The sequence below is a fragment of the Gouania willdenowi genome, chromosome 12 (assembly GCF_900634775.1).
Source record: "Gouania willdenowi chromosome 12, fGouWil2.1, whole genome shotgun sequence".
NCBI lineage: Eukaryota > Metazoa > Chordata > Actinopteri > Blenniiformes > Gobiesocidae > Gouania > Gouania willdenowi.
Window position 1 is genome coordinate 1,905,196 of NC_041055.1, and position 144,179 is coordinate 2,049,374.

Consider the following 144,179-nt stretch of genomic DNA (forward strand, 5'->3'; position numbering starts at 1 on the left):
AAACCAAGACTAAAACGTATACATTTAGTCCAAAAATGTACAAAAGGCCAGAAATAGACACAGGAACAAAAAATATATACAAAATGACTCCAATAACACAGAATATGACAAAAAAACACACATACACACAAAACCAAAGCAAAAACACAGACATTTGCAGCAACAAAACAGAAACGAATACACAAAACAAACACAACAATATAAACAACCACACAAACGTTTTGTTGTTTTCTGTGGGCAACTGGTGGCCCGTGGCCCATAAGTGGCTCTCAGTCTAATTTTGTGTGGCCCCCAAAGTAAAAAAGACACAAAATGACACAGATTAGTGCACACACACACACACACACACACACACCTAATCAGGAGAGTAAACTCTGCTATATTTCAATTTGGGGAGCCACTGTTCCGCTGTGGGGGTCCGTGGCACCGGTGATAAATAAAGGCCGTTTACACACGTTCAAAGTGCAGCTTTAATCACAGCCAACACTCACACCATCACACAATACATCACACAATAAATCACACAATAAATCACACAATAGGAGACGGTGTGATTAGAGACGTTAAAGTCCCAACAAACGCAGCGTGTAACCTTGTCAGGAAATCATCTCCTCTGTGACTGGACGTGAACTCATCACAGATTTCACTGATTTTAACCTTTTCTCAATAAAAATCTACAAAAACTCCAAATTATCTATAAAATGATGGAACATCATCGACACATCAAGACTTAGTTTGACTTTCATTGTTTATAAAAACAAAGTTTCATTCAATTAATGCAGACATGGATGACTTTTATCACAGGGGGCGGAGCCACATGCACAAAATTAGACTGAGGGCCGAATGTGGCCCCATGGCCGTAGATGACACATATCTACAATAGACATTTATTACTAGAAAGTGTTTATTTAGGAACTTTTCCTTTAAAGCCTGAAGTGTTAATATTGGAAAAATGCAAAAAGATCATTTGTTGTGGGGTCTGTAGTTATAACATTATGGGGTCTGTAGTTCTAACATTATGGGGTCTGTAGTTCTAACATTGTGGGGTCTGTAGTTCTAACATTATGGGGTCTGTAGTTCTAACATTATGGGGTCTGTAGTTCTAACATTGTGGGGTCTGTAGTTCTAACATTATGGGGTCTGTAGTTCTAACATTATGGGGTCTGTAGTTCTAACATTGTGGGGTCTGTAGTGTTGTGGGGTCTGTAGTTCTAACATTGTGGGGTCTGTAGTTCTAACATTGTGGGGTCTGTAGTTCTAACATTATGGGGTCTGTAGTTCTAACATTGTGGGGTCTGTAGTTCTAACATTGTGGGGTCTGTAGTTCTAACATTATGGGGTCTGTAGTTCTAACATTGTGGGGTCTGTAGTTCTAACATTGTGGGGTCTGTAGTTCTAACATTATGGGGTCCTGTAGTTCTAACATTATTGGGTCTGTAGTTCTAACATTGTGGGGTCTGTAGTTCTAACATTGTGGGGTCTGTAGTTCTAACATTGTGGGGTCTGTAGTTCTAACATTATGGGGTCTGTAGTTCTAACATTATGGGGTCTGTAGTTCTAACATTGTGGGGTCTGTAGTTCTAACATTATGGGGTCTGTAGTTCTAACATTGTGGGGTCTGTAGTGTTGTGGGGTCTGTAGTTCTAACATTATGGGGTCTGTAGTTCTAACATTATGGGGTCTGTAGTTCTAACATTGTGGGGTCTGTAGTTCTAACATTATGGGGTCTGTAGTTCTAACATTATGGGGTCTGTAGTTCTAACATTGTGGGGTCTGTAGTTCTAACATTATGGGGTCTGTAGTTCTAACATTGTGGGGTCTGTAGTTCTAACATTATGGGGTCTGTAGTTCTAACATTGTGGGGTCTGTAGTTCTAACATTATGGGGTCTGTAGTTCTAACATTGTGGGGTCTGTAGTGTTGTGGGGTCTGTAGTTCTAACATTATGGGGTCTGTAGTTCTAACATTATGGGGTCTGTAGTTCTAACATTATGGGGTCTATAGTGTTGTGGGGTCTGTAGTGTTGTGGGGTCTGTAGTTCTAACATTGTGGGGTCTGTAGTTCTAACATTGTGGGGTCTGTAGTGTTGTGGGGTCTGTAGTGTTGTGGGGTCTGTAGTGTTGTGGGGTCTGTAGTTCTAACGTAATGGGGTCTGTAGTTCTAACATTGTGGGGTCTGTAGTGTTGTGGGGTCTGTAGTGTTGTGGGGTCTGTAGTGTTGTGGGGTCTGTAGTTCTAACATTGTGGGGTCTGTAGTTCTAACATTATGGGGTCTGTAGTGTTGTGGGGTCTGTAGTGTTGTGGGGTCTGTAGTTCTAATCCTAACTGGATTACATCCTCCTCTTTGCTAATCCTCTCAGTATTCGGACACATCTGTTATGGAGCAGAGGACAAAGGTTCCTGGAGGAGTGAAACGGGCCTTTTCAAATGTTAACCAGCATGTAAAAGTGTTAATTGGTCGATTGAGTCCATTTATGTAATCCCCGGGCCCTCAGAGGCCCTCATGTGGTCCTGAAGAGCAGCGCTCCCTCATCTCTATTCAAATATCTCCATATGACAACAGCTCTCCAATTACAGCCCCGTCACTTTCTATTTAGGATCAGCGCCGTGTGCGTGGGACAAACAAAAGGAGCTTTCCAAAAGCATTTAAGTGAGCGCGAGGCCCCCGGGGGCCACGCCCCTCTGAGGGCCCTCTCAGGGGATTAAAGCCATGCTAAACTGCTCCTACCCTCCTGTGTGTGTGCAGCAGCGTGACAATGAGATGCCCGTTTAACTGAGCTCAGAGTCCATCAGACACGCCCGGAACGATGGGTTCATGGGGGCGGGGCCAGGGCTCATGGGGGCGGGGCCTCCAATAGGTCAGGAGCAGCAGTGGCGTTTAATAAAACAGAGCATTAGCATCAGGATGAGACTCGTGTTACAGAAGTTACAGAAACTATTATTCATTCACACCAGTCACTCATAGCGGTGGTGGTAAGCTACAATGAAGCCACAGCTGCCCTGGGACATACTGACAGAGGCGTGGCTGCCTACAGCTCCTCTGACCACCACCAACATTCATACAAGGCAGTGTGGGTAAAGTGCCTTGCCCAAGGGCACAAAAACAATGACTCAGATTCAACCCCCCAACCCTTCCGTTAGTGGACGACCCACTCTACCACTGATCCACGCTCGCCCAACATGTTGTGTTCTTTATCCTCACTTTTTGTAGGATTTTATAAATGATTTCTGACACTAACGCGACGCTAGCATTGTAGTTCTTTAGGACTACAAACGTTAGCACATAGCTAATAAAACATATCGTATGATGGATGTTTACACACACACACACACACACACAAGCCAACGGCAGCAAATTAAGAAGAAAGGTTTCTAATGAACGCTGGAAACAGGCTTTTATCATCATGTGGTGGAGGCGCTACACTAAGTGTTAGCACCGCTACGCTAAGTGTTGGAGGCGCCGCACTTTTATTGTGGCGTGCAGCTCTTCATTAATGACAGGGTGCTTTTATTGTGGCGAGCAGCTCTTCATTAATGACATCCTTTATGGGGATAAATTGGGCGAGCGGAGCACTCTCCTGCACTCTCCCTCCCATCTGCCCTTTTAACTTATTAACTTACATCAACTCATTCTACCCTCTGTGTGTGTGTGTGTGTGTGTGTGTGTGTGTGTGTGTGTGTGTGTGTGTGTGTGTGTGTGTGTCTAATGAAGCCGATCACTTTTTAATGGACTTGAGTGATTTTTAAAGCCCAATCAAAGCTTTTATTTTGAAACCCTGTCTCTTCATTAGCAATGTTTGCTTTAGCTGCTCAGGTAAAGCACAGAGTGCGTGTTTAGTACCTTTTAAAGGCACAAACACACACACGGAGGCCATTTTAAAGTAACGTCTACGAGCCAAAAGAGCAAAAGAATAAAAGCAGATTGAGAAGAATGAGGACAGGGAACATTAGAGTCAGTGAAGTGTCTAAATGTACGGCCACGTGTTCAAATGTGAGGAAACAGACGAAATAAAGCAAAGCTTTGCCTAAAGTCAACGAATAAAAAAGATGTATGTGACCAAATATGTCCAGATTTAGGACAAACAATTCAACAATACAGACGTAATATTATGAATTATCTGCTGGATGAATAAAGTGCAAACTTCTTTGACTTTATAAATATGAAAGAAAAGTTGAAACTAAACACTAAAAAATAAAGCTGGAGATGAAGGACAAAGATATCAAACATGTGCGGCAACATACACACAGAAAATGACTAAAAACACACAATATGACCCAAAAACACACAAAACCAAAGCAAGAACACAAATATTTACACCAAAAACAGAAATAGACACAAGGGGACAATAAAATGTACAAAAAAATACTGAAAAACATACAAAACAACAACAAAAACACAATATAACAAAAATAGACACAAAACCAAAGCAAAAACTAAAAAAAACCACAAAGAAAAAAACCAAAGCACACCTAGAGCACACGCAGCGCGCACGCAGAGCACACGCAGCACGCACGCAGAGCACACGCAGAACGCACGCAGCACGCACGTGTGTTTGTTGCCATTCCATGTGTTATTGGAATATAATTATTTTTTAGTTGTTTGGTGTTTAAAAAAATATATACATTTTGTGCATTTTCTGTGTTTTTATTGCCATTTCTTTTTTTCTTTGGTTTGACATTCGTGATCTAGCATAATTATCAAACTTTCAGCAGTTTTCCAAACTTAAAAATCAGAAGTTAGTTTGAAAGAGTGATAAAGCACATCGTTGTTTATTGTAACACAGGAAATATGAAACATACCAGACGTAAACAGTGTGAGAACAGGAAGTCAAAGTTACAATAAAGCTCTGAATATCAGTGGAAGCTAAAACCTGATCAGTGTGTGTGTGTGTGTGTGTGTGTGTGTGTGAACAGCTGGTTGAGCCAATGAGCTCAGAGGGAGAAGTGATGGATGTGAGAGGAGCTCGTGTGACAGATGAGCTAACAGGTGTTCACTATACGGCCTTCAGAGAGATGAGTTTATGAGGCAGAGAAGACAACACACACACACACACACACACACACACACACACACACACACACACACACACACACACACACACACACACACACACACACACACACACACACACACACACACACACACACACACACACACACACACACACACACACACACACACACACACACACACACACACACACACACACACACACTACTGTACTTTAGTGTTTCAGGTATGTTCTTGTTCTGTCCTTCACCTTCAGGGAAAACAAAGCACACATGAATGGAAATAAAAATAAAAAAACACTGAAAAACACACACAGACACTAACACACACACACAAATGACAAATCACACAATGAAACAAAAATATATTAAAAAAACAAACACAAACTATTTGTTGTTTCCTGTAGAAAACTGGCTCCAAAAACACACAAAACTATTTAGAAAAAAATTGAAATTTAAATGACAGACATAATTTTACAAAAAAACGATAATTTACACAAGTTTCACAATTTTTCAGGCCAAATGAGGTACTTTTAAACAGAGACGAGCAACTAATCACAGCAAACATGATTATATCTGATCTGAGGGTCACATGATCAACATTGATTAGAATAATGACCAATCAGATCATAAACACATAGGAAACAAAGATTTTGTGTTTTTGTTATTTTGTGCAATTCTATTATAGTTTTTTTTGTGTCATAGTATTTTTTGACAATGTGTGTTTTTTTTTGGAAAAATGTTGTGCATTTCTATAGTCGTTTTGGGTATTTTTCTGCTTTTTTTGTACATTTTTGGTAGACATTTTGTGAATTTTTAATTGTCATTTTAGGTATTTCTCTGTCATTTTGTGTTTTTCTGGGAACAAAAAATCTGCATGAATGGAAACGTAACAACTGCGTTGCCAGGTTGGGTTGATCTGATCGTGTCTAAAGGAGGAAGTTCAGGCCACATTTTGGTGAATTTTTGATCATTTTTGTGCATGATCATCGTTCCAAACTGGCAACGCAGCGCAGACAGCATCGCAAGATTTTTGAGATGAAATTACAACACGTTGAATGGAAGAAGTGAAGAATTATGAGTCGACCAATGACTCGTAGACTTTAGAGGTTTGGAGTTTTATTTTGGAAGAAAGGGGCGGAGCCTCCGTTGCATCTCCGAGTGAGGAAATAATCGTTGTGTTTAGTGACGACAACACGCGATGGAGCTTTGTGCGTATACAGCACAAAGACAGGGGAGGGCGGTTTAGGGAGCGCTTCTGATGGATAATTAGTCACAGCTGTAGCAAGGCAGTTAATTACTCTGTTTGTATTTTAGTGAGCGACACTGATCAGCGTGGGTGTCTGAGACTAAAAAAAAAAAACACGCAGTGACAAAAAATATATACAGAAACAGAAAAAGACACATAATGGCTTCAAAAACACACAAAACTGAAGAAAAATTGACAAAATTACTCCCATAACACACAATATAACAAGAAAAACACACAATATAACAAGAAAAACACATGAAACCAAAGCAAAAACACACAAAATAACAGAAATAGACACAATGGGACAAAAATATATATAAAAACATTGAAAAATGTAAAAAAAAAAAAGACTCCAAAAACATCCACACACAAAACAAAGCAAAAACACATACATTTACAGACAAAACATATACAAAACCACATAAAAATATACGAATGACACAAAAAAATGCACAAAATTAAAGTGTACAAAATTACTCCAATAACAAAAAAACAACCAAAAACTAAGGCCAACACATAAATTTACTCCAAAAATGTACAAAAGGACAGAAAAATATTTAAAAAACCACAAGAAAAATATACAAAAATACACAAAATTATAGAAAAGTGTACAAAATGACTCCAATACCACATAATATGAGCAAAAATAAAAATAAAAACCAATGCAAACATACATTTACAGGGAAACAAAAAACATATTTCTTTTAATTCTGACACAGGAAGGAGTAAATAAATAATAGAAACAGTTTGTTTTGGTAAAGTCACATCTTTATTGTTGAGACATGGAGATAAAACATCTGTTTAGACTTTCTAAAGGCACTTAAACACTTGGATGCAGGAATGTAAAAAAGTGAAATGTTGGACTTTAAACTGACAGTGATTCTAGGCGTGTGTGAGGACCTGTTTGAGGTCTCTCAGTAACATGGAGGCCATGACACTCTTCTCTGTGTTGATGGTGAGCAAAGCTGAGCTGGACTCTTTCAGCTCCAGAGAAACCAGGACCAGAGCTCCACTGCTCACGGTACGAGCTGCAAACCTGCAGGACAGGAAACAGCCTCCGTTAGCTCAGTGCTAGATGTAATGTGTGGAAAAAACACACAAAACTATGATAAAATACACAAAACGATTCAAAAAAACACAGAACCGTAAACGTCCTGAGCAGAGAACATGTTGGTCCACAGCAGACCAGGACCAAGAACACCTGGGTTTATTCAAACTTCACAGATAAAACTCACAAAGAAGTGACACACACGATCAAATTTTATGTAGCCCCCAAAATAAAGACACAAAACTATAATAAGAACACACAAAACTACAATAAAAACACATAAAACTATAATAAAGATAAAAAATGACGGCTAAATCACACAAAACTACAATAAAAATGCACAAAATTACACTTAAAACTCTAAAACTATAATAAAAATTAAACAAAATGACTCTAAAAACACAAAACTATAATAAAAATAAAACAAAATGACTAAAAACACAAAACTATAATAAAAATAAAACAAAATGACTAAAAACACAAAACTATAATAAAAAGAAGCAAAGTTACTTCAAAAATGGACATAACTGTGTGCTTACAGATTATTATGAAACATTTTTTATTATATATTATTCCTCACCAGCATAGGTAAAATTCAGAGACACTGTAGTGCTACACTGTATATGACATTACATCATTATGTTATAAGTGTTGAGGAGGAGGGGGTACGTGGGCTCAGGGTAAAGGTATGAAGGGGTACGGGACTGTGGAAATGTTGGGAAACACTGGAATAATATCTGTCACTTATTGATCAGATATGATCAGTATATTATTGATCAGTTTAAACACATTCATGTTTGACCTCAAACTGATCCATTTAGTCTTTAAATACAGTTTATTTATTTAGTTATTGTTCTCAGTGTCAGTCCACACTTGTCCACCATAAATCCTCAGGTTGGGGGTGCGTGTGTGTGTGTGTGTGTGTGTGTGGGGGGGGGGACTAAACAGTCTATTATAGCAGCTCAGATCCATCAGGGCCTTTTTATGGACTCTGGGTGTCTATGATGAGGGGGGGGGGGGTCACTGCTCTGTCCCACCAGCTCTCTCTGGTCCACAGGGAGGAATCCCACTCCCGTTACCGTGGCGACTGCCTCTGCCTCACGGGCACACATGGTTTCCCATTGAGAGCTAACAAGACACAGACAGAGGGTGTGACCCTGCCTGACACCCCCAGCCCCCCACCACCCCACCCAACCCCAGCCACCCGTCCATCTGCCTCCGTTTAGTGCTCCATCAAGGCAACAAAGACCCCCCCACACACACACTACGGCCCCGTGAAGAGAAGGCCTTCACCAATTAGCACACAGGAGTTAAAGACGGGGAGAGGGGCCATCAAAGGGGCGGGGGGCGTCCCCAGGGAGGGGCTAAATTACCATCAACACAAGAGAGGGAGTCAATCAGAGTCTTAATTAAAATATTAGACACTCCAGCAGGAAGCTAACAAGAAGCTAACAGCTAACAGGAAGCTAACAGCTAACAGGAAACTAACCAAAGTAGTGCAAAAGGTACGTGTGTAAACACAACTGTCAAAATAAAGTGAAAGAATAAAATATAATGAATAAAAAATGTCAACCACAATAAAAACTAAATAAATGAAAACAACTGCTTGAAAAATAAAATAAATCTATAAAAATGTAAATAAGAATCAAAGAATGACTGAAATAAAGAAATTAATAAAATACAGAATAAAGTAATAAAAATAACTATTTAAAAATAAACAACAAAAAGAAATAAATGTTAACTCACTTTATAATGATATTTAATTTCACATCCATGAAATGATGGTGAGTTGAGCTGCAGTCACATGAACAAACAAATAAATAAATAAAAATAGGTAAATGTAGCTTTAGCTTTGCTGCACTTTATCGACGAGTGCCAATTTATTTTGAAATTATTACAAACTTTATGTCTAAAGATGATTACAAATTCTTAATGGAAATTGAAGAAGATAAATATAGTAAATAATTGTGTTTTTTTTCAACGCTTCAGAAGTGATTTTAGTTTTGTGCATTATTAAAACTCTTGCTACACATTAAACTATAGGAAAATATGGTGAAAATGTGCAGTAATATAAAACATATACAGTAGCTTTACTTAGAAAACAATTCAAAAACATCTATGGATCATAATAATAAAATAAATGAGTGATAATACACATTTTAAAGAATCTAATTTTGTAAATAAGTGAAATAAACAGTATTTAATACAGTGGTTTCTAACCTTTTTTTTTACCGCATTTTAGTTGAATTAGATTTATATTTCACAAAGTTAAAGTATAGAAATACAGTTGTTTAAGATTATGTTTTGTTTTAATTAAAAAAAAAAAAAGAATAACTACAAAATTTCAAAAAGCTATTTCAATTTGTCAGAAATGTCAGGCAAACCCACATAGTGGTTCATGAATAGATTTATTTTAGTTAGTTTTTATCATTTATGGTCGTATCACGTCTGGGGAGGGACCAACACTCATTTTATTTGTTCATTTCCCCCTGTAGTGCCATCGCAAACCCCTAAGACAGAGGTCGGCAACTATTAACACAGCAGGGCTGAAAAAAAAAGTGTTTGTTTGATCAGAGGGTCACATGATCAACATTCACGTCAGCATTAGAATAATGAGCATTAATACAGGAAAGAACAAAGAGTTTTCATAGTAATTTAGTGTGTTTTTCTCACATTCTGTGTATGTTTGTTGTCTTGCTCAGTGTGAGGCATTTTGTACATTTCTGTCCTTTTGTGTATTTTTCCTGTCAAAAATATGTTTTTTGGAGTCATTGTGTATTTGTGTCATTTAGCATTTTTTGGAGTAATTTTTGTGTAATTATGTTGTCGTTTTAATTTTTGTAGTAGTTTTGTGTGCTTTTAAAGTATTTTGTGTGTTTTTCTCGTCTATTACTATATTTTCCTGCAATGTTGTAATTCTTTGTATTTTTTTTCTGTCACTAACTAATGATAACCCTCCATCACACACGCACGCACATGTTTCTATTACTAACGCTAACCATCCAGGTGTTAGTCAGCTCCCTCTGTCAGCCGCCCTGAGGCGTGGAGCGCCCCCCCCCGTGGCTCTGCTAATGGATTTAGGATATAAATCTATCATTTACTCTCTCAGTTAACACCAGCCCCCAGGCTGCGTTCAGGCGCACTCAGGAGACGCTGCGTTCAGGCGCACCCAGGAGACGCTGCGTTCAGGCGCACCCAGGAGACGCTGCGTTCAGGCGCACCCAGGAGACGCTGCGTTCAGGCGCACCCAGGAGACGCTGCGTTCAGGCGCACCCAGGAGACGCTGCGTTCAGGCGCACCCAGGAGACGATGCGTTCAGGCGCACTCATGAGACGCTGCGTTCAGGCGCACCCAGGAGACGCTGCGTTCAGGCGCACCCAGGAGACGCTGCGTTCAGGCGCACTCAGGAGACGCTGCGTTCAGGCGCACTCAGGAGACGCTGCGTTCAGGCGCACTCAGGAGACGCTGCGTTCAGGCGCACTCAGGAGACGCTGCGTTCAGGCTCACTCAGGAGACGCTGCGTTCAGGCATTCTCGTGGCTTTTTGTTAACTCGTGTCCGTAAACCAAGGCAGCAGAAAAAGGGAATGTGAGTGCGTGTGTGCCTTAAACACCATCAATTTGTTCTTTAAAGGGGAGATAAGGGGAGATAAGGGGAGATAAGGGGAGATTAAGGTCAAGCAGGAGTAAACGGGCGCTTGCTATTCTGGCGCCGTGCCACACGCTGGATTAATTGCAGCGTTATGAGAGAAAAGCAAAGCTAACGCCTGGACTTAGAGACGCTGGATTGACATCGATCTGTAGAAGCTGCGGCAAAGCATCGCTCTGCAATTACCCATAATGCACCTCGGCATGGGAAGCACCACCACCATCACCTTAACATCCAGCCTCACACGGAGGACGGAGCTCAGGACGTCGCCCACACTGAGAAAAGAGTCAGTGGGTTAATCAAAGATCCGGGTTAAAGAGTCGAATCTTTGAACTGAATCACGACTCATTTGAACAAATGTCTCACGCACTACAGTCTCAAAAAATTATGAAAAAATAGAAGACAGGTTTATGGTAAGCGTGTTTATGTTTTAGCTGCTCTGGGTTTGTATTTATTATTATGAGTGCTAAATTCTCCACACATTTAATTTGTTTACATTTACCAAAATAAAAGAAATGGAATTGCTGGTTTACAAACCCTGTTATTATTGAAGGGACATTTGTTTTACTTTAGTCCATTTATTAGCGCATACTTTTTTACTTTTGTTTAAGTAAGGGAGCCATAAAAATTCTATAAAAACGGTCAATTATAATTTAATGCAAAACTGTGGAACCATGTTACAGTTTCAGATGTCCACTCCTAAAATATTAAAACCTATATTTTCATTGATTAGGAAGTGTAACAAGTTCATCAATAGATTGGAAATAAATTAGATGATAGATTATAGTTTTTAGTGTATTTTACAGCTGATTTAGGAGCAGTTAGCATTAGAGATGCTAACAGAAAGCTAACACAAGAGGAAGGTTAACTTTTATTAGGTTATTTAATTAAGGCTCAGTAATTGTGAAATATTATAATTTTACTTTAGCAATTGAGAACATAGTTGTAATAGACTTTCGAAGGATACAAAAAACATTGTAATTAAATTAAAAAATGCTAATCAAATTGTAATTGAACATGGGTAATTGAAAACATAATTGTAACTGAAAAATGGTCTGAAGATAGCATCAGGAAATGCTAATGACGGCGTGCAGCTGAGGCGCAGCGTACGCCGTAATCTAGGCCAGAAAAAAATACTAAAAAATGAGTTACTCAGAAATAACAGTGAATGTGATATGCTTCTATAGAAATAACCTAAATAAAAATAAAGAAGTTGCAGAAAGAAAAATGGTTTTTTTTTTTATCCCAATAAAGAATAACATTTATACTATGAATTAAAACAGATCAATTTTTTTCTCACATTCTCACATGCAGTTATGGACCAATGAAAATAGTAAAAAAAACACAGTATATGTTCATATTTCCAGAGCGTGTGAGTCTAGAACCAGTGCATATCTGTGACTAATCATTAGTGATGTGAACAGTCTATGTTCATAGCTCTAAGCTGATCACGTTACAGGGAGCTGAGACATATGATAAGTAGTTTACTGAACATGTTCCAGACCCAAACACAGACTGACTTTATGACTATTTAGAGGAGCTGACATGTCCACCAGATAGGATGTATAGCAGATCTATTTCTATATTTCTATAGAGTAGGTGGAGCTTATTACTGTATCATATTTACCTTTCTATGTGATGGAGTTCCTGATATATTGGAAGATGAACATGGAAGAATAATAAGGACACACCCCTCACTACATTGTTCAAATCTCAGAAAGTATTCATCAGATCAAACTTAACATTTACAGTGTGACGATTGAATAATTTTGTAACAATTTGTAAAATTATCAGAATTTTTGGAGACCAAAGTGTGAAGAATGACCCTCAAAGGACTCGTTTAGTCGACAACATTTAGAGTCACATTTCAATGTAACAAAGTGTTTCAGACTAGTTTTATTTTTCAAATGATTAAGTGTTAGTTGTTTGAAGACGAAAGCAGAGCAAAGAATCAAGCAGCTCTGTAACTAAGCGGGCTTTTATTTTGAAAAGACCGAGACAAACGCTCTCCTGGCTCATCGCGATCGTGATGAGCCACACACACACACACACACACACACACACACACACACACACACACACACACACACACACACACACACACACACACACACACACACACACACACACACACACACACACACACACACACACACACACACACACACACACACACACACACACACACACACACACACACACACACACACACACACACACACGACATGTAGGATCCTTTGAAGGTTTTCATCCAATCAGGACGTGAATAAAGTATGAATTAATCTATTGGGTTAAATGATGTTAAACAAGTCACTGCAGGACAAAATAAACTGTGATTTATTCAGTGTTTTACATTTATTATAATCATTTTCTTATGTTTTAAATTTTTCATAATTAATTAATTCAAAATTATTTATTGTATGAAAATGTGTTGTACGTTAATTATCTGGTTTTTTAAATTCTATCTATTGGAAATGATGTTTTTAAGCTTTACTGCAGAGGTTCACCCCTATAAGTATAAGATACAGTTGTTTATGATGGTGTGTTGTGTTTTCATTTGAAAAATAACAATAACTAAAATGTTAAAAAATACATCATTTTAATCAGTATTTAAAAAAAATAATAAAATTAATTACTAAACATTTCAGGCCACCACGTTCACATGGGGGTCACGTCTCCAAGGTTGAAAAACACCGTTTGACGGCGTTAATTCCCACGTGCACAGAGCTCAACATGGTGGAAAAGAAAAGAGTCTCTAAAGCAATAATTAATGGCAGTGTGAGGGAAAGAGAAAGCACAGCTGATAAATCAACCGGCGCAGTGGGTTTTTTTTTTTTTTTGCTGTTATTTTGTGGTTGTTGTTGTGAAAATTAGCCTCTAACCAGCCGAATTGGCAATGCATGCACAACTCGATCAAATTTGCTTTCAAACGGACTGAAAAATAGAGCACATTTATTCTATTCCGCCTGTTTAGACATAAACACCAACAGCGCGCTCTACATTTGCTTTCCTGCTTGATTTATTGCCATTCTCCTTTCCAGCAATCAATTTCTGTGTTTCTGTGGCATGCACACCCCCCCCACCACCCCCCCATCACCAGCACCCCCATCAGCAACAGCCTCCTGCTGCAGAAAGAAGCAGTGCTGCCCCCTGCTGGTGGACGGAGGGATGAAGCAGGACGCGACATCACAACAATCACAGTAAAACACACACAAACATGTCTGATACGGAGAATTCTTAGGACTAAAACATCAAAAATATACCAAGTTATCCTAAAAACTGCCTTCTTTAAACACAAAAAACACCCAACCTGGCAACGTAGCTTCTACAGCGCTAGGTGCAAAGATGGAGCCACAGAAATAAGATTATTATGATTATTGGTCATTTAGAATAATCAGCAATCTGAGCATTAACACAGGAAACAAGAAAAGGTTTGTGTGTCTTTAGTTGTTGTTGTCGTTTTGTGTTTCTGAAGAATATTTTTGTTGTTGTTTTGCAGATTTTTCAGTAATTCTGTGTATTTCATTGTTGTTTGGTGGTTTCTAGAGCACATTTTTATCTATTGCGGTTGTTTTTGTATTTCTGTTATCTTCCATTTGTGGTGTTGTCTGTGCTTTTGAAACCAATTTATGACTTTTTGTTGGTTTTAATGGTCAATGTGTGGATATTTACTGTCGTTTCAAATATATTTCTGTTATTTTGTGTGTTTTTGGAGTAATTTTCTGCAGTGAGACGATCCGATCTGATACAAAGAATACTTGGGTATAAAAAACCAAACCTGGCAACGCGGCTCTTTTTTTTTTTTTTTTAATTACAGCAGGTCCACAGAAATAACATTATTATGATCAACATTCATGTCAGAATTTATAATAAATGGCCAATCTGAGCTTTAACCAAGGAAGAAACAAAGGGTTTGTGTGTTTTTTGTGGTCCTGTTTGTATTTTGCTGTCGTTTTGTAATTTTTGGAGCACTTTGTCTATTACTTTCATTTCTCTAAACATTTGTTGTGGTTTTTTGTACATTTGGAGCCATTTTGTATTTTTATTGGTTTAATGGCATTCTTTAGAAATGTTCTATGTTTTCCAGGTCATTTCGTGGATATTTGCCGTCGTTTCAAATATTTTTCTGTTATTTTGCCTATTTTTGTTGTCGTTTTATGTTGGAGCACATTTTTGTCTTTTCCTGTTGTTTTCTATAATTTTCTGTTATTTCTGTGCATATTTGTCATGGTTTTGTGTGCGTTTGGAGCCAATTCTAGTCTTTTTTCTTGGTTTTAATGGCATTTCTCCTAAATTTTTCTGTTGTTTTTTTCAGCTTTCTTCATGTGTATGTCAGCGTGTGTGTATACCAGTGTGTGTGCTTGTGTGTGTATGTGTGTGTGTGGGGGTTAATGGTGAAATCAGGGAGGGATAAAAAGAACGGCGTCCCCAAAGAAGGTCACACATCACACTTAATAAAGAATGACCTCCACAATAAGCTCTCAGTGGGTGTATCCGATCGGATCGATCCTTCTCCCACAGTGCATGTGTGTGTGTGTGCGCATGTATATGTGTGTGTGTGTGTGTGTGTGTGTGTGTGTGCATGTATGTGTGTGTGTGTGCATGTGTGTGTGCCTGAGCCTTTATAAAGTAGCAGATACAGCAGTGTACTACATCTTAGACGTAGGGATCAGTTATCAAACAGAACCGAATGCGGAAGCTAAAGTTAGCATGTTTAGCTTACGATGACAAACGAAGCACTGATTGGAGCTTTTTTTTACGGATATTTACAGGATTTTATTAAACAGATGTTAATAAAACATAAGTGTGTTATCCGTTATAATGCCTTTGATTTTCCAGGAATGTAAAATGGAATTTTCATTCTGAAACAGAAAAAACAATCTGATTCGCTAAAATTGGGCCCAACATGACACAGAAATGCCACACATGCATGTTTTGAGACAATATCACACATTAACATGTCATTTTAACCGGGAAACGGGTTGATTGGTAGTTTTGAAAGTGCATGTAACGGTTCCACTGGTGATCATGTTATCTTGTGACTGAACCTGAATGCAGCGCTTCATCTGAAGTGTGTTTTTAATGTGTTGGTTCACATGATTATGACTGCATTTAAATATGAAACGGCTCTGCTGCAAAGACAGGTTTAGCTGATGGTGTATTAGCTGAACTGGTGATCAGTTTATCTGGTGACACGTCACAGCTCTACAATCACACAGCTATGCCAGATTTCATGCAAAGAATGAGGCTGATTCTCCGCTTGGTGGTAAATAAAGGTTTCATAAATAATGTATTGGGATCATGTCACACATTTCTATGGGACTACTCCTGTTAAACAAGTGGCTAAAGGTTAGCATTGTGGCTAACGTCGCTCTCCTGTTTACGTAATTCATCTGAACCAAATAAAACAGGATTAGTCACAAGTTGCATGTAATAATAATAATAATTATTATTAACTAGATATATATTTAGCAATAGAATACAGGTGTTTAAGATTGTGTTGTAATAATATTTATTTAGTTTTTTTTTTTTTTTTTTTTAATAATTTACTAGACATTTCAGGTGACCCCACACGAGGTCCCGAGCCCAAGGTTGAAAAGCCCTGATTTGACTCTATTAACCCAATTTATCATGTTTGGTACCATTTCAGGGTGTTAAACATCCAGTAAAGCAATGTTTTTTTGGCTCTAGTACCCCCTTTCTCTTATTTCTGAATCCAAGTACCCCCTTTGTCTGACTACAACATTTTACTCAAAATATCAGCAGTAATGCTGATAACATTTTTAATAATATTGTGTAATTAAGTGAAATTAAACCGTATTTAGTGCAGTGGTTCCCAACCTTTTTTGGATCGTGACCCCATTTTGTTATTAAGTATTTTCCAAAGATATTTTTTTCTTCTAGAATTAGTTTTTAATCATGTTTATGTACGACCAGGATTAGTGACAAGCTGTATGTACTTGTAGTGCATTTTATTTTAAATAGATTTGTATTTCTCATCAGTTATTTTGTATACATACATAATACATACTGAAAAACACTGATTTAGTGGCTTGAGAATAAATTTATTTTATAGTTTTTATCATTTCCAGCTATGTCCGTCCTCGTATGGGACCAAGAAAGAGATTTTTTATTTTTTTTGGTAAGTGTGGCAGCGTGTGTTAGAGGCTCTTTGCTCCTCAGTATGGGGGTGTTTTGTGTGTTTCCTTGTTTTTGTGTCTAAGTTCTGTCCAGCAAATTACTGTCGCTTTTTAAATCATTTCTAATACTTTATACCAGACATGGGAAACTGGTGGCCCCAAAAGGAAACATACAAAATGACAGAAAAACACACAAAATAAAAGCAAGAATACATTAAAAAAACACATACAATTACAACATTGCAGGAAAATACAGTAAAAGATAAAAGAAAAACACAGAAAATACTCCAAAAACACACAAAACTACAACAAAAATGAACAAAACAACAATAGTAATGCACAAAATTACTCCGAAAAATATACAAAATTACAAAAAAATGACAACAAAAGTACACTAAAAGACAAGAAAAACATGAAAAATGACTCTGCAAACTTACAGTACAAAGAAGCAAAATGAATATAAAGACAACAGAAATGCATAAAATGCCTCATAATGAGCAAGACAACAACGAACATACACAGAATGACAGAAAAACACACTAAATTACTATAAAAACTCTATTTTATTTCCTGCGTTAACCCTCAGATTGGTCATTATTCTAAATACTGACATAAATGTTGATCATGTGACCCTTTGATCAAACAAACATTTTTGTGGCCACACTGTGACAAAAATGACCTACCTCTGCTTTATACCATGCACTTTTATAATGATGAACTTCTTATTCTGACAGACTTTTATCGTACCTTGTTGTTTTCATGATGATTGTGTCAGTTTGGCTTTGAAGTGTAGATGAAAGTTGTGGGAGGGGCATGTGGAATTTCATTGAGCGTGTGCAATGACAATAAAATGATTCTATTTTATTCTAAGACTGACGGTTACATTTTCATTTCATTCATGTTCTAATCCAGATCTCGGTAGCTATAATCTATGGATGTGTACGCATCAATGCTCGGAGCCCGATTTTTGATTTGGGGCCCGGGGGGGGCCCCGAAAGAAAAAAAAAACAAAAGTCTATTTCTCATTTATTTGCTTGTCAAATATTGCAACAGTTGGTGGTACCAAATAATTGGTCCATACCAATATATAAAAGGGGCCCATTGCCCCGTAAATGTCACGGGGGCGCCAGGGGGCCCCATTTTTCAAATGACAAATCCTCCGTTAGTTCTCGTTAGATCAGAATGCAGTTTGGTATGAATACTCTATGAATGAATATGATGAGACGCTCTGAGCTCTTTTTTTGAAATGGGGCCCCGGGGACCCACCCCCAATTTCTGGTAATTTCCAAATTCATGGGAACATAGTTGTGTGATATATCGTTTCATAGGTAATTCAACGTAGATTATGATTATGCCTCAAACTATTTAATAAGGGGACTCTTTTTTTCGGATATTTTCATTAAAGTCGTTTTCTTATTTGTTTCGGTACCACCAAAACAGTTGGTGGTACCGAATCATTGAGACAAACCAATATATGAATGGGGCCCATTACTCCGTATGTGCCACAGGGGTACCAGGGGGTATTTGATGGAATTATTGGGAACGTGGTGCATAATATTCGGTGCAGAGACGTTCCGCGGGCCCTGCTGTAGTTCATCCAAACTTGTTAACTAAACGTGATGCAGAAATGTGTAATTCCTGAAAGGGAATTTGTGACATTTCTAAATAGAAAATGTGAGGCCTGGTGATGTTAATATCGTTGTTAGGAATAGAAATGATTTCAGTCATGGACTGATCATCCAAAAGTGAGGTTTGAGGTGTGTGTGTGGTGCGTGTGTGTGTGTGTGTGTGTGTGTGTGTGTCGGCTCCAGTCTGCAGCTGTGCAGATGTGTGCAGATGTTGCCCTGAGACGCGTGCCTGTGTAATTGGTGAACACATAGTGTGCTAATGAGCTTCCTCCTCTGTCACGCACACCTGAACACCTGACGGATAATTACAGCTGCTCCATCTGTCGCTGCCTCCTCTTCCTCCCTCTACTTCCTCCTCTTCCTCTCTCTACTTCCTCCCCCTGTCGCCTCGTCTCCACAGAGATTCTAACGCCCAACATCGGTTCTTTATAGATCGGAGGAGGAGGTGATGTCGGTGCATAAATAAGCGACAGCAGGAAGTCACGACGAGACGTTGGCACGAGGGCGCAGAGCGTTGACGGAGTGAGTGGAAATCAATGGGAGGCCAGCGTCCAATCAGCACGCAGTTCATTCAGAAAAAATAAAGACTTCACGCCATCATTCTCCTCAGCTCCTACCGTGTGTGGGCGTGGCCTCTCACTGCCACCATAATAACATGTTCTATGTCACAAACATCACCCAAAACCAAGATCTTTAACTCTCACAATTTCATCTAAACATCATAACACACGTCACAATAAGTAGGTACATATTCTGTATAATATAAATAGATAATTAATATTTATAAATGCATACAAAAATTATTTAAATATATAATATATTAAATAAAAGTAAACTTAATAAAAACAAACATGTAATAAATAATTTACTTACTTATAAATCTGATAATTAAAATAGATGGAAGATATTATCAAACACTAAACAATATTTAATTTGTATTTAATATTTCTGTATAAGATATATGACATACATAATAGTAATCAATAAAAATGTAATAAATAATATATTTATAAGTCTAATATAATTAAAAATATATATTATTAAACATATAATAAATACAAAATTAATAAGTAATATGTATTCAATATTTCTGTATAACATATATAACTAATATTCATAAATAAATATTAGATATTACATTTATTAATTATTTCTACATAAAAGAATTTAAATGGATTATATTTATAACATAAAACTAAATAATAAAAATAAACATTTACTATTACTTTTAAATCTAATTCAAATAGAATATATTATTAAATATATAATAAATACTAAATAAATATGTAATTAATATTTCTGTATAACATATATAGAGAATTCACTTCATTTATAAATATTTATTCATTATTTCTATATAAAAATGATTTAAATGATTAATATATTTTACATAATACCAAGTAATAAAAATAAACATTTATTATGACCTATAAATCTAATTAAAATAGAAAAATGAATAAATAATATTATAACTGACATTATGTATTACTGAATGTTAAAGGGGACAAATCATGTTAAATCCACTTTTTTAGCCCTTAAATGCATTTTGTTGTATATTTAGATTCTTTAGAAGCACAGAAAAGTTCAAATTAGTCTCTTCAGATGCTCCGTTGATATCTTTATATTCTGTTTTGCTCATATTTTTCAATCTGTTTCGATTTTTAGATTCTCTATTACGTTTTTTGAACAATAACGTCACAGTATTTGCAGCCGAACTGCCAAATTAAGACATCGACTCCAGGCCCAACACTTCGAGCAATCTGCCAAATTATTATTTCTCGCTTTTATTTTGTAGTCCAAGCTCCAGGATGCTGAGAGGATAAATCAAAATGTTGGGTTGTTGGATGTAGTAACCCACACGCTTCATTACAAGGTCTCCCAGCATCAGAACCTTTTCAAAGTGCCTGGTTGAGTTTTATTTTTTATAGAAATGTACCACATCTGTGGGTAAGGTCATTTTTATGTGTGTGAAGCACTTCAATGATGACTGCTTCTGAGACGATGAACAGAGCACTTCGGTAAGCTGTAAATAACGCTAAAAAGTGTGATGATAAGACATCCCTGTCATCGTTTTGTTAGCATTAGCAGTTGCACCGTCTTCATATGTTAGCGCTGTGTGCTCGTTTTAGATCCTTGATGATATGGCCTACGTGATTTAATTTTAGTCTAAAGTTTTCATTAGTCATTTCATTTTGACGTTTTTGTCTCATGCATTTTGTGACGTTAGCTTGGCGCTAGCGTTAGCTCGGTGCTTATGTTAGCTCACTTGTTAGGGTTCTGCAGGTTCATCATCTTCATTTTCATCTCGCTCCGCTGGGTCCGACTCTGGCTGGAACATGTAAGGCTGGATGGACAAGTCTAACGTTGTTGACGTGTGAATAAAAAGTTTCTGAGCCGCTAAATAATTGTATCTCTTCTATCAAACTACAAAAATGGCCGAACAGGGTGGAGTTGAACCGAGTGTCACCTCTGCAACCTGGAGAGGGGGCGGGGTATGAAGTGTCTCATTAGCATTTAAAGAGACAGCACCAAAACGAGTTGCTCTCAGAAGCACATCAGAAAAGGGTAGAAAAGGGGTGGAGCTATAATAATGAGGAATTCAGACCCAAGCAGTGCAGTTCCAATTTATATAGACCACAACTGTATGATTTATATGTAAAAAAGGAAGGATTTAAAAGCATGATATGTCCCCTTTAAGTCCCTCAATTTTTTGCTAGAATTGATTCATTTTAACACTTTTTTGTCGTCATGATGTATGTATTTCACAGCTTCCTCTTCCTGAGTGAGCGCTGGTTTTTGATTTGTTGTCGCGTGTCTTCTCACCTGCTGACACTGCCGGAGGAGACCACGCCCACATTGGCCACAGACAGCACCTGATTACTGACGGCGTGGGCGGAGCTAATGGCCGTGGACACGCTGAGCGTCGCCGACGTCTCGTTCATTCCCATGAGTTTCCCTGAGAACACGAACACACCGTTAGTCAGTCATCATCGATGTTTGACGGTAAATACAGTGAAAATATTCACAGCAGAAAAGGATGGAAAGATCACGCCATCCTGAAACGATGAGGGTCGCCAGATAAACTAATTGTTTAAACTAATTGTTCCAATATTGACACTTTAAACCTTTTTTACTACTTTTTCCGTCTCTTTTTGTCCACTAATTTGCAACTTTTAACCAATTTCTGTGGTTTTTAAAATCTCATTTCACCACCTTTTCCACCAGTTTTGGTCACTTTTAACCCATTTTATTTCAGAATCAGAATCAGAATTCCTTTATTAAAGTGGAAATTGCTTATGTTACAACGTTAACAAAGACGAAAGAATGAATAAACATTAAATAAGTGTATAATTAAGTAAAAGATGATTATTAAAATATTTCTTATATACACACTGGAAAAATGGTCTGGCAGCTGTTTATATATATATATATATATATATATATATATATATATATATATATATATATATATATATATATATATATATATATATATATATATATATATATATATAACAAGCTGCATAAATAAATATTACATATAAGACAGGACAATGGTAGAATGAATATACATCATATATAATAAAGACAGTACAGTAAAAAATGATGTGGTAGCCATGGAGATGAGAATTAATAGACAAAAAATAATAATAGAGTTACTGTATTATGTAAATGGATTTCTGGTTTGGATGAGTCAGGGATAAGGGAACTGGTTCCCAAGAAACTCCAGGGCTGTTATTTCATGTTTGTAAAAAGTTAAAGAGGAGGGACCAAACAGAGAGGGGCTCTACTCCTGAGGTTTGAGTGGTAGGTGAGAGTTCCAGTGAGATGTGTTCTATGAGTAAGTTTTTACAGTGTGTGATCTTTGTATTTTTCTATGATTTCCAGTGAACGAGTATGGTTTTCTTGGCGATAGTCAGGGCTGTGAGGAGTAGTTTATTGTTGTTTATTCCAGTTTGTTGTTGATGTGTCACCAGGTAGACAGAGTGATGGGCACATGGGGATGTGGCAGCCAATTAGAGAGGAGAGTGATTTGGTGACCTCATTCCAGAACTGTTGAAGCGGTGGGCGGGGCCAGAAGGCGTGAGTATAGGTGTCTGGTGTGTTTAGGGTGCAGTTATTACACATTTCTGAAGTGAATCTCATTTTAAACATTTTCTGCCCAGTGAGGTGTGTTCAGTGACACAGTTTTGACATGGAGTAGATGTTTTGGATGATGTGGTTCCAGAAGTCGGCATCAGGAGGAATCAATAAATCTGTTTCCCATTTTGTTGTTGGTAATGTTATGGTACTGTCTAGTTTAGATATTATTTTGTACATTTTTGATAAGGAGTTTTTTGTAGAGGTTATATTAACAAATTCTGAAGTTGGACGTGAGAGATGTTGGTCTAGGTCTGCAGTGTTATATTTTGCATTAATGGATGATTTGATTTGGAGGTATTCCAGGTATTGATTGCTCCTGATGCCACACATCCATTTAAATATGTAATGTAATTGATTTGCAATGAAGTATTGATGGAAGTTTGGTGCTAAAAGACCTCCCTGTGTCGGGTTTTTGCAGGGTTGTAAGTTTGATTCTCGGTGTTTTATTTTTCCAGTAATATTTATTGATAATGGAACTTAGAGATTTGAACCAGGAAACAGTGGGTTTGGATGGAATCATATTAAAGAGATAGTTTATTTTTGGTAAGATTGTCATTTTTATTGTTGCTATCCTGCCAATTAAAGAGAGTGGTGAATTCATCCAATGGAGAAGAGTGTCTGTTATTGTTTTGAGTAATAGGGTGTAGTTGAGGGTGAACAACTCTGACAGCCTGGGGGGAACATGAATAACATGAATACCTAAAAAATATTTATGGAGTAGTTAGAAATTTTTGATTATTTTATGATGGTGGTTTGGTGTTTTTATTCCATGGATATTTGTGTTTTGTCGGATGGCAGCAGCTAAAGGTTCTATGAAGATGGTGAATAGTGAAGGAGAGCGTGGGCATCGTTGCCTAGTCCCCCTGTGCAGTGTGAATGATTGTGATGTTAGTCCATTAGTGTTGACAGTGGCTGAAGGTGTATTGTTATTAAAAGTTTTCTGATCTTTAAGATGACTATAATAATAATAAACGTTCCTGGATAACAGTGGATGTTATTCAGATGAATAAATAAATGTGCTTATAACACATTTATAGAACAATGGACCATCATTTTGCCATTGTTTTGCTGCAATTTTCAGTGAAAACAGCAGAAATGTAAGAATGATTTTAACCATTTACATTTATTTTTTTTGATGTTGGGAAAAATGATCTTTGATTTATTGATCCACACTATGTCTTAATACTCTGAACTTTAATTCATATAAATGAGAAGTACTTTTCATTTTCTTTCTATTTAAGGTGCACAATCGTGTTTTCTGCATGTTTGGTTTATTTTGGCTCACCTTGCTCCTTGCTGAAATCCTGCTGAGTCATGGTACAGGGCGTGAGCAGCTCTCCTACACCCGGCTGAATGGAAACATTGAACTGATCCTCTTTGGTGCTGACATCACAAACACAAACAGAACCAGAGAAAACATTCATTTATTATTGAGGGTTTGTGCTTCAGTGTGGCTATGAAACGTTTCTCCTCCCATTGATTCTCCCTCTCAACTGATTTTCTGATAAGCTCATTGATCGGCCACGTTCAGAGGGGACGATTACTGCAGGAATAATTGTTATCCCAGTCGGGCTGGATCAATACCGGCTGATGTTTCATCTGGGAGAGCGAATCAGGGACTGGGAGGATTGGAAATAGCTGAACTTTAGTGTCAGAAACTCTGAGATGAAGCAGAGCTGAGGAAGACGATGGTGAGGAGGAAACAGGAGAGAATTAATCAGGAGTTTTAGATTTGGAGGCTTTTTACAAACACGTAACATTTAACTAAAAATGATTTTAGATGTTTGGAATCAGAAAGAGCCGCGATTCTTTATGGTTCTACATTTATAAATATTAATATACTGCTTTATGTAAAGAAATGTTGCCATTAAAGATAATTATTAGTTATTGGTTTGTTAACCTCTTTAATTTGATTAATCACAAGAATACCTTGAAATTCCATTACTAATAACTCACCACTAGATTGTGATAAAGTGCAATTAATATATAAATACTATATCTGGCAATAAACGCAAATTACCTCATGATAAGTAATATGCAATGAACTCAATGAATTAATGATTTACCTACAATTAACCTGTAAATAATATAAAATTAACTCACAAATGACTCATGATTTACCTACAATTAATTTTACGATTAACTCACAATTAACTCACAACTAACATATAAATAACATGCGACTTATCCCCGATTAACTCATGGATAATATACAATTAACTTAGGTGTAACTCACATTTAAAATGCAATTAACTCGTGATCTACCGGTGGATAATTCAAGATTAACTTGTGATTTACCTGTGATTAACATGTGAGTAATATACTATTAAGTCACGACAAAAATAATCCACAATTAACTCAAGCACAAGTCACAATTAACAAACAACTAACTTACAATTAACTCTTGATTTACCTGCAATTAACTCACGATTAACTCAAAATTAATTTGGAATTTACCTGTGATTAACTCGTGAATAATATACGATTGATTCACGCCAAACTCACAAAATACAATTAACTCTTGATTTACCTGCAATTAACTTGTGGTTATAGACAATTAACTAATGATTAACTAATGAATAACTTGTGATTTACAAATAATATACAATTAAAGCATGATAAACTAGATTGACTCACAATCAACTCAAATAACTCATCGATTGGAACCACAACAATAATTGTCGTGTGTTTGGTCGAGAATCAGTGGTAGAGCGGGTCGTCCAATAACCGAAGGATTGGGGGTTCGAATCCCGCTCTATATATGAGTCATTGTCATTGTGTCCTTGGGCAAGGCACTTTACCCACATTGCCTCGTATGAATGGGTATGAATGTTGGTGGTGGTCAGAGGCAGTCATGCTTCTGTCAGTCTGCCCCAGGGCAGCTGTGGCTACATTGTAGCTTACCACCACTGGTATGACTGATGTGAGTGACTGGTGTGAATGAATAATGGTTTCTGTAACATCTATAATGCACTTTGAGTCTCCTTGAAAAAAAGTGCCATATACTGTAAATGCAAACCATTATTATTATTATTATTATTATTAGATTTAAAATGTATTGCACTATAAACTTTACATTAACATTAATTTCCTTTAACCAGAAGCAGCAAACGATAGATCGAACTATAAATATAAGTCATGTGATCAAACATGGAGCTCTGTTTGCAGTTTTGGGTCGTGATGAATATTTTCCTTATGTTTTTAGAAATAATTTAAATTGAACAACTTTGAAGCTACAGCGTCTGAAACGTGAACACCTGATGTTCCACAGCTCTACTCTGAGCTCCTCTCTGATTCCTACCAGAGCTGAAAGTTGGCTGCTTGTGTGGAGTCACTGAAGTCGATCCCCATGGACACCGTCACCGAGGCCTCTGGTTGGAGTCGCTCTGAGGAAGACACAACGGGAGGAAAGAAAAGAGAAGAAAGAGAGGATGAGTGACAAGGGCATGGAGGGAGGTGTACCATCGGAGTGGAACCGACGTACATCCACACACTGCTTGTGTTTCCAGCTTCAAAGCGAGGCCACAGCGTGTGAGAAATCAATCCTTCAATCTCATCTCCAGCTCCAGAACAACAAAGGAAACACCAGCACATGAAGCACTCCAACATTTCAGAAACAAGCCTGTCAACACCAGCGTCGGCATGAAGAGAGATGAGGCGTGGTGGGCGCCCGGGGGGGAGGGGGGGGCGCTGACAGGCTGACAGCACGAGGTGAACCATCAACACAAATGTCCTCTACACCTCTCAGCCTCACATCCAGCTTTACTCCGTCTACAGTGTCTAAAATTACACACGTTTCAAAGATTATTCACTATTGTTTCTTTTCTAATTTCGGAAATTTTGGAAATCTAAATAAAAGCTTTACCATATTTAAATGAAGCTTTACCATATTCTACAAAGTCATAGTAGTTTCAAATTATGATGGGGAAGTCCAAAAGTCAGTCACTCTGGACTATAATGCTCCGTTCACACCGGACAAACGTTTTGCCCATATTTGCTTCATATGAGCGTCTGAAGCGAATATAAAAGCGCCGCCAACCAGACTCCAGTTCTTCTCACCATCCAGGTGGTCACACCCCACCACCATTATTTTCTCCTCCATGCTGAAATGGGTGAAAAGTCCGGTTTCAACTCAGGCAAATGACAAATGTCATGGAAAATCAGGAGCGCACATGCCACATGGATCAAAGCGTGCCGCCCGAGACGAGAATAATTAGCTTCTTAACGTGTCTATCCCATTGACTTTGTATGGAATCTGGTGGCGTAAACATTTCATGACGCATCCGGTGTGAACGCAGCATAAGGCCCTGTTTACACAATAACATTTTTTGTTTCTGTTTCGGTTTTTTTTTACCAAAAAATTTCCTCATTCACACGTTTCCAAAACGACCTCCGTTTATTTACATGAGACCACGGGAAACATAAAAAAACGAAGTAGTAAACGTACCAGGACAACAGATGGAGGCAAGAACCAAAATAGGCGCATGTGCAGATATACTCCCTCTGAACACAGTGAGACTAGAGCTTTAATCAGACCCACAGAATACAACCTGAACCAGAATAAAGCTGATCTCTCTTTAATACTAAACCCATTACTGCCTAATACTGTTCACATTTGGCGTTCACATGTAGAACAATCTGATCTGATCTGCTGTGAGTTTCTTTACACTAATCTCAGAGTTTAAAGGATGTAGAATGTAGTCACTCATTCTACATCCAACTATAAACATGACAAACAGCTTCATGCTAAGCTACAGATGCTACATAGAGGTTTACTGCTGCTGTAACACACACAACACCAGTGCTTTACAAGTCTTCAACATCATTTATTCATGTACATTCACCTCCTCACCATCCATTTGTGAGTCTCTCTCGCTCTAATCCAAACAGGAGTGCAGCTCTGTGATTGGTCAGAATCTGGTGCAGACGTGAAATACGTCTTCTCTGATCCAAGTGATGATGAAGTAAATCAACACTTTGTTGGTGTGAATTTAACTGAACAGGAAGTGTCGTTTCCCTGTTCACATGGAGACGGAAGCGTTTTCAAAAAACTTCCAATCTGGAGTCAGTCTTTAACAAGTTCAGTTTTCAAAAACCAAAACACTGTTGCCGTGGAAACGGACAGACCAAACACAACAAAACTTTTGCTCTGTGTCACTGGTGTTAAAACCTTATTGTTTTTCAAATTTACTGCTAAACACATACAGTACATAAATGAGGTATTTTCAAGGTGCATTGTGGGAAATAATCATAAAGTATTCATGTTGTAACATTTTAATCATTCTACATCTTGTTTTGTGCATTTTTGTTTCCTTTTATTCTACAGTAAAGCTCTTTGTGCTATGTTTAATGTTTAATGTGTTGGTTCCTCTGTAACTCACACGTTCCCAGGCCCAGCACAGATGTGTAGTTTCTCTTCTGGCTTTGCACTCTCTGCATCACTTCCCATAAACCAATGGTTCCCAACCTTTTTATGGATCGTGACCCCATTTCAATATCACAAATTTATGGTGACCCCAAAGATATTTTTTCACCCCTAGAACTAGTTTTTGATCCTGTTTGTTCTCCTGTGTTAAAGATACAAAGTAGCCATGATCAGATACTTTTATACAGATTTAAAATGTAATGTTTTGTTTTGATTATAAAAATTATTTAATAATGATTCAGTTCAATTAAACTTCATTTATATAGCGCTAATTACAACAATAGCCATCTTGTCGCAGTCAATGAATTCAATATATAGATTAATAGATATTTATATACTGTATATTTGTAATCAGTAATTTTTTTATAAGACATTTAAGACAGCCCCACATAGAGTTATGACCCCAAGGTTGAAAAACACTGCCATAAATGTTCTTTTATTGACCATAAGTTAAAGTAAAACCATCCAACAATATAAATCATATATCAGTGGTCCTCAACCACTGGGTCGTGGGTCATTACCGGTTTATGTTGGGCATAAAAACAAAATTATTGTTTCTATGTTCTGGTAATTTTATTTTGAAAAATTGTGACTTCCCCCTTCCTTCCATTTCCTGAATATGTTAAGGTTTCATTTATTCAGACGACTTTTTTTCAGTAAATGTATTTTTTTTTATTTTTTTTTGCGTATTTCCTGAGTCAAAGTCTCGTGTCCTGTAGTTTAAACGTGTTTCTTGTGTTATGGGTTCGAGGACTCCTGCAGACGTCAATATTTGTCCTTAAACACAGACTCATGTCATTCACATAAACAGTACGACGTGAGCCTTTGTCTGCATTCATCGAGGATCCTCAGCCACTTAGAGAACCATCTCCAGTCACAGAGCTCAATCAATCCAAATCAGCCACACTTTGGCTGCTCCACTTCCTTCAATACACAATCAATCCTCTGCAATCGGCAGCTTCACCACGCTCCACCGCACTCCACCAATATTTGTTCCTGTGTGTGTGTGTGTGCGTGTGTGTGTGTGTTATCACCCTCCCATTGAACAGAGAAAAAAATATGTGACAGTTGGAGGCTTTCATAAGCTACGGAATAACAGGGATCGACTGGAATCAAAGGGTTTAACACCAGACTCTGCAGTCGTTGGGAGTGTGTGTGTGTGTGTGTGTGTGTGTGTGTGTGTGTGTACTCACTGCAGGTGAATCAGTGTTGATGTCGACCATTACAGGAAGACTTCACATGTAGAAGGTTCACAAAAGGTGCAAACAATAGAGAGATCTAACATAAACCATTCTGAACTAAAGAATCATTAATTCAATAGATTATATTACAACAAGTACAGTATAAATACTTTGTTTCTGTACTACAGTAGGGTTTTTTATTATTTACACTAGTTTTCAGGCAAGTTTTTACTTTTAACTCGTGATTAGTAGGCAACGCGTTATTGAAGGGGCTGTATTATGAAAAAATCACTTTCTAATGGTGTTGCTACGGTGATAAACATTCCTTTAGCCTCATTCAGAGGGACAAAGTTGACAAAGCTCTGTTTCCTCCCTCCCTTGTTATTCCAAATTTTGTAGAAAGTCAACTCCAAACGGGACAGTTGGATTTTTGCCTCCTTATGAGTCATAAGGTGGAAACTCCTCCTCCTGACAATCCTGGCTCCTCCTACCCTACATAAGAATGTAAGCTCCTCCCTCTCAAACTACCTCACAAGTTAAACAAACATGGCAAAGGCAGGTCGATATCTTTACGTCCAGTATATAGATTATCCGAAGCGTAGCATGAGCGCTCACAATCACTTTGACTTTAATCACCTTGTATCACATTTATAGGATGATCAGACGTGTTTGTGACCAAATGCAATGCTGCGGTTGAACAAAACAATGAACTATCATCTTAAATAAATGGTCAGAAGAGGTGAGGAGGACATGGAAGTGACTTAGCAGTTCCGGTGAGTGTTTGAAACAACTGATTGTTAATGATGAACACATCCTGAAACAGCGTTTTTGTCGGACTCACAATCACAATAGCCTCTTAAATAGCCATGTGTTTTTCTCTAATGTGCAGTTTTTTGGCTGAAAACCATAACAAGAGTGTGTGGATAGCAAAAAGAAAATTGCTATGACGATCAGTTAGAATCCCACACACTAAACACTGATGCAGTATAATATAAGTGCAAGCCACGCCTTCTCCAAGAGCGTCTGTAGACACGCCCACTCAAGCATATGCATGAATGCCCCAAAACAGCCTGTTTTTAGAAGTGTCATGAAAGTGACTTTTCAGAGGCTAAAACTCCAGAAAACAGGTGAGTTTAAAAAAATAAACCTCAAATACTAAATTAAACCTCAAACATACAATTAATTCATGATTTTAAATCTCAATTAACTTGAGATTAAGTAGTTTGTGATCAAATCATACTTTCAGGTATTTGTTCTTTCATTTCATGTCATTTTTCTACTTTTAAAATGTGATTATTTCACAGTTAACTCATGAATAGGTCACGTTTATCTTGTGAATAACTATTAACTTAAGTACGTAGCTCACAAGTATTTGTTTTGTCGTTTTCTGGTGACATTACTTTTAACTCACTATTAACACATGATAAACTTGATTTTGCGATTGACTCAATTAACTGCATTTTAAGGTGAAATTAACTCACCAGTAACTCAGGATTAACTCCACTGAGATCAATTGTTAAGGAATTTAAGTTGCGATTGAATCATACGTCAGTAGGTTTTCAGGTATTTGTTTTCTACTAACTTTTAATTAATTAATTCTCACACAAATATTTGCACTTCCTACTTTCTTACAGTTCAAGCTGTGTTGCCAGGTTGGGCTTAATGTGTATTAAGAGGAGGGTTTAAAGGCATTTTAGCTGATTTTTGACTGTTTTTGTGCAGAATCATCTGCTGTATCTGGCAACACTGAGCAGATGTACCACACTGCAGAAGCTGTGTTGCCAGGTTAGGTTTAATGTGTATAAAGAAGAGGATTTGGGGACATTTTAGTGAATTTTTGATCGTTTCTGTGCAGAATTATCAGCTGTATCTGGCAACGTGAAGCAGAGTTAATCCTGTGTAATAAAAGTGATGGTAGAAGCTGTTGTCTGTTTAATTACGATTTGTTTTAATTTAAATACATAAAGTTGTGATTATTTCTGGATTAATTTGACATTTGTCTGCCCATGTCGACCTTTGAACGATGAAAACAATCACACGTTGTCATTACCATTTTAACCAACGCCTGTGAGTGCTGCAGTGACTCCTAATGAGCTGATGCTCACCGATGGTGTTGAAGCAGTGGATGCTGAGGCCGGCCGGGCTGCGCTCCCCCACGTGGATCTCCTCCAGGATCTGGTCCGAGTGGTTGGTGAGGGTGAGCTGAACCGACACCATGCTGGGCTGGTACAAACACGGCTGCCGGGGGAAGTGGTACGTGGCGGAAAGACCTTTCCCACTCATGTGGTGCAGGAGCTCGTGGGTTTTCACTGGGCTGAACGTTGGAGAGGTGACCTGGAGGACGGACGTTAAAAAACACAAGCAACAGATATTTACAATGTGGAACAACTGCTGTAGATTCTAACACTTGTTCAAAAATGTAATGATTTAAATTCAGGCCGCAACAAGACAAAGAAGTACCTCACATGCATGTTTCTTTGGGACAATTTGAGGCATTTACACTACATTTCTCCAGTAAACCAGTTGAGTAAATGTCTGGCAAAATAACAGATGTGTCTACTTTGATAAATGGTATAAAATACTATGGGAAAATGTGATATGATCCCAAATCAGTCTAATTTGTGAGGCGCCCTAAGTAAATGCACAAAAAGACTAAAAACACAAAAAATCAAATGCACAAAATGGCAACAAAAAATGCACAACAATGACTTTAAAAAAAAACACACAAAAAAAATACACAGGATGAGGGAAAAATATTCAAATCAACAACAAAAATACACAAAATATTTAAATAAAACTACAAAAATAACAGGAAACACACCAAACTTTTTGTTGTTTGCTGTGTTAATGCTCTGATGGTCATTATTCTAATGCTGACATGAATGTTGGTCATGTGACCATCAAATCAGATGCGTTTATCTGTTTTTTTGAAGTCGTTTCGTGTGTTTTCAGATTCATTTTGTATATTTTTCTTTTTTTTTTTAATTTTGGAGTCGTTTTGTGTGTTCCACTGTCATTTTGTGTGTTTTTTAGGGTGTATTTCTGCTGTTTTGTAATTTTTTTAGAGTCATTTTGTGTGTTTCTCTGTCATTTCATGAGTTTTGGGGGTCATTTGTGTATTTTTATGGTTTCGTAATGCTTGGAGTGATTTTATGTGTATTTTGTGCTTTAACTGAGACATAATTTTCAGGTTCCACCAACAAACAGCAGCTAAAGCACATCTGTGCAGCATAACTACTGTAAACCCTTGTTGTGGCTCTCGCTTGTAAATGCATCCACACGAGGGGCCGCGCGCTTCCCATTTACCACGTCCAATCAGCATCCTGAACGCACCACCTCTTAGCTAAGCTGCCGCCAACAGCCCCCCCCTTTCATTACCTCTGTGGGGCAAAGAAGACACATTTATAAAAAGTCCTCAATCAGCGGCGCTCCGTGGAGACGGGCCAATAAGAAGCAGCTCTAATGAATGGGAGAAAAAGATGCTTTTACCTTTTCAGAGAAAGGAAATGACATTAGCCGTGAGAGGCGAGGAAAAGCACGGAAGATACGATGGCACGCTGATTTTTAAGATTTAAAAATAAGGTGCGTATGAGCACAGATGTGGGAGTGATCACATGACATCGGCTCCAACATGTTCACGTTTGTTCAAACTTCGGCGCTCGCTCCTCTGGTGACTGACGGTGATAATTAGTGAACAACATGAAGACACATGCACGCTTTTCACACCCTGCCATTGGTTTAGCAGCTCATCAACACATGTCCACGTGGTTAAAGAGGAAGACAGTCTCTGATTGGATAAAAGGAGTGATGAAGATAATTATTAATAACAGTGGAAACATTGGACCATAAAAACTTCTGCTCACTAAAGCTCAACATAATGAAAAAGTTAAATACAATTTTTTATTGGAGCAGACTTACTAAATGTTTTTAATTACAGGGCATTGTCGTCTCAGACGTTTTTCCTTCTTTTGGTATCGTAACAAATATTTTGATTTTTTTTTACTGCAGCCGACATTTTCTCATCGTTATTGAGATTTTTGTATCATAAAAGACTTATCTTTTTTTGTATTGCAATGAATTTTATTTATTCATTTTTTAAAAACATTGTTTCACAGCAAAATACATTTTTGTATAAACTTTTTGTCATAATTAACTTTTTTTCCTGCGTCTGACATTTTAATTTCTTTTTCTCATTACATTACTGACATTTTCTTAGTTTTTTTTTCTGAATCAGACATTTTTTTAAAATTTAACCTCACCTTTTTATGTTATTTTTTATTATCATGATGTGATTTTTTGTCTTATTTAATTTCTTTTTTTTTTAGGAGCAATGAACATTTATATATCGTAAATTACTTTTTTGTCACGAAGAACTTTTGCTTAGTTTACTTTTTCTGTAGCATATTTTGTGTTTTGCAGGAACAGACATTTTTACTCAGTTTTGTGTTATTTTTGCGATGTAAATTCTTTCTGAAGACTTGTTTTCTTTTCTTGAGTCATCAACAGAAACACTTGTGTTGTTAAACGTTCATTTTTTACATTTGTGTAAACTTTATATTGCACGTGTCAAAGTCAAGGCCCGCTGGCCAAATCTGGCCCTTCACAGCATCCGATTCGGACCGCAGGAGGAAGTGAAAATGAATCATTGTCAAATTATTCAGTTGTAAATTGTTGTTGAAAAATTCCAAGTTTTTCCAAAATACTGCAACTTTTCCTCAAATTATTCCACAAAATCTCTCCAAACTAAATAAAAAATTGGTTAAAATGAATAAATCAAAGGACATTGAAATATCTGTCACTTACACCATATTTTGTCCAACTTGTATTTTTAAACTTGGGCACATTATTGTTGAAATTGTTCGTTTTTTTCCAGCCTAAAACCTGCGGCTCAGTTGTGATCCAACTGGTTCATATTTGGCCCCTGAACTAAAACGAGGTCGACTCCCCTGGTATATTGATGTTGTATAAATTGTCGCGTGTATCGCCACCTCTGGTCAAACATGGCGTGGGTAGATAAATAATAAATAATAGTAAAACAAGCGTCTCCCCTAAAGAAGGAGGTCAAAACAACATTTGTTGCCGTGCGCTAACGCCACCGTGCCCTCGCAGGCGCCCGTCACGCCGCCGCCAGCCTGGAGATTTATCTCAACACTTTTGGACGTGTCAGAGCGGTCGGTGTCGATAAAGCGCGCCGTAATGTTTGTGGGCGCATCGCGGTGGAGATTTACCTCCCTGACACACGCATCCTGCTTCAAGGTCTCCATGCGGCGCCAACAAACCGCTTATCATCACCAATTTCCCACAGTGGACAGTTGGCGCGTGACACCGGTGTCATCCATCCATTGTTGTCCCGTCACACAACACCTGAAGTGTAAATAAGAGAAGAGGACGGACGTAACCTTGACTCCTTGTGTTACTTGTGGCTCAGAGGGAGGAAGTTGATTGAGAGGCTCTATTATGCATCAACTTAAAGGAAGCGCAGGTGATGGATGACACACACACACACACACACACCCGAGTCACCTTCAGAGCCCGGACGCGGCATTCCCAGCATCCTCTCTGGCAAATGACCTGAAAATCCCGCTGACATAGGGCTAACAGCAGCCGTAGGAGCCTCATGGCGCCACCGCCGTACGGAGGATAATTTAGAAGAAACGGGACGGAGACGTATGGACATGAATTGAAAATCCATTTCTGCTTCTGAGGCGCTGAAAACGAGGACGGGATCCCATTAGGGCGCTACACGGGAGGCGAGGGGGGATAAAGTAAAGGGACGCGTGCTTGACTTTAGGGACTAATTGTTCCCTTCAGTCAGGAGATGACAATTAACGGGGGACCTTGACTTAAATTGAATTAAAGAAATGTTACTACGGCCACCTGAAGCTACTTTAATGTAAGCAGAAGTCTGCAGACAGAGGTTAGTTCATTTGTGTCAATTTGTCCCTAAATTAGCTATTCAAAAACAATTAATAGTGAAATTTTTCATTTAGGAGCATTAGCAATAATGGGGCGCCGTTATTGAGAACCACTGGTGTCCTTCATGTTCCCACATTAAAGAGCCAACAGCGTTTCTGCACACAGGAAGTGATCCAAGTGGACATTTTAAAATTTAAAAACATACAATAATAATAATAATATTAATAAAGCGTCCAAATGCTCAGATTTAAAACGCTAGAGATGGATATTATTATTAGTATTATAAGTGTAAATTAAAATGTATGACCTTTTTTAAAGGATATTTTCATTGGAATCATAATTTTCCCATAATCAATGTTTCTCTCATAGCAGATGTTCTTTTCTCTTCGTCGGCTTTTTCCCCTTGCCAACGTTTTTTAATCCATATTTTTTCAGATGCCAAAGTTTTTTCCCTAAGCTGAAGTTTCCAACATGGCCGACACTTTTTTCTCACATTTTTCACTTGGTCGGGGTTTTCTTCCCGATCGACGTTTTTCTCTGTGCCGAGTTTTTCCCCCACATTTTTCCCGTAGCTGACGTTTTTCATAATCAACGTTTTTCCCACAGCCGACGATTTTTCCGTAACGGATGTTTTTCCCTTTGCTGAAATTTCTGACATGGCCGACAGTATACGTAACCAGCATTTATTTACCCACATCTATTTTTTTTTTTACCCATATTTTCCCGTCTCATAACCAATGTTTTTTACCCATATTTCTGTGGTAGCCAACGTTTTTCTCTTAAATTATTTTCTTGTCCGATGTTTTCCCAAAGCTAAAGTTTTTTCTGTAGCTGACATTTTCCTTACCGACAAAATTACAATACAAATACATTGAAATACTTTTTTTTTTAAATTATCTAAGAATGCTGGGGAAGGGGGACAACCCAAATGATTTAAATGACTCGACTCAGATCTATAGAAGCGATCAGCTTCAACGGCAGCACAATAACCATCTAATGATATTCATTCCTGTTTTGGTTCAGATGCTGTGAGTGGCAGTAGCTTTGCTACGGGAGGAGTTTGAGGTCTGCATAATTAGACGTGAACCGAGAGTGCTCGCTACAACGCAGAAGCCCGCCTGATGGACTCCTGTAGCCAAAGTTTTTTTAACCCTCATTTTTCGTGACCGTTTTTCACATTGCACACACACTGACTATTTTCCCATGGTCAATGTTTCTCTCATTGCCGACTTTTTTGTAGCTGACATATTTCTCAAGACCAACGTTTTTCCAGTTGCAAACATTTTTTCCGTAGTCAAGTTTTTTCACCATGTTTTTCCCGTTGCCGACATTTTTCCCGTTGCCAAGGTTCAACTTGTGGTATTTTTTTTCATAGCCAACGTTTGTTTACCTTCATTTCTCTCATGACCGATGTTTTTCTCCTAATCAATATTTTTCCCTTAGCCGACGTTCTCCCATGACCGACTTCTTTCCCATAGCAAACATTCTTTCTGTAGCAAACATTCTCCTTGCTGAAGTAATACTGAGAAAATATAATTAAAATGAATTGAAAGACGTTGCGTGTACTGGGAGAAGGGGACGACCCAAATGACTCGACTCAGATCTATAGAAGCGATCAGCTTTAACAGCAGCACAATAACCATCTAGTGATATTCATTCCTGTGTTTGTTTCAGACGCTGTGAGTGGCAGTAGCTTTGCTACGGGAGGAGCTCGGGGTCTTCCTGAGATTCATAATTAGACGTGAACCCAGAGCGCTCGCTACGGCGGGGGTCAGCGTGTGAGCAGGAGACGCAGGAGCCTGCCTGATGGACACCAAATGAACAAATTATGATGGCCCCCTCTGGGCGTGATGGGGTCAAACGCCCTGCGCCACTCCGCTGACAGTTCAATTTCCTCTCAACGTAGCCCCATTCGCCGACCGCTAATTATGAATGAAAAGTTATCAGCCCGGGCCGCGGCGGCGCACACGCGGACCACGGTTGGAGGAGGTTTGGGGGCCGGGCCGGGGGGAAGGGGGGTGGATTTAAGAGGCATTTGTGAGAGATCCTAATGTCAAAATGTTATTAGAGGGAGCGGCGGCGTGTGGAGAGAGGAGGGTGGGGGGGTCAGAGACAGTGACCGGGGTTAATCTAAATGCCTTTGATAACCATGCAGTAATTCTCTAAAAAGGCCCGAGCGCTCAGCTGAGACTGACTCACTGCCTCCGTGGGCAGATTGCAGAGAAATAGAAATGACACCAGGGCCAGTGTACACGCCCGTGTGTGTGTGTGTGTGTGTGTATAAAGGTGAGAGCTTATTTACCCTTGTCTATGAATGTAGTTGCCCATCATGTATTTATGCATAGAATTGACTCCAAATCAGATGCTGATGTGAGAAAAGCTCCCGCTCTAATCTGCATTTCTATTCTCCATTACGGCGCGGCCTTCACCCGCGGAGCACACACGCACTAACAAGGCTCGGGACGCATCAACGCCGGCCCCAGCACCGCCGTCAATCACACTGAGTGACAGACGGAGGATGTGAGAGGAGCGTCCTCACAGACGACGTGAGACGGGAAAGGAAGGAGAAGAAGAAATGATTGTAAGAAACTTTTTAAAAAATGATCCAAAAGTCACTTTTAGATGAAAGGAAACCACACTAGTGTTTATAGTGGCTGTGATTGGAGGGTTGTTGAGTTAAATGTGTCACTATAGGATGTGAAGATGGGGGAAGAAAAGAAAAATGAGAAAAAAGGAAAAAATAAAGAGAAATAAATTATATTTGCACTCCTTTAGAGCAGCGGTTCACAAGAAACTAAACATAGTTTAACAATTTGAGCCCATTTTTGTTTATTTTTACCCTTTTTCTGCAATGACACCAAACTTGCCACATTTTCATCACATTTTACTTCTTTTAATGTATTTTGCTACAATACTCCCATTTCTGACACTTTTTCCCACTTTCGAGACTTTTTCGTCATTTTAAACCATTTCCACCACTTTTCCCACTTAATGTTGCACATGTTGACCCATTATTGTCACTTTTAAACACTTTTCTTCATATTTCATGCTTATCTTTTGCCAATTTAACCACATTCACCATTTGCCATGCCCATAATTTATCAGTTTAAACTAAATGTTCCAATATTTGATTTTTCTGTCCATTTTTGCCTACTCTAATTTGCACCTTTTATTAAATTTCTGTGGTTTTTAAAATCCCATTTCACCACCTTTTTAACTATTTTTGTTTTTTTTAATGCATTTTTGCTACACTACTCCTACTTTTACCACTTTTCCATCAAATTTCAATTCCTCTTCTACACATTTTTTCCACTTTCAAGACATTTTAATTACTTAAAAACACTTTCCACCACTTTTCCCACTTAATGATCCATATGTTGACCCATGAATGTCACTTTTAACCTCTTTTCACCATATTTCATGATTATTTTTGCATTTTAAAGTAATTGTTCCTACTTTTTAAATTAGATTTACCCTGGAAAAAAAAATGAAAAAATAAAAAGAGAAATAAAAAATAACAAAAAAAGGGAGGTTTTATTTAAAAAAAATGTCTGTCAGTTTTAACGTCTCCCTAACGGCCTTGATGTAGCAGTATTCAGTACAAGCTCCTTGTATTTCCACTCCTTTAGAGTAGGGGTTCTTAACCTTGGGGTCGCGAGACTTTGGGATGCTCTCAAGAAACCAAGAATCATTTCTGACCAATTTGAGCAAATTTATGCATATTTTTACCCTTTCTGTAACTCCACCAAACTTTGCATATTTTAACCTATTTTCATCACTTTTTCTTGCCATATTTTTGCTCCTTTTAATGCATTTTTGCTACATTATTCCCATTTCTGACATTTTCAGCTAATTTTTGGGCATTTTTAAACCCTTTCGACCACTTTTTCCACTTAATGATCCATATGTTGACCCATTATTGTCACTTAACCTCTTTTCACAATATTTTATGCTTATTTTTGCCAATTTAACCACATTCACTATTTGTCATGCCCATTATTTGCCAGTTAAACACTTTGAACCCTTTTGACCACTTTTTCTGTCTGTTTTTATCCACTCTAATTTGCAACTTTTAACCAATTTCTATGGTTTTTAAAATCTCATTTCACCACCTTTTCCACCATATTTGGTCACTTTGAACCCATTTTATTTGTGATTAAAACCAGGATTTCCATCTTTAAGATGACTATAATAATAATAATAAACGTTCCTGGATAACAGTGGATATTATTCAGATGAATAAATAAATGTGGTTATCACAGATTCATAAAACAATGGACCATCATTTTACTGACTTTATGGATGGACCCCAAAAATCTCTCCCCTTTATTCCCCCTTATAGATGGTCCTGTCTCCACATGACTGTTCTTCAATGTCCATGTCTGTGTTCAACCACCTTCAGCTAGTGGGGGTCCCCGCTCTCTGGGACCTTTATTTTGAGGGTGGCGGGCTGATAAAGGTTGAAAACTATGGCACTACTACATAAGCTGAGAATAGTCTCACAGTTGAGCTGCTTTTGTTGTGTACCACATTTTTCACTCAGGTCTTTGTACACGTGGCTCTTGGTTTGTATTTGACACAAATACACATGTTTGTCCCATGAGGCCAGAGAGACGAGGTACACAACCCACAGCTGTGGGCGAGGAGAGAAAGGAGCCGTCACTGTGGGAAAGGTCAACCATCAGACACGGAGACACCGGGGGACGCAACATCTGACAGAGAGAGATGGGAGGCGGACTCGCCCACAGAGAGTTTAAGGAAATAAAGGAGAGTGAGGGGGCGAGACAGACTGGGAGAGGGTGAGGGAACGGACAGAGCTGCTGGATGGTCCAGACTGGCCATAAATATAAGAGCACGGGAAAAGGTCAGGAGTTAAAACCTGGAGCTGAAATGTTACACAAGAGAGAGACAATCAGACATGGACTTCATTCTCTCACTCTGTCACTAAGAAGATCACCAATAGAAGACACGGGTCTGATAATTCACTTTGATCTGTCAGGAGTTTTACCCAAAAACAAATGAATCAAAAATGTAATTATCAGAGAAACGAATGGGGGGATTTTATTTTTAATTTAAAAAAACATTACACCACATATGGTCTGAATATGTGCAGCCCTCAAAGTAAATATGACAAAATGACTTTAAAAAAAAATGCGAAATTACAGAAATAAATTACATAAGCAAAACAAAATACAGAAAAATAGAAATATACAGTGGGGCAAAAAAGTATTTAGTCATCCACCAATTGTGTAATTTCTCCCACTTAAAAAGATGAGAGACCTGTAATTTTCATCATAGACAAACCTCAACTATGACAGACAAACTGAGAAAAAACATTCCAGAAAATCACATTGTAGGATTTTTAATGAATTAATTGGTAAATCCCTCAGTAAAATAAGTAGTTGGTCATCTACAAACAAGCCAGATTTGTGTCTCTCACAGACCTGTAACTTCTTCTTTAAGAGGCTCTTCTGTCCTCCACTCATTACCTGTATTAATGGAACCTGTTTGAACTGGTTATCAGTATAAAACACACCTGTCCACAACCTCAAACAGTCACACTCCAAACTCCACTATGGCCAAGACCAAAGAGCTGTCAAAGGACACCAGAAACTAAACTGTAGACCTGCACCAGGCTGGTAGACTGAATCTGCAATAGGTAAACAGCTTGGTGTGAAGAAATCAACTGTGGGAGCAATTATTAGAAAATGGAAGACATACAAGACCACTGATAATCTCCCTCCATCTGGGGCTCCACGCAAGGTCTCACCCCGTGGGGTCAAAATGATCACAAGAACGGTGAGCAAAAATCCCAGAACCACACGGGGGGACGTAGTGAATGACCTGCAGAGAGCTGGGACCAAAGTAACAAAGGCTACCATCAGTAACGCCACCAGGGACTCAAACCCTGCAGTACCAGACGTGTCCCCCTGCTTAAGCCACTACATGTCCAGGCCCGTCTGAAGTTTGCTAGAGAGCATTTAGATGATCTAGAAGAGGATTGGGTGAATGTCATATGGTCAGATGAAACAAAAATAGAACTTTATGGTAAAAACTCAACTTGTCGTGTTTGGAGGAGAAAGACCACAATACCTACTGTAAAGCATGGTGGTGGTAACATCATGCTTTGGGGCTGTTTCTCTGCAAAGGGACCAGGACGACTGATCTGTGTAAAGGAAAGAATGAATGGGGCCATGTATCGTGACATTTTGAGTGAAAACCTCCTTCCATCAGCAAGGGCTTTGAGGATGAAACGTATCTGGGTCTTTCAGCACGACAATGAGCCCAAACACATCGCCCTGGCAATGAAGGAGTGGCTTCAAAAGAAGCATTTCAAGGTCCTGGAGTGGCCTAGCCAGTCTCCAGATCTCAACCCCATAGAAAATCTTTGGAGGGAGTTGAAAATCTGTGTTGCCCAGCAACAACCCCAAAACATCACTGCTCTAGAGGAGATCTGCATGGAGGAATGGACCAAAATACCAGCAACAGTGTGAGAAAACCTTTTTTCTCTCATGGTGTCTCATAGTTGAGGTTTACCTATGATGAAAATTACAGTCTCATCTTTTTAAGTGGGAGAATTTGCACAATTGGTGGCTGACTAAAAGGACAACAGAAAGACAAGAAAAGACTCAAAAGAACAGAAACAATTACAGAAAAATACACAAGGGACAGCAAAAATAACACAAAAACAGAAAAATGTACAAAAACAACAGAAATACAAAAGATTTACCCAAAACAATGCCATAAATACCAGACAACACCAAAAATAACATAAAAGTGTATAAAACCACAACAAAAATACAAAACCAGCACAGAAATCCCTAACCGACAGAGCGTGTGACACTGACTGACCCATAAAGTGGGGGACATGTTGGACAGGGACAGTTGCACTAACCTGTAGAGTGGGGGACATGTTGGACAGGGACAGGCCCTCCAGGTCAGACATCAGGCTGGGAGACAGGACTGAAGACTGGGACGTGTTCACAGGAACAGGAGAAACTGAAGGAAAGATACAAACACGGTTAGGGTTCATGCATATCATAACAATCATATTGAATATCCAATATCATATTGGATATGCATGAACCAGTGATGTGTAGCTGTGTTGGCTAATGCTTCCATTGTGCTATCATAGCTAGCTAACGTGGTAGCAGTGTTGACGGCAGCGGTAAAACTTCGAGAAAGGTCTAGCAGCAGCAGCAGCAGCCACTACAAACCACACCCCCTACAAAATACACCCCCTTTCCACTAATCCTAACCGCTACCTGGCTAAATTGGAGGTTACATTAAAACTTTCTTCACCGGCCACCGTCGCACATTCTCAGCGTATTGAAAAATTGCTTGTGTGGGCGTGGTTTGTACTGTACCTGCTGCAACTGGATATACTTGAAAACTTCACCATGTCGCTAAAACGCGAACAAAAAAAAAGCTACACAAACTGTGTGTGATTCTACAGGTCACCACTAGAGGGAGTCATGTTTGTTCTTTTTCAAACCTGTAAACCGTGTCCGTAAATATCTACAACTCTGTCCCTACGTGTCATCCTCATCTCCTGATGCAACAGGTTTTTAACCACTTTTATCTCATCTGAGCTGATGATTTGAGAATATGTTCCTCATCTAGTGGAGGACAAAGTGAGACGGATGACTCACAGTCGTCTAAATCCAATAAGGAGACTTGGTTCTTGGAGTTATCCATCACCACCTGGAGAGAGGGACACAACGAAGAGAGAGAAGTGAGGAGTTGAAGTTTCAATTTCACCGTTGGAGTCTCAGGAGATGTTTTTATCACACGCAACATGCTGGGAACGTGCACAGATCGCTTTACCGTGCACGCCATGGTGGGGATTACAACACACGCCCTGGAGCCGTTTAAACATCCCATAAAAGAAGCAGAAAATCCACTCTGCATACGTACGAAGAAAAACAACACGGGCGCTAAAGTGTGAGGCCGTATCGTATCTGATTCTCTGTGAGCGAGGATGGAGATGAAGCCTGGTTACCAGCGGGAGGAAGAGGAAGAGGAAGAGGATGAATAATTCATACGCTGTCACACGACAAAGTGGATGAAATGAGAATTTCATAGAGCAGAAAAGCAACGGGAGGGCGAGGACGCCAACAGGTGGCACCGATGGAGCTACGGGGAAAAAAAGATGATCGCTCAACATGTGTTACTATGGCAACAGAGGCCAAATATCTAGACTCAATATCTACATTTAATAATCACATTGTTATTAAACACAGGGACAATTTTCTGACACATTTAGATGTCCATCATCATTTAACACATATTTACTTTGCTTTATATTATTTACAATTTATTTATCTATATCCTTGTTGTTGTATATGAGACATGGGTTACAGGTGGCCCGAGGGCCACTCGATCTAATTTTGTGCGTCCAACGAAAGTAAACGCACAAAATGACTCCAAAAAATATGCAAAATTACAGAAAATTACACAAACTGACAACAAAATGCCAAAATGACTCAGAAAGCAAACAAAAAGACTACATTAAAACACAAAATGATAAAAAATACACAACATTAAAATATAAATCTACAAAAAGACTAAAAAAACAAGCAAAATTACACATACTAAGAGCAAAAATGCACAAAATCACTCCAAGAACACACAAATGACAGACTTTAAAAATTCACTAAACTGACTTCAATAACACACACCTACAATAAAAATTAAAATAACTTTTCCTTTGCTTTGTTTGTAAGAAGAGGAATAACATCTACTGTGGATGATTCATTTCCTTCGGTGAACCCGTGGCACAACATTAACGTTACCTTGGATTGTGATTTGTTCGCGTTCTTCTTCTGTGGTGGTGGGGAGTCTGCTGAGTCATCCTCAGAGTCTGAGCCCGACTCCGAGGAGCTCTCAGCGGACGAGCAGCTGTCGTGGCCAACGGGTCCGTTACCGTTTTCATCTGAACCGCTGGAAAACAAAAAGAGTTATAGAATATTGTACAAATATATCTTGTATTAACTACATTAACTACAAAATCAAGCAGAAAATGCAATATCACACATTTAAACTCAGTCTTCATAAATGGTGGTCAGAGATATGATGGATTTCACCTTTTGAAATGGAAATATTTATATTATACCCCCATGTTTTGGGACAATATCACACATTTATACCAAAATTTTAGGGCCTTAAATCTCACGCAAACTCTGTCATGACCGCAGCGTGTGCTAGTTTCTGTGCATTTCTACTGTGATTCCTAAAAAAAACACCAAAATGATTCCTATAAAACACAAAACCATGGAAAAATACTCAAAATTACAATGAAAATGCACAAAATGACAAAAAAAATTTCACAAAATGCCTTCAAGAACATACAAACCGAATGATGAAAATGATGGAAAAATAGACAAAACTGCAAAGAAATGCACAAAATGACTCCAAAGAACACACAAACAGGTAGAAATAGAACAAAAATGCACAAAATTGATTAGAAAAATACACAAAATTACAAGCAAAATGAACAAAATGACCTCAAAAACACACAAAATGATGGAACAACACACATAACGATGGAATAATACACAAAATAACATAGAAATACACAATGCTTACAAAGAAGAAAAAAAATGATGGAAAAATACCCAAAATTAAAACAAAAATGTACAAAATGACTCCAAAAACACACAAAATGATGGAAAAAAACACAAAATTACAAGGAAAATAATAATAAATCAATTTCATATAGCGCTTTCTCATAGACAGTCAGTCAGTGGTCTCCCAACTATTAACCGGTCCTGCACTAAATCAACGTAAAAACACACAAAATGATGAAACAATAGACAAAATGACATGGAAATACACAAAGTGGCTACAAAAAACAAGCAAAATTACAGAAAACTACACAAACTGACAACATAAATGAACAAAATGACTCGAAAAACACATAAAATGACAGAATAAGAACAAAGACACAAAATGACTTCAAAAATTGACTAAAATGACTTTGATAACCTCACACAACTACAATAAAAATTTAAATTACTTTTCTAAAATGAAAACTACACAAACTGACAACAAAATGCCAAAATGACTCAGAGAACACAAAATGACAGAAGAACAAAAACACACAATATGACTCCAAAAAAACACAAACTGACATAAATAAACACAAACTGACAACAAAAACACACAAAATGACTCCAAAAACAAACAAAAAGACTACATTAAAACACAAAGTGCTGGAAAATAAACAACATTAAAATATAAATCTACAAAAAGACAGAAAATTACACATATTAAGAGCAAAAAGGCACAAAATGACTCCAACGAACACACAAATGACAAAATAAAAACAAAGACACAAAATGACTTCAAAAATTCACTAAAATGACTTCGATAACACACACAACTACAAAAAAAGATTAGAAAAACACACAAAATGATTGAAAAATACACAAAAAAAGAATGAAAATGTATAAATATGAAATGAATGACAATACTTGATTCCATTAACAGTATTAAGCATGTTTGGCATGATTTCGTGAAGTTTAATGGCCTGTAATGAGTCAGATTAGAGAAAAAAAAAGTGGAACTTATGAAGCTGAAAATGTGAGACTATCGTATCACTGCTGTGCATCTATCGACTCCATGCTTCTCTCTAAAGTGAAATATTCTAGGCTGATGTGAACAACACAGATCATCCATTTGTGTTTGTGAAGTTAATTCAAAGATTCTCTCTCTCTCTCTCTCTCTCGCTCACTCCTCAATTTGTGGGGATAATGAGTGTTTACTCCGCCTGCCTGGGATTTCCAGCCGTTAAATTAATGAGGGGAATTGTGACGGTAACTGGCTTCTTAAGTTGGGCGATGATGAAAAGCCAGTATTAATTTGGTCTACACATTTCATTTGCTGCGAACAGGAAAAAGTGATATAAATCAGTGTGGGCCTGATTAGGCTGAGGCTGCGCTGACTGGGCCCTAATGAGGGCATTATGCTGTGTTTGTTGTGGAAGCACTGGGGTGAGCCGCTCTAATTACCCTCTCTCTCTCTCTCTGTGTGTGTGTGTGTGGGGCTCTAATTACTGTGTGTAATGGAGGGAACAGGGTCAGCCCGTGTGTGTGTGCGTGAACGTGTTCAGCAGAAACGACTCCGACCTCATTCATTGGTAACACCAGGGCTGTTAAACGACCAATCAGAAGCCATCGTCCGTTAGCCATGTAAATGTGGCTAACGCTACGAGAGAAATGCTCGCCGGGATCACTTCCTTAAAGGGATCCTCCTCTGTTTTTACAAATGTATCCTAAAATCTTTAAAATGTCCTTATTAGTAGATCTATGTCCAACAAAACACATTATTATTATGCACTGTATTCATTTTAAACTCCTTTAAAAATAGCACTACTTTACAGTTTTAGAGCCTGTGTTCCTCCATCTTGAAATCATGTGATTGATGATGTCACACGGCCGCACTGCCTGTAAACATCCCATTGTTTTCTATTGGAGTGAAACATTCAGCCTGATTTATAGATTATTTAGCAGATTTTTCAATGAAAATAACAACTTGTGCTGCTTTAGGTTGATCTAAAAAACCAAGAAAAGTTGAAGATGTCGATGTAAAGCTCTTATTTACAGGAAGAGGATAAAAACAGTTGTGACTAGGGTTGGGCACCATAAGGGAACCGGTTCCAAACTTCCGGTTACAGAACCGTTACAAAGATGTTTGAATTTCGATTTTTTTTTTTTTCGGTTCCTAAATGCCCGCACTAGTTTGTTTCGGCGGTTTGTATTACTCCGCCCTCTTGGTCTGTTTGTTTACGCTGGGTTTGTATAAAGGTGCGTTCACACCGAACGCGACTGCAGTCACTCCAATCACCTGTGATGAGTCGCTTGAATGTAGTGGCTTTTTGGTCACTCCCTCACTTCATCGTTCCAGTGACGTGACGACCAGGGAATAGCGTGCGCGTGTGTGTGTGCGTGTGTGTGTGTGTGTCGTTGACAGGGGAGAGAGAGGCTTGATCACTTCTATCATTAACAGCTCCACTTCTATGGTGTAAATGATCAACTTACGCAGTTACTAAAGGATGAGTTCACTTAGAATGTAGGCTTATTCAAGAAGTTAACAGCTTTAATTGTGCCCCGGTAAATTCAAGAGGTTCTGACTGCAGACCTCTGCTGCTGCCGTCTCACTATAGCGGGGGAGGGGCTGCTGCCTCAGCTCTACAGACGGTGACTGACGGGAGAGTTGTTGCTTGAAGTCGCTTTAAAAAGTTCAAATTTTTCAACTTTGAGCGACTCGGTCACACAGGACCTAGTCCTGCGTTCTTGTTGAGAAATAATCTTCCTCAACAAGAACTATTGATTGATTAGTCACATGACTGTTCCAGGGTTTGAGTTTGTTTTATTTAGTTTCACATCTACCTGTAGCTCTTTGTTTTTAACACTGCTGACAACTTGTTTGTTGTGTTATTTCAGCAACTTTCACTTTTACAGTTACCGTTGGGGACCTTTGTAATGAATACCCTAGTTATATTACAGCAACCAAATTAAACTGCATCAACTAAGTGAATTAATAAAAAATGGCCTGTGTAAAGGCTTTTTCAAATGAAAAAACTATCCTGTGAAATCTGTGACCTGCACAACTCAAAGAATCAGAATCGAGAATCGTTTCAAACAGGAACCAAAAATGAAATCAGAATCGTTAAAATCCCAAACGAGCCAGACCCGAGTTGTAAACCGAAAAAAATCTGTGACCATACGGGGCGACATTTCCAACTCTGAGGTTTCGTAGTAGACACTGAAGCAGAGAAGAAGAGCTCCCCTAAAGGACCTTTACTCTCCCTTAAACAGTGCACTGACGCGCTATGGTGGCTGAAGTTAGCGAGTACGGTTTGTGGGTCTTCAACCATCTGTGATTACACTGTTTAAGTCACTGTTTTGTCGTCGCTGGGCATTCTTGCTGTCATTTTGTGTATTTTTTGTTCTTGGACACGAACACTAAGTGTGTGTCCGTTGTGCAGCAAAAAGAAATTGTCAATCTGTATATTTTTGAGTCACTTTACATATCTTTGTTGTTGGATTGTGTGGTTTTTTTTTTTCATTTTGTATGATTTTGTTATTGTTTGTCGCCAGACATGGACAGCAAGTGTGTGTGATGTGTGTTAAACACAGCTCACTCACACGTACTGTCCCTTAGAGAGTGTGTACCTGTCAGCAGATGCTTTGCTCTTCTTCTGTTTGGCCTTTTTCTTCTCCTCCTGCTCAGAGTCGTCCGACTCTTCGCTGGAGCTGGAGTTTTTCCCCGAGTCACCGGAGCTCTTCTCTGACTCCTCCTCTTCCTCACTCTCGCTGCAGGACTCTGCGCACACACACACACACACACGCACACACACGCGCACACAGAAAGTGTTCACTTGCAATGTTTGTGTTTTAATCCTGACCAGCAGGGGCAGTATGTTGCACAATGATCAGAGATCTGTGTCCCATCACTGGAGCAAGGAACAGAGTTTATCTCACATAATTGAGAAGCCCCGCCCCTTCAGAGACAGCGCCAGGTAGAATCTGCTTCACAAATTAACACTTGACCAAATATGGCTTAATATGAATATGCATTAGGGACACATGAAAATAAAAAGATGAGATTAAGAATGAAGTCGTAATTATATTAGATTAAAGTCGTAATATTTTAAGATTAAGGTTGTTATTTTATTACAATAAAGTTGTAATATTTTGAGATCAAAGTTGTAATATTGTGAGAATAAAGTAATAATTCTATTAGATTTAAAGTCCTAATATTATGAGAATAAAGTTGTAATTTTATTACATTAAAGTTGTAATATTTTGAGATTAAAGTGGTAATATTTCCAGATTATAGTGGTAATATTGTGAGAATAAAGTCTGAATTTTATTAGAATAAAGTCATAATATTTTGAGAATAAAGTCAGAATTTCATTAGATTAAAATTGTAATATTTGAGATTAAAGACATAATATTTGAGATTACAGTGGTAATACATATGTGAAGAAAATTGGAATTTTATTACAGTCATAATATTTTGAGAATAAAGTTGTAATTTTATTAGATTAAAGTCGTAATAATTGAGATTAAAGCTGTAATATTTTGTGATTGAAGTCATTATATTTCAAGAATAAAGTCATAACTTTATGAGGTTGTATTTTTTAAATCTCCTAATGGTTTAGTGCTCAGAATTCCCTGTTGAATATCCTGCTTGTGTTTCAATTTTATCCTTTTAAAATTATGACTTTAATCTCATAAAATTACAATTTCATTAAGATCTGAATTGATTCTCATTAAATTACGTTTTTTTAAATTACAGAAAAATATACAAATCTACAACAAAAATCCACAAGAATAAAGGACAAAACAACAACAAAAACAAACCCTTTGTTGTTTCCTGTAAATGCTCTGATTGGTCATTATTCTAATGCTGACATGAATATTGATCATGTGACCATCAGATCAGAAACAATCACAGTTTGTGGCCCCGCCCACTGTGATAAAAGCTCATCCTGAGACTGACGTGGGAACGTGAAAGTGAAACCTGCCATCAATCCTTCAGTTGTGTTTAAGTTCATCTGGTGATCATGTTAAAGTGGCCAAACCCACTTCCTGTTTAGAACCTACAAACAGGAAGTTAACCAGGATCAGGGGGCGGAGCTTTCTTGCTCTAATTGGTAACTTTTGATTGAATTGTGTGAACGTTGGATGTAGGAATAAATCACTAATGATGTGGTTGGATGTATGTGATGTAGACGTACCTTCAGAGGAGCTGCTGCTGCTCTCGCTGCTCTCAGATCCTTCCTCCTCCTCTTCCTCATTCTCATCTTCCTCATCAGAGTAGAACTTATCCTGAGATTTGTTTTTCCTGGTTTTCCCGAGCGCCGGGGCCCGTTCCTTCACCTGAACCATCACAGGAGAAAGGAATGTTTTCCTCAGTGGACACCAGGACAAAGTAGAAATCTTTTACTCTTTCTAAAACGTGTTCGCTAGTAAAAGTGTTTTTGTTAACTCTTGTTTTATTAAGCTCTGATTACTTCACATAAGTAGAAAACACTTTGCTGAATCGACTGCTTTGATCTTGTTCATTGTTTCATTTACACCCATTAGCTGCCTCTGACTAACAAAGATTAATACAAAAAAACAATCTTCTACTTACTTTGTTCTGTTTTATTTTCTACGTGCCGAGTTAAAGCTGAGGGTTTGCATTGGAATGAAGAAAAAGGAAAAGATTAAAGTTGAGGATTCTAAAAAATAACAATAAAAACTGCTCCATGTGTCAGCGATTACTCATTGTTTCACTGAATCATTGTAAAAAAAAAAACAAGTCCCTTAGTTTTAAAATGAACAAAAAACAATTAGCTAATGACAGAACAACCTAAAAACCCCAATAACTACCCAACATTACTGTATAACTAACTCACTAACTATAACTTGCCATCTTCTCAACTATCAACCCAAGAAAAACAATGACAGCTTTGGTACTTATCTTTATTTTATTTTTCACACTCTTATCTTTGTTTCTTATTTATTCTATTTAAAATTTGTGTTGTTTGCACTGACTGAAGAGCTTTTGTAATTTATTTGTACTTGTTGCAATGACAAAGTTCTATTCTATTCTATTGTAACCCAAACCAAGGAACTAAACCCGTTAAATCCTAAAGTGGAGTTCACAAGCCTTTGATGAAGATGATAAAGGTGATGATGATGATGATGATGATGATGATGATGATGATGATGATGATGATGATGATGATGAAGGGGCTTTATGTTATGGTGATGATAGAGATTGCAGGTTTCCTTACTGGTTCAATGACATCCACGTTCCTCACAGACTGGTCTGGAGCAACAGCCGGCCAATCAGAGAGCTCATGGTAGCCGTTAGCTTTAGAGTTCAGGCTGTGGGAGAGACTTCCCAACTGGAAACGCTCTCGATCTGAATAAAGAAACATAGACAAAAGATAAAAACTGGGTTTAGACTGGTAGAGAAGAAAGAAAGAAAGAAAGAAAGAAAGAAAGAAAGAAAGAAAGAAAGAAAGAAAGAAAAGATTTCCTTGGAAGGAACAAAGGAATGAATTTCCTTGAAGGAAGGATTTCCTCAAAAGGAAAGAAGTTAGGAAGGAAGGAATTCCTTGGAAGGAATTTAGGAAGGAAGGAAAGAAGAAAGGAATAATGTTCTCAGAAGGAAGGAATGATGGAAGAAGAGATTTGCAGATTCCTGAACTTAGAGAATAAATGGTAAATCAGTGATCAAACACTAAACATCTGCAGACTGACAGAAGGAGAACAACCAGGATAACACCATATTTCACCATCACCACTTTAGCCTCTACACCAGAGCCTGGTGGTGGGCTCAGAGTGGTGGGTGGTGGGCTCAGAGCGGTGAAAAGGGAGAAAACCTGAGGTGGACACATGTTGGTGTGATCACTATCTGCTCTGATCAGATCAGTGTTTCATCTTTTATTTAGAATAAAAAAAAGCTTGTTGGGATCATCATCATCATCATCACAGCAGATAAAAACTGCCTCTGAATTACATCGTTTGGTGCATTGAATGCAGACGTTAGCTAATAGCTCAGTGACACAGAGTGAGATGGATGAAGTATGTAGATGTTCCACTATGTGTCCACACTAACCTTTGAAGGCTGACTCCAGCACTGGAGCAGGTTTGGAGGCCAGTAAGATACGGCGAGCGTACTTATTGAGCGCTCCACTCTTCTCACTGGGAACGATGAGTTGTCTGATGAAACGAGTTCTATCTCTGATGTCATAGTTCTGGTCGTACTTTCCCAGGTTCAGGATGTACTGGGTCAATAGTTTGGTCTGTAGAGAGTGGAACACAATGTGAACACAAAGGAGAAAAATAGGAAGAAGGTTTGAAAAATAAAAAATGCACAGGAAGAACGCTTATATTTATTATGTATCAAATATGATGTCATTATTACATATTATATAATTTTATATTATACTTAAAATTGTAAATACATGCCCATATTTTGCTCATTATTATACCATTTGTATTTTTTTAATAATATGATGTTTTATATTATACTTAATGTAATATTACATTTATATTTTGTTTGAGTGTATATATTGTAAATACATGCATATATGTTGCTGCTGTTTTTATACAATTATTATTATTGTTAATATAGTATTTCATTTTTATTATTAATATCATACTTATTATATTAAATTAATACTTATGTTTGTGTGCAAGTATCTGTTATACAATCATAATTATTATTATAACTGTGATACTTGTATTATATTTCATACTATACTATATATTAGATTTTGTTTTTGTGTGTAAATATTGTAAAGACGTGCCCATATGTTGTTACTGTTTTTGTTATACGATCATAATTATTATAATCATTGTGATACAAATTTTCTCGTAGGAGTTATTATTTTTCTTCCGTGAATCCATTGTCCTGGAACTCCTCCTGCGCTAATAATGCATCTCACAGGGACAATGTCAAGGATGTGAAGTCGACCGTTTTTGGAGCCAAAATGTCAAGGTCACATCAAGTGTTAAAAACAATTTTTCATTAGACCGAAGCTGTACGACCTACCAGTAAAAAGATCTGTAGGGGTCAAAGTTCATGACGTTACAAAAAAATAAATTAATAAATACTTTCTTTGCTATAACTTGGCCACTGGTACCATTGAACAACATTTCCTTTCAATGTGTGACCATGACCTTTGCTCAAGGTCATATTTAAGGTCAAGAACTCCTCGGAAAAGTGCGACCCTAACACTCTCAGGACGACGAAGCTCAGCCAAAACAATATTTCATATTTGTGGCCTATAACTTGGCCACAAATTGAGATCCAGTGCTCAGACTGGTACCATTGAACAACATTTCCTTTCGATGTGTGACCTTGACTTTCACTCAAGGTGATATTTAAGGACAAGGTCAGTCTTTTGTTTTTTCTGCATTATTACTTTCAATTTAATTAGTAAAAAAAACAAACAAATCCAGATACAGGTCGTCATTTTTCCCATTTTTTTTAAATTTTCAATTGCCAAACACATATTCACCTTGGGAATACAGGTCTTGCCTAGTTTTGTATTATTACTATTATTATCGTCATCATATTTTATACATGCATATTATTATATTAGATTTTGTTTGTGTGTAAATATTGCAAAAATGTGCCCATATGTTGCTGCTCGTGTTTCATAAATGTGATTATTCCCATCAGGGCATTAAAGGAAGATTTAAACATCATCGTTGATGTCTAAACTTTGTGTGCGTACCTGTTTGGAGTTGGTCAGGTAGAGTTTAGCAGCTAAGTTGACCGTCTGCAGCTTCACGATGTCGTCCTCCGCCGTGAACGACTTCGCCATCTTCCGAAGAACGTCAGGAGCGATCTTCGGGACGCGTTCGCAGTATTCTCCGATCAGCCACAGGATGCTGGCCCGAGCCATGGACACCTGGGTGAGATTAGTGATAAATGTCATTAAAACCAGGTGTATCAGAAATACTCGTCCTGTTTACCGCATCATTATGGTCAGGATTACGTTCAAAGTATTAAATGGATTTAGACAGAATTGTAACAAAGATAACATTACATTGTGTAGGAAATCTGGAATTATTAATACTGGATCAGTTTGAAAAAAAAAACATTTCACTGCCTCACTGTGTTCATTTTGTTGACTAAAAGTTTTCGTCGACTATGACTAATTAAAAAACAAAAGTACATGTGAACAAAAACTAAATAAAAATATATGGTATTTTTTGTTGACTAATAAAAACTAAACTATAATGCTAATGAGGCAAATGATGCAATAGGCATAGACTGCCGGGGGGGGGGGGGGGTCTGGCATGCTCGGTTGGAGAGAGGTTGGAGAGGGCGTTAAGAGAGAGGTCATTTAGGTTAGAGAGGGACCGGAGAGGGTCCCATTCCTCTTTCAAACACTCCCTCTATGTCTGCTTACTCCCTTGTGTGTTTGCTCCTGTACTCCTTCTGGCTTTTGTCTTGCAGGTCCGTGGGATCCTCAGTGTGGAGTTACAGAGACTCAGCGGCTCTGTCTCCACCCTTTTCTCTGCACACACCCAACACAGCATAACGTGGATGGCTGTTCATCATAGGAATGGGATCCACACAAGGTTCCTGCTGCTTAACAGAAGGTTTTCCTTGCCGCCATGATGAATTCATGTTGGGTGTGGGATACATATGTATGTGTATATACGTATATATGCATATGTGTGTATCCATAAAATGAAGAGTCCGTCCTTAAGACTGCTCTACTGTAAAGTGCCTTGAGATACCATTGGTTATGATTTGGCGCTATACAAATAAAGATTGATTGATTGATTGATTGATTGAAATGAAAAAAACAGACAAAATGACAATATAAATTCCCAAAATGACTCAAAAAACAAAATTAAAATCAAGAAATTACACAAAATTACTCCACAAATACAGAAAATAAAACAATTAAATGACTTTTAAAACACAAAAAAACAACAAATGACTCCTAAAAACAGACAAAGATACACAAAATGATTTTAAAAAATTACATAAAATGATTTCAAGAACACAAAAAACTACAATAAAAATACCAACGAGTCCAAAAACGCACAAAAAAACCCACTAAAATGACTAAAAAATAATAATAAATGATTTTAATAACACACAAGACTAAAATAACACAATATAAATACACAAATTGACTCCTAAAAACATACCACACAAAATGACACAAAACAAAAATACACAAAATGAATTCAATAACACAAAAAAATGACAAAAAAAACACTTAAATGATATCAAAAAGACACAAAATGACTCAAATAACACACAAAACTACAATAACAAATAAACAAATTACTCCCAAAAACATACAACAAAAAGATACACAAAATTGTTTCAATAACACAAAAAACTACATTAAAAATCCCCTAATGAGTCCAAAAAACAAACAAATTGACTTCAACACACAAAACTTAAAGAACAATACACAAAATGACCAAAACGAGAACAAAAATAAATCACTTAAAAGACTCCAAAAAGACACAAAATGACTTCAATAACACACAAAACTACAATAACAAACAAAGAAATTACTCCTAAAAACATACAACACAGAAAAATACACAAAATTATTTCAATAACAAAAAACTACAATGAAAATGTCAAAAATGAGTCCAAAAACACAAAACAAAAAAAATAATATCAATAACACAAACCTAAAATAAAGAAAATACACAAAATGACAACAAAAATAAATCTTTAGCATATTTGTCTTGTGTTTTTCTGACCTTAACATTTTTCTGTGTTTCCATTTCATCTTAACGTGACAAAGTGTTTCCATAATATCACCTGATATATCGTTGGAATGCCCAGGATTCAGAATGTTGCAGGAGTTATGGGTGAAAAAACACGCGAGGGAGAAAGAAAGTGGAGGAAGTGATGTGAGTGCTCTGACTGCTGACTCAGCATTCACAGGGTAAATAAAAAGCTGAGGGCGTTTCAGAGGCGCTCCTCTGTGAAGGATCGCTGATGCAGTGAAATGTCAGAGACGTTTAGAGACGAGTCCAACACTCCAGCTTCTCAAAGCTGGAAGCACATTTGATTTGGTCCGATTCCTGAGGTTAGAGTTTATAAAAACAGCAGAAGGAACATGTGACACTTTCCTGAAGGGTTGAGGTTAAGGACCAGGAGGTTTTAAGAAGATCTCACAGCTCATCAGGTCATATTCAACAGATTACGACACCTAAACTAAACTGAAATAGTTTATAACTGACTCCACACTGGAAGCACACACACACAAAAAATCAAAAACAGACAAAATTACGATAAAATACTAAATGAATACAAAAAAACTAAAAAATGACAAAAAAAAATACACAAAATAGGAAAAAAAATGAATTAAAAAAATAGACGACAATAAATTACATAAAGGACGACATAAAAAGCACAAAATGACAATAAAAAACAAAAAATTTTATTCAAAAACAGACATAATGACATTAGAATACTAAAATGACTACAAAAAACACAAAATGAGAATCAAAATACAAAAAAATGAATTAAAAAACAGACAAAATGACAATAAAATACACAAAGGAATACAAAAAAAGCACAAAATGAAAAAAATACACAAAATGACAATAAAAAATAAAAAATTTAATTCAAAAACAGACATAATGACAATAAAATAATAAAATGACTACAAAAAACAAACAAAATGACAATAAAAATATCAAAAAATAATTCAAAAACAGACAAAATGACAATAAAAAACTTAAATGACTCCAAAAAAAACCGCAAAACTACTCCTAAAAACAAAGAACACAGAGAGATACACAACATGACAACAAAAATACACAAAATGACAACAAAAAATACACACATTGACATTAAAAATACAAAAAATTAATCCAAACAGACAAAATGATAATAAAGTACTTAAATGAGTCCAAAAACACAGAAAAACATGGAGCTTTGGAGGTAAATGAGGTAAATATTCAGCAGGTTACGACACATTGAGACGGTGTGTCTGTGACTGGTACCGTGATGCTGTCGAACAGCTTGGCCATGTGTCTGATGATGTCACTGTGCTGAGTGGGCTGAGTCTGCAGCAGCTTCTTGATGACCACCACGCTCTCAGCCACCACCGTCTCTGAGGAACAAACCAAACACTCAGATGCTCAGTGGACAAAGCATCACAGTGGGGTGGGGGGGGTGGGGGGGGACAAGTCTCACCCACCGTCTCTGTTGGACAGCAGCAGCACCAGGCCGTTCAGACACGTGTCCGTCACCTCTGAGATGTTGGTGGCACAGCGGCCAATGGCCTGGATGGTGGCGGCAGCAAACTCCTTGTCCTGACTCTTCACGTACGTCTGAGGAACAAAGGGTTAATGGACCATTGGGGGAAGGGGGGGGGACCATGGGGTAAACTTTACTAACCTGGAACTCCCTCAAAATGGTGGAGATGTTGGCTTCATTGGCCAGATTGGTGAGGATCTCCAACTATTCAGAGAGAAGAAAAAGATGATAAACATTAATGATGATCTGAGCGTGGGAACTCATGTGTTTTAAGGTCTTCATTTAAAGCATTAAGGTGAGCCTGATACATGAGTGGCTGTTTATTTAAACTAGTTAGACCAGTGGTCCCCAGCCAGGGTTGGGGTCAATTACATTTTTTTAGCTACAATTACAGTTTTCAATTATACATGTTCAATTACAATCAAATTATAATGATTTTTTATCCTCAGAAAGTCAATTACAATTACATTCTCAATTACTAAAGTTCAATTACAATAAATCACAATTATTGAGCCTGAAATAAATAACCTAATAAAAATTAACCTTCCTCTTGTGTTAGCATTCTGTTAGCATCTCTAATGATAACGGGTCCTAAATCAGCTGTAAAATACACTAAAAACAAATATCTATCATCTCATTTCTTTCCCATCTATTGATTACCTTGTTATGCTTCCTAATCAATTAAAATATTGGTATGAATACTTTTGGTGAGGGCGTCGGAGCCTTTTTTGTGTCAGTATACTCCGAGATTTACATTTTTCTAAAATGGTCAAATGTGGGAAAGCTTGATATGAAATATATTCTAATAATTGTTAACTACATATGTGTTGAACTGAACATAAAACTGTAACATTGTTCCCCAGGTTAGCGTTAAATTATAATCAATAATTTTTCATGGCAATTACATTACATTAGTCCATTATCTAAACTCAATTACATTTTAATTATGATTACAATATTAAAAAAAATGTAATTACAATTATAATTAAGCCATCATTGTAATTAATTATCAATCATGCAATTACAATTATAATTGTCCACTCACTTTTATGTATGTTCAGGTCATTTTATTTTGACAAATCATCACTTCTGTTTTTGCTCTGACATCTCCTTCACGTAACGTAACATCATCATTAGGGATGTAACGATTCACTCAACTCCCGATACGATTCGATTCACGATACTGGGTTCACGATACGATTCTCTCACGATTTATTTTACAAAATGGGACTGTAGACAAATTTTTTTTGGGAAAAAAATACGGAACTATTTTCCTTTTATTTTTTATTGTCAAAAGAATTCCTTGATAAACTATTCAAAACAATGCAATTTAACTAAAAATAAATCTTGAATGAAATAAATAAAGGAATAATACAAATGAAAATTAAGCCTATTAATTTAAATTCTGGTTCTATAATAAACAATGCAAAACTGCAAAATAGTTCTTTTTCTTTTTAAAAGTGCAACTGAAAATGTATTTTGTGCCTTAACAATTGGACTTTAAAAAAAAAAAAAAAACGTGATTGCACTGATTTACGTCATATTTGTTTGGACCAGCAGAGGCCGCTGGTAACACAGTGGTCGGTTGGCAAGCAGATATCTTGCAGTGAAGAAGAGAAGCTACGCTAGCAGACAGAGCTAATAGAAAAACGTGACTTTTACAGATATTCAAGTAATATTACAGATATTCTTTCGGTGCTAAAGGGGTAATGAATCATTTATTAACATATTTAAGAGTAGAAGGCAGCCAGAAAGAAAGTATTAGCAGACTCCGCCCACCGCCTACACTTCTGGATTAAAAAAAGTACTGCGATTCAATTTTCAGAAAATCGATATCAACCGTGATACCTATGAATCGATTTTTAACTGCCTTACGATTAATCGTTACATCCCTAGTCATCATGGACAATCGTAAACACGATACCGTAACCCTGTTTTCAGGAGTATCTTAAATAACAATTTAAACACACTTGATCAGGGCTTTTCAACTTTGATGTTGTGACTTGTGGGGTCTCCTGGAAATAAAATTAAAATGGTGTCGCCTGAAATGTCCAGTAATAATCAAATTTAAAAAATAAATTTTTTTTTTGTTTTGATTTTAAAATAATTTATTGATTTAACTTTATCTATTTTGCACAATTAAAAAACAATACACAAAATCACAGAAATAGAAATAGTGCAGAAAGAAAGCTCACAGACCCTAAATAATTATTATTTTTCAAAATGACACCACACCCACAACCTCAAACAATGTATTTCTATACTTTCACTTTCTCAAATATGTAAAATATGTAGTTAAAATAAAATGCAGTATAAAAATATCTGAGCTGGCACATATTGTCACTTTGTGACTGATACTGTCTACTCTGTATTTGTAAAACAGTGCAACAAAAATAATCTAATAACACATTTTAGAGAAAAAAAGTCTCCGGGTTACCAGAAATTTGTAATATAAAAATGGGGTCACGACAACAAAATGGTTAGGAACCACTGGACTAGATGGTTCTACTGGGTGAAAAATGGACATACAAGTTGCATTGTTTCATAAGTCGCATTGTTGCACAAGTCGCATTGTTGCACAAGTCGCATTGTTGCACAAGTCGCATTGTTGCACAAGTGGCATTGTTGCACAAGTCGCATTGTTGCACAAGTCGCATTGTTGCACAAGTCGCATTGTTGCAAAAGTCGCATTGTTGTAAAAGTCGCATTGTTGTACAAGTTGCATTGTTGTACAAGTTGCATTGTTGTATAAGTCGCAATCATGTATAAGTCGTAATTATGTATAAGTCGCAATTATGTACAAGTGGCATTGTTGCACAAGTGGCATTGTTGCACAAGTCGCATTGTTGCACAAGTCGCATTGCTGCACATTGTTGTATAAGTCGCATTGCTGCACATTGTTATACATGTCGCATTATTGCATATTGTTGAATAAGTCAGTGTTGCATAAGTTGCATTGTTGCACATTGTTGTATAAGTCACATTGTTGCAGATTGTTGTGTAAATCGCATTGTTGTATAAGTCATAGCTCATAATTAAGATGCAATAGGCATAGACTGCCGGGGGGGGGGGTCTGGCATGCTCGGTTGGAGAGAGGTTGGAGAGGGCGTTAAGAGAGAGGTCATTTAGGTTAGAGAGGGACCGGAGAGGGTCCCATTCCTCTCTCAAACACTCCCTCTATGTCTGCTTCTTCCCTTGTGTGTTTGCTCCTGTACTCCTTCTGGCTTTTGTCTTGCAGGTCCGTGGGATCCTCAGTGTGGAGTTACAGAGTCTCAACAACTCTGTCTCCACCCTTTCCTCTGCACACACCCAACACAGCATAACGTGGATGGCTGTTCATCATAGGAATGGGATCCACACAAGGTTCCTGCTGCTTAACAGAAGGTTTTCCTTGCCGCCATGATGAATTCATGTTGGGTGTGGGATACATATGTATGTGTATATACGTATATATGCATATGTGTGTATCCATAAAATGAAGAGTCCGTCCTTAAGACTGCTCTACTGTAAAGTGCCTTGAGATACCATTGGTTATGATTTGGCGCTATACAAATAAAGATTGATTGATTGATTGATAAGTCGCACTGTTGCATATTGTTGTATAAGTCGCACTGTTGCATATTGTTGTATAAGTCGCACTGTTGCACATTGTTGTGTAAATCGCATTTGTTGTATATGTCGCATTGTTGCATATTGTTGTATAAGTTGCATATATTTGTATAAGTTGCATATATTTGTATAAGTTGCATATTGTTGTATAAATTGCATTGTTGCATATTGTTGTATAAGTCGCGTTGTTGCATATTGTTGGGTAAGTCGTATTGTTGCACATTGTTGTATAAATTGAAGCCTTAATTGTAAAAGAAAAGTCATGACTCTGAATAATCCAGTGCAGTAGATGGAAAAGTTACCTTCAGGGTCTTAATGTGAGTGGCATCAGTGGACCTAACATAGAAGCTCTTCATGTAAGGTTCAAACATTCCCTGTAGATCAAAAACCAGTGAATCATCATCATCATCATCATCATCATCATCATCACAGGAAGCTGTGCTCTTACCTTCCTCTGGATGGTCATGGTAGCGATGTTTTGAAGCACAATAAACTGCACCTCTCTGTCAGAAAAAGGACAGGTCACACACACACATACACACACACACAGACACACATCAGGGTTTGATCTCCAACCTGTGGCTCCTCAGGAGTCGAACCAGGGACTTGGTGACGATACAGACTTCCTGTTTGGGAGCCAGATGCCAGTAGAGCTGAGCGACAGCCATCACCACCTGGAACCAGTCACACACAGACACAGACGTGGATTCAGGCACTTTAAACGAACACGTCACCAGTAGAAAACACCACAGATGTACGGTCTCAGAGAGAACGCACGGAAATCACAGAATTCACCTTCTGAAGAGGAAATGGCAATATGAGAAGGAATACACCCTCACCTACATATTTTAAGAGAATATTATGCATTTTCTCCACAAGCGGCCCTCACAAAAACAAAAAATGACTCAATGACCAAAAAAATATAAAAAATTAATCCAATAACAGACAGAAACGACAATAAAATAGTTAAATGACTCCAAAAACTCACAAAATGATTTCAATAACACAAAAAAATACAAAAATGTAGTCCAAAAATACACAAAACAAAAAATAAATACTTAGATGACTTCAAAAACACACAAAAATTATTGCAATATCATAAAATGACAACATAAATACACAAATTCAGTCCAAAAACACATAAAACAAAAATTAAATACGTAAATGCCTTCAAAAACACACAAATTGTTTCAATAACACAAAAAAAACAATCAAAATGGCCAAAATGAGTCCAAAAACACAAACATAAAACACTTAAATGACTCAAAAAAAACCCCAAAAAGAATTCAATAACACACAAGACAAAAAAAAGAAACAAAATTATTCTAAAAAAACACACAAACCCTTTGTTCTCTCCTGTGTTAATGCTGTGATTGGTCATTATTCTAACGCTGATATGAATGTTGATCATGTGAGATCAGATACAGTTACATATGTTTGGCCCATCTCTGCTCTACAGTGTGTAGTGTGTAGTTTGATTAGAAACTCTCCCTCATAGCGTCAACACTGCTCTAGGTTTAGTAGGTGTATGTTGTGATCCAGTATCAGCTCTTTATCTCTCTGTGTGTTCTGCTCTACCTCTGAGCTCTGCAGGGTTTCTCCCCCACTAAGGTGATGTATTTATTTATTTATTTGTCAGTCGTGGAGGCTCTGACGTCCATTAAGACGGAGCATGTCTCTGTGTTGTTGGCGGTAAAGACACAGCGTGTCACATTTTAATCAACACTCTCATTTGTGAACATTTGTCCTCCTGCTGCTCAGCAGCCTCAGAGACCTTGAGGCGCTGGGATGATGGAGATGTGCGTTCACACTGGGGTTTTCTGTTTTTTTTTTTTTAAGGTGCACACAGGGAGGCTTTCCTCTGTGCTTTATGTCCTGTTCAGCCTGTTAACGTACAAATACACACAGTGACACACACACACACGCAGCAGCAGCTTAATGGAGTGCCTGTTTGGTTTGTTTCCTTTTAATGGATGCTGTTACCCTCCAGGCCCACAGGTGGCAGTGCAGTGACAAATACACAAAACATACCTGTCAAGTATTCCGTTTTGGCTGGGAAACTCCTGTATTTTACCCCTCTTTCCCGCCATCGTCTCATATTAGTATTTTCCTGTAAATATCCTATATTTTAATGTAATAATAATTAAAAGATGCCTTACTAAACTGGGTTAGGGTTAGGTTGAGCGCTGTCACTAGCCTCGCGAGAACTGACACCTGAAATGGCCTAAGTGGCAAATTTTCGAGAGATTAGTGCTGACAGCGGCAACAAACCTGGAAACAACTCAGAACAGAGATGATGAATGAAGATGTTACGGTGAAAAAAAACAAAAAACTGGTGTAAATATCTTGTAAAATGTGACAGAGTTTATCTTCATAAAGACCATCAGGATGTGACACAGTTACACGTTCTGTTAGATTAATAACTGAGATTTTAACGTCTACCACAGCAGAAGGAACCACGTAAGTCACCATGAAAAATCAGCCAATCACAAGCTCCACAATTATACACTCCTACAATGACACTAGTGAATACCAGAGAACCACATGAGTGAGCATGAGAAATAAAAGAAAATATGTAATAAAATAAAATGTTAATGTCGAACTTAAAGACAAGCAATGTGAAATTAACTTGTATATAAACTAAGTATATTAAATAAACAAATGTGCTTCATAAACACATTTATGTTTTTATTCAGGCTGTTTTATAATGTAGAAATTAGGGCTGGGCGATATATCGACATTCAAGATGTATCAAGTTTTCTATTTTGGCGATAAAGAAAACTACAATATTGCATATACATATTTATATATATTTACATATACATATACACATACATATATACATATTCATATATATATACATATATATATACACATATACAGTACATATACATATATATACACATGTATATATATATTTATATATATGTATATATATTTTATATCAAAATACTAATTTTAGGAGTGGCTGCTTTTACTTCTCAGAACAACATGTAAAGCTCAGTTAAATGGATCAATGAGTGCGTTCTAACCCAGACCTTCCTCATAACAAGCTACAGTACTCACTCACACGTGCTGTCCCTTACAGGAGAAAAAGCCAAAAGTGTCACATATTGATCATCTGTTAATGAATGTCCCTGTGTAGCATTTTGCATCAGCAAATTTAACTAAGAATTGTCTTTCTGGTCAGACTTCATTTAAAATAAAATGATCTCGATTTATATCATATAAAACCTTTTTGAGAAAATATATTGAGATATGAGTTTTGGTCCATATCACCAGCCCTAGTAGGAATGTTCACAGCATTTTAATGTTAATAAAGGTCGACCTACCAGATTATAATCACATAATTGTGTTTAGTGAGTGGTTGATAAGTGGCTATTTTAGATTTATTGGATACTGGAGCTTGGTTGGTGTGGTGGAACTGCTAGTAGCAGGCGCCTGAAAATTTCCCTTATTTTCAAATCCAAACTTGACAGGTATGACAAAATGACTCCAAAAAAACCATGCAATACAGAAAGATACACAAAAAATGATTCCAATAACACAAAAACACAATATAAATACACAAATTAAATACTTAAATGACTCCAAAAACACACAAAAATGATTTCAATAACACAAAATTACAGAAAAATACACAAAAGGACTCCAACAAAACACAAAACTACAATAAAAACACACAAAATTACTCCAAAAAACAGACAAAAAATACTTAAATAAGACAAAAAACTACAATAAAACTTCCCAAAAAGAGTCCAGAAACACACAAAACAAAAATAAAACACAACTCCAAAAACACAAAATGACAAATAAATACTTAAACCAGTCCAAAAACACTCAAAAATGATTTCAATAACACAAAATAAGAGAAAAAGTTACTCACAGCAGTGTTCCTGCTCTGCAGCAGAGGTTTGGTGTTCCTCAGTAAAAGCCTGTGATCTGGATCCATGGTGTAGGGCTTAGTTTCCTCCTGATCCTTTTTCTCCTCAGCGTCTGAGTCATAGAAAGTTTTCTCGTTATCGTCGAACATGAACCCCTGAAACACAAGCAGAGACCCCCATACAGCTTAAGTATCAGATTACTTTTATATCGCCCTATTTAACGCTATAATATGATATTATTTAATGTTGTTCTACTTCTATCTACTTTTTATTTAAGACGCAAGATGAGACACAAATAGACAATATACGACAAGACAAGATATAACAAGACATGGTAAGTCAAAAGATGAGATGAGAAATGTGCAAAGGCACGACAAGACAGGACACAAGACGACAAGACCAACTATGACAAAATATCACAAGACAAGATTTGACAAGACATGGCAAAAAGTTGAGATGAGTAGAGACAAAATCCAAAAAGGCATGACAAGATACAAGACAATAAGACAAGACAAAACACGAGGGTGAAAAGACAAGTCCCAAGATGACAAGATATGACAAGACACAGAAAGTAAAAAAAAAAAAATAGACGAGAGAAAATATGTCAAGTCGCGACAACACAGAACCACAAGACACGCGAAGACGAGACACGGCACAAGATGACAAGATACGACAAGACAGCAAGACAAAATAAGACAAGTCAAAAGATGAGATGAGGCAAAATACGCAAAGGCATGACAAGATACGACACGACAAAACCAACAATGACAAAATACAACAAGACAAGATACGACAAGACATGGCAAGTCAAAAGTTGAGATGAGACAAAATAGTTCAAGACACGAGATGAGACAAGACAAAACACGGGGCAAAAAGACAAGTCAGACTAGACTGGACAAAATACGTCAAGCCAAAGTACGATGTGACAAATATAACAAGACATAAGACAAACTAAGTCAATACATAAGACAAGAGATTACAAGACACAACCAGAAAAGACAAGATACTTCAAGACACTGCAAGTTATGATAATAAGACGAGACCCGACAAAACGTGTCAAAACAAGACACAATACAAGACTGCATGACATGACAAGAGTTAAAGTTAAAACATTAATTGAGACCAGATGAGAGAAAATGTGTCACGACAACACAAACACAAGATAAGCAAAGACAAGATGAGACACGGCTTAACGTGACAAGATACGACAAGACATGACAAGACACGTAAAGTCAAAAGATGAGGAAACCAAATACGTCAAGACAAGACATAACAAGACATGGGACAACAAGACACCACAAGACAAAACAAGTCCCAACATGACAAGAAAAGATAAGACCAGACCAGACAAAATGGATCAAGACGAGACAAGGCATGACGTGACAAATGTGACGTGACACAAGATAAGATACAGCAAGACATGGAAAGTCAAAAGATGAGACCAGACAAAATACATCAAGACATGACAAAACAAGGGGCAAAAAGACACAAGACAAGTCCCAACATGACAAAACACAAGACACAGAAAGTTTAGAGATTAGACAAGACGCGAGAAAATACGTCAAGACATGAAAACACAAAACACGGGAAGAGAAGACAAAATTTGAAAGACAAGTTAAAAGATGAGACGACACCAGAAAAGGCACAACATGACAAGACACGAAAAGTCAAAGATGAGACAAAACAAAATCCGTAAAGACAAGACAAAAGTTGACAAGATGAGACGAGGCCTAACACAACAAGACAGAAAGTCAAAGAAATGCCTCACAATAGAACAAGACAAGAGACAGGGCAGGGGCCAGAGAAAACAAGACAAGCTCCAACATTCAGAAATGACAGAAACAGCAGAAAAACTTTTCTATGAATACACCTATAGGTGTTGATTAGGGGGCCTCACCTCCTTCCAGGGGCTGGTGAACTGTGTGCGTGCGTAGCGTGTTAGCATGGAGATGATGACCACCTGACCCCACTCCTCCACGTCCACCAGCAGGTTACACAGCTTACGGTAGTTCTTGTGGATCAGATCAATACGGTCTGGACACACCTCCTCAAACGCCATCACCACGCTGCCCGCCACCAGCTGCACAATCAGCACACACGCACGAGTTTGTTTTTGTTTTCTTTTTGTATTGTCTTTTACGAATTTTATGTATTAGTATTGTTTTGTCTTTTTGAGTCATTTTGTGTGTTTTTGTTAAGGTTTTCTGTTATTTTGTGTGTTTTTATAGTATTTTTGGGGTAAAGGGTTAGGGTTTTCTTTGCGTTTTGTTATCCTTCTGTGTATTTGTCAGATTTTGCCATCATTTTTTAGTAGTTTCTCTGGTTTGTGTATTTTTCTGTAATGTTGGATATGTTTCACAATCCTGTTTGTAGTTTTGGGTATTTTGCATTCTTTTTTAATGTTTTTGTAATGCTTTTTGTGCAAGTTTGTAGGTTTGTGTATTTCTCTGTAATTTTTGATGGATTTTGTAATCTTTTTTGTGTCATTTTGCGTATTTTGTGTATTTTTCAATGTTTTGTATAATTTTGCTGACTTGTGTATTTTCTTTTGTAATTTTGTAAACCTTTGTGTATTTTATGTATTTATCTGAAAATTTTCAATGTTTTTGTAATCTTATGTAATTTTACTGGTTTGTGTATTTCTCTGTAATTTTGACAGTTCTTTGTAATCATTTTATGTGATTTTGCAAATTTGTGTATTTTTTTATGTTTTTTGTAATCATTTTAGTGTGATTTTGCTTATTTGTGTATTTCTCTGTAATTGACAGTTTTTATAATAAATTTTGTGTAATCTATGGATGTTTTTGTAATCCTTTTTGTGTAACTTAGCCGAATTGTGTATTTTTCTATTGTTTTATAATCAATTTTGCAGATTTCTTTTGTATTTTTCAGTACATCTGCTCATTTACTTTTGGGGCCGCACAAAATTAGACCCATGGCCGCATGTGGCCCCCGGGCCACCAGTTGCCTAAGTCAGGATGTCCCTGATTTCCTGGTGTGTGCCGTCACCAGTTAAGCTGCTAATGGTGGTGAGGGTTTCAAATTGTCCAACTAACAGCGGTGCATCTTTAGAGCGACTCATAATGTAAAGGCTCTTGAGAAATAACTCACGACTTAACAGAAGCGACTCCAACACAAGCAGCTATAATTGTGTTTGAAACTGCACAACATCACTTAACCACTTTGATTACTAAACATGCATTTTGTCTTGGAGGGAGGGGGTGGTGGGGGGGGGTGATAATTGGAGAGAGTGCGTGTTGTGTTGTGCTGGAAAGTTTTATAAAACCTCGCATCTATAAAATAAGTGCTTTAAGTTTCTCTCGGGGGCAAAACGAGAAAAACTCACGAGAAGAAAAAACAAGCGACGAATAGAAAAGCTGATAATGAAGAGCATCTCGTCGGGAGGAGGAAGAAGCCGTTTATCCACGTCCACCTGCGCGCTGACAGCCTGTGAGGCTGACTGAGTGACAAGATGATCAATTATTATGCAAACAGCATCATCACACGCAGACGGAGGACAGGGAGCTGAATCCACTGCTCCCAATTAAAGCCTCACGGGAACCCAGTGGGTTCACCATCAGGAGCCTGCATTGATTCACTGTGTGTGTGTGTGTGTGCGTGCGTGTGAGAGAAATGATTTGATTTTCTGACAGTGACGAATGTCGAAACAAAAGTTGAAACCAAGCTGATTTCAGACGTTGCTGTGACAAACAAAAAAAAAAAAACTCAGTTTGTTTCAGTAGAAAAAAATAAATAAAAACACCACTGGAGCACAAAGCGTCGCATCATGTGATCAGTGTAGAAATGTTAATATAGTAACTGTTGTTTATCATTCATTCATCTATACCAGAGACAAACTGATGTAACTGATCTGAGGATCACATGATCAACATTCATGTCAGCATTAGCATCACTAGTACAGTGCCCGTTGGAAGTATGTCTTCATATAGAGGGAGGGGCTTAAGTAGAGTTGTCAATTATGGCCAAATGAGTATGTGTTAGAAGGTTAGATGTACATAGAGGTGTACATACTCTGTAGTGTTATAAAGGGTTTATTTGTGGGTGCAAAGTAAAATATCGTGGGCGATTTCCCTGGTTTAATTCTATGGGACATGAGCATGATAGATGTTCATTTTTATAAATTTTTTTGTTTGGCGTATTCTTCTGTGATGTATGTTTTTTGGAGTTATGTGTATTTTTGAATCTTTCTGTGCATTTTTTGTACAATTATTGTTTTTTGTTCTCATTGTAGTGTGCTTCTAGAGTCATTTTGTGTATTTTTGTATCTTTTTTAGTGTAGTTTTGTGCATTTCTGTTGTCATTTTGTAAATTTTTTGTATAATTATTATTTAGTTTTTTATTTTATTTATTTAGTATATATTTATTATAAATACATTATGTGTGATGAGGGCGTGTTTTGAGATGTGTGAGAGAAACTCGCCACTTGTCTCTATCTCCTCCGTGGGTTCTCACACATACACGCACGCCCATCAGCCGCACGCATGCACATACTCCGTCACAGGTGGTTGAAATGCGTGTATAAAGAACAAAAAACGGACCCGCGGGAACTATTTGAAACTTCTGGGAACTCTTCCATGTGTCGCAACTCTCTCTAAACGACTCTGTGTGCGTTCAGCATGTACAGCCAAGGTACGCATTTGGTTATAAAGCACGTGGTGAAAATATCAGCGTTTATAATGCCGTATCCGCGGAGAAACCTCGCTCTTCGCTTTCAACACAGCCGCGGCCATCCCGCCCAAAGTCTAACGTAACATGAGGCAATATGAAGGACTTATCTCTAGCTAAAGAAGTAAATGGTGAAGCGACACTGCCCCCAGCAGTTCATGTATGGTACTGCCGCAAAAATGAAGCACAAAGATTTTATCGTTCATTTACAGCATATATATTTATTTCTATTTTTTCTTTTGCCCCCCCCCCCCTCCCCCGCCTATGGTGTAAACTCTTTGGATTTGGGGCAAATCTGGAGGCTCTCCTCCATTTGAAAGTCTTTGGATCCGTCCGTGGAGAAAAGTGATGGTTACATTAGAGAGAAGGTATGTAATGAATTTGTGCGGGCGTGTTGGATCGTCCTCTGAAGGCCGCGGTCGCCTCTGATCCATCACTAACACGGCTTTGTGCCTTTCTCCACCAACTTCCCCCATTAGACTCCGCTCCAAGGTAAACTACATGCACCATCAACAAAACTGACACGGCAATCTCTGGGACACACACACACACACACACACACACACACACACACACACACACACACACACACACACACACACACACACACACACACACACACACACACACACACACACACACACACACACACACACACACACACACACACACACACACACACACACACACACACACACACACACACACACACACACACACACACACACACACACACACACCTCCCCCCTGTGACAAGTCGGTAATGGAAAAAATCACACTAAGCAAATGGTTCTTCTAATAACAATAAATTTTCTATAAAATTATGAAGGGCCCGGCGCGTTTCCTTGCATCTCTTTTGCGATGAATTCTAATTAGTGCGGCGGGGAATGCTGGGTCATCACGTCACAGACAATGTGTGTCCTCTGATTGATGGCGTGGCGTGGGGTCGCTCCATCCTCCCTGCTACTTCCCTCTTAAATTAATGGGCGTGTCACCTCAGGCCCTAATCGTGGCCACACCCCTTTTTCCTCCACTGTCGTCGTCTTCTCGTTTCAATTTTGCAGCAGAGAGGGAGGGAGGGAGGACGGCCCGGATCAATCGTTCATCTTCTAATGGATGGATAATAGATCCATCACAGCTGCACAAACTCCTACAGCGTAGTCGTTATCAGGCCTTCCTCCTCGTACGCTCTTCAACCCGCGGCGCCGCCTCCAACGTGTCACAGCTGTTTAACCGTGGAAAGGTAACCAAACGTTTCCTTCTCTAATGTGGAGGTCATGTGACTGATTAACAGCGTTAGTAAAAACGCACCAGGAGAGGAAATCAGTGTCGCAGTGAAAGTTTAACAGATGAACGCTCAGATACAAATACTTGATCTGTTAATAACTCCAGTATTTATAGCAGTGGTTTTCCAACCTTTTTTGGGTCGTGACCCCAACTTTCTGGTAGCCTTGGGGGACTTTTTTCTTTTTCTTTCAAGAATTAGTTTTTGATCATGTTTATTAAAAATGACAAATACAAAGTAGCGACAAAATATTTTTATTTGAACTAGATTAGACATTTATATTTATTGTGTGTTTTGTGTTAATTTGAAAATTAACGATACTTTTTAAAAATCTAATTAAGTAATGGGTTTATTTTTGGTTTCGTTTTTAACCAATCATTACTAGACATTTTAAGCAACCTCAAATGGGGTCATAACCCCAAGGTTGAAAAACCCTGATTTATAGACTTCATATACATATGTATTTACTTCTCTGAACTCGACTTCTGACGTTAAGAAAATGTAACTAAAGACTAAACCTGCGTTGCCAGGTTGGGTGTGGAGTAGAATTCCCAAAATTCCATTGTAGGGTTTACCCATTTCTGTGTCACGGTACACTTTTCCATTTCCTTTACTCGTCTTTCCACGTTTAGATCACTTCCTGAAAAATCCCATGGAAATGTGTGTCATGGTCAAAACATTATTTATGAAACCTATATTTATCGCCACCCTCACAGCGTGTGATTGGAGATGAATCTGCTGTGACGTGTCACCAGATAAGCTGATCACCAGTTCAGCTCATACACCATCAGCTAAAGCTTTGTACCAGAACCTTTTCACATTTGAATAACAGTCATAATAATGTGAACCAACACATTAAAAACACACTTCAGATGAAGCTTCATTCAGTTTCAGTCACAAGATAACATGATCACGACTTGAACCGCAACACATAGCGAGAGATTATGAATGGGATTATGGGCGAGATTAAGATGAACCAAACGTTTATGAAGACAAATTGTGTGTAAATATGTGATATTGTAAACAGATTTTTAAAACAGAGAAAAGAGTGTCAGATTGCAATTTCTGCAAATTTTTAAATAATGACAATCATAGTGAAAGTTACATTTGAGTTGGATAATTCCATATTTTCCATCAGTTTTATGTGATCACAAGGGGCCCGCATTAAGTGAGCCTAGAGTTCAATATATCGATTGGTTAGGCCAGTGGTTCCCAAACTTTCTGTTGTTCCTCCTTTCGAAGAATAAAACAAATTCAAGGCCCCCATCGCAATAAAATGGTTAAAAAAATGTTTTACCTTTATTGAAAAAAGGTCAAAATTGTGATTTTTCTTCTTCAAAGCTCAAAATTAGCATCAAAAGTGCTCATCACATATTTTTAAAAAGTAATAATTTTTTTAAACCATTTTTCATTCTCAATGACCCCTGTCCGCCCCCTGCCATGACGTCCCGCCCCCTCCCAGGGGGCACGCCCCACAGATTGAAAACCATTGGGTTAGGCAAAAATCCAATCAAATCAATGGAAACTCAACCCATTGATCAACATCGTCTGTGAACCACATGACAAATTTTCAAATTTGCATGAAATTTCTGAAACATTTCAGGAATAAATTTGCCAAAAACATCCAAATAGTTTTTAAAAAAAAATTTTTAGCTTTAGGTGAAATGTAAATTAGTTTATAATATCGTCTTAAATTGAATCGTGATTTACTTCAGGGTGTTTTATTTTGAAAAAAGCGCCTACACACTCACATCTGAGTTCAGTTAGGAAAAGTTTAAAATGGCTCATTGCACTGATGGATGTGAAGTCATCATCCAGTCATATGTTTAGTCGTAACATTATGTCAAAATACTGTTTCCTTGGCACTAAAGACGTCTGAAACTTCGACTAAAGCCTTGGTCGCTCCGAAGCCTCTTGACTTTCTGCTGAGTTCAGCGTTTTCCTCGTGGTCGGATGTGCCCGTGCGTCCACGGGATGATGGTGCCCTCTCTCGGTGCTGCCCTGCCTCACACTTTGGAGGAGTCATCCGTCTTCGTTAGCGGCCGCGGCTAAATATGCTCTGCATCTGGAGGCGACCGGGCTCTCCGTCTGCTCCCCCTCCTCCAGCGCTCAGTTTGAATGATGAATCTTTGTGAATGCATAAAGCCAACAGTGTGTGTGTGTGTGTGTGTGTGTGTGTGTGTCCGCCGTAAGTGCACAAGAGAAAGAGTCGACATCATCAGCTTGAGTGTGGGTTTAATCCCTGCACTGCAGCGCCCTCCAGTGGATGGTTTTATACTCACCGTGCTTTTGTCCTTCAGGAGCTTCTCAATCACTTCAATCAGCTGCTCCTTCTGATCCGGATCCAAGCTGAGGACAAAACACACACATGAGCATGAAGGAAACCATTTTTCTGTGCTTTTCTGGGAATAAAAGCCACAAGACTGCAACAAAAACATACAATATGACCACAAAAATACACTAAATGACAACAAATGTACTCAAAAATGTCTCCAAAAACACAATATAGAAACAAAAATTTACAAAATTACTAATAAAACCCAAAAAACAACTCCAAAAACAGACATTATGACCACAAAAATACAACTAATGTACACAAAAATGCATAGAATTACTCGCATTGAAGTAATTCAAGTCGTCTTGAATTATAAAACGACTCCAAAAACACACATTATAACCTTAAAAATACCAAAATAACTCACAGAACAAAATATAAAAATTAAAATAAGAAAAATTACTCGCAAAACGCACAAAACAACTGCAAAAATACACAAATAGACTTCAAAAATACACATTAAGACCACAAAACTATGCAAATTCACTTTAAAAACACAATATAGAAACAAAAATGCACAGAATTATTTGCTAAACGCACAAGTCGACTACAAAAAACACACATTATGACCACAAAAATACAAGAAATTACAACAAATGTATGTAAAATGACTCCAAAAACACAAAATTAAAACAAATATTTACTAAATTACTTGCAAAACCCACAAGACGACTACAAAAATTCACACAAAATGATAACAAATGTACGCAAAATTGCTCCACAAACACAAGAAACAAAAGAAAAAGAAAAATGTCCACAAACATGATGTTTGTGCTTCAACTTTGTGGCTAAATCAAGAGGTTGTAGAAATACAATAAAATCATAACAATACATCCAAAGTGACTCTAAAAACACAAATCTTCAGATGCTGTTCCATCCCGTTACCTGTAGAGCTTCTGGATGGCGTGAGCAGACGTCTTCCTCACATACGGGGACAGATCCGCCGCCGCCTCCTTTATGGCCAACATCATGATGGGGACAATGATGGGGACGCGGATGCTGGACAGAACCCGGAGGGCGCTGGCTCGGATCAGCTGGTTCGGATCCTGGAGAAAAAAGACAGAGTTAGTGCTCATGGGAGACTCTGATTGGCTGTTGATAAGTGTTACCTTCAGGGCCCGTTGGAAGGTGCTGATGGAGAGTAACGCCAGGTCCTGCTGCTCCTCAGCATACCTGACCAGGTACACGTACACCAGCTTCTTCAGCTGAGAGGACAGAGGAGACCAGTCAGTCCTAAATGATCCTTTCACTGCATTAGTCACATGGTTTCAGACAAAACTACTTCTCTTCTAAACTTTTAGTAAATAAAGACAACTTCTCCACCTTAAAATGTGTTTGACCTGGCCTCAAAATATTACTTAGTCACTGTTTGTCACGTGAATGTTAAATAAAACACACATCCTAGTCACCACGGCAAGACAACAAATGACTCAGAAACATACAAAATTATTAAAAAAAATACACAAAATGACAACAAATGTATGCAAACTGACTCCAAAAACACAACATAGAAATTAGAATGAACAAAATGACTTACAAAACCCACAAATAGACTCCAAAAACACACATTATGACCACAAATATACACAGAATGACTCCAAAAACACAATATCAAAACAAAAATCAACAAAATTATTGGCAAAACACTAAACACGACTATAAAAATACACAAAATGACAGAAGCTACACAGACTCCAAAAACACACAACAAACATGTGCAAAATGACAATTAAAAAAATTAAATTACTTACAAAACCCACAAGAAGACTACAAAAACACAAGTTATGACCATAAAAATACTCAAAATTACAACAAATGTATGCAAAATGACTCCAAAAACACAATACAAAAAAAAAAAAACACAATTACATGACTGGGTAAAATTAATTGCAAAACGACTCCAAAACTACACATTCTAAACTCAAAATGACAACAAATGTACACAAAAATCCCTCTAAAAACACAAAAATTTTCCATCGTGTTTTTTTTATAAACTAAAATAAACACCTACGAAGGTTTGCCTGTTGTAGTCTGTGTATCAGTATGATGGGTATACCAGGAACTTGTGCAATGAAAAAGGTTCCGTGCTGTTTGGAGTGCAAAAAAAAAGCGATCAACTGCATTACTATTTAAAGCAATTACAAAACTAATCAAAAATAATGATACATTCAAAGCCCAAAATATAAATACATTAGTAATAGTTTATTGAAGGACTGGAAGGTTACATTTCATGTTGAAGTTAAACATTTTTACCCCATTTATGTATTTATTGCTCCAGGTGAATAAAAGTGTAAATAAATGTTTTTTTTAATGAAAGCGACACACTTGTAGATGTTCAACTAATCTGGCGTGCAGCAGCAGCAGCAGGTGGTCTGTGTGCAGCAGGTCGTGTGTGTGAGGTGTTGAGTGCAAACTGGGATTTTTTGGGGCACAAATTAGTAACAAACATGAAAAGTCACATTTATATTCAAGGTATGTGTGTGTGGAAAAAACCAGAGCCCAGAAATGATTAAGGAAAATCAGCAGCGCTGGTTTGAAATCACGCGTCGCCGTGGATGAGCTGCACGCCCCCGTGCCGTCACCACGCCGCAATAATTAGCGTAAGATCAGCCGAGCTGGAGAAGAGGCCGCTTTTAGCTGAGCGCAGAGACAGCAGAGCCAGACGTCACACCAACACAGCAGCTGGTGTGTGTGTGTGTGTGCGTGCGTGGCTGCAGAGACGAGATGTGACTGGGGGCTCGCTTCCACCAATTACCTCCACCCACCTGCTCCACGCCGTGCACGCCACCCTGATTATTCTGCTGCTCACGATCAATATTCACAGGCTCTGCAGCCCCTCACTGGTTAATCCACACACACACACTCACACACTCACACACTCACACACTCACACACTCACACACTCCAATTTTTTAAAGATCCAACACTTCAGACTGACACTCGTTTGTATTCATCCAGCACTTACTCACATGTTGTGCTTTTCATCACCTCACATTATGACCACAAAATACACAAAATGTACAGAAAACGACTCCAAAAACACAATATTAAAATATGAGCAAAATTACTTACAAGATGACTCCAAAAACACACATTATGACCACAAGATAACAACAAATGTATGCAAAATGACTCCGAAAACACAATATAAAATCAAGAATGAACAAAATTACTCACAAAACACACAAGTAGACACCAAAAAAAACAACATAAAAACAAAAATGAACAAAATTATTTACAAAATCCAAAAACACACATTATGATCACAAAATGACAACAAATGTATACAAAATGACTCCAACACAGTTCAAAAACAAAATTATAAAAATATAAAATCAATAATGAACAAAGTTACTAATAAAACACACAAATAGACTCCAAAAACACACATTATGACCAGAAAATACACAAAAACACAATGAAAATCACTAAACCTTTATTAAATAATGAAGCCTTTTTGACCTGGCTTCTAAATATTACTGTCTCCATGTCACTGTAGGTCACGTGAATGCTAAATAATACACACACCCTAAAGCAACTGGTGGCCACCAGGGGAAAACACAACAAATGACTCCAAAAACACAATATGACCACAAAAATACACAAAATGACAAAAAAAGTATGCAATATGACTCCAAAAACACAACATAAAAACAAGAATGAACAAAATTATTCAAAAAACACACAAGACAACTCCAAATTCACACAGACAGACTCCAAAAACACACAATAAAATAATAAAATCACTAAACTTTTATTAAATAAAGATGCGTTTTCCCCTTTAAAATGTGTTGGACCTGGTTTCTAAATATTACTCAGTCTCCATGTTAAAGGGTGGCCACCAGGGGAAAACACAATGAACGACTCCAAAAAAAACATACAAAATGATAGAAAGATACGCAGAATGACTTTAAAAACACAATATAAACACAAAAATGCACAAAATTACTCACAAAACACAGAGGATGACTCCAGTAAACACACATTATGAACACAAAACACATCTAAAACACATCAAATGACTCCAAAAACACACAAGACAAGTAACAGCATGGGTAAAATGCATATAAATATATTGAGGTGGTTGTTATTATTTGAGTATGAGAAGTAAATAATAAAGATCAGTAATGTTGCAGACTTTCTGTCTCGTTATTTGTGTTTTAAAAGTGTGGCTCTAACAACACAGAGCAGAATAAAGTCCAGGACGTGGTCTGAATCTTACCTCAATGTTTTTACTGGCAACGTTCTTCACCACAGCAGGAAACAGCTCTGAGGCGTTCTTCCCTTTGGCAATCAGCTGGAGACAAAAATCAACAAATCATAAATAAACCTATCATTCAACACAAAGATGAGACTCACACACACAAACGTTAGAACCGTAACACTCACACCAACCACTCTCTTCATGGCCTCCAGTTTCAGGGACTCCTTGTTGCTCTCCAGCATCTCTTTCAGGTCTTCATTCCTACACGCACACGCACACAATATTAATAAACGAAACCAGAGCCTCCAATTTCCCTAATCAGACTCATTACAGATTATTAAACGTCCTCAAATCATGTTTAATACGGTTAATATAGTTAAATAATGTCGTTCATAGTCGCAGAAACTGAAACAAACACACACTGATGTCATTCTCATACCAAATAATACACATCCAGCTGTTAGCCATACTATTGCTAAATATAATATATATATATATATATATATATATATATAAGATTACAAAGACATGGCGTGTAAATGTGTGATATTTTCCCAAAACATGCACGTAAGGATTTCTGTTCAAATTCATTTAAAATAAAAATTAAGAATAAAATTAAATAAGATAAAGTAAAATAAAAAAATAATTAAAATAAATATTTTTATTTTTTTTAATTTAAAAACAAATATTAATAAAACAAAAAAATACAAATAAATAAATACAAATATTGACTCAGATTAACACAAACCCACAAAATGAAATGAATTTTGGTACTTTGATGCTTTGCCTGACTCAAGTGTGTGGTTGGACCAAACCATTATAAACAGAGGAGGGGGTATGAAATCATGTGGCATATAAATTAATTTAAAACAAGATTTATTAGTTTATATTGACGCAATCTAAAAGGTATCATTTGCTTGGTTTTGAAAAGCTTTTTTTCCTAATAACTATGCGTAATTTCAAAATAAAATCAAACCTTTTTAGGTGATAAAAATCTGTGTTTTAAAGATTGGTCCTCTCTAATCACATGACTGAGATTTAACATGTTAATCTGTGCATCAGGCCTGGAGAACAAACGAACTTTTATTCACAAACGTAACAGCAGCGTGGCATCAGTGTGTGATAATGAGGATCAGCATTCGTCCAATGATGGAGCTCGTTTTAATACCAGTGCTGTTAGGGTTAGTGTGTAGTTACACACTAAGATCATTTGTCCAAAAAAACACGCACATAAAAACACACACAGACTCCTAAAACACACAAAACTACAATTAAAAAAAACTTGCACAAAAATACAACAAAATAACATTTAAGAAGAATACACAACATGACAACAAAAACACACTAAACGACAAAAACACTAGAATGACTCTAAAAACACATAAAACAACAAAAAAAAACACTAGAATGACTCTAAAAACACATAAAACAACAAAAAAAAACACTAGAATGACTCTAAAAACACATAAAACAACCAAAAAAAAAAAACTAGAATGACTCCAAAAACACACAAAACAACAAAAAAAAAACCACTAGAATGACTCCAAAAACACACAAAACGACAAAAAAAAAAAAAAAAAAAAAACACTAGAATGACTCTAAAAACACACAAAACACCAAAAAAAAACCACTAGAATGACTCCAAAAACACACAAAACGACAAAAAAAAAAAAAAACACTAGAATTACTCTAAAAACACAAAATGATTTAAAAAAAAAACAAAACTCAATACAGAAGAATACACAAAAAAACATAATACCAAAAAAACGCTAGAATGACAACATAACATACATTACAGAAAAATACCCCAAAACACAACAGGCACAATATATCGCGATTCAAAATATATCAAATTTCATATTTTGGCAATATAGAAAAAGACAATATCACCAATATGTATTTCTTTTTTTTTTATACAAATCACATCACACAAGTATTTCATATTATTTATAGAGTACAGTCAAACAGTGTCCATATTTCTGAGATATGTATTTATAGCTTATTGTATATTAAAATACTTATTTTAGTTACTTCTCAGAACAACATTGAAAACTCGGTTAGATGGATTAATGAGTGCATCCTAACTCAAACCTTCCCCTAAACAAGCCATACTACAGACCTCACTCACACGTGCTGTCCCTTAGAGGAGAAAAAGACAAAAGTGCCACATATTGTGCAGCGGTTTGGTAATCAGCAAATTTAACCCAGAATTGTCTCTCATACATCTTAGAGTTAAAAATATCAAGATTAATATCGTATATCGATATTTTAAGAAACAAGTTCTGATGAACTACGGCCGGGCTCGCGAAACGTCTCTGCGCTGAATAGTACATATCACATTCCCGAGAATTCAGTCAAATGACTTGTTTCCACAGAGAAAAACAAATCAAATTGTGAGTCATAAAATCATAATCTATGTTGAATTGCCTTTGAAACGATATATCACACGACTATGTTCCAAAAGGTTTAGAAATTACCGGAAAAGGGGTGGGCGGTCCCCTCGGGCCCCAAATGGAATTGTGCGAGGCATAATCGTAATCTACGTTGAATAACCTTTGAAACGATATATCACACGAATATGTTGCCATAAATTTGGAAAATACAGGAAATGGGGGTGGGCCCCTGGGCCCCATTTCCGAGCGTCTCATCAAATTCATTCATAAAGTATTCATACCAAACTGCATTCCGATCTAACGAGAACTAACGGAAGAGTAGTCATTTAAAAAATGAAAAATGGGGCCCCCGGACACCCCTGTGACCCGTACAGGATAATGAGCCCCATTTATATATTAGTATGTCGGGCCCTATAAAATCCGCATTAACATAATCGGACAAAATTGGCATTAAACGCCATCACCATGGGGCAAACAACATTTTTTTTTTAATGGGGAAATGTTTCCGGGGACCACTTATTAGGTGCACCGCCCTCCCCCCCTCTGGTCCTGGCTGCATTAAACTCCGCCTACATCACCACTAACACCGTCTAAAACAACGTAAATCATCACTGACTCCTAAATACAAAGCCACCAGTGCCCGTTTAATTTTGCTGTGCCTGTGAAGTTCCGCCCGTTTTTCATGTAGCGCAGTGGTGCTCTGTGAAAACGTGATCGGCTTTAATCATCTTCACCTGCTCAGTGTTCAATCTGTTATGTCTGACTAAGAATAACTCAGTCTGTGTCGTCCTTTAGTTCTTTTTATTCCAGCATTTTGTTCGTACTTCGTAGCTACACATTCACGGTCAGCTAGCTACCTCAAGTACAACCGATTCAGTGGGAACTTCTGGTTTACAAAATAAAAGTCCGTTGGAGCAACGTTATTAGAATGTTACATTCTAACAATCATCAGAGCTACAGAAGATAGGATCATTTAAATTAGGTTAATTTAAACTAAGTTGTTCAAAACTTAATCAATAATCCTGATCAGATTCAGTAAATCATTGATCCCTGAGAGGAAATCAGGTGACATTAATGCTGTTCTCATACTTTTTATATGACATATAAATAATTAAAAAGGAGCAGTCAGAATAATCCGTCACTACAACTTATGTCTACCTTTTAATTGTATCTTACTTTATTTTTGCTTAATTATGAGTTTTATTTATGTCTTAGCATTTATTGTGTTTCCTCACAGGAGTTAAAAACTAATATTTTCTTTAAAAAATATTAAATATTTCTTAAAAAAACGGAATTTAAAGAAATTTAGTGGAAAAAACAGAATTTGGGAAAAAATAAAACGGAATTTGGGAACAAATAAAGCAGATTTTATATGGCCCTAGGTAAGTGCCAATGATTTGGTATCACCAACAGTTGTAATATTTGACTCTCAAATAAATGAGAAATCAATTTGTCTTTTTTTTTTTCTTTTGGGGCCAAAATCAAAAATCGGGCTCTGAGCGTCGATGCGTACATATCCATAGATTATAGCTACCATATTTCAGGCGTAAAGTATTGCGATATGAGTTTTGGTCTATATGACATCGCCCAGCCCTATACTGTACCCGTGTTTTCCTGTCTCCTTGTCCCATCCAGAGCTCTGCAGAGTGAGGGCTTGTTCTTCCAGACGTGGAGCCTCTGGCTTCAGTGTGAGCTGCAGCGTCTCAGCAGAAACCAGTGCTGACCTCATGTTTAGAACCGTCTCAGCGCAGCGACAAGAAACCATACATAAAACACGTCCTGTCACCCTAAAAGTCCTCCTCCCAGGTCCACCAAGAGCAAAATAATACTAATAACGTAGAAGAAGAAAGAGGAAGGAGAGCGTCTGGAGGTGGTGGAAAAGCACAAGCTTCACTGCTGTTAACTCTTCTTCCTCTTCTGCTGGACACAAAAACAGTCACAAGACGCTACGCTAGCACGCTAATCGCTAGTCATCCAGATGCTGGTGTATCACTGCTCTGGAGCACAAGGACCTGCTTATGGACGTTCACCTGCTGACACATGTGACCTTGGTGGAAAAAAGCAGGGCCTAATCGGAGTTATCTCCAGCAGCAGCAGCAGCACAACGTTAACACTTCAGCTACACACCAGGACATCCTGCCCCTCGTTTATCAACCGTGCGTGAAAACGGGTGCAAATCAGAGACAGGACCAACATGGAATTAATGTTTCATTGGTATCTGACCAACCCCAGCATACTTACTGATAAATGTTTTGGTCATTGAATGTTCTGTTCAGAAAAGGAAATCAAAAAACAAAAAACGAGTGGATATTTGATATTCGTTTTCAAATTGAAAAACTAAAATTGAAATTCAAGGCGTAATTCTTCATCAGGGTCGAAAAGGGATTAAAAAACATTTAAAAATCGGTTGATTTTCAATTTTTGTATCTAAAAACACGAGTTTTTTCCTGCTACTTTTTTTGCCTGCTACATCACTGATCATATATTAAAATATAGTAAATAACGTGAATGACTCCAGAAACACACAATAAAACTACACACAAAGACTTGGTTCTTCTCTGTGTTAAAGCTCAGATTGGAAACAGTTCTAATGCTGACATGAATGTTGGTCATGTGACCTGGGCTCTGTCATGTGATGATGGCTGATGCCAGTGAGTGTATGTTATGAATGAAAGCTAAACTTAGAGTGGTGATTGGCTGCCCTCTAGTGGCCGTCCCTCGTGACAAACACGTGAACTTGATTTAAAACGAATGCCATAACATTATGACCACATGCTCCACAGTGTGCACGTCATTTATTTGCTGCACAAACATTCAGAATCATTAAAGGGTTCAAAGCTCTGGGTCACATTCAGGACTGGGTCAAACTAGTTCTAGTTCAGGGTCCAAATACGCAGCAGTTTGATCTCTAATGGGCCGCAGACTTTAGGTTGAAAAACAAACAATTCCTACATTAATGTGCCCTAGTTTGGACTTCCATGAATAAATGATATGTAAAATATGTTAAGGAACCATTAATATGAAACAATAAGACACTGAAATCAGTCCCTGCATGAGCTTCACTCATTTTTATTAATTTGGGGGAATTTTGTTGGATAATTTGCACGATTTAGGAAAAATTTTAAGTTCCTTCAAAAATGTAATCAACTCTAAGACAACATTTATAAAAACAACATATGCCAGCAGGTAATTATACAAGACAGAATTTTTGGGTTTTGTGTAAGTGCATTGAATTACATCTGCACGTATGAACTGTATTGTGAACTTAACATAACAGAAGAATACACAAATTGGCAATAAAAACACATAAAACAACAAAAAACACTAGAATTACTGCCAAAGCACACAAAGGGACTCAAAAAGTACACACAATGACTCCAAAAATACACACGACGACTCCAAAAAATACACTAAACTACAATAAAGAAAAAATACACAAAATTACATGATAAATTACAGAAGAATACACAGAATGACAACAAAAACAGACAAAATAACAAAAGACACTAGAATACCTCCAAAAACTACAAAAACAACATATTCCAGCAGGTAATATTACAAGAAGGGGTTTCCTGTTGTCTTTATTTGATTGTTTTTTGTGAAGTGCATTGATTTACATCTTTATTTATGAACTGTGCCGTGAACAATGTTTTGTTTGCTTTGGAATAATTCACTTTCTACTTTTAATGAACTGCTGCTAATCAATAACAGAGATGTTTGAAAGAAATCGCAAAAAAGGACAACAAATGGAAAAAGGGACAAAAAGAAGGAAAAAAACTAACAAACAAAAAAAATCACCAAAAAATGAATAAAAAGGAGGGACATAAAAGCACAAACAATTTACTAAAAAGGACTGAAACAAGACAGGGCCAAAATGAACCAAAGAGGCCCAAGAACAACAAAAATGCATATATATTAAAAATATAAATACGTGTATAATTAACAGATTTTTTATCTGTGGAGTAAAAATTTGCTCAGCAGCATTATACACCTTTCAAAATAAAGGCATTACATCCGAGTCTTTAATAGTTCCAGACAAACACTTGCAGCCCAAAGAAAATGGGTCCGTGAGACACTTTAGGGTCCCGAACCACCAGTTGGGAACCAGTAATCTAAGGGCATTCCGTGTGAAAATATGTGCAGTTGAAATCATCAGATCGAGTAATATTGATCTGTTCCCTCTCAGCCATAGTTTGGTTCCTGGAGCTGATCTTCAGTTTTATCTGTAGTGGTGCCTCTAGGAAGTGTGTGTGTTTTGTTTGTTCATATATTTTGATTGGTGTGTATCATAACCATACGTATTATTTTGATTGGCGTGTATCATAACCATACGTATTATTTTGAATGGTGTGTATCATAACCATACGTATTATTTTGATTGGTGTGTATCATAACCATACGTATTATTTTGATTGGTGTGTATCATAACCGTACGTATTATTTTGATTGGTGTGTATCATAATCGTACGTATTATTTTGATTGGCGTGTATCATAATCGTACGTATTATTTTGATTGGCGTGTATCATAACCATACGTATTATTTTGATTGGCGTGTATCATAACCATAAGTATTATTTTGATTGGTGTGTATCATAATCATACGTATTATTTTGATTGGTGTGTATCATAATCATACGTATTATTTTGATTGGTGTGTATCATAATCATACGTATTATTTTGATTGGTGTGTATCATAATCATACGTATTATTTTGATTGGTGTGTATCATAACCATACGTATTATTTTGATTGGCGTGTATCATAATCGTACGTATTATTTTGATTGGTGTGTATCATAATCATACGTATTATTTTGATTGGTGTGTATCATAATCATACGTATTATTTTGATTGGTGTGTATCATAATCATACGTATTATTTTGATTGGTGTGTATCATAATCATACGTATTATTTTGATTGGTGTGTATCATAATCATACGTATTATTTTGATTGGTGTGTATCATAATCATACGTATTATTTTGATTGGCGTGTATCATAATCATACGTATTATTTTGATTGGCGTGTATCATAATCATACGTATTATTTTGATTGGCGTGTATCATAATCATACGTATTATTTTGATTGGCGTGTATCATAACCATACGTATTATTTTGATTGGCGTGTATCATAATCATACGTATTATTTTGATTGGTGTGTATCATAATCATACGTATTATTTTGATTGGTGTGTATCATAATCATACGTATTATTTTGATTGGTGTGTATCATAATCATACGTATTATTTTGATTGGTGTGTATCATAACCATACGTATTATTTTGATTGGCGTGTATCATAATCGTACGTATTATTTTGATTGGTGTGTATCATAATCATACGTATTATTTTGATTGGTGTGTATCATAATCATACGTATTATTTTGATTGGTGTGTATCATAATCATACGTATTATTTTGATTGGTGTGTATCATAATCATACGTATTATTTTGATTGGCGTGTATCATAATCATACATATTATTTTGTAACTTTGCACATGTTGGTATGTTGTGACTGGTATGGTTGTTGATGAACCTCCGTTTACCATCTGACCTATCCCAGCTTTTATTTTATTTATTGTTATTATGGGTTTTTTTTATTACATAATTTTAATTGTCTACTTATTTATATTTAAAAATATTGTTATGTGTATTTTATTTATTTACTTTTACTTTATTTTGTAAATGTTTTTCATTTTATTTATACTTGTATATATCTGAGTATGTGTGTGTGTACATAGACGTGTGTGTGTGTGTGTGCGTGTGTGTGTGTGAGAGAGTGAGTATATATATATGTGTGCGTGTATGCGTGTGTGTGTGTGTGAGTGTATGCGTGTGTGTGAGTGTGTGTGCTAGGCCTAAGCAGTACATTGAGAGTCGAGATATCGCAATTTCTGTTTTGGTGATATAAAAAAATACTAAATTGCCTTTATTTGCCTATATTGATGCTTTTTTAAAATGTTATGTTTATTTAATATTAAAATAGACATTTAAGGAGTTGCTGCTTTTGCTACTTCTCAGAACATCTAAAAACGTCACACTACAGAACTCACTCACACATGCTGTCTCTCAGAGGAGAAAAGGCCAAAAGTGGTACATATTGTGGAGCTGTTTGTTAATAAATGTGTCTGTGTGGTGTTTTGTATCAACAAAGTGTACTCAGGATTGTTTTTCTGGTGAGACATGAATATTGAGATATGAATTTTGATCCATATCGCCCAGCGCTAACATGCATACAATCTATTTTGTGAGACCCCTTGTTTTTTTAAATAAAAAAACATATTTTTAATCTTACAGGTATCAAATATCTATTGCTTTGTTTGACACTAATGTTCCTACTGTTATTATTGACTACTGTTATTATTGACTACTGTTATTATTGACTACTGTACCAAATATGGACATGTTTGTTGAGTGCCAAAAATGTGTAATAAAAAGTTTTGAAAAAAACAAAGAAAATATTGAGCAGTGATAATAAACGCTGCACATTTTTAGCACTTTTTAAAGAATGTTTTTCATGTGTCTGGCTTAGGTTTGACAAAGTCATCAAAATAATAGTTGACTTTTGCACAGTTTCAAACATAAACTATTTTAAAGATCAATAAATAGAGTTCATTTGAACAGAAGTATGAGAACTTTCAAGTACTTTAGTTACTTTTCACACATCTGTGCTAAGCTGGCCCAAAAAAACACACCCACAGTTAGAAAACAATTTACAAAATTATTTTTTAAAAAAAACACACACAATGACAACAAAAATACACAAAATGAATCCAAAAGTCATACAAAACAATAAAAACGAATAAAATAACACAAATGTACAAAATGACTCCAAAAACAAACAAAAAGACAAAATAAACATTAGAGGTGTCCCGATCCGATATTGATATCGCACATTGGTTCGATATCAGCCAGAAAACGAATATCAGATTTTATCGAACTGCATCTAAAATCACTGATATAAACTTTTTTTTTTTAAACACGTTTTATTCGCTACATAAAATAAACCCACTATTTTGGACATCTACAAATAATAAAGCTTGGCACACACACGTTATTAATACTAACTTTGAGTTGTTTAATCCACGCATATGCAACACATGCAAGCTCCGCCCCTCTGCCCCGCCCCTTCCAAAGCTAGCCTGCAGGCTAACACGAGGAAATGTGTTGCTAGTGTTTGAAGGGTTTAAAAAGTATATTTTATGGGTTTTTTGTACCAAAAACAAGTAACTTTTTGGTTGACAAATAATCGTTTGAATAATCGTGATTTCAATTATGACTAAAATAATCGTGATTATTATTTTTTCTACAATCGAGCAGTCCTAAGGTGACTGTGGTTTTTATTTATTCCTTTATTTGATAGCAACAAGTGTGAAGAAACATGTACCACACTACAACATTTATAGCCAAGGCTAATCTGCAACGTTCATCCCTGTTCACATTACAACAAAGTAGGTGGCAGTAACGCACCTTAGTATTAGTGCTGGTCTTTTCATTTATTTTCTATTTATTTTTATTCAATTGTAGAATACTTCAGATATCGTTGTAAAGGTTAAAATGTATGTCACCAGTTGGTTAACAATAAATGGATCAGTTTTTCTCATCCCTACTGTTGATGACTATTGTTCTCTGTTTGAGTAAAATCACTTGATCAAACCTTTTCTAACATTCCACACTACAAAATAAGTAATAAAAGTATGTATGACGGCCGATAAGCAAGACTACAATATCGGTATCATATCAGAAGTGGAAAAAGTTGTATCGGGACATCCCTAATAAACATACAGAATGACCCCAAAAACACACAAAGTTAGAAAACAATTCACAAAAGGATTCCACAAAACACACAAAATGACAACAAAATTAAAGAAAAGTTGAATTAATGATTCCAAAAACAAACAAAGACACAAAATGAGAACAGAAACAAACTGTAAATAAAAGAAAAAGTTTGCAAAATGACTTCGAAAAGACAGTCATTAAAAAAATAATAAAATTTTTTAAAAAAACAGTTCACTTTTGCACAGTTTCAAACAAACTATTTTAAAGATCAATAAATAAAGTTAATTTGAGCAGAAGTATGAGCACTGTGTAGTACTTTAGTTACTTTTCACACATATGTGATACTGACCTCATTTTATACAGCAAACACACTGTTACACACGCGCACGCGCACGCGCACACGCACGCACGCACGCACACACACACACACACACGCACACACACACACACACACACACACACACACACACACACACACACACACACACACACACACACACACACACACACACACACACGGGGGCGCACCTACTTTTTGAAGTCCGTGTTGAAGAGTCTGAAGGCGGCCCCGGTGCCCCCGGTTCCCCCGGTGGTCGGAGTGTTCTCCTGGCCCGCTTCTACCGCAGCCTCCGCTCCACCCTGGTCGTTATAAAGAGCTCCAGACGACATGTTGGTGGAATAAAGCTGCTACGTTGGCACAAAACTCAACTCAGACGCTCTTTAAAATCTTTAAAGGAGTGAAGTTAGTCCAGCTTTTAGCAAAGCTTCGTCTGCGCAGACCCGGAAGTGTGAGCTGGACAAGTGTGACTCACATGACTGACTGAGCATAGACGTACAACAGGTAGATCACACACTACTCTGTCAGGAAAAGTTCTATGAATGAATAATAGTGAAGTAAATTAAAAGATTTATATTGTGTTTGAAACGCTTGGTTTAATAAATATACACAAAATGACTTGTTACACACTAAATGACTCAAAAGACACACACACACAATGGCGACGAAAATAACGCAAAAATTATTTTTAAAAACGACATGAAAAATAAAATAAATAAAAAAATTAATTGACTTTAAAGACACTCAAAATGACGACAGAAATATTTTAAAACCTACAAAACGACAACAAAAATTTAGGAAGTTACTCCAAAGACACAAAAGAGGACTAAAAACATACACAAAAAATAAAAAACGACAAAAAATACACAAAGTCACTACAAAAACACAATGACTACAAAAATAAAACTTTTTTTTAATTTTTTTAAAACGACTAAAAAAACACAAAAATGTACTCCAAAGACACAAAAGACAACTGAAATACGACAAAAATACAAAACGACAAAAACAAAAACATAGAAAGTAACTCCGAAAAAAGAATACAAAATGACTGAAAGAATACACTTCTACGAATGACATACAATGTCTCCAAAAACACCCAAGATGACTATAAAATTACACAAAACTGATACAGAAATACACAAAATTACTCAGAAGACCCACAAACTGACTACAAAAATACCACAAAAATATAAAAACCGAATGTGGAAAATATACAAGATTAAAATACATGATTAATGTACAAATTTGAAAAGATTAAAAAATTCCACACAACGAAAAAAATGCGCAAAATGACTCCAAAGACACACAAAATAAAAACAAAAATACACAAAACAAAAAACTACACATGATACAAAAACACAAACTCTTTGTAGTTTCCTGTGTTCATGCTCTGATTGGTCGTTATTCTAATGCTGACATGAATGTTGATCATGTGACCCACGGATCAGATATAACCACAGTTTTATGGCCTCGCTGTGATAAAAGTTACCCATTGTGTGATTCTGTGGTTGTTTTGTTTTGTTTTTTTCACTTTATTTTGGTATATTCTTGTTTTGTTTTCTGTGTTTTTAGGCATTTTTTTAAAATTTTGTTTGTTATTTTGTGTTAATTACTTATTACACGTATGTTACATTTCATAGTAATATGTAACAATAATATACAACTGAAATAAGTCACATGGACTTTACATTATGTTTGGAATCGTAACAACCCCTAAAATAAAGGTTCCAGAGAATGGGGGCCCCTACTGTAGCGGAAGGTGGTTGAACACAGACATGAAGGAAGAACCCAGACTGCAGCGTATCATTCACTGTGCAGAGAAGGTCATTGGCTGCAATCTGCCCTCCCTCCTGGACCTGTACCCCTCCAGGACTCTGAGGCGTGCAGGAAAGATTGTGGCCGACCCCTCCCACCCCTCCCACCCCGGTCACAAACTGTTTCAATCTCTCCCCTCTGGAAGGTTTCGGTCCATCAGGACCAGAACCTCCAGACACAAAAACAGCTTCTTTCCCTCTGCCACCATCCTCATGAACGGACCTTTCCCTGGGAATTGTCACCATCCTCTGTCACAAACATCTGGACCCAGTGATGAATGTTATCTGACTTGAAGTTGACTGGTGTGTTGCTGAGCAGATAAAGAATGGTAACAAGCAGTCCACTATCCTTAATGTACAGTATATACACCTTATGAGTCACTAGAAAATGAGGATGAATACCTGAGTCTGGCTTTCATCAACTCTTTTATTTCTGAGAATCACACCAGTGCTCATGCAGTGGGTGACTGAACGCTGACATATCAGACAAAAGGTCCTTATTTACTAAACTTTTGTTACAATTTTGTGATGATAATTTCTTTTAATCCTCTCAAATACTATTACTGACAAATAGCTTTACATATGTTAGTGAGGCCTGGGATACAACATCATGGTTTGACCATTGTATTATTCCTGCTGATGCCCATCACATCCTAAACTCTATTATCGATAAGGCATCAATTTATGACCATATTCCATTTATAATGACATTCAATTTTGACAGTTTTCCCAAGCTATCTCAGGAGGTGAAATGTACTCGTAAGAATAAACTAGTTTGGTCTAAAATTACAAATGAGAACAAGCTATCATATTACGGAAGAACTGACATCCTGTTGGGCAAAGTTTATTTGCCAATTGATGCTATTTTATGTTCTGATGTGAATTGTGATGAAATCTCTCACCGTGACGATCTTTGTGCCTTGTATGAAAATACAGTATTGTGTGAGCTATACATGAGGCTAGCACAACGCTCTATACCTACGCTGAAAAAAAATCCAGCGTAAAGCCAGGATGAAGCCAGAACAGTATGTGGCTCTTTATCATAAGAATGCCTTTAGGGCCTGGGTCCATGCAGGAAGACCCAGAGAGGGGCGTGTCCTTGATCTGAAAAGATTCACCAATTCTAATTATAACTAGAACTGCAAGCATTCATAAAAGGGGGCCAAGCCTTCCTGCGCGACAAGGCCCCCAGGATTCGCGGAGCCCGTGAAAGTACATCACAAAGGATGACGGAATTGTGGCGAGCGTCAGGACACAGGCCAACGTGCCACTTGCTGTGAACAGGTGGATATGAAGTTTTGGAAGATGTGATTTAAAGTGTGAAAGTTACAAGCCAAAATGCGTTTGCACCCATTATAGCGCCACCTAGTGGTGCACTTTTTGGTATGGTTGATCTGTGTGTTCTTCTATGGTTACCCATTCAAAATGAAATGAATAATTAAAATCAGGAATTAAATATGCTTTTATTATAAATGGTTGTCTATAATCTAAATTATATATACACTTTTTTTTACAGGTTGAATGTGAACTGCATTTAAAAACCAACAAAATCTACAAAAAATGAAAAAGACAAATATTATTTCTCAAATATTGGATTATCAATACTTTAAATATTATAAAATATAATGTTAATCATTATAAATCCATATGCTATTTTTCTGCATATAATTGAAGACGCTGCGGCAGAATGAGGAACGACTCAGGTGGAGGTTAGTATAGCTTTAAATCAGTTCAGCAGCATCACATGAATAAATGATACAAAGCGCGTCAACACATTATATAGGGCGTAAAACCACACCTCCTACCGATCAACCCCCTGGGTGAGAGAACAGCCCCTAAGTGCTCATCATAACGCAACATATAGAGAAGAACTGGGTTGAAGTCACACCCTGTGGTTACAACTGGTTTATTCTGTAAATAAAAGGTTTACATCCACATCTTTAACTTTTCCTGTTTTTTAGAGAAACTCAAAGCAGCACAAGTTGTTATTGTGACTGAAAAAGTTACAAAATGATCTAAAAATCTACTAAATGATCTAGAAATCTACTAAATGATCTAAAAATCTACTAAATGATCTAAAAAGCTACTAAATAATTAACAGGGTTTATGCAGGAATCCTGAGCTTTTTAAGACTTTTTAAAAAACCTTTAAAAAACAAAGACCTCGTCACCATCTTTAACAGTCGTAGTTTGTAATTTAACAGGAATGAGGTCAGTGAGAAGGAATAAAACTAAAGAATAAATGAAACTAAAGGCAGGTTTATTGACACAACAAGTAACAACAGTTATTCAAGGTCCAGAACTTCTTCCAACGTGATCCAAAGGTAGGACATGTTCCTGAGAGCGTGTGATTCTCCATCAGCTCTTTCAGCTTTTCTTCACACCATCAGCACCAGGTGTTGGACTTGATGATAAGTTGGACCATTGATGACCCAGATTCACTAACACTGTGCCACTAGTAGTCTGCAAGATGGAAACGCCCCTATATGTCGTATTTTGGCTTCAAGAACGTTGAGTGAGAAACGTTACAGTGCACGCCCACTACTATAGACGCCATATTTAAATGAGCGTTTTTCCATAGGACAGGAAGTGCTGAGTGCAGGAACACATCAAACACTTCTCTCTATCCTCAACACTGAGAAAGCTCTTAAACTGTTGGATGATCACATCATCAAGATTGAGTCCAGAGCGGGGTAGCGAGGTGCTGCCGGAGGTGCAGGCCTGCAGACAGAGAGTCAACCATGCGACTGGACGATCTCTTCATGCTCTCAGCGGCTCTGATGGCTCTGTCCAATGAGGGCGTGGCCTCAGTGTGACCTCTGAACCCCAACAGTGACCCGCTGTGAGGGGAGGGGTAGAACCTGAGAGGAACACAACACAGTCTGTTATTGGTTTAGATCAGTGGTTCTCAAACCCTTTGTCCCACTTCAACATTTAACTTAGAAAACTATTTAAAAACATCTATAGATCATAATGACTGATAACACACATTTTAAACAATCTCACTTTGTAAAGAAGTGAAATAAACAGTATTTAGTGGATCATGACCACATTTTCATATTTAGAATTTCTGGCAAACCCATAGACATTTTTTTCTGGAATAAGTTTCTGGTCATGTTTAGGCTCATATATATATATATATATATATATATATATATATATATATATATATATATATATATACATATATATATATATACATATGAGCACACTATTTATTTATTTATTTATTAATCTTCTGAGCGTCTCATTGTGTGCAGGGTGGGGAACATCCAGATCATCGGCCACTATTATTTTAATCTAAATGTGAGGGAGGGACTTGTAAACAAACCTTTTTCTACAGCAACAGTAAACAAAATACTCCAAAAACACACAAAATTAAAATGAAATAAATAAATAAATAAATACACAAAATGACTCATTACAAATAAAAAACAAACATAAATACAGAGGAACTCCAAAAAAGATAGAAAATTACAGAAAAATATACAAAAGATCAACAACAATTTACAAAATTGTTCCAAAAACAAACTCAACAACTACAAAAATAACAAAACGCAGCGATCCACAAAACTGATCGTATCTGATCTGAGGGTCACATGATCTACAGTCATTAGAATAACAACCAATCAGATAGTGTGTTTTTGTTTTTTTGCATATTTGGAGTCATTTTTCTAATGGTTTGTGTGTCTGTTGTAGGGCTGGGCGATATGGCCTTTTATAAATACCGCGATATTTTCAGGCCATGTCACGATACACGATATATATCTCGATATTTTGCATTACCCTTGAATTAACACTTTGATGCACAAAATCACACCAGTATGATGATTCTATATGTCTACATTAAAACATTCTTGATCATACTGCATTAATATATGCCAATTTTAAACTTTCATGCAAAAAAGGGGATATCACAACTAAGTCAAAGTTGACATAACTGTATTTATTAAACAGTGAGTGGCTCAAACATAAAATTGTCAACAGAAAGTGCACGTTCTGTGCAAAATTGTCACAGAGACATTTCAAAACAAGACATTAGTGCAGGATGCAACTCACATGGCATTTCAAAACACAAAATTAAAGTGCACTTTTTGTACATAATGCCACTACAATATTTTAAAACAAATAGTGCCCTTTTGTGCATGTTGTCATTAAGATGACATTTCAAAACAACACTAAATTTAAGTGCACCTTTTGTGCATAATGCCACTAAGATATTTAAAAAAAAAAAAAAAAAAAAAAATCAAAAAAAAAGTCTGCGAGTTTAACGGTATGGTCATTTTCAACACCGCACAGACTACAAGCTGCGATATATCGAGTATATTCGATATATCGCCCAGCCCTAGTCTGTTGTGTTTGTGAAGTCATAACATCATTCTGTGTATTTCTGGATTAATTATTTATTGTTTTGTTACATTTTTTGTTCCTTTGTGTATTTTTCTAATCCATTTCTGTATTTTTCATATTATTTTGAGTCTTTTTGTTGTTTTGTGTGTTTGTGGAGTTATTTTGTATATTGTGTGTGTGTGTGTGTGTGTGTGTACTTACAGTTTTTGAGGTGGACACCCTGGCAGAAACTGGCGTAGAAAAAGAGCACGGTTGTGTTGGCTCTTCACTGGTCTGACCCGATGAGGGGCGGAGTCTCTGCAACAGTCTGCCAATCATAAAGCAGGTTAGGAGTTCCATTCAGTGAGTGCTCAGTCAGAAGAAAGTGTGTGTGTGTGTGTGAATATCTTTTGAACAATTTCAGCCCATTTTTGCTTATTTTTATCATTTTTCTGTAACTTCACCAAACTCACCATATTTTAACCTATTTTCATCACTTTTTCTTTCCATATTTTTGCTCCTTTTAATTTATATTTGCTACATTACTCTCATTTCTGACACTTCTACATCACATTTTAATGTCTTTTCTACACATTTGTTCCACTTTCCAGACATGTTCAGCACTTATAAACCCTTTCTACCACTTTTACACCTAATGTTTATATGTTGACCCATTATTGTCACTTTTAACCTCTTTTCACCAGATTTCATGATGATTTTTGCCATGTTCATCATAACCAGTGTCTCTCCTGGTTTCCTTTCCCTGATGTGAATGTGAGGAAGCTGTTTAGTTGATATAAATCAGAGACGTTTCTCTCACTGAGAACTCTGAACTGGTTGAATAAAGAAGGTTCTCACGGTGCTGTGGCGTCCGGCTGCTCCTCTCCACTGCTGCTGAGGTCTGAGTGGATCTGGACATCAGAGCAGGAGGCTGAACATTGGATCTCATCCCTGGAATCAGACACAAGTGCACATAACTTACAGTAGGGGCCCAAGAAGAGGGTTAGTACCCAGGGCCCAAAGTGTGGTGCTACGGCCCAGATGTAGCGTAGGAACGGGTGATAAATGAGGGTCGTTAAAGGGGAAATGACTGTTCTTACTGCTGCTGATGCTGCTGCATGTGACACGCTGCGGTGACGAGCAGTAGAGGCTGCGGCTCCTCCCACTTTTCTCCTGCTGAGCCGTGCTGGCGTTTGTGGGCGGGTGAAAAACAGACGGAGGATTCCTGGAGCTTTCCTCAGCAGAGATGGACTCAATGGAATCACAGCGGAACAATCGGACACTGGAGGACAAAACCATGACTCAGCAATCACAGGAAGTCCAAAACAACACCATATCCACATTAAAACACTGCTTTTATTTTGAAGGGGACTTATTTATTTATGACTAATTCCTCCATAGATTTTAATAAGAAAATAAACAGGTTTTTTAATAAGAGAGGGGGGAAAATATTGATTCATGTATATATCACAATTTTATTTTGTGTAAAGATAATAAATATCAATATATTTATTTATTTTTTTCTAACCCTACATGCAGTGTCGTTTATGTTCCCGTGGTCTGTAAAAAAAATGTCTCAGTGAGTTTCAATAATTGTTATTATTGAACTGTATAGAAGTGGATTAAGGCCAACTTTGATGAAGAGAATAATTATTTAAACTTTATTAGCAAACCTTTGACTTTTATCACCATGTTGTATTTTGAGTTCGTTTTTGAAATTTCAAATTGAATTTCATCTTTTCAACTTTAATGTTGATTTGCCCAAAGTTATTTTCATCATCAAAATTGGCCCTAATCTGCTTCCGTAGAATCACAATAAATCAGAACCCTGATATTTATCGAATTGGTACCAAAGGATGGTGATAATATCAAATCCCTAATTTCTTTACTTATTTCTTCTTTTGATTTTGTATTTTTTGTTTTATTTATTTCAATGTAAGGATTGTGGACAAAAGGATGTAGTCAGCTTTAGATTGAAAGCAGTCCTTTCAAAGTAAAAGAGAATATCTCTCCATGTTTTCATCACGTAATAATAATAAAATACATGTATGTTGCTGGTCTCACCTCTCTGTCGCCATCTGGTGGACAGGAGTAGGGGGGAGGGGGCTGCTCTCTGATCTAATGAAGCTAGTGTCCAGTTCTGGAGAGATGATCCCGTCCTGAGGGCGGAGCCAACACATGTTACAGTCACATTTAGACTTCCAATGGATAAGAAATGTTGCTTTTTCATTAACGTTGGGTTCATGACTGATAAACACCTGAGAAGAACACGCTCATTCAGACACATTTTTTAATGCTGACTCACTTGCGATTGAACTTTGGAGCTCCTCCTCTCTCCAGGTATGATCCTCCTCCTCCTGCTACTGCTACTGGTTCTGGTGGTGGTCCTGGTGGTGCTGGGTACAGGACCAGGGAAGCAGCTGGACTGACTGCTTCTAAAAGACAAATATCAAACATGTGAGACTGGAATCACAGGCGTAACTATTGATGGTGCACCAGGTTCCAGGCATTGTAATGCTGCGTTTACACCAGACATTTACATTTTCTGTATTTGATTTGATCTATTACATACTATGTCGTTCACCTGTTCTCTTTCATAGATTTTGGATAGTTGAAAAAAACACATTTGTGAAAAATGTGGCGTTAAGTTGCAAATAATAAATAAAACAGAACAGACGCTTTAAGATTTTATAGAAGGAAGTTTTCACTTGCTGTGCCTATGTGTGTCCAAGCGTGTGTGTGCATGTACTTGTGTTTAGGGTGGGGGCACAAAAAAAAAAAAAAATTGCACCGGGTCGTATCACCATGATGTTACATCACTGACTGGAATCAAAACATTTGATTTCTTTCCTACTTTGACTCTGGTCCTCGAGGGTTGCAGTCCTGCTTGCTTTTGTGAATCCCTGCTCTAACACACCTGAGCCGATCATTACACTCAGGTGGGAGTTATTATTTAACACGTGCAGAACTGCTGCCCTCCAGGATCAGAGTCTAACCAAAGCTTTGCTGCAGCTTGCCTCATTGCTAACGTGCTAACGTGCTAACAGAATTGAGTATTGAGTTTATTTTGAAATTTAAGCTGTAATTTTCCTCAAAGTTGCACTAATTTCCAACTCACTGATCCATGTGTGTGTGAGCATCGCTCAGAGGTGGGAGGAAGTGAGAGGTGAGTGTGTGTTTGTAGTCGTTGTCACTTCCTTCTCTGGTTGACCTCAGTTCCTTCATCTCACCAGGATCAGCTGGAAACTGTGGGAATGAAGACAATCAGCTCATTAAATATGTGTGTTAGAATCTGTCATCATGGGACAATCAAACGCATCATAAACAATAGTTTATTGTTGGTCAGACGTGGGCAACTCATGGCCACAGAATCATTTTATATGGTCCCCCAAAAGATACACAAAATGAGTCCAAACACACGCAGAATGACTATAACCATACAAAATTAAAACGAAAACACACACAAAAAAAAAAAAAAAAGCCAAATTATTTTCAAAGACACACAAAACAACAGAAAAATATACAAAACTATTCTAAAAACACACAAAATGATGTAAAAATACACAATTATTTCAAAAACACACAAAAAATTACTATAAACATACAAAATTAAAACAAAATTAAACAAATTGACTGAAAAATACACAACATTTTTCAAAAAACCCAAAAAATTATTATAAACATACAAAATAACAACAAAAATAGACAAAATGACAGAAATATAAACACAAATATTCCAAAAACACACAAAATAACAACAGAAATTTACAATTTGATTCTAAAGAACCAACAAAAAGACACAAATTGACTCCAAAAACACATAAAACTAGAACAAAAAAACACAAAATGACAAGAAAGACAAACAAAACAACAAAAAAATACATAAAACTATTCCAAAAACACATAAAGTCACAACAATAATACACAAAACGACAACAAAAACGCAGAAACCCTTTGTTGTTTCCTGTTAATGCTCTGATTGCTCATTATTCTAAATGCTGACATGAATGTTGATTCTGTGACCCCCCCCCAATTTATCTGGTGATATATTGATAAATGTTGGGGAGGATGGTACCTGTGGGGGGGTTCGTGGAGTGGACGAGCACACGAGCTGAACAGGGAAGGAGGGGGGCGGAGTCTCACAGAGCTGCTCCTGATACTTCTTCAGCTTCCTCATGAGATACACAGAGTAGTAGATCTGTGCCTTCAACGTCCTGAGAACCACCAGGAAACAAACGAGAAGCAGGTTAAAACAGGAAACAAATGGGAAGCAGGTTAGAACCACCAGGAAACAAACGAGAAGCAGGTTCAAACAGGAAACAAATGGGAAGCAGGTTAGAACCACCAGGAAACAAACAGGAAACAGGTTAAGACCACCAGGAAAAAAACAGGAAACAGGTTAGAACCACCAGGAAACAAACAGGAAACAGATTAAAACCACCAGGAAACAAACAGGAAACAGATTAAAACCACCAGGAAACAAAAAAGAAACAGGTTAAAACCACCAGGAAACAAACAGGAAACAGGTTAAAACCACCAGGAAACAAACAGGAAACAGGTTAAAACCACCAGGACGGCACATTGTTCATATTTTAAAGGTCACTTTTTACCGTGTGGGGTCAAGACAACCCAGGTCTGCTCTGTGCTGCTTCTTCAGGCGGCGTAACTCCTTCTTCGTCAGGAGGAAACTTTTTACCAACGAGTCCAAAGTTTCACTGAGGTGACACAAACCCTGTTGATGACATCATCACAAACAGCCATCGTAAACAAACTGCCACTAACTACGTTAAGTCACAATCATCAAACATTAATAACTTTAGAGGCTTTTAACTCCTAATAAACAATCAATTATAATTACATGACAACAGATTCCCTTTGGAAACAACTGAGTTGTTTAAAGTTTATAACTTGTATATACTGTATGAATTATTGTTTTATCAACGTTAATGGTGCAGATGTAGTGACACGTGAGGAAAAAAGTCCCAGGAAATCACATTGAACCACATTTTAATGTTTCATTGCTTCACCAAAGAATCCCCCTCCCACCATGTATTTTGTATAATGTGGAAAATATTCATCGTTTTCTGGAGTTAATACAGCAAAAACACAACAATAATAATGCTAAATCACATGAGGACCACAGTAAGGTGGTTGTTTTTGGGCCTCTACTGTGCAGGCAGCGTACGCGCTCCCTTCCCCAGTATACGGTCTCTATACTCAGCCATTCTACAGCGTCCGTGCTCAGGCTAAGCCGAGAAGTGCTGGGTGATACCAGATAGGTGGAGTACGTACCCCCTCCCTCTGATGAGCTAGATCAGCTGTGCTAACTGTGATAAGGAGTGTTGTCTCAGTGCAACTATAATGAATGGCTCTCATATCTGCACATCTTGTGGGGCTTCTTTACAGCCAGAGGATGTCCACGACCTATGCCCCACATGCCTTATTCCTGAGCACCTGTGGGAGGTGCTGTCAGGCAAACCCTGCATGAACTGCAGCTACTTGCCTCGGGCAGTAATTGTTGCCAGGTTGACAGGGGTGGAAGGCCCAGTAGCTGAAGAAGACCTCCCCACATCAGGCCAGCCACCTCCAGCCCGTCTCTAAGCGGCGGGTAGAGGCTACGGCAGCTGCCGTCTCCAGGAAGAAAGCAAAGTCTGACCACAGTGGGATGCTAGGCTAATGCTTATGTTAGCCCAATGCTAATGCTAGCTTAACTAGACTAATGCTAGGTTATTGCTACGTTAATGCTATTTCTAGGTTAATGCTAATGCTACATTAATGCTAATTAATTTCTGGTATTACTTTGATGACATTAAAGCTATCGTCCCAGAGCCACAAACTGCCAGCTCGTCACTTCTGTGTGTTGCCTGAGATCTGGGCAAAGTACACAACAAAATATGTAAAACAGCTGAATTAGAAGTTGTAAATAGAATGTAACAGGAAGTAAATAAATGAGTTTTTAGTTTGTAATATGTTGTTGAGAATCTTTAGGTACAATGGACAGTCACTGTCACTGACTTAGAAACATTTATTTTTTAGCAGATGTTCTAATGCTGTATTTTTGTGTGTGTAACGTATTTTGTCCATGTTTGTCATGTAATTGATTATACCTGTATCCGATCTGTTAAACTATAAAATATGTTTAATCGTCTTAGTATTTACTATATATCGTACCGTATATTTATTTATCATCATGATTTAATGTCAATTTAATGAATATAAATCTAGTAGGAGCTTTAAAATGTGTGTGTATAATATATCATTTATGCCTTTTGGGATTGTCAAATCATTTTGAAATTATTTATAGGTTTAATTGAAATAACAAAACTTTTAGGTTGCGTGGAAGGTGTTGCGGTAATGAGAAAAATCAGTCTAAATCATATAAAAGTGTTCATTTAAATATTTATGTCATGTCAGAGTTTCAAGTAACTGTGCAGGACTGTCAGAAATCAAACTTAAAAAATTTGAAAATGTTTTTTTTTTTCTAATAATTTTGACGTTTTAAAAAAATTTTAATGAGATTTTTTTGGACTTGTTTTGGAAAATATGTTCTAAAAAGTGCTAAATTGTCAGTAAATATTTTAAAATGAATGCCCACAAACACTTAAGACCTTGTCAATAATGACTAAAAAAGAAATGTGTTTGTTCTTGTCTTTTTAAAATTTCATGTTGTAACTCAATGAAACGAGGATTTCATGAGAATCACCCTGGTAAGCAGGATTCTTCGTGACTTTTCTGGTAAAAGTCATTCAGTGCTTAAAGCACCGCCTCTGGTGGTCAGCAGGGATGAAATAAAACTAAGAGTTATGAATGTAACTATGGTTCTATGAATCCCAAATGACCACCAGACCTCTTTGTCACTCAGAATCCTTGTGTGCGCGCAAGAACATTCTGTAGGAAAGATATAAGCTTCCTTTGGGTCATCCAGGGGTCACATATGACATTGTTGATATACATACTCACGATGTGCATGCACAAAGGGGAATATTCAGTGCTTAAAGCACCGCCTCTGACGGTCATTCCAGATTCATAGAACCATAGTTACATTCATAACTCTTCGTTTTACTTTAGTGGAAGTTTTTTTTAAAGATTCCAGCGTTGTAGCTTTAATTCTCACTGTTCAGGTAGGTAAAATATGTATAGAGTAAAGAACCAAAATAAGAGTTAAAGTGTTACCTCTGTTTGCTTTTCAAGACTCAGTTTTCTACTCTTCAGTAGATCGCCAAAGGTCTGCATCTGAAAGAGAAAAGTCTGAGCACCTCTCCAGGGTCCTAAAGGACATTCATCTCAGTGAGTTCTGATGGAGGCCTTACCTGCTGGAGTAACATCTTGGCCTGCTGGGAGAGAACGATGCCCAGCTGTGGTCCAAGCTGTGGTCCAAGCTCTTGTCCTTGTTGTGGTCCCAGCTGTTGTTCCAGCTGTGGTCCCAGCTGTTGTCCTAGTTGTGGTCCCAGCTGTTGTTCCAGCTGTGGTCCCAGCTGTTGTCCTAGTTGTGGTCCCAGCTGTTGTCCTAGTTGTGGTCCCAGCTGTGGTCCTAGTTGTGGTCCCAGCTGTTGTCCTGGTTGTGGTCCCAGCTGTTGTTCCAGCTGTGGTCCCAGCTGTTGTCCTAGTTGTGGTCCCAGCTGTTGTCCTAGTTGTGGTCCCAGCTGTTGTCCTAGTTGTGGTCCCAGCTGTTGTTCCAGCTGTGGTCCCAGCTGTGGTCCCAGCTGTTGTCCTGGTTGTGGTCCCAGCTGTTGTCCTAGTTGTGGTCCCAGCTGTTGTTCCAGCTGTGGTCCCAGCTGTGGTCCCAGCTGTTGTCCTAGTTGTGGTCCCAGCTGTTGTTCCAGCTGTGGTCCCAGCTGTTGTCCTAGTTGTGGTCCCAGCTGTTGTCCTAGTTGTGGTCCCAGCTGTGGTCCTAGTTGTGGTCCCAGCTGTTGTCCTAGTTGTGGTCCCAGCTGTTGTCCTGGTTGTGGTCCCAGCTGTTGTTCCAGCTGTGGTCCCAGCTGTTGTCCTAGTTGTGGTCCCAGCTGTTGTCCTAGTTGTGGTCCCAGCTGTTGTCCTAGTTGTGGTCCCAGCTGTTGTTCCAGCTGTGGTCCCAGCTGTGGTCCCAGCTGTTGTCCTGGTTGTGGTCCCAGCTGTTGTTCCAGCTGTGGTCCCAGCTGTTGTCCTGGTTGTGGTCCCAGCTGTTGTCCTGGTTGTGGTCCCAGCTGTGGTCCTAGTTGTGGTCCCAGCTGTTGTCCTGGTTGTGGTCCCAGCTGTTGTCCTGGTTGTGGTCCCAGCTGTTGTCCTAGTTGTGGTCCCAGCTGTGGTCCTAGTTGTGGTCCCAGCTGTGTTTCAAGCTGTTGTTCCAGCTGTGGTCTTAGCTCTGGTTCAAGCAGTGGCTCCAGCTGTGGATCAGGACTATCAGATTCTGGACGTGTAGGAAGGCTTCCTGTTGGGAGGAATTGAGGATCAGGACACCAGAAGGAAACACGTGAATGTGTTTCAAAGAACTCTATCAACACGTCTAATAACAACACAAAGTAAAGGAGAATGACCTGGAGGAAAACACGCATCCATCTGAGCTCCCTGAGCCTGAGAGAAATCCAGCTGGATGGGACTGGAGGCGCTTTGAGTGGCTGCTGATTGGACGCAGTGATTAGCCGTCAGATCGTCCCAGCACAGCTTCACCTGAGGGACACACACACACACACACACACACTGAATTTCAGTCCAGGAGCAACGTACGACCCAGTTTGATCTGAAGTTAAACTAAGAAAACCTCACAACTTTTTAATGAACAAACATGTTGTTACATTCATCCAAACCATAGAAAAACTACAACAAAATACACAACTATTCCAAAATCACACAAAAAACTATGAACATAACAAATTAACTACCTTGGCTGTCAGACGCAGTTGGTCGATGGTGTTCTCTGCATCTGCATGCTCAATCAGCAGTTCCATGTAGTTCTCCTGTAGGAAGAGAAGAAGAACAGATGAAAAAGAGAACACTGGATGCCTCTATACTGGCTAACTATAGATCAATCAGAACCTTCCATTCATGGCCAAGATCATTGAGAAGGTGGTCTTCAACCAACTGAGTCAATTCTTAACATTCACAACAAAATATTTGATACATTTCAGTCAGGTTTTGGTTCTCATCACAGCACAGAAACTGCTCTTATCAAAGTGATCAATGACATAAGGTTGAACACTGAATCAGGAAAAGTATCTGTTCTCATTCTATTAGATCTAAGTGCTGCATTTGACACTGTAGATCATACATTTTTGTTGCACACATTGTAAACATGGGTTGGACTAAATGTTAAAGTAATGCAATGGTTTAAGTTCTACTTGGAGGATCAAAGTTATTTTGTAAATATTGTAAACTCTGAATCTGACAGATTACCAATGTCCTGTGGGGTTCCTCAGGGATCTGTTCTTGGACACCTTGTGTTTAGCCTTTATATGCTTCCTTTAGGACAAATTTTACACAACTGTAAGGTTGATTATCAGAGCTATGCAGATGACACACAACTATATCTATCACTGAACCCAGATGACTATGGTCCCATTGAGGTGTTGTGTGACTGTTTAGAAAAAGTAAACAGCTGGATGAGTGAAAACTTCCTTCAACTAAACCATGACAAGATGGAGGTGATTGTCTTTGGTAACAAGGAAAAGAGGACTGCTGTCAGCAAGTATCTGAGTCTGGATCTTTAGAAGATAAAGACCTGATTGACTCAGATCTGACATTCAGCATCAGATCAATTCTATCACAAAAACATCTTCTACCACCTAAAGAACATCTCCAGAGTGAAAGGTTTAATGGCTCAGAAAGATCAGGAGAAACTGGTCCATGCTTTAATCTCCAGCAGACTGGACTATTGTAATGGTCTTCATCAAACATCTACAGCTGGTTCAGAACACTGCAGCTCAGGTCTGAACCAGAACAAAGAGGTCAGAACACATTAGTCCAGTTTTAAAGTCTTTACACTGGCTCCCAGTCAGCCTCAGAGGAGACTGTAAAGTTCTGCTGCTGGTTATAAATGTGTGAATGGGTTTGGTCCAGAATACATCAGTGACATGTTAGTCAGGTATGAACCCAGCAGGTCTCTGAGATCTATAGACACAGGTCAGATAGTGGAGACCAGAGCTCACAGTAACCATGGTGATGCTGTGTTTAGTTGTTATGCTGCAAAGAAATGAAACAAACTGCAGCAGAGCTAAAGTCAGCATCACATGTGAACATTTTAAAATCAAAGTTAAAAGAACTTTTTTTCTCTACTGCGTATGATTGAGAGAAATTTATGGTCATGATGATGACGTAATGTGTTTGTTGATGATTTTACTGATGATTTTAATGTTCTTATTGATTTTTAGGCTGTTGAATGTTTTCTGTTGCACTTTTTGATCATGTAAAGCACATTGAGTTGCCTGGTGTATGAAATGTTCTGTACAAATACATTGCATTGAGATGATGTAAATGAGAAAAACTGATACCTGTAGCTGATCAACAAGAGTGATGGCCTGCTGAGGGCTACAGGTGTCCGTAGAGGAGGATCTATCTTCTGTGTGGTCCAGGACTTCCCTCACCAAGTCAGCAGGAGATGTAAAGGGTAACGGGGCCTGGGGGCTCACGGAATCCTCCCTGAGGGGGCGTCGGCTCTTTGGAGGCTTGTACTGGCCTCTGGAGAATTGAACCCTGGACTTTACCTTGGAGTAGTCAGGTGTTGGAAAGCTAAGACGTGCTTTCCTGGAAACTTTATGAGTCGTCGTCGTCCTGAGCTCAGCTGTGGGGGTCTCTGCCAGCTGCTCCATGCTTGGGTTCTCCAAGTTTACAATTATTAAATATTTTAATAAATGTACTCTATAATAATCACTGGATTGTGTGAAATCAGTGATAAAAGTTTACAATATTCGAAAATCCCTTTGATCTCAAACGTTGCTCACTGATGACATCTGCTGGTCAATGTTTATGGACGTTCTTTCTGACGGTGCACCTAGAGAATCTGTTGGTTCGATTCTGCTTTCGTCTCAGCCTGAGGTGCCATGACAACCTGTCAACTCTTAGCTTTTTGGAACTGCCTTTTATTGACTTAATATAAGCTGGAAAAGAAAATATTTTTTAAAATTAAATTGAGAAATGCCATGGAGCCCGAACAAAAAACTTATATTTAAATGAATCAATAAAAAAGGGATAATGCATGACAACGACTGTATATTTCAATTTCAGACTGCAACTGAAAATCATGTTAAAGTACTATTACAGGCCAGCATGGATAAACCTGCAGGGATTGACAATATTCAGACTAAATAGTTACAGTTAGTAGCTGTTTTAACTGCTTTACCTGTTTCTAATATAATTATTTAAGTTTAACAAAATGTGTTTTTCCTACACAATGGAAGACAGCTAAGATTATTCCTCTACTTAAAAACAAAAACAACAAGGAATAATTCTCAGGAAAAAACAGTAGACCTATTAGTTTGTTACTGTGTTGAGTACAATCATGGAAAAAGTGGCGTATGATCAAATAAAATAATACTTTTTACAAAATGGATTACATTCAATTCATCAACAAGCACATAAATGTAGTCACACTATGACAACAGCACTCACTCAGATCACAGATGACTGGCTACAGGAAAGATAGTAAATTAGATCAGTGTTTCTCAAATGGGGGTCCGTGTACCCCTAGGGGTAGGCGATGGCACTACAGGGGGTACTAGAGATAAAGTGAGAGGAAAATTAACAAATAAAAGTATTTTAAAATCTGGTTTAATAATATTTGTTTTTAGTTAAAAGTGATAATCATACTAAATATTACCAACAACACACAAAATGACAACAAAGACACACAATAAATGAAAGAAAGATACACAAAACGACACTAAAAAAAACCACACACACACAGAATATTTTAAATAATACCAATAACACAAAAAAACACACAAAGACAAATAAACTGAATAATAAAAAGAACAGTTAAACAACAAAATACAGAAAATGACACACACAAAAAACACAAAATTATGATAGAAATGATTTTTATTAGAACATGAGCTGAAAATATAAAGGTCAGTGTTGGTCCCACATTAGGAGGAAAATGACCATAAATGATTAAAAAAAACCCTATTGAAATAAATCTAATCAGGAGACACTAAATACTGTTTATTTCACTTATTTAGAAAGTTAGATTCTTTGAAATGTGTTATTATTTATTCATTCCATAAGATCTATATAGTCAGACATGAGGGACTTGGATTCAAAAGTTAGAGAAAGAGGAACTAGAGCTAAAATAAGTTATTAAACTATAATATTTTGTTAAATAAATATAGCTGTTATGGATTTGAATTATCTGCATTAAAATGAACTGAAAGTGATCTTAGTAATGGAGAATATAAAGTTTATTGCAATAGCAGCTGTTTTATACAGATGCCTTTGTGGAAAATAAATGAAGTTACAATTGTGCAACATTTGGTCTCTAACTTTTTAAGTTTATGCACGAGATGTTTTACTTGTATTTGAGAACAATTTCAATCAAGTAACTTACAGTACTTGATATTTCAGTCATCTTTACACCTCCGGTGAGAAGCTCGTTATTTACCAAAAAAAAAAAAAAAAATAGGGATTTATGGATAGGATTAAATAAGTATGTAGTTCTGCTACTTCGGTAATATAAATTGTAAACTGAAATGTGAATATTTTCGTTGTTTCTTATGATATTCTGTTTACATGTTCGAAATAAAAAACAAATAAAAAAAATCTAAATCTACAAAATTAATTTGTTGTATTCAATATTTCAGATATTAAAAAAAAAGTTTTTTTTTTTTTTAACTTGTCTGCACATACTGTCAAAGGTCAACACTACAAGAAGTGCAATCATTATGAGACAGTAATGCATGTTTTGTTATTGCAATAAAATAAATTGATTTATTTTATTGCTTAATTGTGACCATCACCAGCCCTCCCTAAGGAAGGGTAAGAAATCTTTTATTATAGGGAGGATATAAAAAGGGAGAGCAGTGTTACACCTAAGGGGAGGGGGAGGGGAAAGGGAGCAGGGAGGAGAGACTCAAGGTAGGAAATAGAAAAGGTGGGGAAGAATAGATTGTTTTACAGTGAGGGTGAGATGTGAAGTTGTAGAATATATTGTGCTTATTATGTTGTGTAATCAAGCCACTATAGTGACAAGTGTGAAGCTTAGCTATAATGGTGGTGGCTATGGACAGGGGGAATGAGTGAGTGGTAGTACCTAAAGCAGGTATTTGGGATTAACGTGTCTAAAGTTAAGCCCAGTATGAGTTTTATCCCACATCCCAAGGCGTGCCAGTGCATCGTATACCAGTATATGTGCAAGAACCGTTACCACAAACCCAGGAACTTCCCCGGGCCCGCAGATGCAGCCAGGCCAGCAGAAAGAGTGGGGGCCAGGGAGCCCCAGGTAACCCCCCCACGGCCGAGCAACCCCCTAGATGCCCCCAGGATCCCAGGCTGAGAGGCAGCCACCGCCCCCCACACACACATCCGAGGAAGCCCCAAGCAGCTGAGCACCCAGGGCATCCCGCCACCGACCCCAAGGCCCCCTGCCAGCATCCCGCCCCCCCCAACCACCCACACCCAAGCACCCAACCCCCGAGGGGAGGGCCCCCCACCTCCATCGTGGCCTTCTGCAGTGTCAGGATCGCCTGGCAGCTGACGAGAAGACCCATGGAGAGGAGAGTGAAGATCAAACAGGCCGTGCAGTTTGTCCTGGCCGTGGCGCTGATCTTCATCACCTGTTTTCTGCCCAGCACCATGTCCCGCCTCTCAGTGTGGATCCTCAAGCTTTGGTACGACGAGTGCTCTTACTTTGAAAAGGCCAACCTGGCCTTCTACACCTCGGTGTGTTTCACATACTTCAACAGCGTTCTCAACCCTGTGGTCTACTACTTCTCTAGCCCAGCTTTCAGCTGGACCTTCAGGAAGGTTCTTGACAAGCTGAAGAGAAGGAGAAGAGATGAAGAGAGAAGGAATAAGGACATTTCCACTGTTGATGCTAAGTTTAAAGAACTTTTTTTCTCTACTGCGTATGATTGAAAGAGAGATTTATGGTCATGTTGATCACTGTAAAATAAAACATAGTGTTTCAACTTAAAAATATGAGTGAAAGGGCTGCATTAGAATTTTGAGTTAAGTGAATAAACACAATTTGTTGTCTTAACATCACCATATGTTCTCCCAGATTGAAATTTCATGTTGTTTCAACATGTTATTTAGTTAGTTTGATTTATATTTGAAAGTTGATACAACTTCTCTTAGTTATGTTAACTTTAACACTTGTAACCCAAACTAAAAATTTTAAGCTGTCAAAAGTGTTTTTTTTTGGATCATTTCAATTGATAGAACTGACTTATATAAATCAATTGAATCTGTAATTTCATTTAGACTCAATTAAAACTGTCAGGTCATTTGAAAGATATATAAGTATAAGATGTATAAGTCATCTGAACTAACCCATTTCAGAACAATTTTCCATACAAAAGAAGGAGGGGGGGGGGCACTGTAATCACTGGCATTGTACATAAACCATTTTAAACATCCTTGCCATTTTATCATTGATTGGAAATACCTCATTTGATGACCAATTTGACAACCGAAAAATACAAAAGACAGGCGATAAACACATTCTAATCAAGCCAGCTTGATTTTATTTAACTTATTAGAACAGTCTGCACTCAAAAGGCACATTTTACAATCATCAAAGCAGTTTATCAATGTTTGATACTTTGAAGAGAACATTTTAAGTATCTCAAATGAGATAACTGATGGCACAATATGACCCAAACACAGAAACTGTTGAATCTGTATGGATATTTACTCCAAGCATTTTGACACCATCCCCAAATTAAAATGGAAAGAAAACAAATTATTACAAAGTCAAAATGATAATAGCATTTATATAGTAATTCTAAAAAACAAATCTGGTGCACATTTTATTCTTGTCAGTTACCATTTGGTCTTAACTTCTGACTTCTTTCTTGTAATATTCTTATCAACTTGTGCATCTAAATGGATTTGGACTTATATGGGGATATTTTCCGATGGAATTAAGTAACAATAAACAAAACTCAAAAGTTGCAAAGACCGTGCCAAACTTGTACTTTAAAATGTAAACAATGTTTAAGAACTGGAAAAGTTACAGTGCTTTCCAAAAATGTCAGACATCCTTATGTCATGACATGACACCTGTCGGGAGAATCTACATAGTTTTACGCAAGAGTCTGTTTCTCAAACCATGCACAAAGGAGGAACACTGTCCTCCGCCAATGTTCATCAGGACCTTTTGAATAACTTCAAATGTATACCTGAGTTCCTTTGGATAGTCTATATTAAGGGCAAAAAGCAGACCCATCAGTAGGGCAATGGCATGAGGGATGTCCTTCACATCAGGCAGGACGACTTGTTCCTCAAGAACTACTGATGTGGTAATGACGTCCTCTCCATCTTTCATCGTCACAACTCCAACTTTTATCCCCCGAGTGAATGTGGCTTCCTCGTCAGTGGCCTGCACAAGTTATAAAGCAAAATACTCATTAAGACCATTTGCAATATTTGGAGAATTAATTCTACAGACAGCCTTGTTAGAACACCTTGTTATAAGCACATCTAAAATATTTTGATTTATAAAGGAATTGTTCACCACTCATTTTGAGACACATGCTTACCTGAACAGTCTTGAATGCACTTGAGGGATCATCCTTGAGAAAATAAGGAAGGCCAAGCAGAAACACGGACCTCTTCCTCTGCATGGAGGACTGATTGAAAAAAAATGCAGATTTTTGTTTAGAAATGACAAAATCTTGATATCCTGATCCTTTCATTCTGCTTTCTGTATCCAGTGGATTTGTTGGGCATCTTGACTTCAAATTTTACATTTTAAGTTTACAGACATACTGTGATAGAAGTCTCCTCCAAAGCTGCTTTAAACAACAGTTTGATTTTTCTGAATAGTCTTCATTTTTTCTATTGACTTTGGTAGCCTTTTCCATTTTTTAAATTCTTGATACTATAATTTTTGGAATATATTTTTTTATTGTCAAGTTACTTAACTTTGACCAATCACTCTGGCATAAGAAAGCTCCTGAATTGCAGTAATGAGGTTGTGTCAAAACATAACTGGTTCTTGCTAAATTTGCACTGGCAACCTTTTTCAAGCATAAAAAAAAGAAAAAAGTACAAAGTTTACAGGACCACTTCATCCAGTGTAAAAGACCTTCAGAATAGAGAAAGAGTGAAAACTCAGTTAAAAAATTAATTGTTACAGTATGTTAACATTTCACTGAGCAAACTTGCATGTACATCTCAATAACCTAAAGCTAAGAGAGTAGAACTCTGGTTATCTCACAAAAAACTACATGTAGGAAGTACATGACCTTCAGAGGGAGGTGGAAGCCAATCATGGACCATCAGCAGCACTGGTGAATCCTGATGTACAGCTGTAGAAAGTACACAGCAAGCCCATTTTGGACATTGGGAAATAATAGCTAAATACATTGGAATGTTTTTTTGTTCTATCATTGAGATTGAACAGAAACCTAATTTGCTTCAGAAACATACTATGTACAAAAGTGACAAAGTAAAGCAGCCAACCTCAATATAAAGAACGTACTGCCACTGTGTTATCCCATTTAAACTAACAACCTTCCTTTCCATTGGCTGTCCAAATTTAAACATGGCGGATAAAGCACTCCAAACATAATTTAACATACTCAGCAAACCTCACATTTAGGAATGGGATACTCAGAGTTTCCCTCATTTGAGCCTGAACATACTCAGAGTTTGAACATAATCTGCTTTATGGAATACCCCTATGAACATGATAATGTGTTTGTTGTTTTTTTTTTTACTCACTTTAAAAATTTTTGTTTGGTGAATTTTTCTGTAATGTATGTTTTTTGGAGTCATTATGTGTATTTTTCTGTTGTGTTTTTGTATAATTATAATTTTTTTGCTGCCATTGTAATGTGATTCTGTTGTACATTTTTGTAGAAATATTTGTGTCTTTGGAGTCATTTTTATATTTTTGTTGTTTGGTGTATTTTTCTGTAATGTATGTTTTTTTGAGTCATTTTGTGTGTGTTTTTTTTAATCTTTCAATTGTCTTTTTGTGCACTTTTTGTATAAATATTGCTTAGTTTTTTGTTTTATTTTACTCATTTAGTATATTTTTATTATAAATAAATAAATACCTTGTGTATGTGTTCCCGGGAAATGTTTGAGACGATGATAACCAAACTCCATAGACATTGTAGTGCCATCAGAAAAACAACAAAACTGCGCAAAACAAAAGGTAAAGCTCCAAACTACATGAGTGAGTAAGTAAATTAAAGTATTATCTACTATTCGGCTGTCTTTAAAAAAAAAAAAAAATCATTGTTTACCTTTGAACCGAGTGGTCAGAGCTTAGCTTCCATGCACGGCACCACAGACAATCTGCAGTTTTCCAGATGGAGAATTGAACGGGTTGGGAAAGTTGTCTGTAAAAGACTCACCAGTGGCTGATGGTTTCAAATGATCTATTCAGATAGCTCTATGTTTAGGTCTAAACTATCTTCTTCTCTCTCACTCGTGTGTTTGCAGTCTGTGTCTGATTGGCTGTGTGCAGCGATTGGCTCTGGTCGCACACGTGACTCTTGCTCGGGTGAGGAGCTGTGCAGTGAAATAGATATAGATGGTGCGCTAGCGCCCCCTCACACCCTGAGGTCAAAAGCTGAATAGGTTTCATTTCGGGGCCGTCCATAAGTGAAATAAAATTAAAATAAACATTTTGAAATGACCAAATGACTCCAAAATAACACATACACACACTTGGGGTATTTGGAACCCGTTGACCAAGTTTCAGGTCGAACTCGCACCGCGTCGGGGAGATATTTGCTCCACACACACCATTGCCATTGCAGTGTGATTCTGGAATCTTTTTGTGTATTTTTGTATCTTTTTTAGTGTAGTTTTGTGCATTTCTGTAGTTATTTTGTGTATTTTTGTATGAATATTTAGTTTTGTGCATTTTGAGTCATTTTCATGTTTTTTTTTGTTGTTTGGTGTATTTTTCTGTAATGTATGTTTTTTGGAGTAATTTTGTCTGTTTTTGGAGCCTTTATGTATATTTTAATGCATTTCTGTTGTCATTTTGTGTAGTTTTTGTATAAATATCGTTAGTTTTTAGTTTCATTTTACTCATTTAGTAAATTTTTATTATAAATACTGTGTGTGTATGTGCGTGTGTGTGTGTGTGTGTGTGTGCCAGCCATTTCCTCCGTGCGTTATCTATCACACATGCACGCACGCTTCTTGCACATAATCCGTCACAGGTTGTTAAGAGAGACACGGTAACTACGGTACGCCAGTTAAGTCAACTATTCATCATCATGTATGTCTATGCTGTACAACCCCTCGACTAACAGAGAAAGTCTGTCACACCAGTGCCACCACTGGATACGTTTGTGTAGAACCCTGATAATAATAAATATGTTGATAGGGATATAATATTAATAGTGAAAGTAGTAATAGTAATAAAAGTAATGTTGTAATGATATTAATGGTAATAATTGCAAAAACAAAATAACATAAGAATGCACTAAAACCAATATTAATAAAAAAAAAAATTAAATAATTATAAGGTAATATAATGATAATATAGCAATGGTAATAATACAATGAGAACACCAGTAACTATAATAAAAATATATATTAATAATGAAAAAAAAATATAATGGTATTTATAAGAATAGCAATAACTTTAATACAATAGTAGTAAAATTCACAATAACAATAACAAAAAAATATAATGAAAAATGACTCCAAAATAACAGATACACACACATGGGGTATTTGGAACCCTCGTCTGGGAGATATTTGCTCCAGACACACACACACACACACACACACACACACACACACACACACACACAAACACACACACACACACTCTATTATTGGAGACGTGCTCTGTGCTCGTCATCCCTGTTTTTGTATATTTTGGAATTTGATTAAGAGTTACAAATTAAAATGGGCAAAAACAGACTAGAAAATGTATAAAGAGTTCATAGTGTCAATATTTACTTAAAAGTGGCAAAAAAAAATCATGAAATATGGTGAAAAGAGGTTAAAAGTGACAATACTGGATCAACATATGTGACATTAGGTGTAAAAGTGATGGAAAGGGTTTATAAGTGCTGAACATGTCTGGAAAGTGGAGAAAATGTGCAGAAAAGACATTATGATGTTGAAGTGTCAGAAAAGGGAGTAATGTACCAAAAATACATTAAAAGGAGCAAAGATATGGCAAAAAAAGTGATGAAAATGGGTTAAAATATGGTGTAGTTGCAGAAAAATGGTAAAAATAAGAAAAAATGGGCTTAAATTGTTCAGAATTATTCTTAGTTTTTGATGGCATCTGGCGACCCCCTGCTTGTGTCGAGCGACCCCAAATGGGGTCTTGACCCTGAGGTTGAGAACACCTGCTGTACACGTCTGTGTTAGGTCAGTCTATTAGTTTAACAAGCATTAAAAATGTTGGAATTGTTCCCAGTTTTCTCCATCTGAATTCCACATGTCCCTCTTTACGGACAGGGCCGCGACCCACGTGTTGAGAACCAGTTACATTCGTCTTAAAAAAAAATTCTGACCTAATTTTTTTCAAATGTCGTGATTTTTAAGAGGTTTTCACATTAATTCTGTCACGTTGATCAACTTTTTCTTAATAAAAAACGCATTTTTCATCGTTTAAAGCTGAACAAATGTGTTTGAATGTAAACATCAGTGACGTAGGTAGAAGGTTCAAACATTCAGGTTCAGGTCCAGGTGTGTTCTCACCTGGTTCCTCCGGTACCGGTGCTTCTCCATGTCCTGGTCCCGTTCAGGTCAGAAAGTCCAGCGCCATGTTTCACCCTCAGACCCTGAACTGGAGGAGGAAGAGGAGGAGGGGGCGGGGCCAGGATCAGGTTCTACAGTGACGTCACAGAGGAGCTCAGTTACCAAATCACCTGAAGATGTCAAATAAAAATAAAAAATTACAATGATGTCTTCAATTACCCATGTTCCATTGCAATTACATTGACATTAACTTTTTTCTAATTACAATTAATTTCAAATGTGAATTTAAAATATTACATAACATTTATCTCTGAAACATGTTCATTTCCAAATATACCGATAATAGTGATAAATGCACATTGTGTTAAAATGAAATGATTTTACATTTATTTTACTTCTGCCAATTTATATACGATATTATTCTGGAATGTGGTTAAGGATTATGTTTACAACACAATCAAAACCATGATAGAAATAACACCAAAATATGTTATTTTTTGATAACCAATAAAATTATTGGCAAAATTCCATATTCATGAACTGAAATTCTCCAAATGTTCTTCTTTTCTTAATGGAGTTCAGATATAATATTAATAGTTTTTGAAAGAATTCTGCTTCTATATGAACAACTGTTTCTGTATCTCCATGTGACACACTGTGATGCTGTTTCATTCTTACTTTGATGTTTTCCCTGACTTTGTTCTTTGTTCCTTTGATGTTTTTTTTACTGGTTTGTGAACTTGCAATTTGTCAATAAAATTTGTATATAAACAAACAAACAAACAAACAAAAAAGTCAATTACAATTACATTCTCAACGACTAAAGTTGAATTACAATTGTTTACCTGAGCCTATAAAAATAAATGTAATCTTTCTGTTGTGTTAGCATTTTGTTAGCCTCTCTAATGCTAACGGGTCAGTTTGACCCATGTCTTAAATCAGCTGTTAAATACACTAATAAATATTATTTATAATCTAATTAGTCTCTCATCTATTGATTACCTTGTTAGGCTTCATAATCAATAAATGTATTGGTATTCATATTTATGGTGTGTCACTATACCCATAGATTTATATATATTAAAAATATTTTTAAATGTGGGAATGTTTGATATGAAATATATTTTAATGATTATTAACTACATATGTGTAAAACTGTAACATGGGTTTAACGTTAAATTATAATCTTTATAAAACTTTCATGCCAATTACAATTACATTGTTAATTATCTGAGCTCAATTACAATTTATTACTATTACGACAACGCAACAGATTTTTAAAATTACAATTACGATTAGAATTATGCCATAATTGCAATTAATTATCAATTGTAATTGATCCCAACCCTGGTCAACAGAGACTCAGACCAGGATTAAAATCTGTACCAGGATCAGGACCAAGATCAGGATCAGAAATAAAAAGTGGACAAAGATCAGAACCAAAACTAGGACCAGGATTAGGATTAAAATAAGAACATGGACCAGAACTAATACCAGAACCAAGATTAGCACCAGGATTATCATTCGTACCTGAACTAGGATCAGGATCAGGATTACGTTTAGGATTAGGATTAGGAATAAATGTAGATATGAACGATCAGGATCTGAACCAGGATCAGGATTCAAACTAGAACCAGAACAGAACTATATCTGAACGAGGACTAGAACTAGATCAGGTTTAGAATTGAACCAGAACTAATATCAGGACCAACATTAAGACCAGGTTCAGGACCAGAACTGGGACTGTGATCAGGACCAGGAGGATTTAAAGAGTGTGACCCATTTTTGAGTCTTTTATTGTGAAGGAACAAAGTTTATCTTTCACACCTGAATGTTTTTCTTTAATTCAACAATAAATACACAAAAACACACATTTCACACATTGTTAGACTTTGTGAAAACATGAATGTTGTAAAAGAAAAATTTGTGATAAAAATCAAACATGTGAAAGTATCTGAGCTTCATATTCTGCTGTGATCACTACAGCCACCAGAGGGCAGCAGATACCAGCACTCTGTGAATCCATCCAATATATTGATTTATTGATTGATTTAAGGTTATGAATTATTAGTGACAGATACAATGAACAAACACAGCTGAAAACATGCAAGTATCATAGTGTTTGTAGCTAAAGCTAGTTTTTATCACCCGTCACTAGAATAACTTTATTAAGAATTAAATAATAATAAAGCCGATGGTTAAAAAGGAAACAAGTGAAATGTGCAATCAGGACAATAAAACACATCAATGACGTTTCCATCAGTTTAATGTTATAAATAAACCAAAATAAATGTAAATTTCACAGCCCTTAACATATTACTTCAGCTGAAATAAAGGTTTGTTTATTTATATGCTATGTAGTAACAAGCCACGCCCCCTTTGACCAATAGCAATTAACTTCGAGATACGGTCCCAGGAGCGACCCAAGGTCATACCCACCAAATTTGGTAAAAATCGGTACTGCCATTGAGCAGATATAAAATTCTCATAATTGCAGTGCCCCCTAGAGGCCTAATTTATTCAAATTTGGCTCGTACCCCCACAGTCACATGCCAACCAAGCATCTCATATTTGGTGTTGTTAGCAATTATTTTGACTGAGATATGCAACAGTTCACGTTTTTATAGCTCGCCAGAAAACTTTACTCGTTAATAATTTGCGCAGATTTTGCCCGAACTAATTTTTTGCTAAACTTTAGATCAGGTCCACTAATATTAGACTTTACTTCGGGAATGGAAATTGTGAAATTGAATGTACTACCTAGATACTTATACCTCTTCTCATCATTACCAGTCAGGGACCCAGAAACTACATTTTCTACATGGGCTGAACAGATATCGCGTTCACATGAGTTGGTGCAAGAACAAGGGTAACATTAAGACTCCAAACTGATGAGGAGCAGGGTGGGTTAGCATTTCCAAATTTTCAAGAATATTATCTTGCTGCACAAATGAGAGATATTGTCTATTGATGCTCCTCAGAGTACCAGGCAAAATGGAAACAGACTGAGTTAAAATTATCAATATTTCAATAGTGATAATTCAATATAAGATTATGAGGAAAAGAAACTAGAGGAATAAATGAAGTGAGCAGCATTTTGGAGGACACGTTTAAAGCTTGGTGTGGAGTTGTTAAGAAATATAATCTGGAAGGAGATAGTAAACTATTAATTTGTCCCTCTCAGACTCCTAGATTCAAACCTGGATTCATGGATAATACCTTCAGCAGGTGGAAAGAAAGGGAATAACAGCTGTTTGTACAGGTTTAAAACCTTCAAATAATTAAAAAAAGAATGTAAACTCGCTAATGGAGATCTATTTAGATACCTACAAATCAGTGAAGTGATCAGGATTCTGACTGGAGAATTATAAAAATACCACCTCAGGGGTTGTGTCCAAACTGTGCAAGAGTTTACAGAAACAGAACGATTGTCATTCACTCTATGTAGAAGCCAAATGGGAATCTGAACTATGTATGACTGTGTCAGAGAGTGATTGGTATTCCATGTGTAAAACACAACAAACATCTACAAACATCTACAAGCTCCAGAACATGGAGGGAATTTGGGTGGAAGAATTTGATGCGTTTTTTCGTTACACCTCAGATTAAAAACAACATTTTAAGTTCAGCTGAAACCTGTTGGAGTCAATGTGGAACTGTGAATGCTAACCACACATGTTTTCTGGCTCTGCTCAAAGATACAACCTTTCTGGGACAAAGTTAGTCATAGTCTTAACGAGATTTTTCACTGCAATATTCCCAAAGACTAGGGATGGGCGATATTGACAAAAAAAAATAATCCCAATAATTTCTGGTATTTATCACGATAACGATAAAAATCACGATAAATAAAAAAAATTCACTATTAGAGAGAGCACAGTTCACCAAGTCAAATTCCTCATGTGTATAACATACATTACTTGGCAATAAAGTTGATTGTGATTCTGATTAGCATTAGCTATTAGCCCAGTGTGTCGATGTGTTAGCTTAGCATAGTTAGCTTTAGTTGAGTTTCCAGTTCATAATCGTTGCTACTGGTTCATCTCTGTCCCAGTGTTTGTGGAACTTTGGGTGGATCTGATGGAGGAACTTGAGTTGGTTCACTTTGTTGATGGTTGTGTGGTTTTAACCAAGTAGTGGTTCATGATGTATCACAGCTCAGCAGCTTCAGGTAGCTGAGACGAACACCTCACAGACAGACAGCGATGTGTGAAGGTGGCGGTGGAGGTGCACGTCGGAGCTTCTGTAAACAACGTTCTGCACCAGAAAATAATAAGTTGACAACAAACCGGGGCAGTTTTGGCCCGTGGAACACGTTTTATTTGGGGCATTCTTAGTTAAATAGAGGGACAAATGGCCCGTGGCCCTCGCTAATTTCCGACATGGGAATTTATCGTTCATATCGTGGGATGACAAATTCTTACCGGTGAGAATGTTTTTGACAATAAATCATAAACGATAAAATATCACACATTCCTACCAAAGACCCTCAGATAGTTTACTTATAGGCCTGGTCCATGAAGGCATCGTTCAAAACAAGGACGTCTATCTGCTTAAAATCCTGATTCTGGCTGGTAAGAAGGCTCTCACCCACAGAAGCAAACTGGTTGGTTAGAGTAGAAAAGATTCTTTCTTTGGATAAATTGACTCTTTATTTAACTTTATTTCCTGTTTGTTTGACCATGTCCTGGTTATTGTTGTCTTTCTCAGAAAATTTAAATAAATAAATAAATGAACAAGCCTGAGGGCAGCATTTTTTTTTTTTGATATTTGTTTTACAGATTTCATGTGTCATGGTGTATTACCAGACTCCACGTTGGTGCCGATCATCAAGGACAAAGTGTATAGATAATTATGGGCCAATTGCTCTAGCAAGTGTGCTGTCAAAGGTTTTAGAGAGAATATTGCTAGACAGATTATCTGTATATCTATGCATCTCTGATAAACATAGTACACATTTATGTATCTATGCACTGAAGGAGATGATGGAAAACTATAGAAGACAGAACTCTACTGTATTCGGTGGTTTCACTGATGCATCAAAGTCATTTGACCGTATAAATCATTGTAAATTGTTTTTAAAATGACATCAGAAAGGAGTGCCTGACACTTTTCTAAGGATCCTGTCTCATTGGTACTCTAAACAGAGCATTCAGATTAAACGGGGAAATGTTGTCTCTGCTCCATTTGGGACAAGTAATGGCGTTAGACGGGGGGGAGGGGCTTTTATCACCGTGCCTTTATAATATTTACCTGAATGATCTTTTAGACCAGTTAATAAACTGTTAAACAGGTTGTATGGTTGGTAATGAACTTATTAATCATCTTATGTATGTCAATGATTTGGATATTGTTTCACCTATAGCAGTGCTGGGTTTCAAGAGCTTCTCAACATATGTTCTAATTATGGTGTCATATTTGATAACGCTAAGAAGAGTTCTGTTCTGATTTGCAGAGTAAAAAGGGATAAGGACCTCACTTTTCCACAGGACAAGTGCTTCCTGTTTGCTCTCAAACTAAATATCTGGGACACGTCATCACTGATGATATGACAGATGATGAAGATATGAATCGACAGTGTCATATTTTATATATGGAGGCACATTTGTTGACCAGAAGATTATCCTGGTGTTCTCAGAAGGTGAAAGTGCGTCTCTTCAGGGATTACTGTACCCCTTTTTATACTGCGCCCTTATGAATTACATTTAAGAAGGCCAGCATCCGCAAACTTCAGGTAGCGTATAATGATTGTCTGCATATCTTGCTTAATAAACCAAGATGGAAAAGTGCAAGTCAACTCTTTTGTAAAGTACAAGTCATCACTTTTCATGCTCTTTTGAGATGATTGATGTTCAAGTTTATATGTCGACTTAACAGTTCTTGTAATGTCATTAAAATTATGTTGATTAACCCTGTCCTCAGTGCCGTACGTTAGCAGTCTGCTACTGTATGTGGAAACACTGGTATGACTGTCTTCTTTAAGTATCGTTATATGTTCGTTGTTTTTTTTGTTTTTTTTTAATGGACCTGAGTCTAAATAAAAAAGATTGATTGATTGATTAAAAGTGACAATAATGGGTCAACATATGTGACATTAGGTGTAAAAGTGGTGGAAAGGGTTTATAAGTGCTGAAAATATCTTGAAAGTGGGAAAAATGTGCAAAAAAAGCATTGAAATGTGAGTAATGTAGCAAAAATACAATAAAAGGAAGAAAAATACGGCAAGAAAAGGTGATGAAACTAGGTTAAAATATGGAAAGTTTGGTGTAGTTGCAGAAAAAGGGTAAAAATAAACAAAAATAGTCTCAAATTGTTATATATATATATATATATAAAATATTCTTAGTTTCTTGAAGGCATCTGGTGAACACCTACCAGTGTCTTACGACCCCAAATGGGGTCCTGACCCCAAGGGTGAGAACCCCTGATGTACACAACAATCATCAGACACATTCTTTATAATACACAAAATATTGAATACATACATATAATAACTAAATAAATTACTAACATACTACATTACAATAAATATTGCAAGATTAATACATGAGAGAACAAAGAGGTTTGTCTATTTATGATGTTGTTTTCTGTCATTTTGTGTATATTTATTGTCATTTTGTCTGTTTTTCAGGCAATTCGTCTGTTTTTGGGGACTATTTGGTGACGGGATGTGGTTATAAACCATAATAGTTATAAACCACAATCCGTCTCTGCTTATATATTTTTTTAAATAATCTTCTTCTGTTTTTACAGAAAAGCTAACGATGACTTTAGTGTTTTTATAGTATTAGTGAAGAGTTAAAACTCCCTCCCTTGATGCCGGAACAGGAGCAGCTCGTACCCGGATTCTGCTCCGCTGCTGGTGACCAATCTCTGCGTGTGTAGCGTCTCTGTTCTACACCTTCGGCTGAGTTAGCTCCTGACGACTTTTCCCCATCTTTTCTCTGCTCAAACTCACATTCAGGCCCCTTTAGAAGTTTGCAGACGCGTTTAAAAGGAGCCGACGTGTCCGAGGACAATGTCAGACTTCGACAGCAACCCGTTTGCGGACCCGGAGTTGAACCACCCGTTCCAGGTAACGTTAGCTTACGGAGTTAGCCACCGTGGCGTTAGCATTCGTGTCAGTTTACAACGAAGCAGCTTCTGTGACACGATTTAAATCAACTAAAAAGTCCATATTTTACAGTCTGTCAGACTAGTGTCAGGTCATGTTGGCACTTTTAGTCCAACTATTTTAGAAAATGTATACAAATGTACAGACTTGTATCTGATAGTTGATTATAGTAACTAGTTATTGAGTTTTAAAACTAACTTTCCTGACATTGGGTTTTTCTCATTAGTGTTTCATAGAAAGTTAACATGATATATGATTGTGATACTGGTTAGAATTAAAACAAATTGCTGCTATGGTGAATATACAGTATTATGATTCTAGAATATTCGATTCTTTTACATAATGGATCCTGTTTAACTGAGTCATTTACTAAATTGATTCGGTTCATTTGAATCCAATCTACTGTCCCACCGAACCCAGCTCACATTCATTATGAATTATATGTATATATATATATTTTTTTTTTGTCATGTTATGTGATTGTTTTTGTCTATTGTTTTTTATTATGTATATTTATGTATTTAATATTTTTTTTACTTTACGTTATAGCTACGTAATAAACTCACTGGTTCCGGCAAGTGCGCGAGTTGGGTCAGTTAACCCGAATGTTATGAATCTTGACTTATTCACATTCCGGGTACATAACATAACATAACATAACATAACATAACATAACATAACATAACATGCTAAAATATATATGTACTTTTTTTCAATAGTTTTTGTTTTGCAAACGTTTCTTTTTGGTATTGTTATTATTATTATTATTATTATAACCATCCTATTAAACATGTTAATGAGGTCATTGTTTTATTTGGTTAAATGTTTTGTGTCATATTGTGTATATTTATTTTTTGCTGGGCTCAATTTCTGTATTTTTGTGTCATTGTGTGTGTGTGTGTGTGTGTGTTTTGTTTTTTAAGTATTTCTGTTGTGCTTTGTTTTTAGAGACATTTTGTCTTTTTGACGTTTTCCTGATTTGTTGTGTATTTTTGCAGTTGTATTATGTATTTTTATTTCCTATTTCTGACTATTTTTGTTTGTCTTTTGTCTCATTTTGTGTGTTTTTGGAGTCGTTATGTGTTTTTCTATTTGTTACTGGGCTCATTTTGTGTGTTTTTGTGTGTGTGTTGCTTTATTTGAGTATTTCTGTCGTGTTTTGTTTGTTTTTTGTGTTATTTTGTTTGGTAGTTTTTTTGTACCAATAATGAGCTAGTTTGTCTCTTTGTTTTTGTCATTTTTTTTGTTAATATTTCATTATTATTGAATTGATTCTTATTTCATAAAATCACATTTGGGCTCGCCCTGGTTTCTTGTGTCAATAATTAAACTTCTAGTCGTGTGATTTTAAATCTATATAAAATTATGGATGTAGCGCTGAGACGTGTCTTAGTTGAACATTTACTTTGGTTGTTAAATATTTAACTTTAACCTGGAGTAAAAACGTCGTGGCTGCTGGTTTGAGTGATTTTCTGCCTTTGGAATGTGTTTGTGATGAATCGTGGGCTGGAAATTTGAACTGGTTGTAGAAAATTGGTTTGGCGTGAGCAGTGCAGGAATGGTGAAATATTCATGGCGTCTCATTAACATACTGTAGAGCAGTGATCCCCAGCTGGTCCACTTCCTGTTGTGCCTGAGGGCGGCACACATCTCGCCCTATGCTCCGAGCCACGATGCTCAATAGTTGATGGATCGTATGTTTTCACACCGAGCGGTTTTTTGCCGGAGTTCCCGCCGGCAGCAGATTGTCGGCTCTGCTTCGTCCCACTTCTCAGGACGTGGTCTGATTTGATAAATTAGGCTCCGTCTGTGTGTGTGTTGATGAGAAACTGTGTGATGCAGCGCAGGTATCAATCACAGCTGAAGTAGAACACGACAGGAAACATCAGTGTCTGCAAACATGCACTAATCTATTCCTCCATGGATCCTAGCCTCTGTTAGACACAGAAACACACAAAATAAGTCCAGAAATACACAAAAACACAACAAAAATACACAAAAATAAGGTTGCAAAGGGATGGTACATTTTCATTCATTTCATCATTTTCCACGGTAACTCAAGCTCTGGAAATTTAGGAATATTCAAAAATAGTAAATGGACAATATATATCGAGATTCAAGATTTCTATTTTAGCAATATAGAAAATTACAATATTGCCTGTAATGATATTTTTTATTTATTTTATATTTTATTTTGTATTAAAGGAGTCACTGTTTTCACTATTTCTCAGAACAACATGAAAAACACAGTTAAATGGATTTCTGAGTGCATCCTAATGCTAAATAACTACAGAACTCACTCACACCTGCTGTCCCTTAGACCAGGGGTTCTCAACCTTGGGGTTGTGAAACACTGGGAGGGGGTCGTCAGATGCCTTCAACAAACTAAGATTATTATCTTTTTAACAATTTGAGCCAATTTTTGCTTATTTTTCTGCAACCACTCCAAACTTTCCATATTTTAACTTATTTTCATCACTTTTTCTTGCCATATTTTTGCTCCTTTTAATGTATTTTTGCTACATTACTCCCATTTCTGACACTTCTACATCACATTTTTTCCACTTTTAAGACATTGTCAGCACTTATAAACACTTTCCACCTAATGTCACACATGTTGACACATTATTGTCACTTTTAATTTCTTTATACCATATTTCATGATTATTTTTTGTCAATTTAACCACATTCAGGATTTGTCATGCCCAAAATTTGGCGGTTTAAACTAATTGTTCCAATATTGACACTTTGAACCCTTTTTACAACTTTTTCTGTCTGTTTTTATCCATTCTAATTTGCAACTTTTAACCAATTTCTGTGGTTTTTAAAATCTCATTTCACCACCTTTTCCATCATTTTTGGTCACTTTTAACCCATTTTATTTCTGAATAAAACAAAGATTTACATCTTTAACATGACTACATACTATGGTAGATCACAAGCTGAAAAGACTGAGAACCACTGCTTTTTAGGAGAAAAAGCCAAAAGTGTCACATATTGTGCAGCTGTTTGTTTTCATCACCCAGAAAATATCCAGATTCATATCATATATCACCATTTTGAGAAACAATATTGAGGTATGCTCTAACATGATTTATACAGCTGTTTTTTAACCACTGAAGTCATCACAAAGTGCTATAGAAAAAATATGCCAGAAGGGATATTGACTTTTGTAGCAACACAATAAAAAGGGCAGAATTATAAATAAATACCAACATAAGATAATGGTGCAAAATGTGAGAACTGCAGGACAGACATAAATTAGAAAAAATAAAAAATACACAACATGTAAATTAAAGGACTATCACCTTCAGTGTTTTTCCCAACAACATTTCAACACATAGACAGGTATGGACTGGGATTGAACCCACAACCTCATGAATAGAAAACAACCCCTTTGCCAACTGAGCCACAGACACCCACAAAACCAAATTTAATTTATTAATTGAAATTAAAAATTAGCATTAGCAAAATTAGCAAATTAAAATTAATTAAAAAAATTCACGTAAATGCGTGATATTGTCTCACAACATGCAAAAAACAATTTTTTTTTTTACATTTTTTTTAGTTTTTCAGACTTTTTTGCACCTTGTGGGTTTCTGTAGTGCGATGTGAGCCCGCCCCGTCTTTGTTTACATGTGTTTACCCTTTGAGTAGCTATATGTGTGCCAGAGGGATGTTTAATGTTTTATTCACACTATGCTGAGATGCTAAGGGAAGAGTTTATTATTGTTTTAATTGTAATGTTATATGTTATAAAATATGTAGTTATCTGATTTCTTAATCAGAAAATTGAAGCTACTGTGAAGTAGCTGTTGCTCTTTTGCTTAAACCTGAGTTAAAGCTTGAAATAGTTGAATGACAGAGGCTCATTCACTTTTGATTTTGGGATTGTTCTATACATTTTAACTCTTAAGGACAATCTCAGCAATAAAGTTGCACTTTTGACAATATATCTGATGTCTGCAGTCATTTTTAACTGCATTGAAAAAAAAAAAAAATTGAATCGAAACTCAAATTTTTCTTTAAAAAATCAGAGATTTTTTTAGGTAAAATTGCCCAGCCTTACGTCACCTGTTTTCATGTCATTTTAGGGCTTGATTGTTAATAAAGAACTTAAATTTTGCATTTTCCATTCATGCATGTGAGCTAGGGATGTAACGATTAATCATAAGGCAGTTAAAAATCGATTCATAGGTATCACGGTTGACATCGATACTTTGAAAGTTGAATCGCAGTACTTTTTTTAAACAGCAGAGGGCGCTATATATATTATTCTTCTCTTGTCCAGCAGTGTACGTGGCGGGCAGAATCTGCTACTACTTTCTTTCTGGCCGCCTTCTACTCTTAAACATGTTCATAAATGATTCCTTAACCCTTTAGCACTGAAAGAATATCTGTCACGTTTTTCTATTAGCTCTGTCTGCTAGCATAGCATTTCTTCTTCACTGCTAGAATAGCTGCATGCCAACTGACCACTGGGTTACCAGCGCCCTCTGCTGGTCCAAACAAATATCTGATATAAATACAGGGAAATGTTTTTTTTTAAAGTCCAATTGTTAAGGCACAAAATACATTTTCAGTTGCACTTTTAAAAAGAAAAATAACTATTATGCAGTTTTGCATTGTTTACTATAGAATCAGAATTTAAATTAATAGGCTTCTTCATTTGTATTATTCCTTTATTTATTTCATTCAAGATTTATTTTTAGTTAAATTGCATTGTTTTGAATAGTTTATCAAGGGATTCTTTTGATAATGAAAAATAAAAGGAATATTGTACAGTATTTTCTAGTTTTTTTCCCCCAAAACATTTACAGTACATTGTACAGTTCCATTTTGTAAAATAAATCGTGAGAGAATCGTATCGTGAACCCAGTATCGTGAATCGTATCGGGAGTTGAGTGAATCGTTACATCTCTAATGTGAGCTTATATTCTGCGTGCGTGCGTGCGTGAGAGATCCATCCATCAGTGATCAAACACCGTAGCGGCTGCAGATCCAGATAAGCGAGGTGTGCTAGAATAAATCAACGTGATGATTAAACGTGTTGAAAGGAAGGAAGGATTGTGGGAACTTGAAGTGGTTCGAGTCCAGGAGGAAGTGCTGGAAAAAGCCTGGTCCTTCTTTCTTCTCTAGGGCTTTGCTTTTCAGTCCACCATTAATTATTACCCACGACAAAGGTGTGAAATATTCACGAGGGCTCTGGTGACGAGCTGTTTGTGGTCGTGGGAAACAGACGCTCCTCGCACGTTCACAGACGGACGTTGACGTTTAAATGCTGAGGAGAGGTTTAACGTCCTGATGGTAAGCTTTGATTTAACACCACAATTAGTTTAAAATCATTCTTTATAAAGCACCACTTTAAATCATAACCATGGCTGTATTTAGTAATAAAAGGAGATTTTTATTGTGTTTGTTTCTGTTTTCATTTGGGTATTTTTAGGTAGATTAGAGGTCTTTTTAATCATTTATTCTGAGTCTTTTTTTCTGTCTTGATCTTTTGTTAAATCCCAGGGATGGACAAAAGGTTTTGTTGTTGTTTATTAACAACATTTTCTTTCATTTCGTGTGTTTTTGTTGTTTTCTGTTATAGAAGTAATTCTATGTATTTATGTTGTCATTTCGAGTTATTTTGTGATTTATTTTCTCTCATTTTAATTTTTTTTTTTTAGTGTTGTGTATTTTTGTAATTTTTTGCTTTTTGAGTGATTTGTGTGTATTTTTGTTTTATTATTTTGGGTACTGTACAAAATTTAACCAAGGGCCACATGTGTTTTTTTAATTTTTTTTAAAAATCTCTTGGGAATTTTTTAGTCTGTTGGTGAGTTTTTGTCTGCTTTCACTTAGATTTTTATTCCATTTTTGTCTGTTTTAGTCTTTTTGGTCATTTTTCTGCTTGTATTATTTTGTTGTAATGGGTCTTGAAGTTGTTAATATGTTTTTAAGTATGATATTGGTCATACTAGTCTGCATTTTTGATTATATTTAGTGTTTCTACACTGGTTGTAGTACTTTTTGCTTGTATTTAATCAGTTTTTGTTGTTTTTTGTGTTTTTTTTTGTACGTATTCATCATTATTTGAGTTTACTCATGGAAAATCTGAAATTTTCATACTAATTTATCACAAAATATCTGTTTTTAGTCCATTATTAGTCTATTTTTTTTTTCAGTTTTTGGTCATTTGTATCTATTTATAAATCTGATATTGGTCATATTTGTCTCCATTTGGTTCATTTTCAGATTCTTTTTAGTGTTTCTACACTGGTTTTAGTCCATTTTGTCAGCTTTTGTTTGTATTTAGTCAGATTTTGGTCTGTTTTGTGTTTTTATTGTACATATGAGTTTTACTTGAGTTTACTCATGGAGTATCTGAAACCTTTGTACTAATTTATCACAAATTATCTGTTTTTTTATCCGTTATTGGTCTTTTTTTATTAGTTTTTGGTCTTTTGTATCTTTTTTAAATCTGATATTGGTTGTATTTGTCTCCATCTGGTAACTTTTTAGATTATTTTTAATGTTTAAACCCTTGTTGTAGTTTTGTCCACTTTTTGCTTGTATTTAGTCAGTTTTTGGTCTTTTTCTGTGTTTTTTGCGTCGATTATTGAGTATACTTGAGTTTTATTCATGGAGTATGTGAAATATTTATAGTAATTTATGCAAAATATCTGTTTTTTTAGTCTGTTAGTGGTTCCTTTTTTGTTTTTGGTCTTTTGTATCTGTTGATAAATCTGATATTGGTTTTATTCCTTGTATTTGTTCCTTATTTCTGGTCCTTTTTAATTGCTTTTCATCCTTTTTTTGTCAGTGTTTTGCTTGTGTTTAGTTTCCTTTTGGTGTTTTTTAGTGTGTTTTGGGTTTGATTTTGGTTGCATTTGTCCATATTTTTTTAAATTCTGTATTATATGCATAATTTATTCAGTGCAGTAGATTGAAAGGAAGTAGATAGCCACATTTTAACAAATTGTGGTTGTTATTCTACATTTAGGTACATTTTTGTGTATCTTTCTGTTCCTCAGTAGGTTGCACTCTTATTTTGAATCCATGGTTCTTGTGATTTGAAGTCTTTTTCTCTCCCACGTCCTGCCTCAGAGCTGAACAAACGCGTCTATTTAAAGCCGTGTTTCCTTGTGGATGAGTGTAAATTATCCTGTCTTTGTTCATGTTGAATCACAGGCCTTTAGTGCTGGGAATGAAATCAGGAGCTGATCTGGCAGAATAATGGGAGCTTTTCACGCCATTGTCCTTATTCAAAGAGCAGAATTAGCCTCGCTTGTTCCTTCATCTTCTATCATCATCATCATCATCATCAGCCTAAAATAGTCCACTCACTGATTCTGTTTCTGTCTCTTCTTCAGGATCCATCAGTGACACAAGCAAAAGCAACGCCCCCTTCAGGCCTAGAGGAGTACAACCCCTTCACAGATGCCAAACCAGTGAGTTTAAGTCTTTTTCCATGTCCATTTTTTTAACTAAATAATTACATGTAAATGCCTGTATATAAATATATATGTTGGTATATACATGTAAAAGTGATATTAATGTGGTAATCTGGTGATTCTGAAGCTTAAAGCATGCTTTTTGTGTGTTTGAGGCATCATTTTTATGTATTTTTGGAGCCATTCTGTGTATTTTTGTCATTAATTTGCTTTTTGACTGATTTATGTATATTGTTCTTTTTACGTCGTTTTGTGTGTTTACTTTGGTAACTGTAAAAAATTAAACCTGGAACCATGTGTTGTAAAAAAAAATACTTTTTTGGTCTGTTTCTGCCATTTTTTTGTCTGTTTTTTATTATTATTTTTAGTTAGTCTTTGTTTCTGGTCTTTTTGTCGGCTTTTTGTCTGTATTTAGTCAGTTTTTGGTCTTTCTTTGTGTCTTTGTTGTACGTATTCGTCATTATTTGAGTTTACTCGGTTGAAACTAAGCAAGATTTTACAAAATTTTGTTTGTTAATGCAAAATTGTGAAGATTACTTTTATTTAAATAAATGAAAATGGAAAAACATGAAATTTATATACTAATTTATCACAAAATAAATCGTTTTTGTTTTAGTCTGTTATTGGTCCTTTTTTTGTTTTAAAAAAAAAAAAAAAAAAAAAAAGCACGATTTCTATTAAATAATCCAGGATTTCATCATATTTCTGTGAGGGCAGTGTTTCTAAAACAAGCTTGAGGCAAATAATGCAGAAAATCTCAATTATTTCTGTAGTTTTAGTTTAATTTTCTTAATGTATAATTTGTTTAAAGTGCCGTAGCTCATTTAAACATGATTTTGTCTGTTATTTTCTGGAAGTCGACCTCGCTGCATTCTCAGGATTTTAAATCTAAAAATATGTTTTTTTGTCTTTCCCAGACACTCGCGACGATGGCGCCCAAAACAACCGTGGGCTCTCAACCCGCCATCATGAAACCCACAGAGGAGCCTCCAGCTTACTCACAACCTCAGGTAGGCCCCGCCCACAGCAGACCCCCCCCCCAGATTGTGGATACAGCACAATATGTGCTTCAATACTCTCTTTTTATTTAACATTTTAAAAATACATATATTGTTGTTGAACTGTGCATGGTGATAGATGAAGAAATGTGAAGTTTATTTTGGTTTAAGAGTTCAAACTGTTTGTAAAAAGGTTATAAGAAGAAAATAAATTGGTCAAAAAAAATATTTACAGTTTCGGAAAAAGAATAAGAATCTGTATCTTGACAAATCTGTTTTTTTCTCCAAAATATGATCTCTATGTACTTAAATTAAATCTAGTTATGTGCATCATTACATCCCAGTCTTTGGTTCGTGATTCAAATTGAATCGTTGGTTGAGTGAATCATTTCACCCTGAGTAAGATCCACTCAGGTGTATATTCAGGTGTAAACGCCAAAGTAAATCAGAGGTTTGTAGCCCTTCAGACATTTAACCTGAACCCATGTACCTCCTCCTCTTCCTGCACACTTAAAAAAAATTATAATGTAATGTCATACTCAATGTAGCCCTACAGTCAAATTTATCTCTGAATTTTACCTATCCTGTTGAGGTATAATATATATATAAAGAATAATAATCTGTAAGCACACAAAAAACATCTTATTTAAAATTAGTAGTTATTTAGCCTACTGGCATTTCCAGAAAGTAGGAACAATTAGTTAAAACTATCAAATAATGGGCATGACAAATGGTGAATGTGGTTTAATTGCCAAAAGTAATCATAAAATATATTGAAAAGAAGTTAAAAGTGACAATAATGGATCAACATATGTGACATTAGGTGGAAAGGGTTTATAAGTGCTGAAAGTGTCTTGGAAGTTGAAAAAATGTGGCAAGAAAAAGTGATGAAAATATGTTCAAATATTGTAAGTTTGGTGTGGTTGCAGAAAAAGGGTAAAAAAAAATAAGCAAAAATGGGCTCAAATTGTTAAAAAATATATTCTTAGTTTCTTGAAGGCATTTGGCGACCCCCTCCCGGTGTCTTGCGACCACAAATGGGGTCCTGACCCCAAGGTTGAGAACACCTGGTCTTACAGAGGCCAATGTGTCTTTTGTGGCAATGCATGGAGGCTCCTGACTACTGGTCTATTTATATTCTAGTTTCTTATGTTGTCACGCTGTTTGTCATTTCTATTCACGTCCCCCCTATAACAATTTGCGTACCCCACTTTGGGAACCTATGTTGTCAGTAAACTTATGTAATGACTTAAAAAAACAGAAAAATATTCAAAAGGACAACAAAATACTCAACAGTAGCAGGTTGTAACACCTGAGAGTTATGTGAAGTTTACAAACCGCCACGTTAACAATCAGACACGTGACATGTGACTTATAATCAGGTGTGACATATTTACCTGATATTACAGTGTGTGTGATTCACTGTGGTGATACTGTATGTACCTGTGGGAGGCGCTTCCAGCTGAATGAGTACAGATAAGTGACCCGGGTGGGTGTGTCTTGTTCCTTTTGACCTGATGTGGTGGGCGTGGCTTGGTGCAGGAGCCGCCGAGAGCCGCCACCGAGCTGCTGAGGAGGCAGGAGGAGCTGGAGAGGAAGGCTGCTGAACTGGACCGAAGAGAGAGAGAGATGCAGTCACTCAGTGCTTCAGGAGGTCAGCAGGACACGCACACACACACACATGCACACCATACACGCGCACACACACCATTCACGCACCACTATGGGGGGTGAATCCATTCTAAATTCATGCGCACCAGTCCATCCACGTGTACCTGTCTAACTTTCACTAAACTTATCTATTTTCAGTAGTTAGGTATAGTGGCAGGTGTGACGTGAGAGAAGCTGCAGTAATCATCAGGTGACCTTCACTATGTATCACCTTCTACGTAACATGTAAACACTTAAATATTAGGCATGCAGGTGTGTAAGTGTGTGTGAGTGTTGAGTGTTGTTTCCTGTCCAATCACAGCAATGATCTGACTCAGAGCGTAACACTACAGTCACTACCACTCTATGGACGAGTGTCGTGACACAGACTGTAACCGGACTAAATGGTGGTCCGATACACTCAACACTCACACATGCATACCTGCACGCGTGTACACGCATAGGCACCTGATCGTTATAGCTTCACTCACACCACACCTGTGTCTACGTGTGACTGATATATTTATGTTTGTTAGGTGCACATCCAGGTGTGGCATAGGTGTGCATACACTTTAATATGTATGCACATTAAAGTGTATGCAAAACGTGTTAAAGCTATGGTAGGTAATTTTCTCCAGATACACTTTTTTTAAGTTTTTGGTTGAAATTGTGTTTATGTCCTGACAGAAATTAAGATCTTATGTTCTCTGAAAAAAGAAGAAAGAAACAATCTTTTTTTTTTAACCAATCACGTCTCCCTGCTCGTTCTCGATCCCTCGCGTGCACGAGCCCACGCTCAAAGCGCGTCACCGCTGACAGAGTTAAAACAGAGTTTTTAGTCACGTTTTTAACATATATAATGATAAAGTTTATCGTTTGTTTACTGCTGAATGAGACATAAAACGACAAAGTTCCTACACAATACAAGCACAGAGGGGAGGGGGAGGAGGATGAAGGCGGAGCCAACCAGAAAGCTACATTCAAAATCATGCTAGCTTTTGAAAATCCATTACCCTACCTTTAACATGTCTACAAGCACACATGCAGACGTGCATTGTGCCCGTCTACCCATTCTAAGTCTATGGTAAATGTAGATCAGACGTACAGACGTACACGGTACGCGTTTGTTTACGCGTAGGTTGGACTGATGCACATGAATTTAGAATGGATTCACCCTCCCATACACACGCACACACAAACGCACACCACGTACGCGCACACTTCCTGTTTACATCATACTATACACATTACATCATTTTTTTATTGATAACATTTTATATTAATTTGGTCAGTATATTGTTTTCATTTTTTTTTGTTAAACTTTTATTTAAAAAAATGTGTTTAAAGAGTATTTTATTTATTTTTAATGTTAATTTTGACAATTTATTTTTTATTTATTTTATCTTTAAAATATAATTTGTTCATATTTTATTTAGTAATAGGTTTTTTTTTTACCTTATATTGTTAATTTCTAGCACTGTACTTACACTGAATGGTTTAGTTTTAATTCCTTTTTATAACTAATTATATTTAATTTACTAAATGTTTATGATATGCCCTATAAATCATTTGTAAATAGGGTCAGCATATTATACATATATCAATGTTTTTTTGTTTGTTACATTTCTATTTAAAAAAAAACAAAACATTTTTTTTAGTAATTTATCTTGATAAAAAAAAAAAATATAATAATTAGTTAATTTTCACATGTGTTTTCTACCTGTATTATTCATTTCCACCACTATACTTACGTTACATTAAATGGATTTGGTTTAGTTTTTAGTTTTTTTTTTCTTTTTCTAATAACTAGTAATTATTTATTTTAATCAACGCATATTTATTAAATGTTCATTAATACGTAATGTCCCTTTTAATTTATTTATTTTTATTATTTATTTTATGGTATTGTCCCTTTTTCTAAATAAAAATAAAATTTAATTTGAAATTTACTGTTTGTTTTTACCTTTAGAATTATTATATATACAGCAATGTTTTTTATGTAAACAGTATTTTTATGCATTTTATTTACATATCAGTAATATGTATTATTGTTATTTTTTCTATAACATTTTATTCATGAGGGGGATTTTTTCTCACGGATCATATTTATTTATTTTATTACGTTTTTGTAAACCATTTTCATTTTTCATATTTTAATTTACACACTTCCATTACTGTTGAATAATAAATAGATATTGGAGGAAATATCCTCTTAAAAAGTGATGATTAAAGTGAATAAAACTCTTTTGATGTTTTGAATTAAAGCAGAGGAAAATCCTTTGACCCAAACTCTATATTTTACCAAATGTCTTTTTGTTCTAGGCCGTAAAAACAACTGGCCCCCGCTCCCGGAGCAGTTCCCCGTGGGTCCGTGTTTCTACCACGACATCACTGTAGACATCCCTGTGGAGTTCCAGAAGACAGTGAAAATCATGTACTACCTGTGGATGTGTGAGTAACCTGTGGTGGACGCAGCACGGGAACTGAAATCATACAAACAACACACAAAATGAGTCCAGAAACACAAAAAACAACATCAAATAACTCCATACACATACAAAAAATCAACAAAAACACACATTGCAAGATAATATTCAAAATATTCCAAAAACACAAAGAATGACACACGGAAACACAAAATGATTCCATAAACACACACACAACATAGATACACAAAATGATTCCATACAAACGGAAATGGACACATTCCAAAAACACACTAAATAAGAACAAAAAAACACAAAATGCCAAAGAAATAGACAAAAGAATACACAACATACAATATTTCAAAAGCACAAAAAATAAAGTAAAATATATAAAAATTACTCCAAAGACACAGAAAATCACAACAAAAATGCACAAAATATTAAAAGCATACACAAAATCATTTCAAAACACCAAAAATGACTCAAAATTTTCAAAACAAAAACACAAACTCAAATGCACTAAATTACGCTAAAAAATACACAAAACGACTCCAAAAGTAAATTACACAAAATTAGAGAAATATTTTGAGAATTACAAAAAAATGCACAAATTGAATCTTAAAAACACAAACTTACACACAAAGCCTTTTCCTGTGTTAATGCTCTGATTGCTAATTATTCTAATGCTGATATAAATGTTCGTGTGTGTGTGCGTGTGCGTGCGTGCGTGCGTGTTGGAGAGACTGCGAGGTGGCTTTAGATCCACACTTTAGACTTGCTGCTATGTCTTAGCATGCTGATGCTACGTGTTAGCATGCTGATGCTACGTGTTAGCATGTTGATGCTACATGTTAGCATGCTGATGCTAGGTGTTAGCATACTGATGCTACATGTTAGCATGCTGATGTTAGGTGTTAGCATGCTGATGCTACATGTTAGTATGGTGATGCTACATGTCAGCACAGGTTGTGTCCTGCTTTTGTGTATTTTCTGTTTTTTTTCCTTTCTTTTTTTGGAGTGATTTTGTGTTTTTGTCGGTTTTTTAAATTTTGTATTTTGTTGTTTTGTGTAGTGTTTTAGTCATTTAGTTGTTGTTATGTGGGTGACCGTGGCTCAGGTAGGGGTCGTCTTCTAATCGAGAGGTTGGGGATTCAATCCCAGTTTGTACCTGTCGAAGTGTCCTTGGGCAAGACACTGAACCCTAATGGGACATTCACACCAAGCATCAAAATCGTGCTTCACACCCGTAGTTGGACGCTTGTGCTCATTGAATCAGACGCTTGTAACCAGCGTTGAAGACGCTTTTGACGCACGTCCAAACAAGTTGGGAAGGGAGCGCGTTTAGGGGAGGGGCTTCTCTGTTACCGGTGGTGTTACAATGGATGATATTGTGGCGATCAATTGCGTTCATAATTCAAGCTCCTGATTGGTCGACGTGCCACGATATGCCCCAAAAGTACAACAATCCCAACTCTAGCGTCGGCCGCGTTGAAGGCACCAGACGCACGTCAAAAGCTTGAAATCTGAAAACACAGCATCCGCCACGCAAAAGCTTCAAAACGCGTCCCATAGGAGGCGTGGGACGCGCAGTGGGATCTCTGACGCTTCTAGAAGCTCGTCCACCGTGTATTGTGTATGTAAACCTGATGCTGTTGACGCTTTGAACGCGTTTGTGTGGATGTGTGAATGGGTTGATATTGTAAAGCACTTTGGGACTACTTGAGTGTAAACATAAAGCACTATATAAATCAAGTCCATTTATATTTGTTGTTTTTTGCTATTCTTTTATGTATTTTTGTTGTTGTGTACATTTGTAGTAGTTCTGCGGCGCCCCCTGAGGGCGTAGAGCTCTAACTACACTGTGCTGTTTCCCTCCAGGTCACACGGGGACGCTGCTGGCCAACCTGATTGCCTGTCTGTCCTGGTTCATCGTGGACGCGGCGAGGGGCATGGACTTTGGCATGTCCATCCTGTGGTTCCTGCTCTTCACGCCGTGCTCCTTCATTTGTTGGTACCAGCCCATATATGCCGCCTTCAGGTGACCACGCCCCCCTCCCTGGGATGTGTGGGCGGGGCCTAGGGTACTAAACTCTCTCCTGTTCCCACAGAAGCGACAGCTCCTTCAGGTTCTTCCTCTTCTTCTTCGTCTACATCTGTCAGGTCGGGATCTACGTGATCCAGTGCATCGGGATCAGCGGCTGGGGCGCCAGGTAGGACGTCAGCGTGCGTGTGCATGCATGTGTGCGTGTGTGTGTGTGTGGTGCTGATGAGCTGCTGTCGTCCTCAGCGGGTGGATCTCTGCTCTAATGGGACTCAACAGAAACATTGCCGTGGGAATCATCATGATCCTCGTGGCTGCTCTCTTCACCACGCTGGCCGTCATGTCCCTCGTCATGTTCAAAAGGGTACGCGCGTGTGTGTGCGTGTGCGTGCGTGCGTAAAATTAGAGAACTATACACTACAGGACGACAACAGAAAAGTATGTTTGAAACAACAACATACTGTAGATACACAAATTAACTAAAAAACACACTAGACAACTAAAAATAAGTGAAAAAAATAAAAAAAACATACAAAAAATTCAAAAGAACAAAAACTCACAAAATTAACAGAAATATATAGAAAAAAACAAGTCAAAATACACAAATTTAGGCAAAATAACAGAAAATGAAACAAATTACTCTAAAACTACAAGAAACGAATCCAAAGATAACAGAAAAGTATAAAAACAAAATACATAAAATGAGGAAAAACTACAACAAACGTACAGAAAATGAGAAAAAACTACAGCATAAATACACAAAGTGAGAAAAAAAATACAAAAAAGTACAGAAAATGAGGAAAAACTACGAAAAAAGTACAGAAAACCATGAAAAAAGTACACAAAATGAGGAAAAAGTACAGAAAATGAGTAAAAAGTACAAAAAAGAGAAAAAACGACAACAAATGTAAGCGAAATGAGAAAAAACTACAACAAAAGTGTAAGATATGAGAAAAACTACAGCAAAAATACACTAAATGAGAAAAAACTATGACAAAAGTACAGAAAATGAGAGAAAAGGACAACAAAAACACACAAACTCTTTGTAGTTGCCTGTGTTAATGCTCTAATGATGAGATGAGTGTTGATCATGTGACTCACATGCTTGTGGCTCCTCCCCCTCTGTGATGTCACTGCAGGTTCACACCATGTACAGAACCACTGGCGCTAACTTCCAGAAGGCTCAGCAGGAGTTTGCTGCTGGCGTCATGTCCAACAGAACCGTTCAGAACGCTGCCGCCACCGCCGCCTCACGGGCTGCACAGGAGGGGTTCAAGGAGAACATCTGATTGGTCCATCCACTAACTCTGTGTGTGTGTGCGTGTGTGTGTGGATGTTTCTGTGCCTTTCCGATCCTTCAGGCCTATTGGTTCCTTCCTGTTTCTCCTCCAATCACAGCAGAGGATTGTTAGCCTCATGTCAGGACTCATCTCAAACCTTCTTCTTCTTCTTCTGTCCTCTTATTCCTGGTGGTGCTGCTGACCCCTGCTGGACTGACTTTGTCCTGCTGTGTATGAATGCTGTGCATTCTTCACGTGTCCTTCACCTCCGCGCTTTCATCAAATCCCTCGGCCTCGATGACGCTAAACTATCCCACATGTCAGACGTTTGGTCTCCCTGTGACATCACTTCCTGTGTGAAAAAAGTTCAGATTTTCTGAAACCTCAAATTGAAACGAGTCAATTTGGAGAGTTTTGAGTCTTTTCAGTCAAAACTCCGTCAAAAAAGAACAAATTTAACAACATATCATCTTTGTGTCAACAGAGAGACTTTAGTGTGTCAAGGCGTGTGAAAGTTTACGTGTACGTGAATCTGGGGACGAATACACAAAAAATTAAAGCAAATACACAAATTGACAGAATTGAATCAAAAATTGAAAAATACACAAAAACTCAAACACGCAAAGAAATGCAGAAAAATACACAAAATAAATTAAAAAAACTCAAATATGACAACAAAAATAAACAAAATTACTTCAAAAACACAAAATGACTCTGAAACATGAAAATAGATCACAGAAAAATAAACAAAATGAATTCAAAAAATGTGAAATCCCAAAAATGACTTAAAAAATACAAACATGAAAACAAAAACACAAAATGACAGAATTGAAAAAAAATGTACAAAAAAACTTCATAAACAAAATAAATCACCCCTAAAAATATGACAACACAATTACTCCAAAAAAATACAGAAAAAAAACAAAATGAATCCAAAACACACAAAATGACAAAAAAACAAAACATAAAATGAATGTAAGACTCGTCACCAGATTGAAAGGTATTAATTTAGAGATATTTAAGAGTTTCCTTTGGTCCAAACTCTTCATAAAAGAACAAATTTGATGAGTTATGCATCTTCACGTTGACAGTTAGACTTTCTTAAGCTTTTCTGAAATAATCTGAGGCTCAGTTAATGCCGAATAATCACTTTGTGGATAGAAAAAAACATTTCACCTTATTTTCCCATGCAGTACATCTGTGAGGTTTATCCTGACTAAAGTTCTGCAGACACTTCCAGTTCTAGTTTGAGGTTAAACTGATGGAAACGGGAAATGAGGCTTTGTAAACTGTGAAAAAAGCTGATTTTCTTTCCTGTATTTAAAATCTTTCCCACGGCGTTACTTTAGTTCAGTTTCTCTCAAAACTCCAGGATTTAACAACACAAAGATCTTCAAAGTTTGTGCAATAAAACATTTCTGATTTCTTCTTCTTCTCTGATTATTGTGATGAAATGTGATCTGATTCCCACTAAACTACAGATAAGTTTGCACTGTTGTAAACAGACAGGATGTCTTTAATGTGGGAGGCTCCGCCCCTTCCTGTTTGACACTGGTACAGATGAAGGATCCCGTTGAACAGACTTGTGTGTGTGTTTATTTTGTATGATCCACAGACGTGTGAGTGTGTGCTGTGACGTCATGGCTTCTCCTGCTGTTATTGATTAGATCAGTTTTGTATATTTATTGTTTTAACGCTTAATAAACATCATCTTTGGCTTCTTTTATGGTTTCACTTCTGACTTTATACCAGCAGAGGGCAGCACCGATCAATATTATATATAATATGAACTCATTACACTGTAAACTGTGGCACATGGACAGTTTTAACATTTAACTCTTTAAGGTAAAGCAAGCTTTGATAATTAAGATATTTGGCAAAAAGTGACATTTTACAGCAACTTTAAAAGATCAAAACTAAGAAAAGGAAGAGTTTATGGAGTAAAGTCAACATTATTTATGATAAATTTAGATTTTTTTTTTTAATTTAAAGGTGCAGTCCGCAACTCACAGATCCCGCCCTGCCTCCAAACTTTCCAAAGTCCCTCCCTCAGAGGAGCTAACAAGCTAACGTTAGCCTGACAGCAACATCACAGTAATATAACATCCTGTGTTAAAAGCACATTACTGCAGCGCTTCTCTCTATGTGCACACACCTCAGCAGCAGCAACAACACATGTCACTTACAGCAGCCTCTGTGTGGGCACATGCACCGCAGAGTTCTAGTGTAACAATTACAAATCAAACATAATGTAAATCAAGCAGCAGTAATTACCTTTCAATCAAAAATGTCACCAATTCCATCTTCTACTCCTCCAGACCATACACTGTAAAAAAGACATCGCTCCAGAAAAAGGGGCGGGGCCTGTGAGCAACAGCTGTCAGACAGCCCATCAAACACAATCCTGGCTATGATTGGTCCTTTTTGCTCGGTCACGGTGCATTTTGTCAATCTGCCAGGAGCTGCAGGGGGCGGGGCTCAATGAGTGTACGTCAAACTACTAGTTTGATGTAAATCTGTCCTTATATAGTGACAGCTTTAGCAAATATGACAAAAAGTTACTTTCATAAGAGTTGCAGACTGCACCTTTAAGTCAAAAGGAAGGATATTTAAAAAGTTAAAACTTTTACAAATGAATATATTGACTGAAGATGAACAAGGAAAGGGCTGTAGTTGAGTCTGCTGACACAAATAAACGCACGACATGAACTCAGAGGTCGTTGCATTCTAACAAAAAGATATAAAGGTGTAGATGGGACAGAAAAGATTAGAAACATACACAGTATGACTACAGAAACACAAAGAACTAAAACAAATACACAAAATAACAGAAAAATGTACAACATAATTCCAAATAACACAAAAATGACTCCAAAAATACAAACAAATGAAAATGAAAAACATACACCACTCCAAAAACACAAAATATGATTATTTCAAAGACACACAAAACCAATCAAAAGAGTAAGGACACCAAAAAATGAACAAAATGAATCCAAAAAACACAAAATACAACAAAATTAGCCCAAAAACACACAAAATGACTCAAAACAGTCAAAATGATTCCAAAGAAACAAAAAACCACAACATAATTCCAATAACACAAAAATGAAAACAAACACAAAATGAAAAATACACAAATTGACTCCAAAAAACAAAGAAAAATACACAAATTGATGAAAAAGAGTCGAAATGGCAACAAATAAAGACAGAAAAATACACACAATGACTCCATAAACACAATGAAAAACAACCACACATAAGTGACACAACTAAATCCAAAAATAAAATATGACAAAATGACAGAAAAATACATAAAATGACAAGTCTACTGTAACCCAAAACATATGGCCAACAAAAACACACAATTACTCCAAAAACACAAAAAATTAAGACAAATACACAAAATGACACCAAAAAAACACAAAAAATAAGAATGAAAAAACACACAAAAGGATCAACAAAAATACACGAAATGTCCAGTGGTTGTTAAGGCAACAGATGAAACTGTACCTGACGGTGAACAGGTGAGTTGTGTTAAAAACTAAACATCTGTGTTGTGATGAATAAATGTAAAGAACGAGTGCGACGTGTTTCTGTTTCTCTTGTTCTTTATTTGTGAGACACAGACAGATGTTTTTCTCCCTGAAAGCAGACGTTACAGCAGCCACTCTTCATCATCATCATCATCATCATCATCATCATCGTCGTCGTCTGTGGAGCCGCCTCAAAGGTCTGCACACACACGTTATCATTCTAACAGTACATTCTGTAAAGTGCAGCTACAGCCGAGCACTGAGCACAGTGAGCAGCTCCCACACTGGACCACATCTTAGACAATGACTCAGCATTTGTAACAAACAAAAAAAAAGTAACTGTTGAGTAAAAAGTAAAGCCAAAATTCATTCTCTTTTTTGTTTGTTTTTTTTAAGTTAAAAACAATAAAAGAAAAAATGATCAAATTTAAAAAGTCTAAATTTTAACACACATGATTCAATCGTACATTTTTTAATTTTTTAAGTCAAGCAAATTTGAAAAAATATTAGATAAATACATTTTTGAAGAGAAAAGTTCAAATTGAATTTTTTTTTAATTGAGAAAAAACAAAACAAAAAAAATGATGCATTTAAGAATTAAATGATGAGTCGGCGGATAAAATCACATCATGTTGGAATAAATAAAGAGCGAAAGAGTCCAATGGTGGAATGCTCGGCTGTATGAAGCACTGGGTTTACTGGGTTTACTGGGACAAAGCAGTGGTTTGTTACGCGTCTGCTGGGAAAAAACACGACAGCGTTGGATTTAAGGCAAGAAGTGACTCAGCGCCTGCTTCCAGCGCACAATCATTGAGATTTATGTACAAAATATTTAATAATCACACGTATTTACAGCACAGACGCAGCACCTCTAGTGGCAGAGAGAGGAACTACAGCGTTACGTCAGCACCATGACTCAGCACCAACAAAAACACAAACTCAGCACCAACAAAAACACATTTTACAAAAAGAAATTAATCTCGAGCAAGAAAAGATAAAGTCCGTCTTTGTTTTTTCACACTTTCTTCTTAATTCCAGTAAGTTCTGTTTGAATAATATGTTAAAGTTTCATTTATTCAGACATTATTACGCAAAAGTCAAGGAAACGTCAAAGCGATCAGCAGATGCCTCTGGAGAAGACTGGCAGTCGTCAGTCAAAACATGTGAGGAGATCAAAGTAAATTTCCATAAAAACGTTTGTGTGAATAAATGAAACATTAACAAATTACTATTTTTTCATCTTGCCCAAAATTTGCGCAGGTTTTGGTTTTCGCAAACCTTATTCTTTTTAGCGCAGGATTTTCTTCTCGTGCTTTTTCGTAGGATTTTTTCTTATTGTCCCAAATCTTTGTAGAACACATTTTTTGTCGCACAGGATTTTGGTTTTTGCGCACAATCTGTATTTGTTCTTGCGTAAAATGTCATTTTCACGCAGGGTTTTCTTCTCGTTATAAAAAATTGTCCACCTTTGTGCAGAAAAATCTGTCTTTGCACGTTTTTTTCCTTGCTCAAAATCTGCGTAAAATTTATTTATTTTTTCACATAGAATTTTAGTTTCGCAGAATTAGTTTTTTACACAGGAATTTCTTCGCATGCCTTTTGCGTAGGATTTTTTCTTTGGTGCAGAATTTGTTTCTTCTTGCGCAGAAAAATTTGCAGTTTTTTTTCTTCTAGCGCAAAATCTGCGTAAACCTGTTTTTGATCGCGAGAATATTTATTCTTGTGCAGATTTTCCTTTTTTTTCTCATGCATGATTCGTATTTAATCGCACAGAACGAGTTTACCGCTGATGGTGGAGAATTGTGGCGTGAACGTAACGCCGTAGAAAGCTGAGATTAAAAAAAAAACAAAAAAAACACTTGGCACGTGGACCAGTCTTAGTGGTAAACAAAGCGGATCCTTCATTTCACGGTTAGAGGACCAGGATCGACAGCAGAGGCTCCGCCCCCTCAGAGGAGGCAGATGAGGTTCTTCCCCTCCTCGATCTCCTCCTGGACTTTATCGCTGGACGTTGCGATCTCGGCCTGGGCGGAGAAGACGGCGCAGACGAAGGTGAGCACGGTGCCGCCCATGGCCGTGTAGAAGGCCCAGCCCATGGAGCAGAGCCCGGCCCGGTACGGGGCCGCGTCCGCACCGCAGTACAGCTGCACCTTGTCTGAACCCCAGCCCGCAGGGTAGAGCATCAGACCCAGGATCAGGAACAGCCCTGGGGGGGGAGACGATGTTAGCGTTAGCATTGTTAGCATCGCACACAACTAATCACACAACCCAGTGCTAGAATACAGAGTACAGGGAATTATGGGAGCACAAATACTGCTACGTCTGGAGTAGAAGTCGAGACTTTTCATTTTGATTTGAGAGGACGACTTATACAGCAGCGCAACTTATATGACAATTTTTACATAATATAACGGTGATGAAAAAACACAAAACTACATGAAAAAACACACAAATATTGTATGAAAACACACAAAAAGAATTTTAAAAAATTGTCAAAAATAAATGAAAATACATTAAAAAAAAAACAAAAAGACGCAAAACTACATAAAAAAACATAATTGAAAAATACACAAAATATACAAACACACACAATAAACCAAAAAATACAAACAACTAAAAATACAATAAACAACCAAAAAAAGTTGTTTAAAAAAACAACATTAAAAACCCACAAACATGAGAACGTTTGAAGGAATAGTCTGTTAATCAATCCCAGCATGCACTGCTCTCAGGTCAAACACAGAACAGGGAGAGGTTGTTGGTTCCTATCCCAGTGAGCATGAAGTCACCACCACTAACCAGTGCTTTAGCAAACCAGTTCATATGATCTCAGCCAGAGCTTTCAACCAGTTCAACGTGTTCCCACTGATGGTTTTAAGATCCAAAATCTCTCAGACAGAAATATAAACCTGGAGTACCTCATACATACATCTATACATACATTTATCCATCAATACATACATCTATCTATCTATCTATACATCTATACATCCATCTATCTGTCTATACATCTATCTATCTATCTATCTATCTATCTATCCATCCATCTATCTATACATCTATACATCTATACATCTGTCTATCTATCTATACATCTATCTATCTATCTATCTATCTATCCATCTATCTATCTATACATCTATACATCCATCTATACATCTATACATCCATCTATCTATCTATCTATCTATACATCTATCTATACATCTATACATCTATCTACAGTATCACAGTGACGTCATTATTACTTCATGAAAACAAACACGGAGGTGATTCTCTCTCTACATGTTGCTGATCCAGATGTCCAGGACTGATGATGGAAGGAAGACAGTGCTGCTACCCTCCCCCACTGCACACACACACGCACGCACGCACGCACGCACGCACGCACGCACGCACACACACGCACACGCACACAATGAACTTGTTCCTCAAACTGGTATTTTTTAATGGAAACCAGTGAAAACCAGTTATATTTATAAACACTGCTGATCCAAATGTTAAGACCAGTTGAAAAATTGCAAAAACAACAAAAAAATAACAAAAATAGACATAAAATACACAAAAAATAACAACAAAAATAGACAAAATACACAAAAAAATTAAAAAATTCACAAAAGAAATAAAAAATTAACATAAATTAACAAAAAATAAATATAAATACATGGAATAAAAACAAAAAGACACAAACGTTAATTTTGTATGTAATTTATTGTTTTTGAAGTCATTTTGTGAGTTTTTGGAGTCACTTTAGTGAATCTATTTGTGTTCTTCTGTGTTTTTGTTGTAGTTTTCTATGTTTGTGGAATCATTTTAGTGTTTTTCTGTGATCTGGAGTGTTTTTGGAGTCATTTTGTGTTTTTCTTGTAGTTGTGTGTGTTTTTGGAGTCATTTTAGTGGGTTTTGTTGTGTATCTTTTTGGAGCACAGAGATAGACTGAGGGACGTCTGTGGCACGTCTGTTTTATTGGATCGTGTTTCAGGAAATCTGAAGGTATCATTGACACTAAAACAAGAACGTCCTGATTTTTTAGGCTCATTTATGGAGAATTT

The 144,179-nt window shown here is 37.0% G+C and overlaps 4 protein-coding genes across 9 annotated transcripts in view; 1 reads left to right on the top strand and 3 right to left on the bottom strand.

Moving 5' to 3' along the window:
* Nucleotides 1-7,060: 7,060 nt before the first annotated feature.
* Nucleotides 7,061-88,143, bottom strand: ap3b1a (adaptor related protein complex 3 subunit beta 1a). 3 transcript variants are annotated; one of them, XM_028463313.1, is made up of 27 exons: nucleotides 87,876-88,143; nucleotides 77,345-77,420; nucleotides 77,178-77,252; nucleotides 74,065-74,160; nucleotides 73,841-74,001; nucleotides 72,903-72,969; nucleotides 66,547-66,729; nucleotides 64,652-64,804; nucleotides 61,342-61,439; nucleotides 61,214-61,268; nucleotides 61,068-61,139; nucleotides 57,298-57,360; nucleotides 57,098-57,230; nucleotides 56,901-57,010; nucleotides 53,639-53,815; nucleotides 52,012-52,198; nucleotides 51,182-51,312; nucleotides 50,138-50,279; nucleotides 48,567-48,717; nucleotides 44,184-44,331; nucleotides 43,041-43,092; nucleotides 42,284-42,387; nucleotides 31,578-31,806; nucleotides 26,168-26,252; nucleotides 24,152-24,249; nucleotides 21,547-21,679; nucleotides 7,061-7,296 (listed from the first exon to the last, which is right to left on the bottom strand). In XM_028463313.1, the coding sequence occupies exons 1-27, from the start codon at nucleotides 88,010-88,012 to the stop codon at nucleotides 7,143-7,145; spliced, it is 3,270 nt and encodes a 1,089-aa protein (XP_028319114.1). In that variant the 5' UTR covers nucleotides 88,013-88,143; the 3' UTR covers nucleotides 7,061-7,142. The 3 variants fall into 3 exon arrangements, with proteins under 3 accessions (XP_028319114.1, XP_028319116.1, XP_028319115.1); XM_028463315.1 differs by lacking the exon at nucleotides 87,876-88,143 and adding an exon at nucleotides 81,157-81,173; XM_028463314.1 differs by having other exon boundaries at nucleotides 7,143-7,296; nucleotides 87,872-87,889.
* Nucleotides 88,144-91,966: 3,823 nt separating this feature from the next.
* Nucleotides 91,967-104,767, bottom strand: LOC114473658 (uncharacterized). The gene is made up of 14 exons (XM_028463422.1): nucleotides 104,286-104,767; nucleotides 102,681-102,755; nucleotides 102,336-102,468; nucleotides 101,133-102,229; nucleotides 100,996-101,055; nucleotides 98,433-98,554; nucleotides 97,898-98,036; nucleotides 96,941-97,068; nucleotides 96,128-96,257; nucleotides 95,887-95,981; nucleotides 94,923-95,104; nucleotides 94,681-94,773; nucleotides 94,045-94,150; nucleotides 91,967-92,354 (listed from the first exon to the last, which is right to left on the bottom strand). The coding sequence occupies exons 1-14, from the start codon at nucleotides 104,601-104,603 to the stop codon at nucleotides 92,165-92,167; spliced, it is 2,868 nt and encodes a 955-aa protein (XP_028319223.1). The 5' UTR covers nucleotides 104,604-104,767; the 3' UTR covers nucleotides 91,967-92,164.
* Nucleotides 104,768-120,469: 15,702 nt separating this feature from the next.
* On the top strand, nucleotides 120,470-137,260 carry LOC114473609 (secretory carrier-associated membrane protein 1-like). Its single transcript, XM_028463345.1, has 9 exons — nucleotides 120,470-120,715; nucleotides 128,116-128,193; nucleotides 129,114-129,206; nucleotides 130,737-130,848; nucleotides 133,167-133,295; nucleotides 135,149-135,308; nucleotides 135,379-135,480; nucleotides 135,558-135,675; nucleotides 136,451-137,260. The coding sequence occupies exons 1-9, from the start codon at nucleotides 120,659-120,661 to the stop codon at nucleotides 136,598-136,600; spliced, it is 999 nt and encodes a 332-aa protein (XP_028319146.1). The 5' UTR covers nucleotides 120,470-120,658; the 3' UTR covers nucleotides 136,601-137,260.
* A 4,470-nt stretch (nucleotides 137,261-141,730) lies between these two features.
* Nucleotides 141,731-144,179, bottom strand: part of lhfpl2a (LHFPL tetraspan subfamily member 2a) — a 36,246-nt gene continuing 33,797 nt past the window's right edge. For all 4 annotated transcript variants that reach the window (XM_028463354.1, XM_028463355.1, XM_028463356.1 and 1 more), the window contains one exon: nucleotides 141,731-142,333. In XM_028463354.1, coding sequence (XP_028319155.1) covers nucleotides 142,077-142,333 — 257 coding nt within the window. In that variant the 3' untranslated portion in view covers nucleotides 141,731-142,076. The remainder of the gene's footprint in view (nucleotides 142,334-144,179) is intronic.

What these genes read in the sequence shown, in the direction of transcription:
- ap3b1a (XM_028463313.1), bottom strand. Translation starts at nt 88,012, where the DNA reads ATGTCGTCTGGAGCTCTTTATAACGACCAGGGTGGAGCGGAGGCTGCG. An exon ending in CGACTCCTGAGGAGCCACAG is followed by an intron (nt 61,269 to 61,341) that starts GTTGGAGATCAA and finishes TTTTTCTGACAG; the next exon opens with AGAGGTGCAGTTTATTGTGC. An exon ending in GCTGGAGTCAGCCTTCAAAG is followed by an intron (nt 51,313 to 52,011) that starts GTTAGTGTGGAC and finishes TTCTTTATTCAG; the next exon opens with ATCGAGAGCGTTTCCAGTTG.
- LOC114473609 (XM_028463345.1), top strand. Translation starts at nt 120,659, where the DNA reads ATGTCAGACTTCGACAGCAACCCGTTTGCGGACCCGGAGTTGAACCAC. An exon ending in CAGCTTACTCACAACCTCAG is followed by an intron (nt 129,207 to 130,736) that starts GTAGGCCCCGCC and finishes GGCTTGGTGCAG; the next exon opens with GAGCCGCCGAGAGCCGCCAC. An exon ending in CATGTACTACCTGTGGATGT is followed by an intron (nt 133,296 to 135,148) that starts GTGAGTAACCTG and finishes GTTTCCCTCCAG; the next exon opens with GTCACACGGGGACGCTGCTG.
- LOC114473658 (XM_028463422.1), bottom strand. Translation starts at nt 104,603, where the DNA reads ATGGAGCAGCTGGCAGAGACCCCCACAGCTGAGCTCAGGACGACGACG. An exon ending in GGTTGTCTTGACCCCACACG is followed by an intron (nt 98,037 to 98,432) that starts GTAAAAAGTGAC and finishes GGTGGTTCTCAG; the next exon opens with GACGTTGAAGGCACAGATCT. An exon ending in GGGTGTCCACCTCAAAAACT is followed by an intron (nt 92,355 to 94,044) that starts GTAAGTACACAC and finishes TGTTCCTCTCAG; the next exon opens with GTTCTACCCCTCCCCTCACA.